The sequence below is a fragment of the Patagioenas fasciata genome, chromosome 32 (genome assembly GCF_037038585.1).
Source record: "Patagioenas fasciata isolate bPatFas1 chromosome 32, bPatFas1.hap1, whole genome shotgun sequence".
Classification (NCBI taxonomy): Eukaryota; Metazoa; Chordata; class Aves; order Columbiformes; family Columbidae; genus Patagioenas; species Patagioenas fasciata.
This window is the reverse complement of record NC_092551.1, coordinates 433,015-574,281: the sequence shown is the minus strand read 5'-3', so window position 1 is coordinate 574,281 and position 141,267 is coordinate 433,015. Positions and strand designations below refer to the sequence as shown.

Genomic DNA, 141,267 nt, shown 5'->3' with positions numbered 1-141,267 from the left:
GCACCCCTGGAACCTGCAACCCCAGACCCTGTAGCCCCAAATCAGGCCCCGCAAAATCCTGCTCCCCCAGCCTTGCACCCCCAAATCCTGCACCACCTAATCCTCCAACCCCCTAACACAACCCCCTAAACCCTTGTCCCCAGGGTCCATTGTGACACCCTGGGGATCCCCCTTGTCCCCAGGGCCCATTGTGACACCATGGGGGACCCCCTTCTCACTGAGGACCCCTTGTGACACCATGGGGTCCTCCCCTTGTCCTCAGGGCCCATTGTGACATCCTGGGGACTCCCTTTTGTCCCCAGGGCCCATTGTGGCACCATGGGGACCCCCTTTGTCCCCAGGGCCCATTGTGACAGGGTGGAGATCCCCCTTGTCCCCAGGCCTGTTGTGATGTCCCAGGAACCCCCATTGTCCCCAGGGCCCATTGTGACACCTTGGGGACCCCCCTTGTCACTGGGGACCCATTGTGACACCATGGGGACCACCCGTTGTCCTAAGGGCCCACTGTGACATCCTGGGGACCCCCTTGTCCCCAGGGCCCATAGTGAAGTCCCAGGACCCCCTTTGTCCCCAGGGCCCATTGTGACATCCTGGGGACCCCCTTTTTCCCCAGGACCCATTGTGGCACCATTGGGACCCCCTTTGTCACCAGGGCCCATTGTGACGTCCTGGGGATCCCCTTTGTCCCCAGGGCCCATTGCGACGTCCCCGCATCCCCCATTGTCCCCAGAGACCATTGTGACATCCTGGGGACCCCCATTGTCCACAGGGCCCATTGTGTCATTCAGGGGACAGCCTTTGTCCCTAGGGCCCATTGTGACACCGTCGGGACCCCCGTTGTCCCCAGGGGGCCCATTGTGACATCCCAGGACCCCGCATTGTCCCCAGGGCCCATTGTGACACCGTGGGGAACCCCTTTGTCCCCAGGGCCCATTGTGGCATCTAAGGACCCCCCAATTGTGCCCAGGGTTCATTGTAACATATCAGGACGCCCCATTGTCCCCAGGGCCCATTGTGACGTCCCAGGACCCCCCTTGTCCCCAGGGCCCATTGTGTCATCCTGGGGACCTCCTTTGTCCCCAGAGCCCATTGTGACATCCTGGGGAACCCTTTGTCCCCAGGGTCCATTGTGAAATCCTGGGGACCCCTCTTTGTCCCCACGGCCCACTGTGAGATCCTGGGGACCCCCTTGTCCCCAGGGCCCATTTTGAAACCGTGGGTATCCCCCTAGTCCCCAGGGCCCACTGTGACATCCTGAGGACCCCCTTTGTCCTCAGGGCCCATTGTGACACCGTGGGGACCCCCTTTGTCCCCAGGGCCCATTGTGACAACCTGGGGACCCCCTTTGTCCCCAGGACCCATTGTGACATCCCAGGACCCCCCACTTTGTCCCCAGGGCCCATTGTGACATCCTCGGGACGCCCCTGGTCCCCAGAGCCCGTTGTGACATCCTGGGGAGCCCCCTCTGTCCCCTGGGCCCATTGTGACACCGTGGGGACCCCCTTGGTCCCCAGGGCCCATTGTGACATTTAGGGACCTCCCAGTTGTGCCCAGGGCTCATTGTGACATCCCAAGACCCCCCATTGTCCCCAGGGCCCATTGTGACGTTCCAGGACCCCCCGTCATCCCCAGGGCCCATTGTGACATCCTGGGGACCCCCTTGTCCCCAGTGCCCATTGTGACATTCCAGGACCCCCCTTGTCCCCATGGCCCATTGTGAAATCCTGGGGACCTCCTTTGTCCCCAGGGCCCATTGTGACGTCCCAGGACCCCCCTTTGTCCCCAGGGTCCATTGTGACATCCTGGGGACCCTCTTTGTCCCCAGGGCCCATTGTGACAGGGTGGGGACTCCCTTTGTCCCCAGGGGCCATTGTGACGTCCCAGAATCCCCCTTTGTCCCCAGGGCCCATTGTGACATCTCAGGACACCCCAATTGTTTCCAGGGCCCATTGTGGCATCCTGGGGACCCCCCTTTTTCCCCAGGGCCCATTGTGACATTCAGGGAACATTGTTTTGTCCCCAGGGCACATTGCGACATCTCAGGACTCCCCAATCTTCCCCAGGGCCCATTGTGGCATCCTGGGTACCCCTTTTATCCCCGGGGCCCATTGTGACATCCTGGGGACTCCCCTTGTCACTGGTGACCCATTGTGACACCATGGGGACCACCCCTTTCTCCCCAGTGCCCATTGTGACATCCTGGGGACCCCTTTGTCCCCAGAGCCCATTGTGACATTCTGGTGAGCCCCCTTTGTCCCCAGGGCCCATTGTGACATCCCAGGACCCCCTTTGTCACCAGGGCCCATTGTGACGTCCCAGGACCCCTCTATGTCCCCAGGGCCCATTGTGACATCCTTGGGACCCCCATTGTCCCCAGGGCCCATTGTGACATTCAGGGGACAGCCTTTTTCCCAAGGGCCCATTGTGACACCATCGGGACCCCCATTGTCCCCAGGGCCAATTGTGACACCATGGGGACCCTCCTCGTCACTGCGGACCCATTGTGACACCATGGGGACCTGCCCTTGTCCTCAGGGCCCATTGTGACATCCTGGGGACCCTCTTGTCCCCAGGGCCCATAGTTGCACCCTGGGGACCCCCTCTTTATTCCCAGTGCCCATTGTGACATCCCAGGACCCCCCTATGTCCCCAGGGCCCATTGTGACACTATGGGGACACCCCTTTGACTCCAGGGCCCATTGTCACATCCCAGGACCCCCCAATTGTCCCCAGGGCCCATTGTGACATCCTGGGGACCCGCCCTTGTCCGCAGGGCCCATTGTGAAGTCCCAGGACCCCCTTTGTCCCCAGGGCCCATTGTGACATCCTGGGGACCCCCCTTGTCACTGGGGACCCATTGTATACACCATGGGGACCCCTCTTTGTCCCCAGGGCCCATTGTGACATCCTGGGGACCCCCCTTGTCACTGGTGACCCATTGTGACACCATGGGGACCCCCGTTTGTCTCCAGGGCTCATTGTGACATCCCAGGACCCCCCATTGTCCCAAGGACCCATTGTGACATCTCAGGACCCCACTTGTCACTGGGGACCCATTGTGACACCATAGGGACCCCCGTTTGTCCCCAGGGCCCATTGTGACTTCCCAGGACCTCACTTTGTCCCCAGGGCCCATTGTGACATCTCAGGACCCCCCAATTGTTTCCAGGGCTTATTGTGACATCCTGGGGACCCCCCTTTGTCCCCAGGGCCCATTGTGACATTCAGGGGACCCCTCTTTGTCCCCAGGGCCTATTGTGACATCCTGGGGACCCCACTTTGTTCCCAGGACCCATTGTGATGTCCACAATGGCCCCGTTGTCCCAAGGGGTCATTGTGACATCCTGGGGACCTCCTTTGTCCCCAGGGCCCATTGTGACGTCCCAGGACCCTCCATTTTTCCAAGAGCCCATTGTGACATCCTGGCGACCCCGCTTTTTCCTCAGGGCCCATTGTGGCACCATGGGGAGCCCGTCTGTCTCCAGGGCCCATTGTGACATTTAGGGGACTCATCTTTGTCCCCAGGGCCCATTGTGACATCCCAGGATCCCCCAATTGTCCCCAGGGCCCATTGTGACATCCTCGGGACCCCCGTTTGTCCCCAGGGCCCATTGTGACACCGTGGGTACCCTGCTTGTCCCCAGGGCTCATTGTGGCATCCTGGGGACCCCCCGTTGTCCCAGGTCCCATTGTGACATCCCAGGACCCCCCTTTGTTCCCAGGGCCCATTGTGACTTCCTGGGGACCCCCTTTGTCCCCAGGGCCCATTTTGGCACCATAGGGACGCCCTTTGTCACTGGGGCCCATTGTGACATCCCAGGACACCCCTTGTCTCCAGGGCCCATTGTGATATTCAGGGAACTGCTATTTGTCCCCAGGGTCCATTGTGACATCCCAGGACACCCCCTTGTCCCCAGGGCCCTTTGTGACATTCAGGGGACCCCTCTTTGTCCCCAGGGCCCGTTGTTGCATCCAGGGGTCCCCCCTTGTCCCCAGGGCCCATTTTGACATTCAGGAGAGCCCTCTTTGTCCCCAGGGCCTGTTGTGACATCCTGGGGACCCCCTTTGTCACTGGGGCCCATTGTGGCATCCCAGGACCCCCCTTTGTCTGCAGGTCCCAATGTGACATTCAGGGGACCCCACTTTGTCCCCAGGGCCCACTGTGACGTCCTAGGACCTCCCTTTGTCCCCAGGGCCCATTGTGACATTTCTGGACCCCCCACTGTCTCCAGGGCCCATTGTGAACATCCTGGGGACCCCTCTTTGTCCCCAGGGCCCATTGTGACATCCTGGGCTGCCCCGTATGTCACCAGGGATCATTTTGACACCGTGTGGACCACCTGTTGTCCTCAGGGTCCATTGTGACATCCCAGGACCCCCAATTGTCCCCAGGGCCCATTGTGACACCATGGGGAACCCTCTTGTCACTGGGGACGCATTGTGACACAATGGGGACCCCACCTTTGTCTCAAGTGCCCATTGTGACATCCTGGGGACCCCCTTTATCCCCAGGACCCATTGTGACGTCCCAGGACCCCATTTGTCCCCAGGGCCCATTGTGACATCCCAGGGCCCCACTTTGTCCCCAGGGCCCATTGTGACATCCTGGTGACTCCCTTTGTCCCCAGGGCCCATTGTGGCACCATGGGGACCCTCTTTGTCACTGGGGCCCATTGTGACATCCCAGGACCCCACTTTGTCTTAGAAGGTCACTGATCGGACTACTGGTACATCCTGACTCTGCTTTCTCAATAAACATTGAAGAACACCTGGGGTTTGTTTGCTCCAAGGGAAAACTTCCCTGCCACGGTTCCTGGTTCCCGGTCCTGTTTCCCGGTCCGGTTTGGCTTCGCTATCAGAACAGCTGCTGCCTCCACAGCCGCGCTCAAAGTCCCCGTTGTGACACCGGGATGGCGGGAGAAGGGGGGTGGCGGGGGCGGCAGCGGCGGCGATTGGGGGGGGGCAGTCGGGGCTGGGCGGACAAGCGGCGGCTGCTGCGGCTCCTCAGGCAGCGACAGCAGCAGCGATCGGGGGGACGTGGGGGGCGGACAAGCGGCGGCTGCTGCGGCTCCTCAGGCAGCGACAGCAGCAGCGATCGGGGGGACGTGGGGGGCGGACAAGCGGCGGCTGCTGCGGCTCCTCAGGCAGCGACAGCAGCAGCGATCGGGGGGACGTGGGGGGGCGGACAAGCGGCGGCTGCTGCGGCTCCTCAGGCAGCGACAGCAGCAGCGATCGGGGGGACGTGGGGGGCGGACAAGCGGCGGCTGCTGCGGCTCCTCAGGCAGCGACAGCAGCAGCGATCGGGGGGACGTGGGGGGGCGGACAAGCGGCGGCTCCTGCGGCTCCTCAGGCAGCGACAGCAGCAGCGATCGGGGGGACGTGGGGGGCGGACAAGCGGCGGCTGCTGCGGCTCCTCAGGCAGCGACAGCAGCAGCGATCGGGGGGACGTGGGGGGCGGACAAGCGGCGGCTGCTGCGGCTCCTCAGGCAGCGACAGCAGCAGCGATCGGGGGGACGTGGGGGGCGGACAAGCGGCGGCTGCTGCGGCTCCTCAGGCAGCGACAGCAGCAGCGATCGGGGGGACGTGGGGGGCGGACAAGCGGCGGCTCCTCCGGCCGCGGCCAGGACGTGGCTTCGCCGGCACCGGGGCCCGAGACCGCGCGCTGTGGGGCTGCGGGGCGGGTGTGGGGCCGGGGGGCTCCGGGGGTCCCGCAGCGGCCGCTGTGGGGTGGGATGGGGCGGCTGTGGAATTACCTGTGGGGCACTCATGGGGCTGCTGTAGGGGTCTTAAGAGGCATGTCTGGAGCACTTATGGGGCGACTATGGGGCAGGTGCTGGGCTGCTACAGCGGGACCTGTGGGGCACCCAGGTATGTGCACCCAGCACCGCGTGCACGCACACGCAGCTACACACTGATGTGTAAGCAAACACGTGGCCACACACACGCACACTTCCACAAGCGTGCCCAGTCCCATCTATTGACAGAAAGGCGTACGTGAAATGTACTGACATGCTTGAGGGTAAACACGTGTGTGGATGTTTGGCACACTGCACACACGCACACGTCTGAACGATGATGCTCCAGCTTTAGCATAAATGGAGCTGACATCAAGGCACTCACATGTGGACAGACCAACGTTTATAGGCACTAAGGCTTTCGCGCACAGGTTCGTCCAAGAACAGGCACATACCTGCAGGCACCTCCGAATGTGTGTTCTGTGCATTCTCTTAAGGGACGCTAGATGGCAGCAAAGACCATGAAATTATTAACCTCAGTCTAACCCTAGGTTTATGACATTTTTTCTTACTATAGATGCGTTTGATGCTAAAAATCCCCCCAAATTGTAATGAATATGCAATAATTGTGTGAATACAAGCATCGAAAGAGCATCCAGTTTTTGGAGCACTTATGGAACATGATAAAGCCAGGCAGAGCCTGACAAAGCGCGACAGAGCCCAACAGGGCTTGACAGAGCCTGATAGAACTCAACAGGGGCCGACAAATCCCGACAGCGCCTGACAGCGAACAGTGGAGTCTGGCAGGGCCTGACAGAGGCTGTCAAAGCACGACAGAGCCAGAGGAGCCTGACAGAGCCCAGCAAACCCGACAGGAATAGACAAGGCCTGGGTGCACAGACCTGGGTGCGTGTGGAAAGGTTTCTGCCTGTTTTCCAGTGAGGAATGGTGTGTGTGCACGTGGACAAACAGAAGGCGAAGCAGCTCGGTTCCAACACTGAAGAAGGCTGTACAGTCACGTAGACACGGGGGCTGCTCCGCTCCTGCTCTCTTGCTCTCTTGCAGGACACAGAGGCCTCAGAGCCCTGTTCAGTTCAGTTCAGTTCCATACAATGTTCACTGACTGCAAGAAAATCCCTCAAATCCCCCACAATGTGGGGCTCAAAAGGGAGTCCCCCTGAAAAGAGGGGGTCACAGTCCAAAAATGCCTGAAAATTCCTGGGGGAGGATAAAACTTATTAAACCCTGTAAATATGAGCGTGAGAATTTCAAACAGAGAGAAGTCTGTCGTTTGTATTTATATATTGCAGAATGGTATTCATGTAGATATAAAATGGTTTTAAAATAAAACCCCTTTTCTACTCTGTTATATAAAGGATTTTAGAATGTAAAAATTTTCTGTTGATGGTTTTAAGAATACAAACATCTTATCTATTTGTAGATTAAAAAGTGAAGGACTTGAAAAAGAAAAAAATATCTAGATAGGAACTTAAAATAGAAAAAAGTGTGAGTAGGCAGAGCTATGTATAATTACTACGTGTTACATAGTCTAAATAGGTAATAAATATCATCTATATATATCCACTCACACCCGTATACATACCTTTAATTTATTAATAAATGTAAATCGATATCCCAGTCTAAATATATATAATTGTAAATATGTCAAAATCTGTAAATTTGAAAAGATACCTGAGTGTTAAAATGGAAGTTTAAATGTATTTAAGTGTAAATAGACACTGGATCAGAGCGCAGCGCGGGGCAAACGGGGACGGGTGATGATAGGCGGAGAGAATGGAAATTGACGTGCTTAGCTGGCCAATCAGATTGCGGAGAGGGAAGAGAAGGGGCGGGCCGCGGGGGAAGGGTTGTCTCGAGGGCTTCCCAATGCGCATGCGCAGAAATGGGCGCTGCGAGGTGCACGGGGCGCTCTCGGCGGCCACGTGCGCGCACCGTTGGAGCCCGGAGCGGACTCGCTGCGCCGCTGTTTCTGCGAGGCCCCGGGGAGTGCCCGGCCCGGCCCCGCCCGGCCCGCTCCGCTCCGTCTCAGAGCCGCCTGGAGAGCCGGGTCGGGCAGCCCCTTCTCGGCTCCACCTCTTCCCGAGCTAAGCCACGCCCCCCTGGGGCCGTGCCATGTTGACCGCACCCTCTCCCTACCCCAAGAGGCTCCTCCCATGGGGGCGTGCCCCAGAGAATGCCCGCCCCCAGACCACCTCCCATGGGGCGTGACACAGAGGCTCCGCCCCCCCGAGGGGCTCCCCGTGGGCGTGCCCTCTCAGTACCCGCCCCTCGGCACTGACCCCACCCCATGTAGGCGGGGCCACACCCAGCTGCCCCCTCCCATCTGTGACCCATAACCAACCCCATAGCAGCCCTACGGCTGCCCCACAGGTCCCGCTGTAGCAGCCCAGCACCTGCCCCATAGTCGCCCCATAAGTGCTCCAGACATGCCTCTTAAGACCCCTACAGCAGCCCCATGAGTGCCCCACAGGTAATTCCACAGCCGCCCCATCCCACCCCACAGCGGCCGCTGCGGGACCCCCGGAGCCCCCCGGCCCCACACCCGCCCCGCAGCCCCACAGCGCGCGGTCTCGGGCCCCGGTGCCGGCGAAGCCACGTCCTGGCCGCGGCCGGAGGAGCCGCCGCTTGTCCGCCCCCCACGTCCCCCCGATCGCTGCTGCTGTCGCTGCCTGAGGAGCCGCAGCAGCCGCCGCTTGTCCGCCCCCCACGTCCCCCCGATCGCTGCTGCTGTCGCTGCCTGAGGAGCCGCAGCAGCCGCCGCTTGTCCGCCCCCCACGTCCCCCCGATCGCTGCTGCTGTCGCTGCCTGAGGAGCCGCAGCAGCCGCCGCTTGTCCGCCCCCCCACGTCCCCCCGATCGCTGCTGCTGTCGCTGCCTGAGGAGCCGCAGCAGCCGCCGCTTGTCCGCCCCCCACGTCCCCCCGATCGCTGCTGCTGTCGCTGCCTGAGGAGCCGCAGCAGCCGCCGCTTGTCCGCCCCCCACGTCCCCCCGTTCGCTGCTGCTGTCGCTGCCTGAGGAGCCGCAGGAGCCGCCGCTTGTCCGCCCAGCCCCGACTGCCCCCCCCCCATCGCCGCCGCTGCCGCCCCCGCCACCCCCCTTCTCCCGCCATCCCGGTGTCACAACGGGGACTTTGAGCGCGGCTGTGGAGGCAGCAGCTGTTCTGATAGCGAAGCCAAACCGGACCGGGAAACAGGACCGGAACCAGGAACCGTGGCAGGGAAGTTTTCCCTTGGAGCAAACAAACCCCAGGTGTTCTTCAATGTTTATTGAGAAAGCAGAGTCAGGATGTACCAGTAGTCCGATCAGTGACCTTCTAAGACAAAGTGGGGTCCTGGGATGTCACAATGGGCCCCAGTGACAAAGAGGGTCCCCATGGTGCCACAATGGGTCCTGGGGACAAGGGGGGTCCCACCCTGTAACAATGGGCCCTGAGGACAACAGGGGGTCCCCACGGTGTCAAAATGGGCCCTGGTGACATACGGGGCAGCCCAGGATGTCACAATGGGCCCTGGGGACAAAGAGGGGTCCCCAGGATGTTCACAATGGGCCCTGGGGACAAAGAGGGGTCCCCAGGATGTTCACAATGGGCCCTGGAGACAGTGGGGGGTCCAGAAGTGTCACAATGGGCCCTGGGGACAAAGGGGGCTCCCCAGGATGTCACAATGGGCTCTGGGGACAGAGGGAGTCCCCACGGTGTCACAATGCACCCTGGGGACAATGGGGGGTCCTGGGACGTCACAATGGACCCTGGGGACACAGGGGTCCCCAGGATGTGATAATGGGCTCTGGGGACAAGTGGGGTCCCCAGGATGTCACAATGGGCACTGGGGAGAAAGGGGTGGTCCCCATGGTGTCACAATGGGCCCTAGTGACAAGGAGGGTCCCCACGGTTCCACAATGGGCCCTGGGGACAAGGGGGTCCACCAGATGTCACAATGGGCCCTGGGGAAAACAGGGGGTCCCCACGGTGTCACAATGGGCCCTGGGGACAAAGGGGGTCCCCAGGATGTCACAACAGGCCCTGGGGACAAAGAGGGTCCCCAGGACGTCACAGTGGGCCCTGGGGACAAAGTGGGGTCCCCTGAATGTCACAATGGGACCTGCAGACAAAGGGGGGTCCTGGGATGTCACAATGGGCCCCAGTGACAAAGGGGGTCCCCAGGATGTCACAACAGGCCCTGGGGACAAAGAGGGCTCTCCTGAATGTCAAAATGGGCCCTGGGGACAAGGGGGGACCCCAGGATGCAACAACGGGCCCTGGGGACAAAGAGGGGTCCCCTGAATGTCACAAAGGGCCCTGGGGACAAGGGGGTGTCCTGGGATGTCACAATGGACCCTGGGGACAAATAGCAGTTCCCTGAATATCACAATGGGCCCTGGAGACAAGGGGTGTCCTGGGATGTCACAATGGGCCCCAGTGACAAAGGGCGTCCCTATGGTGCCAAAATGGGCCCTGGGGACAAAGGGGGTCCCCAGGAAGTCACAATGGGCCCTGGGGACAAAGGGGGGTCCTGGGATGTCACAATGGGACCTGGAACAACGGGGGGTCCCCAGGATGTCACAATGAGCCCTGGGGACAAGCAGGGTACCCACGGTGTCACAATGGGCCCTGGGGACAAAGGGGGGTCCCGAGGATGTCACAATGGGCCCTGGGGACAATTGGGGGATCCTGGGATGTCACAATGGGCCCTGGGGACAAAGAGGAGTCCCCTAAATGTCACAATGGGCCCTGGAGACAGAGGGGCTCCCCATGGTGCCACAATGGGCCCTGAGGAAAAAGCGGGGTCGCCAGGATGTCACAATGGGCTCTTGGAAAAATGGAGGGTCCTGGGACGTCACAATGGGCCCTGGGGACAAAGGAGGTCCCCAGGATGTCACAATGACCCCTTGGGACAACAGGGCCATTGTGGACATCACAATGGGTCTTGGGAACAAAGTGGGGTCCCCAGGATGGCACAATGGGCCCTGGAGACAAAGGGGTTCCCCACCCTATCACAATGGGCCTTGGGGACAAAGGGGGGTCCCCAGGATGTCACAATAGGCCCTGGGGACAAAGAGGGGTCCCCTGAATGTCACAATGGGCCTTTGGGACAAAGGGGGGTCCCCAGGATGTCACAATAAGCCCTGGAAACAATTGGGGGGTCCTGAGATGTCACAATGGGCCCTGGGGACAAAGGGGGTCCCCAGGATTTCACAGTGGGCCCTGGGGACAAAGGGGGTACCCAGAATGTCACAATGGGTCCTGGGGACAAAGGAGGTCCTGTGATGTCACAATGGGCCCTGGGGACAAAGGGGGTCCCCAGGATTTCACAGTGGGCCCTGGGGAAAAAGGGGGTGCCCAGGATGTCACAATGGGTCCTGGGGACAAAGGGGGTCCTGTGATGTCACAATGGGCCCTGGGGACAAAGGGGGTCCCCATGGTGCCACAATGGACCCTGGGGACAAACGAGGTCCCCAGGATGTCACAATAGGCCCTGGGGACAAAGGGGGTGCCCAGGATGTCACAATGGGTCCTGGGGACAAAGGGCATCCCCATGGTGCCACAATGGACCCTAGTGACAAACGGGGTCCCCAGGATGTCACAATGGGCCCTGGGGACAAGGGGGTCCCCAGGATCTCACAATGGACCCTGGGGACAAAGGGGGGTCCTGGGATGTCACAATGGGACCTGGAACAACGGGGGGTCCCCAGGATGTCACAATGAGCCCTGGGGACAAGCAGGGTACCCACGGTGTCACAATGGGCCCTGGGGACAAAGGGGGGTCCCGAGGATGTCACAATGGGCCCTGGGGACAATTGGGGGATCCTGGGATGTCACAATGGGCCCTGGGGACAAAGAGGAGTCCCCTAAATGTCACAATGGGCCCTGGAGACAGAGGGGCTCCCCATGGTGCCACAATGGGCCCTGAGGAAAAAGCGGGGTCGCCAGGATGTCACAATGGGCTCTTGGAAAAATGGAGGGTCCTGGGACGTCACAATGGGCCCTGGGGACAAAGGAGGTCCCCAGGATGTCACAATGACCCCTTGGGACAACAGGGCCATTGTGGACATCACAATGGGTCTTGGGAACAAAGTGGGGTCCCCAGGATGGCACAATGGGCCCTGGAGACAAAGGGGTTCCCCACCCTATCACAATGGGCCTTGGGGACAAAGGGGGGTCCCCAGGATGTCACAATAGGCCCTGGGGACAAAGAGGGGTCCCCTGAATGTCACAATGGGCCTTTGGGACAAAGGGGGGTCCCCAGGATGTCACAATAAGCCCTGGAAACAATTGGGGGGTCCTGAGATGTCACAATGGGCCCTGGGGACAAAGGGGGTCCCCAGGATTTCACAGTGGGCCCTGGGGACAAAGGGGGTACCCAGAATGTCACAATGGGTCCTGGGGACAAAGGAGGTCCTGTGATGTCACAATGGGCCCTGGGGACAAAGGGGGTCCCCAGGATTTCACAGTGGGCCCTGGGGAAAAAGGGGGTGCCCAGGATGTCACAATGGGTCCTGGGGACAAAGGGGGTCCTGTGATGTCACAATGGGCCCTGGGGACAAAGGGGGTCCCCATGGTGCCACAATGGACCCTGGGGACAAACGAGGTCCCCAGGATGTCACAATAGGCCCTGGGGACAAAGGGGGTGCCCAGGATGTCACAATGGGTCCTGGGGACAAAGGGCATCCCCATGGTGCCACAATGGACCCTAGTGACAAACGGGGTCCCCAGGATGTCACAATGGGCCCTGGGGACAAGGGGGTCCCCAGGATCTCACAATGGACCCTGGGGACAAAGTGGGGGCCTGGGACGTCACAATTGGCCCTGGGGACAATGGGGGGTCCTGGAATGTCACAATGAGCCCTGGGCACAATTGGGGGGTACTTAGATGTCACAACGGGCTCTGGGGACAAAGGGCGTCTCCAGGATGTCACAATGGGCCCTGGGGACAAAGTGGGGTCCTGAAATGTCACAATGGGCCCTGGGCACAAAGGGGGTTCCCAGGATGTCACAATGGGCTCTGGGGACAACGGGGATTCCAACGGTGTCACAATGGGCCCTTGGGACAAAGCCTGTCCCCTGAATGTCACAATGGGCCCTGGGGACAATGGGAGGTCCGGGGACGTCACAATGGGCCCTGGGGACAAAGGGGGGTCCTGGGACGTCACAATGGGCCCTGGTGACAAAGGGGGTCCCCCGGAAGTCACAATGGGCCCTGGGGACAAAGTGAGGTCCTGGGACGTCACAATGGGCCCTGGTGACAAAGGGCGTCCCCAGGATGTCACAATGGGCTCTGGGGACAAGGGGGGGTCCTGGGACATCACAGTGGGCCCTGGGGAACAAGGGGGTCCCCAGGATGTCACAATGGGCTCTGGGGACAAGGGGGGGTCCCCATAGTGTTACAATGGGGCCCAGTGACAAGGGTGGTCCCCACGGTGCCACGGTGGGCCCTGGAGACAAGGGTGGTCCCCAGGATGTCACAATGGGCTCTGGGGACAAGGGGGGTCCCCACGGTGTCACAATGGGCCTTGGGTACAAAGTGGGGTCCTGGGATGTCACATTGGGCCACAGTGAGAAAAGGGGTCCCCATGGTGTCACAACGGGCCCTGGGGACAAAGGAGGTCCCCACGGTGCCACAACGGGCCAGAGGGACAAGGCGGTCCCCATGATGTCACAATGGGCCCTGGGGAGAATGGGAGGTCCTGGGATGTCACAATGAGCCCTGGGGACAAACGGGGGTCCCTATGGTGTCACAATGGGTCCCCAGTGACAAGTGGGGTCCTGAGATGTCACAATGGGTCCTTGGGACAATGGGGGGTCCTGGGATGTCACAATGAGCCCTGGGGACAAACGGGGGTCCCCATGGTGTCACAATGGGTCACCAGTGACAAGGGGGGTTCCCAGGATGTCACAATGGGCCCTGGGGACAATGGGGGTCCCCATGGTGTATACAATGGGTCCCCAGTGACAAGGGGGGTCCCCAGGATGTCACAATGGGCCCTGGGGACAATTGGGGGGTCCTGGGATGTGACAATGGGCCCTGGAGTCAAAGGGGTGTCCCCATGGTGTCACAATGGGCCCTGGGGACATAGGGGGGTCCTGGGATGTCACAATGGGCACTGGGAATAAAGAGGGGGTCCCCAGGGTGCAACTATGGGCCCTGGGGACAAGAGGGTCCCCAGGATGTCACAATGGGCCCTGAGGACAAGGGCAGGTCCCCATGGTGTCACAATGGGTCCGCAGTGACGAGGAGGGTCCCCATGGTGTCACAATTGGCCCTGGGGACAACGGGGGTCCCGATGGTGTCACAATGGGCCCTTGGGAAAAAGGCTGTCCCCTGAATGTCACAATGGGCCCTGGGGACAATGGGGGTCCCAAGGATGTCACAATGGGCTCTGGGGACAATGGGGGTCCGGGGATGTCACAATGGGCCCTGGGGACAAAGGGGGGTCCTGGGATGTCACAATGGGCCCTGGGGACAAAGGGGGATCCTGGGACGTCACAATGGGCCCTGGGGACAATTGGGGGGTCCTGAGATGTCGCAATGTGCCCTGGGGACAAAACAATGTTCCCTGAATGTCACAATGGGCCCTGAGGAAAAAGGGGGGTCCCCAGGATGCCACAATGGGCCCTGGGGACAACTGGGCGGTCCCCAGGACGTCACAATGGGCCCTGGAAACAATTGGGGTGTCCTGAGATGTCACAATGGGCCCTGGGGACAAAGGGGGATTCTGGGACGTCACAATGGCCCCTGGGGACAAAGGGAGTCCCCACCCTGTCACAATGGGCCCTGGGGACAAAGAGGGTCCCCAGGATGTCACAATGGACCCTGGGGACAAAGGGGGGTCCTGGGACGTCACAATGGGCCCTGGGGACAAAGGAGGTCCCCAGGATTTCACAACGGGCCATGGGGACAAGGGGGGTCCTGGAATGTCACAATGGGCCCTGGGGACAAAGGGGGTCCCCAGGATTTCACAATAGGCACTGGGGACAAGGGGGTCCCCAGGATGTCACAATGGGCCCTGGGGATGACGGGGGGTCCTGGGACGTCACAATGGGCCCTGGGGACAATGGGGGGTCTTGGGATGTCACAATGAGCCCTGGGCACAACTGGGAGGTCCGTAAATCTCACAATGGGCCCTGGGGACAAATGGGGTCCCCACGGTGTCACAATGGGCCCAGGGGACAGAGGGGGCTCCCCAGGATGTCACAACGGGCTCTGGGGACCAGGGGCGTCCCGAGAATGTCACAATGGGCCCTGGGGACAAGAGGGTCCCCAGGATGTCACAATGGGCCCTGAGGACAAGGGCAGGTCCCCATGGTGTCACAATGGGTCCGCAGTGACGAGGAGGGTCCCCATGGTGTCACAATTGGCCCTGGGGACAACGGGGGTCCCGATGGTGTCACAATGGGCCCTTGGGAAAAAGGCTGTCCCCTGAATGTCACAATGGGCCCTGGGGACAATGGGGGTCCCAAGGATGTCACAATGGGCTCTGGGGACAATGGGGGGTCCGGGGATGTCACAATGGGCCCTGGGGACAAAGGGGGGTCCTGGGATGTCACAATGGGCCCTGGGGACAAAGGGGGATCCTGGGACGTCACAATGGGCCCTGGGGACAATTGGGGGGTCCTGAGATGTCGCAATGTGCCCTGGGGACAAAACAATGTTCCCTGAATGTCACAATGGGCCCTGAGGAAAAAGGGGGGTCCCCAGGATGCCACAATGGGCCCTGGGGACAACTGGGCGGTCCCCAGGACGTCACAATGGGCCCTGGAAACAATTGGGGTGTCCTGAGATGTCACAATGGGCCCTGGGGACAAAGGGGGATTCTGGGACGTCACAATGGCCCCTGGGGACAAAGGGAGTCCCCACCCTGTCACAATGGGCCCTGGGGACAAAGAGGGTCCCCAGGATGTCACAATGGACCCTGGGGACAAAGGGGGGTCCTGGGACGTCACAATGGGCCCTGGGGACAAAGGAGGTCCCCAGGATTTCACAACGGGCCATGGGGACAAGGGGGGTCCTGGAATGTCACAATGGGCCCTGGGGACAAAGGGGGTCCCCAGGATTTCACAATAGGCACTGGGGACAAGGGGGTCCCCAGGATGTCACAATGGGCCCTGGGGATGACGGGGGGTCCTGGGACGTCACAATGGGCCCTGGGGACAATGGGGGGTCTTGGGATGTCACAATGAGCCCTGGGCACAACTGGGAGGTCCGTAAATCTCACAATGGGCCCTGGGGACAAATGGGGTCCCCACGGTGTCACAATGGGCCCAGGGGACAGAGGGGCCTCCCCAGGATGTCACAACGGGCTCTGGGGACCAGGGGCGTCCCGAGAATGTCACAATGGGCCCTGGGGACAAAGGGGGTTTCCAGGATGTCACAATGGGCTCTGGGGACAACAGGGGTCCCGACGGTGTCACAATGGGCCCTTGGGACAAAGGCTGTCCCCTGAATGTCACAATGGGCCCTGGGGACAATGGGGGGTCCGGGGACGTCACAATGGGCCCTGGGGCAAAGGGGGTCCCCAGGATGTCACAATGGGCCTTCAGTATAAAGTGGGGTCCTGGGATGTCACAATGGGCCCTGGGGACAAAGGGGGGTCCTGGGACGTCACAATGGGCCCTGCGGATCAAGGATGGTGCCCTGGATGTTACAATGGGCTCTGGGGACAATGGGGGTCCTCAGGATGTCACAGTGGGCCCTGGGGACTAGGGGGATACCCACGGTTTCAAAATGGGCCCTGGGGACAAGGGGGTCCTCAGGATCTCACAGTGGGCCGTGGGGACAAAGAGGGGTCCCCAGGATTTCGCAATGGACCCTGGGGACAAAGGGTTCCCCAGGATGTCACAATGGGCTCCGGGGACAAAGGAGGTCCCCAGGATGACACAATGGGCCCTGGGGACAAAGGGGGTCCTGGGACGTCACAATGGGCCCTGGGGACAATGGGGCGTCCTGATATGTTACAATGAACCCTGGGCACAATTGGGTGGTCCTTGGATGCCACAATGGGCCCTGGGGACAAAGGGGGTCCCCACAGTGTCACAATGGGCTCTCGGGACAAAGGGGAGTCCCCAGTATGTCACAATGGGCCCTGGGGACAATGCGGGGTCCTGGGATGTCACAATGGGCTCTGGGGACAACGGGGGACTTGACGGTGTCACAATGGGCCCTAGGGACAAAGGCTGTCCCCTGAATGTCACAATGGGCCCTGTGGACAATGGGGGTTCCCAGGATGTCACAATGGGCTCTGGGGACAATGGGGCATCCGGGGACGTCACAATGGGCCCTGGGGACAAAGGGGGTCCCCAGGACGTCACAATGGGCCCCAGTGACAAAGGGGGTCCCAATGGTGCCACAATGGGTCCTGGGGAAAAAGGGGGTCCCCAGGATGTCACAATGGGACCTGGGGACAAGGGGGGGTCCCCATAGTGTTACAATGGGTCCCCAGTGACAAAGGGGGTCCCCAGGATGTCACAATGGGCCCTGGGGACAAAGGGGGTCCTGGGACTTCACTATGGGCCCTGGGGACAAGGGGGTTCCCCAAGATGTCACAATGGGTCCTGGGGACAAGGGGGTCCCCAGGATGTCACAATGGGCCCTGGGGACAAAGGGGGTCCTGGGACTTCACTATGGGCCCTGGGGACAAGGGGGTCCCCAGGATGTCATAATGGGCCCTTAGGACAACGGGTGGTCCCCATGGTGTCACAATGGGTCCCCAGTGACAAGGGGGTTCCCCAAGGTGTCACAATGGGCCCTGGGGACAATGGGGGGTCCTGGGACATCACAACAGGCCTGGGGACAAGGGGGATCTCCACCCTGTCACAATGGGCCCTGGGGACAAAGGGGGGTCCTGGGATGTCACAATTGGCCCTGGGGACAAAGGGGGTCCCCATGGTGCCACAATGGGCCCTGGGGACAAAGGGGAGTCCCCAGGATGTCACAATGGGCCCTGAGGACAAGGGGAGGACCCCATGGTGTCACAATGGGTCCTCAGTGAGAAGGGGGTCCCCCATGGTGTCACAATGGGCCCTGGGGACAAGGGGGATCCCCAGGGTGTCACAATGGGCCCTGAGGAGAAGGGGTTAGGTGTTTGTGTTAGGGGGTTGGAGGATTAGGTGGTGCAGGATTTGGGGGTGCAAGGCCAGGGGAGCAGGATTTCGTGGGGCCTGATTTGTGGCTACAGGGTCTGGGGTTGCAGGTTCCAGGGCTGCAGGATTTGGGGGTTCAGGGTTTAGGGCAGTAGGATCTTTGGGTGCAGGAGTTTGGGGTGCCGGGTTTGGGGGCCAGGATTTGGGGTTGCAGGATTTAGGGGTGCAGTGGTTTGGAGTGCAGTGTTTTGGGGTGCAGGGTTTGGGGAAGGAGGATATGGAGGTGCAGGGTTTAGGGTGCAGGATCTTGGGGTGCAAGGGTTTGGGGTGGAGGGCTTGGTAGGGCAGGGTTTGGGGGTGGAAATTTTATTGGGTAGGGCTGGGGGTGCAGGATTTGGGGGTGAAGTGGTTGTGGGGTGCAGGGTTGTGGGGTGCAGGGTTTGGGAGATCGGGACGTGGGGCTGGAGGATTTGGGGGTGCAGGGTTTGGAGCAGCAGGATCTGGGGGTGCAGAGTTGGGGGGTGCAAAATTGGGGGTATCAGGGTTTTGGGGAGCAGGGTTTCGGGGTCAGGCTTTAGGGGGACAGGGTTTGGGGGGCAGGGCTGGGAGGGATGATTTTGGGGTGCAGGGTTTAGGGCAGCAGGATCTTGGGGTGAAGGGGTTTGGGGTGAAGGGTTGGGTAGGACAGGATTTGGGGTGCAGGTTTTTAGGGTGCAACTTGTGTGGGTCAGGATTTGGGGTACAGGGTTTGGGGGTGCAGGATTTAGTGGTGCAGGGTTTGGGGGTGCGGGTCTTGGGGACGCAGAATTGAGGGTTCAAGTTTTTGGAGTTAAGGGATTTGGGGGTGCAGATTTTGGGTGTTCAGGACGTGGGGGTGCAGGATTTGGGGATGTAGGTTTGGGGGGGCAGGGCTTAGGGTTTCAGTATCTTGGGTTGAAGAGGTTTGGGGGGAAGGGTTGTGTACGGCAGGATTTGGGGGTGCAGGGCTTTGGGCTGAGGGTTTGGGGGTGCAGGGTTCGCATGTTCAGGAACTGGGGGTGCAGGATTTGTGTTTGCAGGTTTGGGGAATTTTGCGGTAAAGGATTTGGGGTGCAGGGTTGGGGACGCAGGATCTGAGGGTGCAGCGTTTGGGGTGCAGAGTTAGGGGCTGCAGGATCTGGGGTGCAGGGTTTGGGGGGCACTGTTTTGGGGGGGAGGATTTGCGAGATGCAGGGTTTAAGGGTTTAGAATTTGGAGGTGTCGAATTTTGGGGTGCAGGAGGTGTGGGGTTTGGGGTTGCAGGATTTGGGGGAGAATGGTTTGGGGGTGCAAGACTTGAGGGTGCAGGGTTTGGGGGTTTGGGACATGGGGCTGGAGGATTTGGGGGTGCAGGATTTGGGGTGCAGTGTGTGGGGGTGCAAGATCTTGGGGTGTACGAGCTTTGGGTGTGGGATTTGAAGGACAATGATTTGGGGGTGCAGGGATTGGGGGTGTAGGGTTTTGGGGTTGCTGCGTTTGGAGATTCGGGATGTGGAGGTCAAGGATTTAGGGGTACAAGGGCTGGCTGCAGGATTTGGGGTACAGGGTTTGGTTGCAGGATTTGGGGTGCAGGGTTTGAAGTGCAGGGCTAAAGGGGGCAGGATTTGGAGGTGCAAGATCTGGGATGAGGGGTCTGGGGTGAGGGGTTCAGGTGTTCAGCACCTGGGGGTGCAGGACTTGGGGGGTTGGAGGATTTGGGGGTTGGAGGATTTGGGGGTGCAGGGATTTGGGGGTGCAGGGATATGGGGTGCAACTTGTGGGGTGCAGGGTTTTGGGTATAGGGTTTTGGGGTGCAGAGTTTTGGGGGGGAGGATTGGGGGAGCAGGGTTTCAGGGTGCAAAGTTCAGTGGTGCAGGGTTTTGGGGGTGCAGGGTTTAGCGCCAGAATTGGGGGTGCAGGGTTTGGGATTGCAGGGTGTTGGGGGAAGGATCTGGGGATACAAGATTTGGGGTAGCAGGGTTTTGGGGAGCAGGGTTTCGGGGTCAGGCTTTAGGGGAACAGGGTTTGGGGGGCAGGGCTGGGAGGGATGATTTTGGGGTGCAGGGTTTAGGGCAGGAGGATCTTGGGGTGAAGGGGTTTGGGGTGAAGGGTTCGGTAGGACAGGAATTGGGGTGCACGATTTTAGGGTGCAACTTGTGGGGGCAGGATTTGGGGTCCAGGAGGTTGGGGGTGCAGGGTTTGGGGTGTAGGATTTAGTGGAGCAGGGACTGGGGGTGAAGGTCTTGTGGAGGCAGAATTGGGGGTGCAGGTCTTGGGGAGGCAGAATTGGGGGTGCAGATTTTGGGTGTTCAGGACCTGGGGGTGCTGGATTTGGGGATGTAGGTTTTGGGGGGTAGATTTTGGGGTGCTGGGTTCGGGACATGGGTCTGGAGGATTTGGGGGTGCAGGGTTAAGGGGTTTAGGATTTTGGGGTGCACAGTTTAGGGTGCACGTTCTGGGCATGTATGATTTGAGAGTGCAGGGCTTTGGGGTACAGGATTTGGGGTGCAGGGTTTTGGGGTCAGGATCTGGGGGTGCAGCATTTTGAAGTGCAGGGTTTGGAGGAGGGAGGTTTTGGGGGTGAAAGATTTGGTGGTTCAGGTTTTGGGGGTGCAGTGTTAAGAGGGTGGAGGATTAGGGGTGCAGGATTTGGGGGTTCAGGATTTGGGGCTGCAGAGTATGGGAGGGAAGGATCTGGGGCTTCACGATTTGGGGGTGCAGGGTTTAGAAGTCAGGTCTAAGAGTGCAGCGTTTGGGTTGCAGAGTGTGGGGTGCACAGGACTGGGGCACAGGATTTGGGGGTGTGCAGAGGGGGGGTGGGGTGTCAGGGTTCAGGATTTGGAGGTGTGGAGTTTTGGGGTGCAGGGGATGGGGGTGAAGAATCTGAGGGTGTAGGGTGGTGGGGGAAGGATTTGGGGGTGAGAGATTTGGGGTGCAGGATTTGGGGGTGCAGAGTTTTGGGAGGCAAGGATCTGGGGCTGCAGGATTTGGGGGTTCAGAGTTTAGGGCAGCACAATCTTGGGGTGCAGGGGTTTGCAGTGAAAGGTTTGGCAGGCAGGATTTGGGGTGCAGGATTCTGGGGTGCTGGTTTGGGGTACAGGATTTGGTGTTGCAGGGATGGGGTTGAAGGGCTTGGGTTTCCACGCCTTTGAGGTGCAGGATTTGGAGGTGCAAGGTTTGGGAGGGAATTCTTTGGGGTGCAGGGTTTGGGGTTCCAGGAGGTGGGGGAAGGACCTTGGGGTGTAGGGTTTGGGGGGGCAGGGTTTTGGGGGAAGGATTTGGGGGTGCAGGGTTTTGAAGTGCAGCGTTTCAGGGGAGCATGATTTTGGGGGTGCACATGTGGGGGTCCAGGTTTGGGGGGTGCAGAGTTTGTGAATGGAGGATTTTGGGGTGCTGGGTTTGGGGCTGCCTAATTTGGGGGTGCAGTGTTTGGGTGTTCAGGACCGGGGGTGCTGCGTTTGGGAATGCAGGCTTTGGGGGTGCAGGGCTCAGGATTTGGGAGGGCAGCATTAGGGGGTGTAAGATTTCAGGGTTTAGGGGTGCAAAGTTTGGTAGGGATGAATTTAGGGGTGCAGGATTTGGGGGGCAGGGTTTGGTGCTGCAGGATTTAGGGGTGCAGGGTTTGAGGGTGCAAGGTTTGGGTGTTCAAGATTTAGGGGAGCAGGATCTTGGGGTGCAGGGTTTGGGGCTGCAGGGCTTTTGGGTGAGGGATTTAGGGTTCAGGCTTAGGGGTGCAGGGTTTGGGGGTGCAGGGTGTTGGGGAAGGATTTGGGGGTACAGGGTTTGGAGGTGCAGTGTTTCAGGGATCGGGGTTTGGGGGCAGAATTTGGGGTGCAGGGTTTGGGATGGCAGGATTAGGGGGAGCAAGACTGTGGGGTGCAGGGTTTGGGGTGAAGGGTTTGGTAGGGCACGATTTGGGGTGCAGGCTTTAGGAAGGAAGGAAGGAAAGAAGGATCTGGAGGTGCAGGATTTGGGGGTGCAGGGTTTAGGGGTGCAGGATTTAAGGGTGCGGGGGTTTGGGTGAAGGGCTTTGTAGGGCAGGAATTTGGGGTGCAGGGTTTGGGGGTGCAGGGTGTTTGGGGAACGATCTGGGGGTACAGGGTTTGGGGTGCTGGGTTTGGGGGTTAAAGGATTTGCGGGGGCAGGGTTCAGGTGTTCAGGACCTGGGCGTGCAGGCTTTGCGGGTTCAAGGTTCCAGGTGCATTGTTTGGGGGGAGAGGATTTGGGGGTGCAGAGTTTTGGGGTGCAGGGCTTGTGAGAGAGGAATCGGGGGTGCAGGATTTGGGGGTTCAGGGTTTAGGGTAGCAGGATCTTGGGGTGCAGGATATGGGGGTGCAGTGCTTGTGGGTGCAGGGTTTTGGGGGTCAGGATCTGGGGGTGCAGTGCTTGTGGGTGCAGGGTTTTGGGGGTCAGGATCTGGGGGTGCATGATTTGGGGGCTCAGGTTTTGGGGATGAAGGGTCTTGGGGTGCTGGGCTTTGGGGTGCAGGGTTGGGGGCAGGTTTTGGGGTGCAGGGTTTAGGAGCGCAGGATTTGGGGGTGCAGGATTTGGTATTACAGGTCTTGCGGATTCATGGCTTGGGAGGAAGGATTTAGGGGTGCAGGGTTTCAAGATGCAGGATTTGGGGTGCAGTATTTGGGGTTGCAGGTTTGGGGGGTGCAAGTTGTGGGGCGGCAGGATATCGGGTATAGGGTTCTGGGCTGCCGGGTTTGGGGGTGCAGGATTTCAACGTGCAGGGTTCTGGGGTGCAGTATCTGGGGGTCCAGGGTTTGGCAGTGCATTGGCTTTGGGGGTTGAAGGATTTGGGGGTGCAGGGTTTAGGGATGCAGGATTTGGGGGTGCAGGATTTGGGGGTGCAGAGTTAGGGGGCAGGATTTTCAGTGCAGGCTTCAGGGCACAGAACCTGGTGGTGCAGGATCTGGGGTGCAGGTTTTCGGTGGGGAATTTGGGGGTGCAGGGTGTTGAGGAAGGATCTGAGGGTACAATATTTGGGCTTTAAGGGTTTAGGGGGGCAGGATCTGGCAGTGCAGAGTTTGGGGACAGGATCTGGGGGTGCAGCGATTGGGGTTACAGGTTTGGGGGTGCAGTGTTAAGGGAATTGTTTGAGGTGCAGGGTTATGAGAGTGCAGGATTTCTGGGTGCAGAGTTTGGGGTGCTGGGTATGGGGCAGCAGGATCTGGGGGTGCAGGTTTTGGGGGTTCATTCGTTTGGGTGGAGGATCTGGGGGTGCAGGGTTTAAGGGTTCAGGATTTGGAGGTGTAGGGTTTTGGGGTACAGGGTTCTGGGTTGAGGTTTTGGGGTGAAAGATTTGGGGATGCAGTGTTAAGGGGTGGAGGCTTAGAGGTGCAAGATTTGGGGATGCAGGGTGTTCGTGTGTCTGATTTGGGGGTGCAAGATCCTGGAATTCAGGATCTGGGGGTTCAGGATTTGGGCTGCAGGGTATGGGAGGGAAGGATCTGGGGCTTCAGGATTTGGGGGTGCACTGTTTGGGGGTGCAGGGTTTAGAAGTCAGGTCTAAGAGTGCAGCGTTTGGGGTGCAGGGGCTTGGGGGGAAATTTAAGGTTGCAGAGTGTGGGGTGCACAGGACTGGGGCTCAGGATTTGGGGGTGCGGGGTTTCAGGGTTCAGGATTTGGAGGTGTGGAGTTTTGGGGTGCAGGGGTGGGGAGTGCAGGGTGGTGGGGGTGAGAGATTTGGGGTGCAGAATTTCGGGGTGCAGAGTTTTGGGAGGCAAGGATCTGGGGCTGCAGGATTTGGGGGTTCAGTGCTTAGGGCAGCACAATCTTGGGGTGCAGGGGTTTGCAGTGAAAGGTTTGGTAGGCAGGATTTGGGGTGCAGGATGCTGGGGTGCACTTCATAATGCTGCACCCCCAAATCCTTCTCCCCAACACCCTGCACCCCCAGATCCTGACCCCAAAAGCCTGCACCCCAAATCCTGTACCCCAAAGCCCTGCACTCTCAAATCATACATGCCCAGAACGTGCACCCTAAACTGTGCACCCCAAAATCCTAAACCCCTTAACCCTGCACCCCCAAATCCTCCAGACCCATGTCCCGAATCCAGCACCCCAAAATCTACCCCCCAAAACCTACATCCCCAAATCCTGCACCCCCAGGTCCTGAACACCCAAAATCTGCACCCCCAGTTCTGCCTCCCCAAGACCTGCACCCCCAGTCCCTGCTCCACTAAATCCTACACCACCAAACCCTGCACCCCCAACCTCCTGTACCCCAAATCCTGCCCCCACAAGTTGCACCCTAAAATCCTGCACCCCAAATCCTGTCCTACCCACCCTTCAGCCCAAACCCCTTCACCCCAAGATCCTGCTGCCCTAAACCCTGCACCCCCAAATCATCCCTCCCAGCCCTGCCCCCCAAACCCTGTCCCCCTAAAGCCTGACCCCGAAACCCTGCTCCCCAAAACCCTGCTACCCCCAATCTTGTACCCCCAGATCCGTCCCCCAACACCCTGCAATCCCAAACCCTGCACCCCCAATTCTGGCGCTAAACCCTGCACCCCCAGAACCCTGCACCACTGAACCTTGCACCCCAAAACCCTGCTCCCCCAATCCTCCCCCCAAATACTCTGCACCCCAAAACCCTATACCCAAAACCCTGCACCCCACAAGTTGCACCCTGAAATCCCTGCACCCCCAAATCCTCCAACCCCCTAAGTCCTGCACCCCCAGGTGCTGAACACCTGAACCCCTCACCCCAGACCCCTCACCCCAAAACCCTGCACCCCAGTACCCCAGACCACCAAATCTTGCACCTCCAAATCCTGTCCCCTTTAGCCCTGCACTTCAAACCCTGCACCCCAAATCCTGCAACCAAACCCTGCACCCCAAATCCTGCAACCAGCCCTTGTACCCCTAAATCCTTGACCTCCACATCCCGAATCCCCAAAAGCAGCAACCCCAAAACCCTACACCCCCAATCTCTGCACCTCCAAATAATTTTCTTTCAAATCCCACACCCAAAGCTCGTACACCCCAAGATTTTGCACCCCCACACACTGCACCCCAGATCCTGCAGCCCCGAATCCTCCAGCCCCATGTCCCAAACCCCGAAACCCTGCAGCCTCAAATCTTGCATCCCCAAAACCCCAGCACCCCAAACTGTTCTCCCCCAAATCCTGCAAACCGCAAATCCTGCACCTCCTGCACCCCAGAATTCAACACCTCCAAATCTTAAACCCTTAAACCCTGCATCCCCCAAATCCTTCCCCCCAACACAGAGCCCCCCAAGCCCTGCACCCCCAGTTCCTGCAGCCCCTAACTCTGCACCCCAAACGCTGCACCCTCAGATCCTGTGTCCCCCTAAATCTTCCACCTCCAAACCCTGCACCCCAACATCCGGCTGCCTTAAACCCTGAACCCCCATGTCCTGCACAGCCAAGCCCTACACCCCAAGATCCTCTCCTCCCGAACTCTGTACCCCTAGGTCCTGAACCCCAAAATCCTTCCCCCCCCACCCCGCACCCTCAAACCCTGCACCAACATCCCTGCACCTGCAAATCCTTCCCCCCAACACCCTGCACCCCAAAATTCTACACCTCCAAATCCTAAACCCTTAAACCTGACCCTCCAAATCCTTCCCCCCAACACAGTGCCCCCCAAACCCTGCACCCCAGATCCTGCAGCCCCTAACTCTGCACCCCAAACGCTGCACCCTCAGATCCTGCGTCCCCAACCCTGCACCCCAAGTCCTTTACCCCAAAATTCCCCAAACCTGCAAACCCAAATCCTGCACCCCCGGGTCCTGAACATGCGAACCCTGCACCCCAAAGCCTCAGCCTGAAGCCCTGCACCCCCAAATCTGCCGTACACAACCCTTCACCCCAAACCTCTTCAACCCAAGATACTGAAACCCTAAGCCCTGCCCCCCAAACCTACATCCCCAAATCCTGCACCCCCAGGTCCTGAACACCCAAAATCTGCACCCCCAAATCCCTGAACTCCAAAAACCTGCACCCCCAATTCTGCCTCCCCAAGACCTGCACCCCCAAACCCTGCACCACTAAATCCTGCACCCCCAAACCCTGTACCCCAAATCCTGACCCACACAAGTTGCACCCTAAAAACCTGCACCCCAAATCCTGTCCTACCCAACCCTTCACCCCAAACCCCTTCACCCCAAGATCCTGCTGCCCTAAACCCTGCACCCCAAAATCATCCCTACCAACCCTGCCCCCCAAACCCTGTCCCCCTAAAGCCTGACCCCGAAACCCTGCTCCCCAAAACCCTGCTACCCCCAATCTTGCACCCCCAGATCCTGCTGCTCCAAACCCTGCACCCCCAAATCCTCCAGCCCCACGTACCGATCTCCCAAACCCTGCACCCCACAACCCTGCACCCCACAACCCCTTCACCCCCAAATCCTGCACCCCCAACCCTACCCCCTAAACTTTCCACCCCCAAATCCTGCCCTACCAAGCCCTCCACCCCAAACCACTGCACCCCAAGATCCTGCACCCTAAACTCTGCACCCCCATATCCTCCTTCCCCAAACCCTGCACCCCAAAACACTGCACTCCAAACCACTGCACCCCTAAACCCTGAACCCCCAAATCCTGCACCCCTGGAACCTGCAACCCCAGACCCTGTAGCCCCAAATCAGGCCCCCCAAAATCCTGCTGCCCCAGCCTTGCACCCCCAAATCCTGCACCACCTAATCCTCCAACCCCCTAACACAACCCCCTAATCCCTTTGTCCCCAGGGCCCATTGTGACATCCCAGGACCCCCCATTGTCCCCAGGGCCCATTGTGACACCATGGGGAACCCCCTTGTCACTGGGGACCCATTGTGACACCATGGGGAGCTCCCCTTCTCCTCAGGGCCCATTGTGCCATCCTGGGGACCCCCATTATCCCCAGAGCTCACTGTGGCACCATGGGGACACCCTTTGTCACTGTGGCCCATTGTGACATCCAAGGACCTCCCATTGTCCCCAGGGCCCATTGCTACATCCTGGGGACCCCCTTGTCCCCAGGACCCATTGTGACACCATGGGGAGCCGCCCTTGTCCTCAGGGCCCATTGTGAACATCCTGGGGACCCTCCATTGTCCCCAGGGCCCATTCTGACATCCTGGGGAGCCCCTTTGTCCCCAGGGCCCATTGTGACGTCCCAGAACCCCCCATTGTCCCCAGGGCTCATTGTGACATCCTGGGGACCCCCTTGTCCCCAGGACCCATCGTGGCACCGTGGGGACCCCCCTTGTCACTGGGGACCCATTGTGACACCATGGGGACCTCCCATTGTCCTCAGGGCCCATTGAGAAATCCTGGGGACCCCCTTTATCACTGGGGACCCATTGTGACAGCCCAGGACCCCCCATTGTCCCAAGGGCCCACTGTGACATCCTGGGGATCCCCCTTTATCCTCAGGGCCCATTGTGACACCCTGGGGACCCCATTAGCCCCCAGGGCCCATTGCGACATCCGGAGGACCTCCCTTTGTCCCCAGGGCTCATTGTGGCACTATGGGGACGCCCTTTGTCACTGGGGCACATTGTGATATCCTTGGACCCCACTTTGTCCCCAGGGCCCATTGTGACATCCTGGGCACCCCCTTGTCCCCAGGACCCATTTTGACATCCCAGGATCCCTTATTGTCCCCAGGACCCATTGTGAAACCATGGGGACCCTCTTGTCACTGGGGCCCATTGTGACACCATAGGGAACCCCCCCCTTGTCCTCAGGGCCCATCGTGACATCCTGGGGACATCTCTTGTCCCGCAGGGCCCATTGTGACATCCTGGGGACCCCTCCTTCTCCCCAGGGCCCATTGTGACGTCCCAGGACCCCCCATTGTCCCCAGGGTCCATTGTGACACGATGGGGACCCCCGCCTTGTACTCAGGAGCCATTGTGATATCCTGGGCACCCCACATTGTCCCCAGGGCCCATTGTGACATACTGGGGACCCTCCTTTGTCCCCAGGGCCCATTGTGACTCCGTGGGGACCCCACTTGTCCCCAGGGCCCATTGTCACATTCAGGGGACCCCTTTTTATCCCCTGGGCCCATTGTGACGTCCCAGGACACCCCGTTGTCCCCAGGGCCCATTGTGACATCCTGGGGACCTCCCTTGTCCCCAGGGCCCATTGTGACATCCCAGGACCCCACTTTGTCCCCAGGGCCCGTTGTGGCACTGTGGGGATCCCCCTTGTCCCCAGGGCCCATTGTGACATCCCGGGGACCCCGTTAGTCCCCAGGGCCCATTATGACAGGGTGGGGACTCCACTTGTCCCCAGGGCCCATTGTGACAGCATGGGGTCCCCCCCTTGTCCCCAGGGCCCATAGCGGCTCCATAGGGACCCTACTTGTCACTGGGGACCCATTGTGACACCGTGGGGGTCCCCCCTTTGTCCCCAGTGTCCATTGTGACATCCCAGGACCCCCCTTTGTCTCTAGGGCCCATTGTGGCACCACGGGGACCCCCCATTGTCCCCAGGGTCCATTGTGACATCCTGGGGACCCCCTTTGAACCCAGGGCCCATCGCGACACCATGGGGCCCCCCTTGTCACTGGGGATCCATTTTGACACCATGGGGACCCCCCCTTTTCCTCAAGGTCCATTGTGACATCCTGGGCACCCCTCATTGTCCCCAGGGCCCACTGTGATATCCTGGGGACCCCCTTGTCCCCATGGGCTATCATGGCACCGTGGGGAACCCACCCTGTCCCCAGGGCCCATTGTGACACCATGGGGACCCCCTTTGTCTCTAGGGCCCATTGGACGTCCCAGGACTCCCCGTTGTCCCCTGGCCCCATTGTGACGTCCCTGGACCCCCCATTGTACCCAGGGCCCACTGTGACATCTTGGGACCCCCCTTTGTCACTGGGGCCCATTCTGACACCATGGGGACCCCCTTTGTACCCAGGGCCCAATGTGACATCCTGGGGACCCCCCCTTGTCCCCAGGGTCCATTGTGACATCCCAAGACCCCCCTTGTCCCCAGTGCCCATTATGACATCCCAGGACCCCACTTTTTCCCCAGGGCCCATTGTGCCACCATGGGAACCCCCTTTGTCACTGGTGCCCATTGTGACATCCCAGGAACCCCCTTGTCCTCAGAGCCCATTGTGACATCCCAAAACCCCCCATTGTCTCCAGGGCCCATTGTGACATCCTGGGGACCCCCCTTTGTCCCCAGGGCCCATTGTGACACCATGGGGACGCCACTTGTTCCCAGGACCCATTGTGGCATTCTAGGGACTCCGTTTGTCCCCATGGCCCATGGTGAAACTGTCAGGATACCCCAGGTCCCCAGGGCCCACTGTGACCTCCTGGGGAGACCCCATTGTTCCCAAGGCCCATTGTGGCACCATGGGGACCTCCTTTGTCCCCAGGGCCCATTGTGACATCCCAGGACCCCACTTAGTCCCCAGGGCCCATTGTGGCACCATGGGGACCCCCTTTGTCACTGGTGCCCATTTTGACATCCCAGGACCCCCCTTGTCCTCAGAGCCCATCGTGACATCCAAAAACCCCCCATTGTCTCCCGGGCCCATTGTGACATTCAGGGGACACGCCTTTGTCCGCATGGCCCATTGTGACACCGTCGAAATACCCCATGTCCCCAGGGTCCATTGTGACATCCTGGGGACCCCCATTGTCCCCAGAGCCCATTGTGACATCCTGGGGAGCCCCCTTTGTCCCCAGGGGCCATTGTGACATCCCAGGACCCCCCATTGTCCCCAGGGCCCATTGTGACATCCTGGGGACCCACTTTGTCCCCAGGGCCCATTGTGGCACCATGTGGACCCCCTTTGTCTCCAGGGCCCCTTGTGACATCACAGGATGCCTCTTTGTCCCCAGGGCCCATTGTGACACTGTGGGGACCTCCCTTGTCCCCAGGGCCCATTGTGACACTGTGGGGACCTCCCTTGTCCCCAGGGCCCATTGTGACATTCAGGGGACACCCCTTGTCCCCAGGGCCCATCGTGGTACCATGGGGACCCCCTTTGTCACTGGGGCCCACTGTGGCATCCCAGGACCCCACTTTGTCCCCAGGGCCCATTGTGACACCATGTGGACACCCTTGTCCCCAGGGCCCATCATGGCACTGTGGGGACCCTCCTTGTCCCCAGGGCCCATTGGGACATCCTGGGGAACCCCGTTGTCCCCAGGGCCCATTGTGGCACCATGGGGACCCTCTTTGTCACTGGGGCCCATTGTGACATCCCAGGACCCCCCGTGGTCCCCAGGGCCCATTGTGACATCCTGGGGACCCCTTTGTCCCAAGACCCCATTGTGACATCCTGTGGACCCACCCATTGTCCCAAGGGCCCATTGTGACACCATAGGGATCCCCTTTGTCCCCAGGGCCCATTGCGACGTCCCAGGACGCCCGTTGTCCCCAGGGCCCATTGTGACATTTTGGGGACCCCCCCTTGTCGCCAGGGCCCATTGTGACATCCTGGGGACCCCGTTTTTTCCCAGGACCCACTGTGGCACCATGGGGACCTCCTTTGTCCCCAGGGCTCATTGTGACACCGTAGGGACTCCCTTTGTCCGCAGGGCCCATTGTGACATCCTGGGGACCCCCTTGTCCCCAGGGCCCATCGTTGCACCGAGGGGATCCCCTCTTTGTCCCCAGGGACAATTGTGACACTGTGGGGACCCCCTTTGTCCCCAGGGCCCACTGTGACATTCAAGGGAACCCCCTTGTCCCCAGGGCCCATTGTGACCTTCAAGGGACCCCCCATTGTCCCCAGGGCCCGTTGTGACGTCCCAGGACGCCACTTTGTCCCCAGGGCCCATTGTAGACACCATGGGGACCACATTTGTCCCCAGAACCCATTGTGACATCCCAGGACCCCCTTTGTCCCCAGGGCTCATTGTGACATCCTGGGCACCCCGTTTGTCTCCAGGGCCCGTTGTGACACCATGGGGACCCCACTTGTTCCCAGGACCCATTGTGGCATTCTGGGGACTCCCTTTGTCCCCATGACCCATGGTGACACCATGGGGACCCGATTTGTCACTGGGGCCCATTGTGACATCCCAGGACCGCCCAATTGTCCCCAGGGCCCACCGAGACATCCTGGGGACCCCCGCTTTCTCCCCAGGTCGCATTGTCACATGCTTGGGACCCTCATTATCCCCAGAACTCATTGTGGCTCCATGGGGATACCCTTTGTCACTGGGGCCCACTGTGACATCCCAGGACCCCCCATTGTCCCCAGGGCCCATTGTGACATCCTGGGGTCCCCCTTTTGTCCCCTGGGCCCATTGTGACATCCTGGGGACCCCCTTTGTCCCCAGGGCCCATTGTGACATTTTGGGACTCCACTTTGTCCCCAGTGCTCATTGTGAAATTCTGGGGACCCCCCTTGTCCTCAGGGCCCATTGTGACAGCCGAGGACCTTACTTTGTCCCCAGGGTCCTTTGTGTCATCCGGAGGACCCCCTCGTCTCCAGTGCCCATTGTGACATCCCAGGACTCCACTTTGTCCCCAGGTCCAACTGTGACACCGTAGGGACTCTCTTTGTCCCCAGGGCACATTGTGACAGAGTGGGGAACCCCCTTGTCCCCAGGGCCCATTGTGACATCCTGGGGACCCTCTTTGACCCCAGTGCCCATTGTGACATCCTGGGGACCCCCTTGTCCCCAGGGCCCATCGTGGCACTATGGGGATCCTCCTTGTCCCCAGTGCCCATTGTGACACCGTGGGGACCCCCCCTTTGTCCCCAGGGCCCATTGTGACAGGGTTGGACACCCCTTGTCCCCAGAGCCCATTGTGATATCCTGGGGAGCCCCCTTTGTCCCCAGGGCCCATTGTGTCATCCCAGGACACCCCATTGTCCCCAGAGCCCATTGTGACATCCTGGGGACCCCCTCTTTGTCTCCAGTGCCCATTGTGACGTCCTTGGGACCCCCCTTGTCCCCAGGGCACATTGTGACATCCCAGGACCCCCTATTTTTCCCAGGGCCCATTGTGAAATCCTGGGGACCCCCTCTTTGTCCCCAGGGCCCATTGTGACACCCTGCGGACCCCCTTGTCCCCAGGGTCCATCGTGGCACCGTTGGGACCCCCCCTTTGTCTCCATTCCCCGTTGTGACATCTTTGGGACCCCTCTTGTCACCAGAGCCCATTGTGACATCCTGGGGACCCCCTTTGTCTCCAGGGTTCATTGTGACACCGTAGGGACCCCACTTGTCGTCAGAGCCCATTGTGATATTCAGGAGACCCGTCTTTGTTCCCAGGGCCTATTGTGACATCCTGGGGACCCCTCTTTGTCCCCAGGGACCATTGTAACATCCCAGAACCCCCCCTTGTCCCCAGGGCCAATTGTGACATCCCAGGACCTCCCATTGTCCCCAGGGCCATTGTGACATTTCAGGACGCCACTTTGTCCCCAGTGCTCATTGTGAAATTTTGGGGACCCCCCTTGTACTCAGGGCCCATTGTGACAGCCGAGGACTTTATCTTGTCCCCAGGGCCCATAGTGGCACCGTGGAGATCCCTCTTGTCACTTGGGCCCATTGTGACACCATGGGGACCCCTGCTTTGTCCCCAGAGCACATTGTGACATCCCAGGACCCCCCATTGTCCCCAGAGCCCATTGTGACATCCTGGGGACCCCTCTTTGTCCCCAGGGCCCATTGAGATGTCCTAGGACCCCCCTTTGTCCCCAGGGCCCATTGTAAGACCATGGAGACCCCATTTGTCACTGGGGCCCATTTTGACATCCCAGGACCCCGCTTTGTTCCCAGAGCCCGTTGTGATATCCTGGGGATGCCCCCCCTTTGTCCCCAGGGCCCATTGTGACATCCAGGGGACCCCTTTTGTCCCAAGGGCCCATTGTGGCATCATGGGGACCCCTTTGTCCCCAGGGCCCATTGTGACGTCTCAGGATCCCCCGTTATCCCCTGGGCCCATTGTGACATTCTGAGGACCCCAAATGTCCCCAGGGCCCATTGTGACATTCTGGGGACCCCCTTTGTCCCCAGGGCCCATTGTGGCACCATGGGGATCCCCTTTGTCACTGGGCCCCATTGTGACATCCCAGGACCCCAATTTGTCTCCAGGGCCCATTGTGACATCCTGGGGACTCCGTTGTCCCCAGGGCCCATCGTGGCACCGAGGGGACTTCCCCCTTTGTCCCCTGGGACCATTTTGACACCGTGGGGACCCCCTTTGTCCCCAGGGCCCATTGTGACATCCTGGGGACCACCCTTTGTCCCCAGGGCCGACTGTGACATTCAAGGGACCCCCCCTTGTCTCCAGGGCCCATTGTGACGTCCCAGGACCCCCCATTGTCCCCAGGGCCCATTGTGACATCCTGGGGACCTTTTTTGTCCCCTGGGCCCATTGTGACACTGTGGGGACCTCCTTTGTCCCCAGAGCCCATTGTGACATCCTCGGGACAACCTTTGTCCCCAAGGCCCATCGTGACAGGGTGGGGACCCCCTTTGTCCCAAGGGCTCATTGTGACATCCCAGGACCCCGCCTGGTCCCAAGGGCCCATGGTGTCATCCTGGGCACCCCCTTTGTCCCAAGACCAAATTGTGACATCCTGGGGACCACCCCTTGTCTCCAGGGCCCCCTGTGACATTCAAGGGGCCCCCCCTTGTCCCCAGGGCCCATTGTGATGTCCCAGGACCCCTCATTGTCCCCAGGGCCCATTGTGACATCCTGGGCACCCCCTTTGTCCCCAGGACTCACTGTGGCACCATGGGGACCCCCTTTGTCACTAGGGCCCATTGTGGTACCATGGGGACCCCCTTTGTCACTGGGGCCCATTGTGACATCCCAGGACCCCCTGTTGTCCCCAGGGCCCATTGTGACATCCTGGGGACCCCCCTTGTCCCCATAGCCCATCGTGGCACCAAGGGGACACCCGCTTTGTCCCCAGGGACCATTGTGACACCGTGGGGACCCCCTCTGTCCCCAGGGCCCATTGTGACATCCTGGGGACCCTCTTGTCCCTAAGGCCCGTCGTGGCACCGTGGGGACCCCCTTTGTCCCCAGGGCCCATTGTGACATCCCAGGACCCCACTTTGTCCCCAGGGCCCACTGTGACATTCAAGGGAATCCCCCTTGTCCCCAGGGCCCATTGTGACGTCCCAGGAACCCTCATTGTCTGCAGGGCCCATTGTGACATTCTGGGCACCCCCTTTGTCCCCAGGACTCACTCTGGCACCATAGGGACCCCCTTTGTCACTGGGGCCCATTGTGACATCCCAGGACCCCGCCTGGTCCCAAGGGCCCATGGTGTCATCCTAGGCACCCCCTTTGTCCCAAGACCCAATTGTGACATCCTGGGGACCACCCATTGTCCCAAGGGCCCATTGTGACACCATGGGGATCCCCTTGTCCCCAGGGCCCATTGTGATATTCCAGGACGCCCCTTTGTCCCCAGGGCCCATTGTGACATCCTGGGGACCCCCTTTGTCCCCAGAGCCCATTGTGACATTCTGGGCACCCCAAATGTCCCTAGGGCCCATTGTGACATTCTGGGGACCTCCCTTTGTCCCCAGGGCCCAATGTGGCACCATGAGGACCCCCTTTGTCACTGGGGCTCATTGTGACATCCCAGGACCCCAATTTGTCCCCAGGGCCCATTCTGACATCCCGGGGACCCCCCTTGTCCCCATGGCCCATCGTGGCACCGAGGGGACCCCGCCTTTGTCCCCAGGGACCATTGTGACATCTTAGGGACCCTATTGTTCCTGGGGCCCATTGTGACGTCCCAGGAACCCTCGTTGTCTGCAGGGCCCATTGTGACATTCTGGGCACCCCCTTTGTCCCCAGGACTCACTGTGGCACCATAGGGACCCCCTTTGTCACTGGGGCCCATTGTGACATCCCAGGACTCCACTTTGTCCCGAGGGCCCATTGTAGACACCATGGGGACCACATTTGTCCCTGGGGCCCATTGTGACATCCCAGGACCCCCCATTGTTCCCAGGGTCCATTGTGACATTTTGGGGACCCCGTTTGTCTCCAGGGCCCGTTGTGACACCATGGGGACCCCCCCTATGTTCCCAGTGCCCATTGTGACATTCTGGGGACCCCCTTTGTCCCCAGGGCCCATTGTGACACCATGGGGACCCCACTTGTTCCCAGGACCCATTGTGGCATTCTGGGGACTCCCTTTGTCCCCATGGCCCATGGTGACACCATGGGGACCCCATTTGTCACTGGGGCCCATTGTGACATCCCAGGACCCCCCATTGTCCCCAGGGCCCATTGTGACACCGTCAGGTTACTCATGTCCCCAGGGCCCGTTGTGACCTCCTAGGGAGACCCCATTGTCCCCAAGGCCCATTGTGGCACCATGGGGACCCCCTTTGTCACTGGTGCCCATTGTGGCATCCCAGGAACCCCCTTGTCCTCAGAGCCCATCGTGACATCCCAAAACCCCCCTTTGTCCCCAGGGCCCATTGCGACACCATGGGGACGCCACTTGTTCCCAGGACCCATAGTGGCATTCTAGGGACTCCGTTTGTCCCCAGGGCCCATGGTGAAACCGTCAGGATACCCCAGGTCCCCAGGGCCCATTGTGACCTCCTGGGGAGACCCCATTGTTCCCAAGGCCCATTGTGGCACCATGGGGACCTCCTTTGTCCGCAGGGCCCATTGTGACATCCCAGGACCCCACTTAGTCCCCAGGGCCCATTGTGGCACCATGTGGACCCCCTTTGTCTCCAGGGCCCCTTGTGACATCACAGGACGCCTCTTTGTCCCCAGGGCCCATTGTGACACTGTGGGGACCTCCCTTGTCCCCAGGGCCCATTGTGACATTCAGGGGACACCCCTTGTCCGCAGGGCCCATCGTGGCACCATGGGGACCCCCTTTGTCACTGGGGCCCACTGTGGCATCCCAGGACCCCACTTTGTCCCCAGGACCCATTGTGACACCATGTGGACACCCTTGTCCGCAGGGCCCATCGTGGCACTGTGGGGACCCTCCTTGTCCCCAGGGCCCATTGGGACATCCTGGGGACCCCCTTTGTCCCCAGGGTCCATTGTGGCACCATGGGGACCCTCTTTGTCACTGGGGCCCATTGTGACATCCCAGGACCCCCCGTGGTCCCCAGGGCCCATTGTGACATCCTGGGGACCCTCTTTGTCCCAAGACCCCATTGTGACATCCTGTGGACCCCCCCATTGTCCCAAGGGCCCATTGTGACACCATAGGGATCCCCTTTGTCCCCAGGGCCCATTGCGACGTCCCAGGACCCCCCGTTGTCCCCAGGGCCCATTGTGACATTTTGGGGACCCCCCCTTGTCGCCAGGGCCCATTGTGACATCTTGGGGACCCCGTTTTTTCCCAGGACCCACTGTGGCACCATGGGGACCTCCTTTGTCCCCAGGGCCCATTGTGATATCCGAGGGACCCCCTTGTCCCCAGGGCCCATAGTGTCACCTTGGGGACCACTCTTGTCACTTAAGCCCATTGTGACACCATGGGGACCCACTATGTGCCCAGGGCCCATTGTGACATTCTAGGACTCCCCATTTTCCCCAGAGCCCATTGTGACATCCTGGGGATCCCCCTTTGTCCCCTGGGTCCATTGTAATGTCCCAGGACCCCCTTGTCCCCAGTGTTCATTGTGAAATCCTGGGGATTCCCTTTGTCCCGAGGGCCCATTGTGGCACCATGGGACCGCCTTTGTCACTGGGGACCATTGTGACATTCCAGGATTCCACTTTGTCCCCAGGGCCCGTTCTGACACCGTGGGGACCCCCATTGTCCCCAGGGCCCATTGTGACATCCTGGGGATCACCCTTTGTCCCAAGGGCCCATTGTGACAGGGTGGGGACCTTTTTTGTCCCCAGTGTCCATTGTGACATCCTGGGGACCCCCAATTGTCCCAGGGCCCATTGTGACATTCCAGGACCCCCCTTGTCTCCAGGGCTCATTGTGACATCACAGGACGCCCCTTTGTCCCCAGGGCCCGTTGTGACACAGTGGGGACCCCCCTGTCCCCAGGGCCCATTGTGCCATCCTGGGGACCCCCTTTGTCCCCAGGGCCCATTGTGACATTCAGGGGACCCCCCTTTGGCCCCCGGGGCCCATTGTGATATCGTGGGGACCGTCTTTGTCCCCAGGGCCCATTGTGACACCATCAAGACCCCTCTTTGTCCCCAGGGCCTATTGTGACATACTGGGGACCCCCCCTTGTCTCCAGGGCCCATTGTGACGTCCGAGGACCCCCCCTTGTCCCCAGGGTCCATTGTGAACATCCTGGGGACCCCCTTTGTCCCCAGGGCCCATTGTGACACCGTGGGGACCCCGCTTGTCCTCAGGGCCCATTGTGACATTCAGGGGACCTCTCTTTGTCCCCAGGGATTATTGTGACATCCTGGGGAACCCCCTTGTCTCCAGTCCCATTGTGATGTCCCAGGACCCCCCATTTTCCTTAGGGCCCATTGTGAAATCCGGGGGAACCCCCCCTTTCTCCTCAGGGCCCATTGTGACGTCCTGGGGACCCCCCTTTGTCCCCAGGGCCCATTGTGACGTTCAGGGGAACCACCTTTGTCCCCAGGGCCTATTGTGACATCCTGGGACACCCCCTTTGTCCCCAGGGCCCATTGTGACGTCCCAGGACCCCCCATTGTTCCCAGGGCCCATTATGAAATCCTGGGGACCCCCCCTTTGTCCCCAGGGCCCATCGTGGCACCATGGGGATCCCACCTTTGTCCCCAGGGCCCATTGTGACAGGGTGGGACCCCCCTTGTTCCCAGGGCCCATTGTGACATCCTGGGGATCCCCCATTGTCCCCAAGGCCCATTGTGACATCCTTAGGATGCCCTTTGTCCCCAGGGCCCATTGTGATATCCCAGGACCCCCCCTTGTCCCCAGGGCCCATTGTGACATCCTGGGGACCCCCTTTGTCCGCAGAGCCCATTGTGACATCCTGGGGAGCCCCCTTTGTCCCCAGGGCCCATTGTGACATCCTGAGGACGCCCTTTGTCCCCAGGGCCCATTGTTATGTCCAAGGACCCCCCGTTGTCCCCAGGGCCCATTGTGACATCCTGAGGATGCCCTTTGTCCCCAGAGCCTATTGTGACATCCTGGGGACCCCTCTTTGTCCCCAGGGCCCATTGTGACAGGGTGGGACCCCCCTTGTTCCCAGGGCCCATTGTGACATCCTGGGGATCCCCCATTGTCCCCAGGGCCCATTGTGACATCCTTAGGATGCCCTTTGTCCCCAGGGCCCATTGTGATATCCCAGGACCCCGCCTTGTCCCCAGGGCCCATTGTGACATCCTGGGGACCCCCTTTGTCCGCAGAGCCCATTGTGACATCCTGGGGAGCCCCCTTTGTCCCCAGGGCCCATTGTGACATCCTGAGGACGCCCTTTGTCCCCAGGGCCCATTGTTATGTCCAAGGACCCCCCGTTGTCCCCAGGGCCCATTGTGACATCCTGAGGATGCCCTTTGTCCCCAGAGCCTATTGTGACATCCTGGGGACCCCTCTTTGTCCCCAGGGCCCATTGTGACAGGGTGGGACCCCCCTTGTCCCCAGAGCCCATTGTGACATCCTGGGGACCCCTTTGTCACCAGAGCCCATTGTGATATCCTAGGGACCCCCGCTTTGTCCCCAGGGCCCATTGTGACATTCAGGGGACCCCCCTTTATCCCCAGGGCCCATTGTGACATCCTTGGGACCTCATTTGTCCCCAAGGCCCATTGTTGTACCATGGGGACCCCCTTTGTCCCCACGGCCCATTGTGACAGCGATGACAGCGGTGTCAGTGATCAGGACACGGAACCACGGGCGCAGCTCCATGCGGTGCTTTATTCCAGCGCTGGGAAACCCGGGGTTCGCACCCAGAGCTTCCAACAGCTGATTCAGACTCCACCTTATTTATACAAGTTGGTCACATACATATTCCTTATAACCCCTGACAACCATGAGCACATCCCACACCTATTCTAACACAAACTGTCTGTCTAAGAGATGTTAAGCAACATTCGCATGTTTATCAGTTATTTCTAAGGTACCAACTTGAAAAGAATATATCATAAATGTATGTCAACCTTAAGAATAAGGCTTGGTTGCAGCTACCTGCTTTAAAAGAATATATCATAAATGTATGTCAACCTTAAGAATAAAGCTTGGTTACAGCTACCTGCTTTAGAAGAATATATCATAAATGTATGTCAGCTTTAAGAATAAGGCTTGGTTACAGCTACCTATAAAGAATATATCGTAAATCTATGTCAACCTTAAGAATAAGGCTTGGTTACAGCTACCTGCTTTAAAAGAATATATCATAAATGTATGTCAACCTTAAGAATAAAGCTTGGTTACAGCTACCTGCTTTAGAAGAATATATCATAAATGTATGTCAGCTTTAAGAATAAGGCTTGGTTACAGCTACCTATAAAGAATATATCATAAATGTATGCCAACCTTAAGAATAAGGCTTGGTTACAGCTACCTGCTTTAGAAGAATATATCATAACTGTATGTCAGCTTTAAGAATAAGGCTTGGTTACAGCTACCTTTAAAAGAATATATCGTAAATCTACGTCAACTTTAAGAATAAGGTTTGGTTACTGTCTTAAAGTTAATCCAACCGTAACAGATCAGTGATATCCAGGGATCCAACCGTAACAGATCAGTGATACCCAGGGATCCAACCGTAACAGATCAGTGATACACAGGGATCCAACCGTAACAGGTCAGTGATACCCAGGGATCCAACCGTAACAGGTCAGTGATACCCAGGGATCCAACCGTAACAGATCAGTGATACCCAGGGATCCAACTGTAACAGATCAGTGATACCCAGGGATCCAACCGTAACAGATCAGTGATACCCAGGGATCCAACCGTAACAGGTCAGTGATACCCAGGGATCCAACCTTAACAGATCAGTGATACCCAGGGATCCAACCGTAACAGATCAGTGATACACAGGGATCCAACCGTAACAGATCAGTGATACCCAGGGATCCAACTGTAACAGATCAGTGACACCCAGGGATCCAACCGTAACAGATCAGTGACACCCAGGGATCCAACCGTAACAGATCAGTGATACACAGGGATCCAACTGTAACAGATCAGTGACACCCAGGGATCCAACCGTAACAGATCAGTGACACCCAGGGATCCAACCGTAACAGATCAGTGATACACAGGGATCCAACTGTAACAGATCAGTGACACCCAGGGATCCAACTGTAACAGATCAGTGACACCCAGGGATCCAACCGTAACAGATCAGTGACACCCAGGGATCCAACCGTAACAGATCAGTGATACACAGGGATCCAACCGTAACAGGTCAGTGATACCCAGGGATCCAACTGTAACAGATCAGTGACACCCAGGGATCCAACCGTAACAGATCAGTGATACCCAGGGATCCAACCGTAACAGATCAGTGACACCCAGGGATCCAACCGTAACAGGTCAGTGATACCCAGGGATCCAACCGTAACAGATCAGTGACACCCAGGGATCCAACCGTAACAGATCAGTGATACCCAGGGATCCAACCGTAACAGATCAGTGACACCCAGGGATCCAACCGTAACAGGTCAGTGATACCCAGCGATCCAACCGTAACAGGTCAGTGATACCCAGGGATCCAACCGTAACAGGTCAGTGATACCCAGGGATCCAACCGTAACAGGTCAGTGATACCCAGGGATCCAACCGTAACAGGTCAGTGATACCCAGGGATCCAACCGTAACAGGTCAGTGATACCCAGGGATCCAACCGTAACAGGTCAGTGATACCCAGGGATCCAACCGTAACAGATCAGTGATACACAGGGATCCAACCGTAACAGGTCAGTGATACCCAGGGATCCAACCGTAACAGGTCAGTGATACACAGGGATCCAACCGTAACAGATCAGTGATACCCAGGGATCCAACCGTAACAGGTCAGTGATACCCAGGGATCCAACCGTAACAGGTCAGTGTTACCCAGGGATCCAACCGTAACAGGTCAGTGTTACCCAGGGATCCAACCGTAACAGGTCAGTGTTACCCAGGGATCCAACCGTAACAGGTCAGTGACACCCAGGGATCCAACCGTAACAGGTCAGTGATACCCAGGGATCCAACCGTAACAGGTCAGTGACACCCAGGGATCCAACCGTAACAGGTCAGTGATACCCAGGGATCCAACCGTAACAGGTCAGTGATACCCAGGGATCCAACCGTAACAGGTCAGTGATACCCAGGGATCCAACCGTAACAGATCAGTGATACCCAGGGATCCAACCGTAACAGATCAGTGATACCCAGGGATCCAACTGTAACAGATCAGTGGTACCCAGGGCAGAGCCAGCCAAGGCCCATCCCATACCTGTTCCAGAAGGGAACACCTTGTAAAACCGATCCCGTCACTAACACCTGCGGCTGAACTTCATCAAATGCTGAGATCAGAAGTTTCACGGCACCAGCTGCAACCTTGAGGAGACGAGATCGCCAAGATTTCCAGCAAAAAGGGGGCGCCAGGCCGGGTTCAACCGCCTTGGCCGCTTGGGTCCCACCAGTTCCTCACAATGAGCCAAAGGGGCAAAGCCCACTGTGAGGAGGCTGAGGAGCCTTCATCCAAGGACCCCTCCTCAAATGCACCCAGTGCCACTGCGCAGGAGAACAGGGGGCTCAGGGCTGTGGAAACGGTTCTGAGATCACCTCATGAACATGCACAGTTCTGGGGTCATTATGAACACTTACTGTAATTAACACACTTCCTGTTGTTAAAGGTGTGCGTGTTGGGCCGAGCGAATCTCCCGCGCACCCAGCGCTGTTTCGCTTGTGCTCTCATGAACCCGCGTTTAAAGAACACAATTAAAGAATTGGATTAAACAGCAGCGAGAGCCCGCAAGGGGCGACGGCGCCATCGCGGGGCTGCGCGGGGGCTGCACTGCGCAGGCGCTGAGCCGTGTCGGGAAGGGGAGGGACTTCCCGCTGGAAGCGGCACAGCCAATGGGCATCAGGAGGCCGCCTCCAGGCCAATGGCGGCGAGGGACGGGTGCAAGGGACGGTGACGGGCCGGCTGTGTGGCCAATGGCGGTGCCGGGGGCGTGACCATGCAGCCCGCCCCGGGAGCAGCGGCCCGGCCGTGGCGGTTCGTCCCCTCCTGCCGCCGGAGCGCCGCTGCCACGGGCGGCTCCTGCGGCTGCAGCGGCTGCGGGGGCGGGCGGGGGGCCCGGGGCCGGGCGGTCACCGTGTTGCCCCCGGGCGGTCGCCGTGTTGCCCCCGGGCGGTCGCCGTGTTGCCCCCGGGCGGCAGTGGGGGGGTCCCGCTGGTCGCCCCCGCAGTTCCGCGGTTGAAAATCCTCCTCACACCGCGCTGGGACCGCGATCGCCGCCAGTTCCGTCCCGGGTGAGCGGCGGGGGCGGATTTGGTTGGTGCGGGGGTTGTGGGGGGCGCGGGGCGGGTCTGGGGGTGCAGGGGAGCTGTGGGGGTTGGGGTGCAGCCGGCAGGAGGGACCAGGTTTGGGGGGCCCTGAGTCCCTTTGCGGGGGAGGGGAGGCCCTGCTGACCCTGCCTCCCCCAGCAAATCCCCCTGCGGGGCTCCCCCCGCCCCCCCGATCGGTCCCCGCCCCCCGCGACTCCCTCAAGTCCCCCTGAACCTCAATGCCCCTTTTTGACCCCAAAACAGCCCCAAATGTGCCCCCCAATGTCCCTTTAACACACCCTCCCCCCAGCCCCCCCGCACCGAGGCCTCCAGTGTATAAATTAAATGTGTAACATTAAACGCGACATTTGAGCGTTAACTAAAAAACAACAAATGTTGAAGTTTCGTTGAGGTTTTTGTTGAATTTTGGTTTCACGGAAGGGAGCGTTGTTGGAAATTTACTGCGATTAATGTTTTGCTTTAAAAACTTTTTGTATCTCAGAAGTGACCTGAACAGTTTGCTAAAGAACATTCCAAATTAAATTAATTTCCCATTAAATTTCTTGGGATTAAACGTCCGTCAGAGGCAGTGGTGCTTAAACCCCACTTCGTTGGTCCCTCTCCGCATTAAAAATCCATCATTAAACAGTTAAATATTTCCCGTAATTAAACCCCTGTGATCTACATTCTGTAATTTAAAAATGCGGTGACTGAGCGGTTGAACAGCCGATATCGCTCTGAGCGCGTGGCTCAATCTCTTGATTCATCTCAGTTCATCCCCACCAACCCCGTCGCCGTTCATGGGAACGTACCCGGGTGGATGGAGGGGGCGGGCGGTGGGTGTGGGCTCCCTGGGCTTCAGCAAAGCCTCTGACACCGTCTGCACAGCATCCGCACAGCTGAGCTGGGGAGGGGTGCTCTGGGCAGTGGGGAGTGGGGGGTGCAAACTGGCTGAGAGGGAGAAGCCAGAGAGTGGTGGTCAATGGGCAGAGTCCGGTTGAGGCCTGGATCCAGTGCAGGGCCTCAGGGGCCAATATTATTCAATATATTCGTTAACGATTCGGATGAGGGAATTGAGTGACTGTCAGCAGGTTTGCTGGGGACACCAAGCTGGGAGGAGCGGGTGACCCTGGAAGCTGTGCTGCCATCAGAGACCTGGACAGGCTGGAGAGCTGGGGGGGGATAACCTGGTGAGATTTAACAAGGGGAAGTGCAGAGTGCTGCACCTGGGCAGGAACAACCCCAGGGTCAGTATAGGCTGGGAATGAGCTGTTAGAGAGCAGGGTAGGGAAAGGGAGCTGGGGGTCCTGGGGACAGCAGGGTGACCATGAGCCAGCACTGGGCCCTTGTGGCCAGGAAGGCCAATGGTACCTGGGGTGGGTCAGAAGGGGGTGGTCAGTAGGTCAGAGAGGTTCTCCTGCCCCTCTACTCTGCCCTGGGGAGACCACACCTGGAATATTGTGTCCAGTTGTGGCCCCTCAGCTCCAGAAGGACAGGGAACTGCTGGAGAGGGTCCAGCGCAGCCACCAAGATGCTGGAGGGAGTGGAGCATCTCCCGTGTGAGGAAAGGCTGAGGGAGCTGGGCTCTTTAGTTTGGAGAAGAGGAGACTGAGGGGTGACCTTATTAATGTTTATAAATATATAAAGGGTGAGTGCCAGGAGGATGGAGCCGGGCTCTTCTCGGTGGCAAACAATGATAGGACAAGGGGCAATGGGATCAAGCTGGAACACAAGAGGTTCCACTTAAATTTGAGAAAGAACTTCTTCCCAGTGAGGGTGGCAGAGCCCGGCCCAGGCTGCCCAGGGGGCTGTGGGGTCTCCTTCCCTGCAGACGTTCAAACCCCCTGGACATGTTCCTGTGCGACCTCTCCTGGGCGTTCCTGCTCCGGGGGGATTGCACTGGATGAGCTTTCGAGGTCCCTTCCAGTCCCAAACACACCGTGATACTGTGATACTGTGATTTCTGTGCTAAATCCTTTCCTTTCCCCCCGTGCCAGTGGGGGGGACCCAGAGGACCCGCCCAGGCCCCCCCAGGTTTGTGGGAGCAGCACTGGGGAGGGGCCGCTTTTTCCCCCAGCTACGAATATAGAGACAATTTGTACAAAAACTCTAAAGTGGGGGGAACGGCAACTCGGGGACCCCCAAACCACCACAGGGGGGTCCACATCACCCCATGCGCCCCATCACTTTTGGGGTGTCAGAGCCCCCCCCCATGCAGCTGCCCCTCGGGGGTCCTGGGTGGGTTGTGAGGTCCCTGGGGGGCTGGAGGGGAGAAAGGGGAAAACCTGGGTTTGGGGGGGGTCCCAGGGGTTCTTGCGAGTGGGTCTGGGGGGGTCTCAGTGGTTTCTGGGATCCCTGGGGGGTCCCTGAGATCAAAAAGAATTTGGAGGCTGGCAGGGAACTTTGTGAGGGGAAGAGTGAAACATCCCTTTTCCCTCTGTTTCACAGCCCCAGCTTCTCTTCTCTGCCCTTCCTCCTCTCCCCTTCCTCCTCTCCCCTTCCTCCTCTCCCCTTCCTCCTCTCCCCTTCCTCCTCTCCCCTTCCTCCTCTCCCCTTCCTCCTCTCCCCTTCCTCCTCTCCCCTTCCTCCTCTCCCCTTCCTCCTCTCCCCTTCCTCCTCTCCCCTTCCTCCTCTCCCCTTCCTCCTCTCCCCTTCCTCCTCTCCCCTTCCCTCAGAACCCCATTCTGGTTTGGGATGAAGGGACCTCTGCAGATCATCCAGTCCAACCCCCCTGCTCCCGCGGGGTCCCAGAGCAGATCACACAGGATCCCAGGGGTCTGAATGTCTCACAGAAGGAGACTCCACACCCGCTCTGGGCAGCCTGGGCCGGGCTCTGGCACCTCCCAGCAAGCAAGTTTCTCCTTACGTTCAGATGGAGCCTCCTGGGTTTCAGTCTGTGCCCGATGCCCCTCACCCCGGCGCTGGGCACCACTGAACAGAGTCTGCTCCATCCTGACACCCACCTGAGATATTGATCCCATTGATCACATCCCTCTCAGCTTCTCTTCTCCAGCTCAACAGCCCCATCTCTCTCAGTCTCTCCTGATCAGAATGATGCTCCAGACCCCTCAGCATCTCTGTGTCCCTCCACTGGACTCCCTCCAGTAACTCCTTGTCCTTCTTCAACTGGGGAGCCCAGAACTGGACCCAGAACTGCAGATGCAGCTTCCCCAGGGTGGAGCAGAGGGGGAGGATTCACCTCTCTCACCTGCTGCTCACACTCTTCTTAATAAATATCCCCCAGGTACCCTCGGCCTCGTGACCACAAGGACACATTGGTGACTTGTGGCCAACCTGATGTCACCCAGAACTCCCAAGTCCTTCTCGCAGAGCTGCTTTCCAGCGGGTCCACCCCCAAACCGTGCTGGTACTGGACCCCTGCTGCCCCAGGAGGGCCTGGTATCGCCCCGGTATCGCGATGGGTGGCACCGACAGCCCCGGTATTGCGATGGGTGGCACCAACGGCCCCGGTATCGCGATGGGTGGCACCGACAGCCCCGCTATCGCGATGGGTGGCACCGACAGCCCCGGTATCGCGATGGGTGGCACCGACAGCCCCCGTATCGCGATGGGTGGCACCGACGGCCCCGCTATCGCGATGGGTGGCACCGACAGCCCCGGTATCACGATGGGTGGCACCGACAGCCCCCGTATCGCGATGGGTGGCACCGACGGCCCCGGTATCGCGATGGGTGGCACCGACGGCCCCGGTATCGCGACAGCAGCACCGACAGCCCCGGTATCACGGCGGGCAGCAGTGATGGAGCCGATATCGTGACGGCAGCACCGACGGCCCTGATATTGTGATGGGCAGTGACCGGGGCCCTGGTATCGTGATGGGCAGAACCAACATCTCCAGTATCATGACGGGCAGCACTGATGGTCCCAGTATCGCGACGGCAGCACCGACAGCCCCAGTATCGCGATGGGCAGCAACAACGGCCCCGGTATCGTGACAGCAATAAATCTCAAGACCTCCCAAAATAAATCCCCCTTCCGTCCCTCCTGGTGTGACAAGACCCTTAATTAACATTTCATTAATGAAACAACTCAACCCCCCCGTTGTCACAAATCGCTGCATTAACGAACTTCAACTCATTCCAGAACCCAGTTTATTAAGCAAAGCAGAAAGCGCGTTAAACAGAAAGAAAAACACCAAAACCCCTGTTTCTCGGCTCAGATCGGGGCGCTTTACGGCACCATTTTGCCACCATTTCCCTTTCCGGTTCTTCCCACCGCGAGCAGCCGCTGCCCGTTGATCTCACAGCGGCGTTTTTTCCCAATCTCGCAGGATTTCAGCCCAATTCTGGCCCCGTTCCGTGCGCCCCCTGGTGCCGGAGATGACGATCGGGCGCCAGCTCTTCCCATCAAACCCGATGCCGAGAAACCAAACCCCCCGTGGTCGCTTCTTCAAACACGCGCAGATTCACCCCTTTTCTCCCCAAAAACCCCCTCTGGATGCGCCGTCCGGTGGGAAAGCCGACGGTGGTTTCGGCGCGGGGGTTTCCTGAGGGCGCAAACCTACCCCGGGCGCTGCTCCGGCGCCGCAATCCCCATTTCGGCTGGTTCCTTGATTTTAAGGCGCTTCGGGGGCGGCTCGGTCCCGGCTTGCGGCTCCGGCATCGCCATTTCGGATGGTTTGTCCTCAATTCTCCAGCGTTTTGGGGGCTGCTTGGTCCCGGCCTGCGGCTCCAGCACCAGCGCTGCAATCACCATTTCAGCTGGTTTCTCCTCAATTTTAAAGCGCTTCAGGGGCGGCTCGGTCCCGGCCTGCGGCTCCGGGATCACCATTTCGGCTGGTTCCCCTTCAATTCTTAAGCGCTTCAGGGGTGGCTTGGTCCCGGCCTGCGGCTCCAGCATCGCCATTTCGGTTGGTTTCTCCTCTATTTTCATGCATTTTGGTGGTGGCTCGGTCTCAGCCGGCGGTTCCGGCGTCACAATCGCCATTTCGGTTGGTTTCTCAATTTCCAAGTGCTTCAGGGGCGGCTCGGTCCCGGCCCGTGGCTCCGGTGCCGCAATCACCGTTTCGGCTGGTTCCTCCTCAATTTTCAGGCGCTTTGGGGGCGGCTCCATCCCAGCTTGCAGCTCCGACTCCGGCATCGCCATTTCACCTGGTTTCTCCTTGATTTCAAAGCATTTTGGGGGCGGCTCGGTCCCCACCTGCAGCTCCAGTGCCACAATCACCATTTCAGCTGCTTTCTCCTCAATTTTAACGCATTTTGGGGGCGGCTCGGTCCCGGCCGGTGGCTCTGGTGCTGGCACCACAATCTCCATTTTAGCTGGTTTCTCCTCAATATTCAGGCACTTTGGTGGTGGCTCAGTCCCGGCCTGCGGCTCTGGCTCCGGCATCTCCATTTCAGCTGCTTTCTCCTCAATCTTCACACACACTCCCGAGGATGGCACTGGAGCTCCCGAGGATGGCACTGGAGCTCCCGGGGATGGCACTGGAGCTCCCGGGGATGGCACTGGAGCTCCCGGGGACAGCACTGGAGCTCCCAGGAACAGCACTGGAGCTCCCAGGGATGGCACTGGAGCTCCCGAGGATGGCACTGGAGCTCCCGGGGACGGCACTGGAGCTCCCGGGAACAGCACTGGAGCTCCCGAGGATGGCACTGGAGCTCCCAGGGATGGCACTGGAGCTCCCGGGGATGGCGCTCGAGTTTCCAGGGATGGCACTGGAGCTCCCAGGGATGGCACTGGAGCTCCCGGGGATGGCACTGGAGCTCCTGGGGATGGCGCTGGAGTTTCCAGGGATGGCACTGGAGCTCCCGAGGATGGCACTGGAGCTCCCAGGGACGGCACTGGAGCTCCTGAGGATGGCGTTGGAGCTCCTGGGGATGGCGCTGGAGCTCCCGGGGACGGTGCTGGAGCTCCCGGGGATGGTGCTGGAGCTTGCCATGGACAGCAGGGTCAACACTGCAACCGACACGGGGTGGGGGAAACGGGCTGATGGGACATGGGGATGTTGGGGTTCGGGGGGGAAATGGGGTGATATGAGGTGGGGATGTTGGGGTTTGGGGGGGAAAGGGGGATGTGACATGGGGGTGTTGGGGTTTGGGGAAAGGGGGATGTGACATGGGGGTGTTGGGGGAAAGGGGGATGTGACATGGGGGTGTTGGGGGAAAGGGGGATGTGACATGGGGGTGTTGGGGTTTGGGGGTGGAAATATGGGATCCAACAAGGAAAAGCTGGGGTTTTTCAAGGAAAAGCGTGATATGACAATGGGTACGATTCAAGGAAAAGTTGGAGTTGGTCAAGAAAAGATGCGATATGATAAAGGAAATGTTGGGGTTTGTCAAGAAAAGGTGTGATAGGACAAGGAAAAGTTGGGTTTTGTTGAGAAAAGACGTGATAGGACAATGGAAATGTTGGGTTTTGTCAAGAAAAGACACGATAGGACAAGCAAAAGTTGGGTTTATGTCAAGAAAAGACACGATAGGACAAGCAAAAGTTGGGTTTATGTCAAGAAAAGACACGATAGGACAAGCAAAAGTTGGGTTTATGTCAAGAAAAGACAACAGGACAAGGAAAAGTTGGCTTTTGTCAAGAAAAGACACGATAGGTCAAGGAAAAGTTGGAGTTGGTCAAGATAAGAACCAATAGGACAAGGAAAAGTTGGGTGTATGTCAAGAAAAGATGCAATAGGACAACAGAAACGTTGGGTTCTGTCAAGAAAAGACGTGATAAGACAAGGAAAAGTTGGGTTTTGTTGAGAAAAAATGCGATAGGACAAGGAAAAGTTGGGTTTTGTTGAGAAAAGATGCGATAGGACAATGGAAACGTCAGGTTTCGTCAAGAAAAGGTGCGATACAACAATGGGTACGATACGAGAAGGAAAAGTTGGGTTTATGTCAAGAAAAGACGCGCTACAACAAGGAAAAGTTGGGTTTTGTCAAGAAAAGGTGCGATAGGACAATGGAAACGTTGGGTTTGGTCAAGAAAAGGTGCGACATGATAATGGGTACGATACGAGAAGGAAAAGTTGGGTTTTGGGGACAAAAGGCGCGATACGGGACAGCGGAAAACGAGCCAACCAGGTGGAGCGGAGTGCAAGAAACACACGGAAAAACGTCACTATTTCTACCCAAAAGGCAGCGTTGGGAGCCCCAAGAGCAGCGACGACCCCCCCGGGGCCCAGGTGGGGTGGGCCAGGCACCCAATGCGTGCGATACCTGGGTCGGGCGCCTGCGGGTTGGTGTCCATGTCCCCCCAGGGCTTCCAGACCAGCTCCGCGCGCTCCTCGTCCTGCTGCGCCTGCGCTGGGTCGCGCAGGGCCGGCAGCTCCGCCTGGAAGCCGCTCCCCACGTTGATCTGCCTGGAGAGGGGACGGGAGGCGGTGACGGGGACCGCGGCGGCGCGGCGGGGGGGACGGGGGCGTTCTGAGCGCTCACGGCATCATCGTGCTCCGATCGGCACCGAAACCGCGCGGTACGGCCGAAAACCACAGGGATTCGCTCCGAGACGCGGCAGAGTGGGAGAGACGCCCTGCGAGGGCTCGGAACAACAAAGCGTTGCCGGGGTTCCGCCGCGACATCAGCGCCGCCGGTGACATCAGCGCCTCGTGTTCCGTTCGGAATGGACGTCAATGGGTCCTGGCGGGCCAAACGAGGGGCAGGAAAAGCGCGACGCACCCGTTTTGCGCCCGTTTTTGGTGGTTTGGGGACTCACGGCCGGACGCTGATTTTGGGGGCGTCCTTCACCAGGCACAATCCCAAGTCGCCGTCCATTCTGCCTGCGGGATATTGAGAAATAGAGGGGAAAAGCAACGCTCAGGATCAAAATCATCGTGCCGAGACCGTTCCTCGGCGTCACAACCACAAATTGTCCCAATTCCCATCGTTTTGGTGAAATCGGTCGCTGATGGATCATCCCAATGGGGTTTTGCAGTTGATCGCAGCACTCGGGTGGTTTTTACACCCGATATCACAGCGAAACCCTGGGGAGGTTGTTTCCATCCCATATTCCACAAAATCACCCATTTTGGGGGTTTTTGGGGAGCACAAGCTCTGCGTTTGCCACCACAAACCAGCGAGGAGACGCCGAACCCAAACCGGGTTCACCGGGCGGTTTTACACCGGGATCGCTCGGCCCGGGTTGAGATAAACCCCCCGTAAACCACAACCATAAAGCGGGGTGTTCCCCCCAAAGCGCTACGTGGGGACATCCGCATCGCACCGAATTAACCCCGCGGGGCGGCAGAAAGCGCTTCAATCCCGGTGTCGGGATCACGAGGGGTTTCGGCCTCCGTCGCCTTTTTGCTGCGAGATCTTCCCATCCGGAGACGCATTTTCGGTGATCTGGGCAACATCGAACGAGAAAAGGGTTAAAGGTGGAAAACGCACAAAATCACACGGGCGTTTATCTGCTTTTCCTCCTTTTTTGGCTCAAAAGCAAGCGGCGAACCCCAAAATGAGGGGTCTGGGGACCCACCAGTCCTGCTGATGCTTCCTCCCTTTCACCCAACTCGAGGCGATCGCCGGGTTCCGTATTTCGGATCAATAACCCAGCGGGAGCCTGGAGCCTCCCAGAGCCCGTCCCTGGGGTAGCGGCCGCCGAGCGCGTCCCCATAGCGTTATTTGGGTGTAATTTGGGGGGTTTTGGGGCACGTAGCACCCTTGGTTCAGCCAGGGACACACACACGGGTGCTCCGGGAAGCGACTCCGGCGCCGCCGGTTGCCGAATCATCGCACAACCATCCAAGTGCTCCTCACCCACCTTGTTTCTTGTCACTGGAACCAACACCGGGATCACCAGGGGGGTGTTTTTGGACAGCGTCGGGGGTTCGGAGGCGCCGTTTCCATCTCCCAACGATGGTTTCGCGGTGTTTGCATCGCCCGCGTCGCGCACCTGAGCACAAACGGAACCGGGAGCGTCAGTGGCGCTGGAGGATATCAAAGCGCTTTGCAAACTGCTCTTCCCAATTATTTCTCCATTATATAACGAGGATAATAAAACCCGCTACGCTAAACACGACCCGAACCGGGCGGGAGCGCGCAACGCGAACCTTTACACCGCAGCGATTCCCTGTTTCTCGTTTTCTCACCCCGTCATCTCCACTCAATCGGCAGCGACTTTCACAAATCATCCAGTTACGCACAATTTGGTAACGACCCCCGCAAAGGGCTTCAACGGCACCGCCAACCCCCTCGCCGCCTTCGCTCAGATCCCCGCTCAATGAGCAGCACCCATGGGTGCCCGTTACCTGCCCCCTCTCGGCGTCCACCGACCACCCGTGGTTCCGGCACATGGAGACGCCGCCATCCTTAACCGGAGCAGCCGCCAAGTGGCTAAAGTGACAAAAATCAGGATAAATAGGTAAAAAAATCAACATGATAAAGCCGCGGCGCTTTTAGAACAGATGGCGTAGTCGGCACTGAAGCTCCAGGCAGGTGGAGCTTGCCCGGTGGAATCAATCGGCGTTCGGTCTCAAAGGTTTCAAGCCAAAAGGGTTAAATAACAAGGATTTAAGGCAAACGTGCCCTCGAGCTCCCACGGGTTCACTCACCGCCCGGCGCAGGCGTTTTCCTCCCAGCCGCGGTCGGCAGGCGGTAGATGTTCCCACCCTGCACGAGAGAAGCAACGGTGGCGGGCAGGGGTTGCTCTGCCGTTAATAAATGCTCATCATTAATAGATAGCGACCGTTAATCAATACCGATTGTTGATAAATACCAGCCACCGTTAATAAATACTGACCGTCATTAGTAAATACTGATCATCCTTAATAAATACTGATCGCCGTTAATAAATACCGACCATCATTAATAAATACTGATCATTATTAATAAATGCTGATCACCATTAATAAATATTGGTCTTTATTAATAATGCTGATTGTCATTAATAAATACTGATCATCATTAATGAATACTGATCATCATTAATACTGATCGTTATTAATAAATACTGATCGCCATTAATAAATACTGACCATCATTAATAAATACTGGTTATCATTAATACTGATCGTTATTAATACATACTGATCATTATTAATAAATGCTGATCACCATTAATAAATATTGATCCTTATTCATATTGCTGATCATCATTAATAAATACTGACCATCATTAATAAATACTGATCATCATTAATAAATACCAATCGTTATTAATAAATACTGACCGTCATTAATAAATACTGATTGTCATTAATAAATACTGATCGCTATTAATAAATACTGACCATCATTAATAAATACTGATCGCCATTAATAAATACTGACCATCACTAATAAATACTGATCGTTATTAATAAATGATCACCATTAATAAATATTGATCCTTATTAATAATGCCGATTGTCATTAATAAATACTGACCATCATTAATAAATACTGATCATCATTAATACTGATCCTTATTAATAAATACTGATCACCATTAATAAAAACTGACCATCATTAATAAATACTGATTGTCCTTAATAAATACTGACTATCATTAATAAATACTGATGTCCTTAATAAATACTAACCACCATTCATAAATACTGACTGTCCTTAATAAATGCTGACTGTCACTAATAAATACTGATTGTTATTAATAAATACTGATCATCATTAATAAATAATGATCATCATTAATAATACTGATCGTCATTAATAAATACTGACCATCATTAATAAATAGTGATCGTCATTAATAAATACTGACTGTTATTAATAATTACTGATCACCATTAATAAATACTGATCGTCCTTAATAAATACTGACCATCATTAATAAATACTGATCACCATTAATAAATACTGACCATCACTAATAAACACTGGTCGTTATTAATAAATACTGATCACCATTAATAAATATTGATCCTTATTAATAATGCTGATCGTCATTAATAAATACTGACCATCATTAATAAATGCTGATTGTCCCTAATAAATACTGACCATCATTAATAAATACTGATCGTCATTAATAAATACCGTTATTAATAATTACTGATCACCACTAATACTGATCGTCATTAATAAATACTGACCATCATTAATAAATACTGAGCGTCATTAATAAATACCGTTATTAATAATTACTGATCACCACTAATACTGATCGTCATTAATAAATACTGACCATCATTAATAAATACTGAGCATCATTAATAAATACTAGCCGTTATTAATAATTACTGATCACCATTAATAAATACTGATCATCATTAATAAATACTGACCATCATTACTAAATACTGATCAGTAGTAAATACTGAGCTCAAGGCTCAGGTTGGGCTCCAGGCTCAGGTTGGGCTCCAGGTCGGGCTCCAGGCTCAGGTCGGGCTCCAGGCTCAGGTTGGGCTCCAGGTCGGGCTCCAGGCTCAGGTCGGGCTCCAGGCTCAGGTTGGGCTCCAGGTTGGGCTCCAGGCTCAGACTGGGCTCCAGGTCGGGCTCCAGCGCTTCCCCGCAGAGCAGCCCGGGGCTCTGGGCAAAGCCACGCAGCTCGTCGCCCAAGGGAAACAGGTCCATGGTCACCGGGCTCCAAACACCCCGGAGCAAAAACCAGAGCGGCCCCAGGACACCCGGGCTCCCAAAGAGCCTGGAAAAGGGACACAAAGAGTTAAATTGGGGGGAGTGAAGTGGCTGCTGATGCTGAGAAACCCCCGGGGGTTCGGGGCTGGGGGGAAAGGGGGGATCTGTATGAAAACTGCTCTGGGGAAAAGGGGGGAAGGGGTTGGGCTGCACGGGAATGGGAGGAGGGACGGGAAAACGGGAGAGGGAAACGGGGGAAGAGGGAAAAGGGGGGGAAAAGGGAAAAGGGGGAGGGAGGGAAAAGGGGGAAAAAGGGAGGAAAGAGGGGAAGAGGGGGAAAGGGGGGAAAGAGGGAAAAAGGGGGGAAAAGGGGAAGAGGGGGGAAAGGGGGAAAGAGGAAAAAGAGGGGGAAAGGGGGGAAAGAGGGGAAGAGGGAAAAGGAGGGAAAGAAGGAAAAAAGGGGGAAAAGGGGGAAGAGGGAAAAAGGGGGGGAAAGGGGGGAAGAGGAAAAAGAGGGAAAAGGGGGGGAAAGGGGGGGAAGAGGAAAAAGACGGGAAAAGGGGGGAAAGAGGGGAAGAGGGAAAAAGGGAGGAAAGAGGGAAAAGGGGGGAAGAGGGGAAGAGGGGGGAAAAGGGGGGAAAGAGGAAAAAGAGGGAAAAGGGGGGAAGAGGGGAAGAAGGAAAAAAGGGGGAAAGAGGGAAAAAGGGGGAAACAGGGATAAAGGGGGAAAGAGGAAAAATATGGAAAAAGGGGGGAAAGAGGGAAAAGGGGGAAAAGACGGAAAAGGGGGTGAAAGGGGGGAAGTGAAAAAGAGGGGAAAGAGGGATAAAGGGGGGAAAAGAGGGGAAAGAGGGAAAAAGGGAAAGAGGGGAAAGAGGAAAAAGGGGGGAAAAGAGGGGAAAGAGGGAAAAAGAGGGGAAGAGGGATAAAGGGGGAAGAGAGAAAAGGGGGGCAAGAGGGGAAAGAGGAGAAAGGGGGGGAAAGAGGAAAAAGAGGGAAAAAGGGGGGGAAAGGGAAAAAGGGGGGAAAGAGGGATAAAGGGGGAAAAGGGGGCAAAAGAGGGAAGAGGGGGAGGAAAGAGGGAAAAAGTCTGTGGGGGGATTGATGGCGGATCTGCCCCAGCCCCGGGGTCTCTCCTGGAGGGGAGGGACGGGCGGGCTCCAGCGGGGGTGCTGAGGAGATGAGGGGACACGAGGGGACCCGAGGGACACGAGGGGACGATGAAGGGACCCGAGGGACGCGAGGGGACACGATGGGACATGAAGGGACACGAGGGACCCGAGGGGACGCGATGGGACATGAAGAGACACGAGGGACCCGAGGGGACGCGACCTCCTAACCCGGCGTTTCCCGCCCCGGCGCTTCCCGCCCGCCGGCGCCGCGGCCACGCCCCCTCGCCGCCGGCCACGCCCCCTCGCCGGCGTCACGTCCGGGAGTGTGTGGCGGGAAAAGGCGGGAGGGAGGAGAGGGAGGCGCCGCCGTTTTGGTGGAGGTTGTGAGGGGAACTGGGGGTCGGCGTGAGGGGCATTGGGGGTCGGTGTGGGGGGAGGAATTGGGGTCGGCGTGAGGGGCATTGGGGGTCGGTGTGAGGGGGGGATTTGGGGGGCAGTGTGGTGGTGGGGATTTGGGGTCGGTGTGAGGGGGGAATTGGGGGGCGGTGTGGGGGAGGAACTGAGGGTCGGTGTGAGCGGGACATTGGGGGTCGGTGTGGGGAGGAATTGAGGATCGGTGGGGGGGGCTTGGGGGGTCGGTGTGAGGGGGAATTGGGGGTCGGTGTGGGGGAAGTTGGGGGTTGGTCTGGGGAGGATTTGAGGGGTCAGTGTGGGGAGGATTTGGGGGTCGATGTGAGGGGCATTAGGGGTTGGTGTGGGGGGCAGGAACTGGGGGTCAGTGTGTGGGGGGGCATTGGGGGTCGGTGCGAGGGGGAATTAGGGTCCAGTGGGGGGGCACTGGGGGTCGGTGTTTGAGGGGGGAATTGGGGGGTCGGTGTGGGGGGGTCAGTGCAGGGGGGGCCTTGGGGGTCGGTGTGAGTGGGGATTGGGGGTCAGTCTGGGGAGGAATTGGGGGTCGGTTTGGGGGGGGGCATTGGGGATCAGTGTGGGGGGAATTGGGGGTCGGTGTGGGGGGGAATTGGGGTCTGGCATGGGGGGGGGACATTGGGGGTCAGTGTGGGGGGAATTGGGGCTCGGTGTGGGGGGAAAGTTGGGGCTCGTTCTGGGGAGGATTTGAGGGGTCAGTGTGGGGAGGATTTGGGGGTCGATGTGAGGGGCATTAGGGGTTGGTGTGGGGGGCATTGGGGGTCGGTGCGAGGGGGAATTAGGGTCCGGGGGGGGATTGGGGGTCGGTGTTTGAGGGGGGAATTGGGGGGTTGGTGTGCGGGGGCGGCCTTGGGGGTCGGTGTGAGGGGGCATTGGGGGTCAGTCTGGGGAGGAACTGGGGGGCATTGGGGGGTCGGGGTGGGGGGAGCTGGGGGTCGGGTGGGGGGTGGATTGGGGGTCGGGGTGGGGGGGGGAGCTGGGGGTCGGGGTGGGGGGTGGATTGGGGGTCGGTGTGAAGGGAATGGGGGGGGCATGAGGGGAACGGAGGCGCAAAAACAACTTTACAGCCTCCGGAGCCATGAACCTTCACACCCCGCAGGGCTCCAGAGCAGCTGCGTTCGTTTCGCCGTCGGGCGCAAGGGGAGCGATGGTTCCACCCCTCGTGCGCCGCTCCGAGCGGCAGGAGCTGCGTTTAAATACAGCGAGGTGCTCGTGTCCCAGCGACCCCGGAGCGCCCGCACACATCCAGAACCTTTCCCGCTCATCACTGCCGTAGTCTCCGCCTGGACGTCCCCTGTTCGCCTGCGCGGCGCCACCTGGTGCTCTGGAGGAGGGGTCTTTGGATGAAGGCTCCTTCAGCTTCCTCAGGTTTGGCTCCTTGTGTTGAATGGACTGGGACCCAAGCTCCAGGTCGGTTGAACCCAGCCTGGCACCCCCTTTTTGCTGTAAATCTCGGTTCTCTCGTCCCCTCCAGTTCACAGCTGGTGCCGTAAAACTCCTGATCCTGGCACTGCTGGGTTCTGGTTTCCTTACCATGAGTTCACCTAAAGCTCTGAACTAAGGGCTCGTGTGGCTCAGCCCTAAAGTGTTGGCTCGTTAGTGGGCACCCAATTATGTTTTGTTAACCCTTAAAATGTTCGTGCCCTCTATCAGACCCAGGAGTTCGGGCGGGGATTCAGTTCAGGAGGGACCCGGGAGTAACCCTAAGGACCCAGTAGTTGGGGGGTGTCAAGGGTTAAGATCGTGAAACTGTGGGGACCCCTAATGTCCCCAGGGGCCATTGTGACATCCTGGGGACCCTGCATTGTCCCCAGGGTGTTGTGACACCATGGGGACCCACTTTGTCCCCAGGGCCCATTGTGACGTCTCAGGATCCCCCATTGTCCCCAGGGCCCATTGTGACATTCTGGGGACCCCAAATGTCCCCAGGGCCCATTGTGACATTCTGGGGACCCCCTTTGTCCCCAGGGCCCATTGTGACATCCCAGAACCCCAATTTGTCCTCAGGGCCCATTGTGACATCCTGGGGACCCCCTTGTCCCCAGGGCCCATCGTAGCACTGAGGGGACCCCCCCCCGCCTAGTCCCCAGGGCCCATTGTGGCACCATGGACACCCCCTTTGTCCCCAGGGCCCATTGTGACATCCCAGGACCCCACCTTGTCCCCAGGGTCCCTTCTGACAGGGTGGGGACCCCCCTTTCTCCCCAGGGCTCATTGTGACGTCCCAGGACCCCTCGTTGTCCCCAGTGCCCATTGTGACATCCTGGGGACCCCCCTTGTCCCCAGGGCCCATTGTGAAATCCGGGGAACCCCCTGGTCTCCAGGGCCCATAGTGGTACCGTGGGGACTCGTCCTGTCACTTGGGTCCATTGTGACACCATGGGGACCCCGCCTTTGTCCCCAGTACCCATTGTGACATCCTGGGGACCCCTTTGTCCCCGGGGCCCATTGTGACATCCTGGGGACCCCCCTTTGTCCCCAAGGCCCATTGTGACACCGTGGGGACCCCACTTCTTTCCAGGACCCATTGTGGCATTCTGGGGACTTCCTTTGTCCCCAGGGCCCATTGTGACATCCTGGAGACCCCCTTTATCCCCAGAGCTCGTTGTCGCACCATGGGGACCGCCTTTGTCACTGGGGCCCATTGTGACATCCCAGGACCCCCCATTGTCCCCAGGGCCCATTGTGACACCGTGGGGACCCCGCCTTTTCCCCAGGGCCCATTGTGACGTCTCAGGACCCCCTTTGTCCCCAGGGCCCACTGTGGCACCATGGGGACCCCCTTTGTCCTCTGGGCCCATTGTGACATTCCAGGACCCCCCCTTGTCCCCAGGGCCCATTGTGACACCGTGGGGACCCCCCTTGTCCCCAGGGCCCATTGTGACAATTAAGGGACCCCCTTTGTCCCCAGGGCCCATTTTGACATCCCAGGACCCCACTTTGTCCCCAGTGCTCATTGTGAAATTCTGGGGACCCCCCTTGTCTTCAGGGCTCATTGTGACAGCCGAGGACCTTACTTTGTCCCCAGGGCCCATTGTGACATCCCAGGACCCCCCACTGTCTCCAGTGCCCATTGTGACATCATGGGGACCACCCTTTTTCCCCAGGGCTCATTGTGACGTCCCAGGACCCCTCGTTGTCCCCAGGCCCCATCGTGACATCCTGGGGACCCCCCTTGTCTCCAGAGCCCATAGTGGCACTGTGGGGACTCATCACTTGGGACTATTGTGACATCCTGGAGACCCCCCTTTATCCCCAGGGCCCATTGTGACACCGTGGAGACCCCATTTGTCACTGGGGCCCATTGTGACATCCCAGGACACCCCATTGTCCCCAGGGCCCACTGAGACATCCCGGCGACCACCCTTTGTCCCCAGGGCCCATTATGCACATTCAGGGGACACCCCTTTGTCCCCAAGGCCCATTGTGACATCCTGGGGAGACCCCATTGTCCCCAAGGCCCATTGTGGCACCATGGGGACCCCCTTTGTCCCCAGTGCCCATTGTGACATCTTAGGACCCCACTTTGTCCCCAGGGCCCATTGTGACATCCTGGGGACCACCTGTGTCCCCAGGGCCCATTGTGACATCCCAGGAGCCACCATTGTCCCCAGGGCCCATTGTGACATCCTGGGGACCCCCTTGTCCCCAGTGTCCATTGTGGCATCCTGGGACCCCCGTTGTCCCCAGGGCCCATTGTGGCACCATGTGGACCCCCTTTTTCCCGAGGGCCCATTATAACGTCCCAGGACCCCCCATTGCCCCTGGGCCCATTGTGACATCCTGGGGTCCCCCTTTTGTCCCCTGGGCCCATTGTGACACTGTGGGGATCTCCTTTGTCCCCAGGGACCATTGTGACACTGTGGGGACCCCCTTTGTCCCCAGGGCCCATTGTGACATCCTGGGGAATCCCTTTGTCTCCAGGGCCCATTGTGACGTCCCAGGACCCTGCTTTGTCCCCGGGGCCCATTGTGACATCCTGGGGAACCGCTTTGTCCCCAGGACCCATTGTGACGTCCCAGGACCCCCCCTTGTCCCCAGGGCTCATTGTGATGTCCCAGGATCCCCATTGTCCCCAGAGCCCATTGTGATGTCCTGGGAACCCCCTTTGACCCCAGGGTCCATTGTGACACCATGGGGACCCCCTCTTGTCCCCAGGGCCCATCGTGGCACCGTGGGGACCCCCTTGTCACTGGGGACCCATTGTGACACTATGGGGACCCCCCTTTGTGCCCAGGGCCCATTGTAACATCCTGGGGACCCCCTTGCCTCCAGGGCCCCTTGTGACATCAAAGGATCACCCTTTGTCCCCAGGACCCATTGTGACATCCCAGGACCCCACTTACTCCCCAGGGCCCATTGTGGCACCATGAGGACCCCCTTTGTCACTGGTGCCCATTGTGACATCCCAGGACCCCCCATTGTCTGCAGAGCCCATTGTGACACTATAGGGACCCCCCTTGTCACTGAGGACCCATTGTGACACCATGGGCACCTCCCCTTGTCGTCAGAGCCCATCGTGACATCCCAAAACCCCCAATTGTCTCCAGGGCCCATTGTGACATCCTGGGGACCTCCCTTTCTCCCCAGGGCCCATTGTGACGTTCCAGGAACCCCCATTGTCCTCAGGGCCCATTGTGACATTCAGGGGACCCCCTTTGTCTTCAGGGCCCATTGTGACACCATGGAGACCCCATTTGTCACTCGGGCCCATTGTGACATCCTAGGACCCCCCATTGTCCCCAAGGCCCATTGCGACATCCTGGGGACCCCCCTTTGTCCTCAGGGCCCATTGTGACATTCAGGGCACCCCTCTTTGTCCCCAGGGCCCATTCTGATACCATGGGGACCACTTTGTCCCCAGGGCCCACTGTGACATCCTGGGGACGCCCTTTGTCCCCAGGGCCCATTTTGACACCATGTGCACCCCCCTTTGTGCCCAGGGCCGATTGTGACATCCTGGGGACCCTCTTTGTCCCCAGGGCCCATTGTGACATCCTGGGGACACCCCATTGTCTCCAGGGCCCATTGTGAACATCCTGGGGACCCCCTTGTCCCCAGGGCCCATCGTGGCACCGTGGGGACCCCCCGTTGTCCCCAGGGCCTATAGTGACACCGTGGGTACCCCCTTTGTCCCCAGTGCCCATTGTGACATCCTGGGGACCCCCCTTGTCCCCAGGGCTTATTGTGACATCATGGGGACCGCCTTTGTCCCCAGGGCCCATTGTGACATCCCAGGACCCCAAGTTGTCCCCAGGGACCATTGTGACACCGTGGGGACCCCCTTTGTCCTCAGGGCCCGTTGTGAACATCCTGGGGACCCCCTTGTCCACATGACCCATCGTGGCACCGTGGGGACCCCCCGTTGTCCCCAGGGCCTATAGTGACACCGTGGGTACCCCCTTTATCCTATGAGCCCATTGTGACATCCTGGGGACCCCCTTGTCCCCAGGGCCCATTGTGACACCATGGGGATCGCCTTTGTCCCCGTGGCCCATTGTGACATCCCAGGACCCCGCGTTGTCCCCAGTGCCCAGTGTGACATCCTGGGGACCCCCCTTGTCCCCAGGGCTTATTGTGACATCCTGGGGACCGCCTTTGTCCCCAGGGCCCATTGTGACATCCCAGGACCCCAAGTTGTCCCCAGGGACCATTGTGACACCGTGGGGACCCCCTTTGTCCTCAGGGCCCATTGTGAACATCCTGGGGACCCCCTTGTCCACACGACCCATCGTGGCACCGTGGGGACCCCCCGTTGTCCCCAGGGCCTATAGTGACACCGTGGGTACCCCCTTTATCCCATGAGCCCATTGTGACATCCTGGGGACCCCCTTGTCCCCAGGGCCCATTGTGACACCATGGGGATCGCCTTTGTCCCCGTGGCCCATTGTGACATCCCAGGACCCCGCGTTGTCCCCAGGGCCCATTCTGACATCCTGGGGACCCCCCTTGTCCCCAGGGCTTATTGTGACATCCTGGGGACCCCTTTGTCCCAGGGGCACATTGTGGCACCATGGGGACCCCCTTTATCCCCAGGGCCACTTGTGACATCCTGGGGACCCCCCTTGTCCCCAGTGCCCATTATGACATTCTGGGGACCCCCTTTGTCCCAGGGGCACATTGTGGCACCACGGGGACCCCCTTTGTCACCGGGGCCCATTGTGACATCCCAGGACCCCAAGTTGTCCCCAGGGCCCATTGTGACACCATGGGTACCCCCTTTGTCCCATGGGCCCATTGTGACATCCTGGGGACCCCCTTGTCGCCAGGGCCCATCATGGCACCGTGGGGACCCCCCTTTGTCCCCAGTGCCCATTGTGACATCCTGGGGACCCCCCTTGTCCCCATGGCTTATTGTGACACCCTGGGACCGCCTTTGTCCCCAGGGCCCATTGTGACGTCCCAGGACCCCGCATTGTCCCCAGGGACCATTGTGACATCCTGGGGACCCCCTTTGTCCCAAGACCCCATTGTGACATCCTGGGGACCCCGCCTTGTCCCCAAAGCCCATTGTGACATCCTGGGGACCCTCTTTGTCCCCAGGGCCCATTGTGGCACCATGGGGACACCCTTTGTCACTGGGGCCAGTTGTGACATCCCAGGACCCCACTTTGTCCCCAGGGCTTATTGTGATACCATGGGGACCCCCCTTGTCCCCAGGGCCCATTGTGACATCCTGGGGAGACCCCATTGTCCCCAAGGCCCATTGTGGCACCATGGGGACCCCCTTTGTCCCCAGTGCCCATTGTGACATCTTAGGACCCCACTTTGTCCCCAGGGCCCATTGTTACATCCTGGGGACCACCTGTGTCCCCAGGGCCCATTGTGACATCCCAGGAGCCACCATTGTCCCCAGGGCCCATTGTGACATCCTGGGGACCCCCTTGTCCCCAGTGTCCATTGTGGCACCATGTGGACCCCCTTTTTCCCGAGGGCCCATTATAACGTCCCAGGACCCCCCATTGCCCCTGGGCCCATTGTGACATCCTGGGGTCCCCCTTTTGTCCCCTGGGCCCATTGTGACACTGTGGGGATCTCCTTTGTCCCCAGGGACCATTGTGACACTGTGGGGACCCCCTTTGTCCCCAGGGCCCATTGTGACATCCTGGGGAATCCCTTTGTCTCCAGGGCCCATTGTGACGTCCCAGGACCCTGCTTTGTCCCCGGGGCCCATTGTGACATCCTGGGGAACCGCTTTGTCCCCAGGACCCATTGTGACGTCCCAGGACCCCCCCTTGTCCCCAGGGCTCATTGTGATGTCCCAGGATCCCCATTGTCCCCAGAGCCCATTGTGATGTCCTGGGAACCCCCTTTGACCCCAGGGTCCATTGTGACACCATGGGGACCCCCTCTTGTCCCCAGGGCCCATCGTGGCACCGTGGGGAACCCCTTGTCACTGGGGACCCATTGTGACACTATGGGGACCCCCCTTTGTGCCCAGGGCCCATTGTAACATCCTGGGGACCCCCTTGCCTCCAGGGCCCCTTGTGACATCAAAGGATCACCCTTTGTCCCCAGGACCCATTGTGACATCCCAGGACCCCACTTACTCCCCAGGGCCCATTGTGGCACCATGAGGACCCCCTTTGTCACTGGTGCCCATTGTGACATCCCAGGACCCCCCATTGTCTGCAGAGCCCATTGTGACACTATAGGGACCCCCCTTGTCACTGAGGACCCATTGTGACACCATGGGCACCTCCCCTTGTCGTCAGAGCCCATCGTGACATCCCAAAACCCCCAATTGTCTCCAGGGCCCATTGTGACATCCTGGGGACCTCCCTTTCTCCCCAGGGCCCATTGTGACGTTCCAGGAACCCCCATTGTCCTCAGGGCCCATTGTGACATTCAGGGGACCCCCTTTGTCTTCAGGGCCCATTGTGACACCATGGAGACCCCATTTGTCACTCGGGCCCATTGTGACATCCTAGGACCCCCCATTGTCCCCAAGGCCCATTGTGACATCCTGGGGACCCCCCTTTGTCCTCAGGGCCCATTGTGACATTCAGGGCACCCCTCTTTGTCCCCAGGGCCCGTTCTGATACCATGGGGACCACTTTGTCCCCAGGGCCCACTGTGACATCCTGGGGACGCCCTTTGTCCCCAGGGCCCATTTTGACACCATGTGCACCCCCCTTTGTGCCCAGGGCCGATTGTGACATCCTGGGGACCCTCTTTGTCCCCAGGGCCCATTGTGACATCCTGGGGACACCCCATTGTCTCCAGGGCCCATTGTGAACATCCTGGGGACCCCCTTGTCCCCAGGGCCCATCGTGGCACCGTGGGGACCCCCCGTTGTCCCCAGGGCCTATAGTGACACCGTGGGTACCCCCTTTGTCCCCAGTGCCCATTGTGACATCCTGGGGACCCCCCCTTGTCCCCAGGGCTTATTGTGACATCCTGGGGACCGCCTTTGTCCCCAGGGCCCATTGTGACATCCCAGGACCCCAAGTTGTCCCCAGGGACCATTGTGACACCGTGGGGACCTCCTTTGTCCTCAGGGCCCATTGTGAACATCCTGGGGACCCCCTTGTCCACACGACCCATCGTGGCACCGTGGGGACCCCCCGTTGTCCCCAGGGCCTATAGTGACACCGTGGGTACCCCCTTTATCCCATGAGCCCATTGTGACATCCTGGGGACCCCCTTGTCCCCGTGGCCCATTGTGACATCCCAGGACCCCGCGTTGTCCCCAGGGCCCATTCTGACATCCTGGGGACCCCCCTTGTCCCCAGGGCTTATTGTGACATCCTGGGGACCCCTTTGTCCCAGGGGCACATTGTGGCACCATGGGGACCCCCTTTATCCCCAGGGCCACTTGTGACATCCTGGGGACCCCCCTTGTCCCCAGTGCCCATTATGACATTCTGGGGACCCCCTTTGTCCCAGGGGCACATTGTGGCACCACGGGGACCCCCTTTGTCACCGGGGCCCATTGTGACATCCCAGGACCCCAAGTTGTCCCCAGGGCCCATTGTGACACCATGGGTACCCCCTTTGTCCCATGGGCCCATTGTGACATCCTGGGGACCCCCTTGTCGCCAGGGCCCATCATGGCACCGTGGGGACCCCCCTTTGTCCCCAGTGCCCATTGTGACATCCTGGGGACCCCCCTTGTCCCCATGGCTTATTGTGACACCCTGGGACCGCCTTTGTCCCCAGGGACCATTGTGATGTCCCAGGACCCCCCATTGTCCCCAGGGACCATTGTGACATCCTGGGGACCCCCTTTGTCCCAAGACCCCATTGTGACATCCTGGGGACCCCGCCTTGTCCCCAAAGCCCATTGTGACATTCTGGGGACCCTCTTTGTCCCCAGGGCCCATTGTGGCACCATGGGGACACCCTTTGTCACTGGGGCCAGTTGTGACATCCCAGGACCCCACTTTGTCCCCAGGGCTTATTGTGATACCATGGGGACCCCCCTTGTCCCCAGGGCCCATTTTGACACCATGTGCACCCCCCTTTGTGGCCAGGACCGATTGTGACATCCTGGGGACCCTCTTTGTCCCCAGGGCCCATTGTGACATCCTGGGGACACCCCATTGTCTCCAGGGCCCATTGTGAACATCCTGGGGACCCCCTTGTCCCCAGGGCCCATCGTGGCACCGTGGGGACCCCCCGTTGTCCCCAGGGCCTATAGTGACACCGTGGGTACCCCCTTTGTCCCCAGTGCCCATTGTGACATCCTGGGGACCCCCCTTGTCCCCAGGGCTTATTGTGACATCCTGGGGACCCCCCTTGTCCCCATGGCTTATTGTGACACCCTGGGACCGCCTTTGTCCCCAGGGCCCATTGTGATGTCCCAGGATCCCCCATTGTCCCCAGGGACCATTGTGACATCCTGGGGACCCCCTTTGTCCCAAGACCCCATTGTGACATCCTGGGGACCCCGCCTTGTCCCCAAAGCCCATTGAGACATCCTGGGGACCCTCTTTGTCCCCAGGGCCCATTGTGGCACCATGGGGACACCCTTTGTCACTGGGGCCAGTTGTGACATCCCAGGACGCCACTTTGTCCCCAGGGCTTATTGTGATACCATGGGGACCCCCCTTGTCCCCAGGGCCCATTGTGACATTCAGGGGGACTCCTCTTTGTCCCCAGGGCCTATTGTGTCATCCTGGGGATCTCCCCTTGTCTCTAGGGCCCATTGTGAGACTGTGGAAGACCCCCTTTGTCCCCAAGTCCCATTGTGACGTCCCAGGACGCCTCGTTGTCCCCAGGACCCATTGTGACTCCATGGGAACCCCCCCTTGTCCCCAGGGCCCATTGTGACATCCTGGGACCCCCCTTTGTCCCCAGTGCTCATTGTGAAATCCTGGGGACCCACTTTGTCCCCAGGGCCCATTGTGGCACCATGGGGAACGCCTTTGTCACTGGGGACCATTGTGACATTCCAGGATTTTACTTTGTCCCCGGGGCCCATTGTGACATCCTGGGGATCCCCCTTTGTCGCCAGGGCCCACTGTGACACCGTGGGCACCCTCTTTGTCCCATGGGCCCATTGTGACCTTCAAGGGACCCCCCATTGTCCCCAGGGCCCATTGTGACATCCTGGGTACCCCCTTTGTCCCCAAGACCCATTGTGACATCCTAGTACCCCCCGCAGTCCCCAGGGCCCATTGTGACATCCTGGGGATCCCTTTGGCCCCAGGCCCCATTGTGACAGGGCGGGGATCCCCCTTGTCCCCAGGGCCCATTGTGAAACCGTGGGGACCCTCTTGTCCCCAGGGCCCATTGTGGCACCGTGGAGACCCCCCCTTTGTCTCCAGTGCCCATTGTGTCATCCTGGGGACCCCCTTTGTCCCCAGTGCTCATTGTGACAGGGTGGGACCCCCCTTGTACCCAGGGCCCGTTGTGACATCCTGGGGACCCCCTTTGTCCCCAGGGCCTATTGTGACATCCTGGGGTGTCCCCTTTATCCCCAGGGCCCATTGTGACATCCTGGGGACCCCCTTTGTCCCTAGGGTTCATTGTGACATCCCAGGACCCCCATTGTCCCCAGGGCCCAATGTGAACAACCTGGGGAGCCCCCTTTTTCCCCGGGCCCATTGTGGCGTCCCAGGATGCTTCGTTGTCCCCTGGGCCCATTGTGACATCCCGGGGACCCCTTTTGTCCCCAGGGTCCATTGTGACATCCTGGGGCCTCCCTTTGTCCCCAGGGCCCATTGTGACATCGCAGGAGCCCCCATTGTCCCAAGGGCATATTGTTACATCCTGGGGACCCCCTTGTCCCCAGGGCCCATCGTGGCACCGTGGGGACCCCCCCTTTGTCTCCAGTGCCCATTGTGACATCCTTGGGACCCCCCTTGTCCCCAGGACCCGTTGTGACATCTTGGGGACCCCTATGTCACCAGAGCCCATTGTGATATCCTGGGGAGCCCCCTTTGTCCCCAGGGCCCATTGTGCACATCCTGTGGACCCCTCTTTGTCCCCAGGGCCCATTGTGATATCCTGGGGAGCCCTCTTTTTCCCCAGGGCCTATTGTGACATCCTGGGGACCCCCTTTGTCCCCCGGGCCCATTGTGACATCCTGAAGACCCCCTTTGTCCCCAGGGCCTATTGTGACATGCCAGGACCCCCCCTTTTCTCCAGGGCCCATTGTGACGTCCCAGGACCCCCTATTGTCCCCAGAGCCCATTGTGACATCCCAGGACCCCCCATTGTCCCCAGGCCCCATTATACACATCCTGGGGTCCCCCTTTATCCCCAGGGCCATTGTGACACCATGGGGACCCCCTTTGTCCCCAGGGCCCATTGTGACGTCCCAGGATGCCCCATTGTCCCCTGGGCCCATTGTGAAATCATGGGGACCCCCTTTGTCCCCAGGGCCTATTGTGACATCCCAGGACCCCCCATTGTCCCCAGGGCCCATTGTGACACCGTGGAGACCCTCCTTGTCCTCAGGGCCCATTATGACATTCAGGGGACTCCTCTTTGTCCCCAGGGCCTATTGTGACATCCTGGGGACCCCCCTTTACTCCAGGGCCCATTGTGACGTCCCAGGACCCCCTATTGTTCCCAGGGCCCATTGTGACATTCTGGGGACCCCAAATGTCCCCAGGGCCCATTGTGACATTCTGGGGACCCCTCTTTGTCCCCAGGGCCCATTGTGGCACCATGGGGACCCCCTTTGTCCCCAGGGCCCATTGTGACATCCCAGAACCCCAATTTGTCCTCAGGGCCCATTGTGACATCCTGGGGACCCCCTTGTCCCCAGGGCCCATCGTGGCACCGAGGGGACCCCCCCCCGCTAGTCCCCAGGGCCCATTGTGGCACCATGGACACCCCCTTTGTCCCCAGGGCCCATTGTGACATCCCAGGACCCCACCTTCTCCCCAGGGTCCCTTCTGACAGGGTGGGGACCCCCCTTTCTCCCCAGGGCTCATTGTGACGTCCCAGGACCCCTCGTTGTCCCCAGTGCCCATTGTGACATCCTGGGGACCCCACTTCTTTCCAGGACCCATTGTGGCATTCTGGGGACTTCCTTTGTCCCCAGGGCCCATTGTGACATCCTGGAGACCCCCTTTATCCCCAGAGCTCGTTGTCGCACCATGGGGACCGCCTTTGTCACTGGGGCCCATTGTGACATCCCAGGACCCCCCATTGTCCCCAGGGCCCATTGTGACACCGTGGGGACCCCGCCTTTTCCCCAGGGCCCATTGTGACGTCTCAGGACCCCCTTTGTCCCCAGGGCCCACTGTGGCACCATGGGGACCCCCTTTGTCCTCTGGGCCCATTGTGACATTCCAGGACCCCACTTTGTCCCCAGGGCCCATTGTGACACCGTGGGGACCCCCCTTGTCCCCAGGGCCCATTGTGACAATTAAGGGACCCCCTTTGTCCCCAGGGCCCATTTTGACATCCCAGGACCCCACTTTGTCCCCAGTGCTCATTGTGAAATTCTGGGGACCCCCCTTGTCCTCAGGGCTCATTGTGACAGCCGAGGACCTTACTTTGTCCCCAGGGCCCATTGTGACATCCCAGGACCCCCCACTGTCTCCAGTGCCCATTGTGACATCATGGGGACCACCCTTTTTCCCCAGGGCTCATTGTGACGTCCCAGGACCCCTCGTTGTCCCCAGGCCCCATCGTGACATCCTGGGGACCCCCCTTGTCTCCAGGGCCCATAGTGGCACTGTGGGGACTCATCACTTGGGCCCATTGTGACATCCTGGAGACCCCCCTTTATCCCCAGGGCCCATTGTGACACCGTGGAGACCCCATTTGTCACTGGGGCCCATTGTGACATCCCAGGACACCCCATTGTCCCCAGGGCCTACTGAGACATCCCGGTGACCACCCTTTGTCCCCAGGGCCCATTATGCACATTCAGGGGACACCCCTTTGTCCCCAAGGCCCATTGTGACATCCTGGGGAGACCCCATTGTCCCCAAGGCCCATTGTGGCACCATGGGGACCCCCTTTGTCCCCAGTGCCCATTGTGACATCTTAGGACCCCACTTTGTCCCCAGGGCCCATTGTGACATCCTGGGGACCACCTGTGTCCCCAGGGCCCATTGTGACATCCCAGGAGCCACCGTTGTCCCCAGGGCCCATTGTGACATCCTGGGGACCCCCTTGTCCCCAGTGTCCATTGTGGCATCCTGGGACCCCCGTTGTCCCCAGGGCCCATTGTGGCACCATGTGGACCCCCTTTTTCCCGAGGGCCCATTATAACGTCCCAGGACCCCCCATTGCCCCTGGGCCCATTGTGACATCCTGGGGTCCCCCTTTTGTCCCCTGGGCCCATTGTGACACTGTGGGGATCTCCTTTGTCCCCAGGGACCATTGTGACACTGTGGGGACCCCCTTTGTCCCCGGGGCCCATTGTGACATCCTGGGGAACCGCTTTGTCCCCAGGACCCATTGTGACGTCCCAGGACCCCCCCTTGTCCCCAGGGCTCATTGTGATGTCCCAGGATCCCCATTGTCCCCAGAGCCCATTGTGATGTCCTGGGAACCCCCTTTGACCCCAGGGTCCATTGTGACACCATGGGGACCCCCTCTTGTCCCCAGGGCCCATCGTGGCACCGTGGGGACCCCCTTGTCACTGGGGACCCATTGTGACACTATGGGGACCCCCCTTTGTGCCCAGGGCCCATTGTAACATCCTGGGGACCCCCTTGCCTCCAGGGCCCCTTGTGACATCAAAGGATCACCCTTTGTCCCCAGGACCCATTGTGACATCCCAGGACCCCACTTACTCCCCAGGGCCCATTGTGGCACCATGAGGACCCCCTTTGTCACTGGTGCCCATTGTGACATCCCAGGACCCCCCATTGTCTGCAGAGCCCATTGTGACACTATAGGGACCCCCCTTGTCACTGAGGACCCATTGTGACACCATGGGCACCTCCCCTTGTCGTCAGAGCCCATCGTGACATCCCAAAACCCCCAATTGTCTCCAGGGCCCATTGTGACATCCTGGGGACCTCCCTTTCTCCCCAGGGCCCATTGTGACGTTCCAGGAACCCCCATTGTCCTCAGGGCCCATTGTGACATTCAGGGGACCCCCTTTGTCTTCAGGGCCCATTGTGACACCATGGAGACCCCATTTGTCACTCGGGCCCATTGTGACATCCTAGGACCCCCCATTGTCCCCAAGGCCCATTGCGACATCCTGGGGACCCCCCTTTGTCCTCAGGGCCCATTGTGACATTCAGGGCACCCCTCTTTGTCCCCAGGGCCCGTTCTGATACCATGGGGACCACTTTGTCCCCAGGGCCCACTGTGACATCCTGGGGACGCCCTTTGTCCCCAGGGCCCATTTTGACACCATGTGCACCCCCCTTTGTGCCCAGGGCCGATTGTGACATCCTGGGGACCCTCTTTGTCCCCAGGGCCCATTGTGACATCCTGGGGACACCCCATTGTCTCCAGGGCCCATTGTGAACATCCTGGGGACCCCCTTGTCCCCAGGGCCCATCGTGGCACCGTGGGGACCCCCCGTTGTCCCCAGGGCCTATAGTGACACCGTGGGTACCCCCTTTATCCCATGAGCCCATTGTGACATCCTGGGGACCCCCTTGTCCCCAGGGCCCGTTGTGACATCCTGGGGACCCCCTTTGTCCCCAGGGCCTATTGTGACATCCTGGGGAGTACCCTTTATCCCCAGGGCCCATTGTGACATCCTGGGGACCCCCTTTGTCCCTAGGGTTCATTGTGACATCCCAGGACCCCCATTGTCCCCAGGGCCCATTGTGAACAACCTGGGGACCCCTCTTTTTCCCCGGGCCCATTGTGGCGTCCCAGGATGCTTCGTTGTCCCCTGGGCCCATTGTGACATCCCGGGGACCCCTTTTGTCCCCAGGGTCCATTGTGACATCCTGGGGCCTCCCTTTGTCGACAGGGCCCATTGTGACATCGCAGGAGCCCCCATTGTCCCAAGGGCACATTGTTACATCCTGTGGACCCCCTTGTCCCCAGGGCCCATCGTGGCACCGTGGGGACCCCCCCTTTGTCTCCAGTGCCCATTGTGACATCCTTGGGACCCCCTTTGTCCCCAGGACCCGTTGTGACATCTTGGGGACCCCTATGTCACCAGAGCCCATTGTGATATCCTGGGGAGCCCCCTTTGTCCCCAGGGCCCATTGTGCACATCCTGTGGACCCCTCTTTGTCCCCAGGGCCCATTGTGATATCCTGGGGAGCCCTCTTTTTCCCCAGGGCCTATTGTGACATCCTGGGGACCCCCGTTGTCCCCAGGACCCATTGTGACATCCTGGGGACCCCCTTTGTCCCCAGGGCCTATTGTGACATCCCAGAATCCCCCATTGTCCCCAGGGCTCATTGTGACACCGTGGGGACCCCCCCTTTTTCTCCAGTGCCCATTGTGACATCCTGGGGACCCCCCTTTGTCTCCAGGGCCCATTGTGACGTTCAGGGGAACCCCCTTTGTCCCCAGGGCCCATTGTGACATCCTGGGGACTCCCTTTGTCCCCAGGGCCCATTGTGACATCCCAGGACCCCCCATTGTCCCCAGGGCCCATTGTGACATCCTGGGAACCCCCTTGTCCCCAGGGCCCGTCGTGGCACCGTGGGGACCCTCCCCTTTTTCTCCAGTGCCAATTGTGACATCCTTGGGACCCCTCTTGTCCTCAGAGCCCATTGTGACATCCTGGGGAGCCCCCTTTGTCCCCAGGGCCGATTGTGACATCCTGGAGACCCCGTTTGTCCCTAGGGCCCATTGTGGCAGCATGGGGACCCCCTTTGTCCCCAGGGCCCATTGTGACGTCCCAGGACCCCCCATTTTCCCCAGGGCGCATTGTGACATCCTGGGGACCCCCTTTGTCCCTAGCGGCCATTGTGACATACCAGGACCCACCCTTGTCCCCAGGGCCCTTTGTGACATCCTGGGCAGCCCCCTTTGTCCCCAGGGCCCATTGTGACATCCCAGGACCCCCCTTGTCTCCAGACCTTATTGTGACATCCTGGGGACCCTGTTGTCACAAGGGCCCATTGTGACACCGTGGGGACCCCCTTTGTCACTGGGGCCCATTGTGGCATACCAGGACTCCACTTTGTCCCCAGGGCCCATTGTGACACCGTGGGGACCCGTTTGTCCCCAGGACCCATTGTGACATCCCATGACCCCCCCTTGTCCCCAGGGCCCATTGTGACATCCTGGGGACCCCTTTGTCCCCAGGGACCATTGTGACAGGGTGGGACACCCCTTGTCCCCAGAGCCCATTGTGACATTCAGGGGACCCTCTCTTTGTCTCCAGGGCCGATTGTGACATCATGGGGACCCCCCTTTGTCCCCAGGGCCCATTGTGACATCCTGGGGATCCCGTTTGTCCCCAGGGCCCATTGTTACATCCTGGGGACCCCCCTTGTCCCCAGAGCCCATTGTGACATTCAGGGGACCCTCTCTTTGTCTCCAGGGCCGATTGTGACATCCTTGGGACCTCGTTTGTCCCCAGGGCCCATTGTTGTACCATGGGGACCCCGTTTGTCCCCAGGGCCCATTGTGGCACCATGGTGAACCCCTTTGTCACTGGGGCTCATTGTGACATCCCAGGACCCCCCGTTGTCCCCAGGGGCCATTGTGACATCCCAGGAGCCCCGGTTGTCCCCAGGGCCCATTGTGACATCCTGGGTCCCCCTTTGTCCCTGTCGAGGGTTAGGATTGCGGGGTGACAATCAAACCCTGGCAGATGTGTTGTCAACCTCCTCTCCCCCCCACTTCCCCCTTTTGCCCCTCCCTCTCCCCCCTTCCCACTCAGCACAGGCGATCGGGAGGGGAAGAAGCACAGAGGGAAGAGAGCTGGAAAAGTTCAAGATGTTTTACTGATGCTACTGATGAGAACAGAGAAAATAATACAAATATACAAAACCCATCTTGTAAGTCTGAGCAACTGCAGAGCCAGCACCCAAAGTCCTGGATCAGACTCTGCAGCCAACCGGAGCTGGATTCAGTCTCTCACTGGCCTCCGTTCGCAGGGACGACCAGCAAGGTCCTCTCCTGATGTCGGCCATGAGCAGAAGGGAAGGAAAAAGGCAAAAGGGAAGGAAAAGGGACGAGATCCTCGTGATCTCCCGCTTTTATATGAAGTATTCACGTGAACGGAATGTTATACACAGTTGCTCACCGGTTTCTCGTTGCCCCTCTCGCGAGATGTCCACCCGTGCTTATCAATAAGTTTCCATTCCATTGCTGGGTTTGCCAAAACATGTGTCTGGTTCTCCAGGAAAATGCAGCTGACATGAAGGCTTTGGCTGACAGGCAAAATTCACTAAAAGAGAAACTTGTTTTTTACCAAAACCAGGACAGGTGGGGGCGCAGAGGCTGCTGAGACATGGAGATGGACTGGGACACGGAGATGGGCTGGGACATAGAGATAGGCTGGGACATGGATGGCCTGGGTCACAGAGACTGCTGGGATGTGGAGACGGGCTGGGTCATGGGCACGAGTCAGAGCCAGCACAGGAGCAGGGAGGCTGGGGCAGCTCCATCCTGCAGACGTGCTTGTCCTGGCCATGCCAGCCATGGGATACGTGCCCCAGCACAGACACACACCCGTGGGACACACAGCTGGCCACAGGGACCCCAGAGACACACGCACGCCCCGTGCCATCATTCCAGTTTATTGGTGGAGCCATGGTGGTCACTGGTGTGGCGGTGGCGGTGGCCAAGGCTCTGCCGGTTCCGCAGACGCCAGTGCTGGGGTTGGCTCAGCGGCGGCGGCGCCGTGTCCCCCTGCGGCGGCGGCTGCTCCTGTACCGCCGGCGTCGGCTCCGCCCAGAGCGGCAGCCAGAACGGCTCCGGTAGCGGCGCCGGCCGTGGCGGCGGCTGCGGCTGCGGCTGCGGCTCCTGCTTCGCCGGTACCGGGCCATGGTGGGGTGGCCGCCGCCCTGTGCTGCCAGAGGATGCCGCTCTGCACCCACGGCCCTGCTTTTATAGCGGAGCCTGGGCGGGGCCCTTGGTGACATCAGCAGTGACGTCACAATGCCCACTGTGGCAGTCGCACATCCCCCATGATCCGGAGCCTCCAACGGGGCAGTCGATGGCTCCTTAGCACCTTCTGTGCCCCACTGTGCCTGTCCCCACGTGCACACCGAGGGTGGCACCAAGGTGCTCACAGTCCAAACTGATCACTGTGTTTAAAAAGATAATCGAGGGGGAAGGGCAACCAAAGAGCCAGGAATCCATATTTCAAATAAATCAATAAGGTGAGAGGGTTGTTAATTAGATGAATGAGACAGGTAAACTGAGGCCAGCCCTGGGGAGTCTGTAACCCCTGCAGTGCCAAGCGCTGGGGAGCAGGGCAGGGAATGTGCAGCTGGGGTTGGTGGATGTGTAAGCGGGGGCTTTTTGTCCCATTCCCTGTGCTGTCTTTGGGTAGAACACCTGGTCTTGCCAAATCGTTTATAAAATACGCTTTGCTGAGAGATCCTGCCCGGGGCTGTTCTCTTGGCAAGGGGATTGTTTCCCACAGCAGGGTTTGGCAGCAGAAGTTTGGCAGGACAAGAGGGCCCATGAGGTCAGAAAGCACAGCAGAGCTGGAACGTGGGGTCACGGGCACCAAACCCAGCTCGGGTGGAGCCAAGAGGGTCCCCTCGTGTGCAGGGCCCAAAGCGCCATCTGTGGCATCTGCCCGTCCTTCTGAGCGCCCAGAGCCTCCCTCTTGGGGCCAAATCCTCATGTTTAGGGTCCCAACGCGTCTTTCATCACCCACGGCCTTTGGTCAGGGCCCGCAGCTTCATTTTCAGGTGGAGCCGCTGCCTGGCAACAACCGCCCGGAAGTCTGTGGACAGCCAGGGGATGAAATGCAGCCAATCACATTTGAGGAGGCGGGGCAAACCATGTGATTGAAATGTAAGCAGCCAATCGAGCTTTGAGACCTGCAGGACAGTTGGCGACAGTTGGACAAACTGGGCAGCGCTCAGGGGCGGGCTGTGCTGGCTGCACCAATCACACCTGGTGGGAGTGCAGCACAGGGATGATTGACAAATAACCTGACCAATTATTTGGTGGGGGGAGCCAGTGGGAAATCCCAGACAGCCAATCAGAGAAAAGAGCGGCTCAGGGAAGGCGGACACTGTGGGCGGAGTAACCCCTCAGGCCGCCAATCAGAGAGAGTATCACCTCAGGGCAGGGCGAGCCCCAAAGCAGGACAGAATCACTGCCCAGGCAGCCAATCAGCTGCAGGATCAGCTCAGGGGAGGAGAGTGACAGCCCTCCCGACCAATGGTGGCGCAGCCCAGGCTGAGCAGGCGGTTGCTCTGCAGGCGGCCAGCGTGAGCTTTGCCATGGCGCCCGTGGAGCTGCCCGAGGCCGAGCAGCGCCCGACCCAGCCCTGGGGCCCTTTTTCCTCCCTCTGGGGCCCTGGAGATGTCTTGCTGCCTCTGGCCCAGGTGTGTGTGGGCTGCTCTGGCCTTGTTCTCCTGGGCGGGGGAGGGGGCAGGGGGCACTTTCTGGAGAGGAGCTGCTGGGGCTGGAGCTGGAGAGAGCAGGAGAAGGGGAAGCAGCTGGAGGGTGAAGTGCAGGGGATCCCCACAGCTGCTGCTGCAGCTGCACCAGAGACAGCTGCCCCTCTGGGTGAGGAAGAGTCCCTGTGAGCAGCCTCAGCAGAGCAGATCACAAACGTGCACCGCAGGGCCTGTGTAAGTGGGGAAAATCACTGTCCGGCCGTATAGTGTGTGTGTGTGTGGGGTGCGTCTGGGGAGCCTCGTGCTGTGAGAGCTGTCAGACACCCATGTGTTCTCTTAGGTGCGGGATGGACAAACGGCTGGAGCTACAGAATAGGAGGGGAGGGAAAGGCAGGCAGACAGAAGTGCCTGAACTGCACAGCTTGCCTGGCAGTGCAGAGAGCAGGAACTGTGGTGAGTGCTGGGCCCTTGGGCTCATTTCATCCTGTTTTGTGCTCCCCTCCCTCCCTCCCTGCTCCCTCCTCTTTCCTACCGTGTCCTTCTCCCTCTTCATCTCTTCTCTCTCTGCCCCTCTCTGCTTCTTCCTCACCGTTTCCTCCACCCGTCTCCACCTCTGTGCAGGGTTTCTCGTATCTCCCTCTCTGTCTCCGCTGCTCTGTGCTTCTCATCATCCCTGGTTTCTCTTTGTCACCATTCTGCTCTGTTGCTGTGTCCTGCTCCCTGCCCCATCATTTCTCACTGTATCCCTCTGTCCTGCTCCCTGCACCTGTTCCTGCCCCTCTTCTTTTTTACTCCCTCTCCATCTTGCTGCCCGCCCCAGGATTTTTTCCCCAATCTCTGTCCTGCCCCCAACCCTTGTTGTTCTTTCTCTCTCCTGCTCCCCTTCTGTCTTTCTGCCTGTCTTCCCTTTCCCGGCTGCTTCTTTCTCCAGCTCTGTCCAAATTACTGCCCCTCTTCCTTTTGATGTCTTTCTGTCCTGGTTTTCTTTCTGTCTCCCATCCCTGTTCCCAGTGCCATCCCTTCTCGCTATATCACCCCTGTCCAGCTGGCTCTGCCTTTTCGTTGTCTTCTCTTCCTCTTTCCTGCTCCTCAGCCCTCTTTTCCTCTTTCTCCAGCTCCTTGCTGCATGTTTCCCCTTTCCAGTCTCTTCATTTGGATCCCAACTTTGCTTTATTTCTCACTCCCTTTGTTCTGTTCCCTGTCTTTCTTTTTGTCTCTCCATCTGTGCATCCCCCTCCCTGTCTTTCTCCAGCCCCTTCCTGCTTCTCCTCCTCCCCCCTCCCCATCCCTCTGTCCTGCTCATCAGCCCTGCTGGTTCTTCCTCCCTGTCTCATCCCAGCTCATTGTGCCTTTTTGCCTTCATCTCTCCGTCCTTTTCCCTGTGTGTTTGTTTCTCTCTCAGCTCCTCTGTCTTCTCTCTTGTCTGATTTGTCTCTTGCTGGTCCTCTGTCCTTCTCCCCAGCAGCTTCACCTGAATGGCCAGGTGTCCCTGCACTCTGGTGGTTCCTCATCACTGCCCTGGGCTGTGTCTGTAGGGCTGGGGATCATTTAGGAGCTGCTCTCCTTCTGCAGACAGCAGAGCCTGGTGCAGCTACAGCAGAGGTTGTTCTCAGCTGCTGCTTATGCAGCTCGTTGGAAGAGCAGCTGTGGGCCTTCTTTGGAAGGGAGGTTTCTTGTTCTGTGCTTACTGCTCCTGGGGACCCTGCACAGGAGCGGTGTTGGGGTCTGCAGGGACGGGTGGGACCTGCTGTGATTCCTGGTGAACGTGAACTGAACTTGTCCTGATGTACTCGAATGAAAACAGACTGACTGGAGATGGTTTACTGCCCTGTTTCAGTTCCAAACTACATGTTTGGCACTGGAGAACATGAGACTTTGTGCTGCGTTCCAGATGTCAGCTGAGAACATCACTGCCTTTGGTACCAGGGCAGGTGGTCTGTGATCAGGGGTGCGGACTTGCATGGCAGTGCTTTAATGAACATTTTATGGTCTTGCCACTTCAAAGCCCTTCATTTTCCTAGAAATTTGAAGATGGCATTTCTCATTCGGAGGTTCAGACTTCGGTTGGACTTGATGTTGAATGGTCCATACAATGGGGTGCATAAAAGAAGAATCTCGCTTCCTTGTTGTTGTTGTTTTCTAACGCTGTCTGAATTTGGTAAGCAAGAGTGAGAGTGGTTTACAGTGTCTGCTTTTGAGAGGAACGTATTCCTGACTGTCTCCATCTCTGTATGGTGAAGCTTTCTGCCTGCACTATGATTTTGCTGGGCTGTGAGGCTGTGTTGGAGCAGCAGAGGTCAGAAGTGGTGGCTTTAAAGGTGTTGAAGCTGTGGTCAAACTAGCAGGAAAAGCTGGTTTCTTCCCAGAGAGCTGCCTGACAAAAACAGCTACAAGTAAAGACCCTCGAAGTTGGCTTTTTTTATTTAAATTTACTATTAATATGTAGCTTTTGGGATGGATTGATTGATTGATTTCTGGGAAGCAAGAAGTGAGAGCCTGTGCACTCCCACAGGCAGAGCTGCCTCCCAAAATAGGTGCCCCCTTCTCCACTTCTGTTCCTTCCATGCTGGTGTAGCACAAGGCCATGCAGCAGTGTGCAGATGTGGTGATTCCAATGTGACTGTGAGGTCAGAGCCCCTCGGTGACGTGCTGTGCTGTGTCTTGGCAGCAGCAGCATCATGGGGCGAGCGTGGGGGCCATGGTCCTCACCCTGTTCCTCCTCCTGGTGTCCCTGCCAGCCCGGGACGCCCAGGCTGCTCCAGCCGAGCGCAGGGAGCAGGTGGGCGAGCAGGGGCAGCACCCAGCCCCGAGCAGCTCAGCAGGGCAGCAGTGGGGCCAGGGCTGGGGCTGGGGCCGGGAGAGCAGCCGGGCTGGGCCGGGCAGGGCGAGCCAGGCAGCACCAGGGTGTGGGCAGGGGGCAGACACCCGCAGGGAGGGGAGAGGGGCTGCGGCTGCTTCAGGGGCAGGTTCTGGGCAAGCAGGGGCTGGGAGTGCTGGCACAGGGCAGAAACCAGCACTGAGTCCCTGTGGGGCCCTCCCTGCCCCCCAGCCTCGTGCCACACGGCCCCATCCCAGGGTGCGCTTTGAGCCTTTGGGCCCGTTTCAAATCAAAGCTGGGATTGCTTTGGCACTTTGGGCCACTTTAGAGCTAAACCTGGGCACATTTGTGCCCTTTGGGATCGTTTCTGCCTATATCTGGGAGTTCTTTGGTTTTCCAGTTTTGTTTATACCCAAATCTGGGGGTGTTTGGGCCATTTTTGGCCATTTTTTTACCCAAATCTGGGCATACTTCGACTCTTTGGTCCAGTTTCACCCTGAATCTGGGGATGTTATACCCCTTTTTGGCCAGTTTTGCTCAAATCTAGTGGTGCTTTGGTTTTTTCTGCCTCTCTTGACCCGATATACTCAGGTGCTTTTGCCCATTTTTTCCCCTGATATGGGCACTGTGATCCCAAATATGGGATGTTTTCATGTTTGCCGACAGCTTTGCACCCAAGTGTGGATGTTTTTGCCTCTTTGGGCCACTTTTTGCCCAAATACTCAGATTGTTTTGCCTGTGTTGACCAATTTAGCCCCCAAATATTTGGAATATTTTGTCATTTTGCCAGTTTTTTCCCCAAATACGGCTATTTTTCTGCAAGATATGGGCACTGTTGTCCTAAATATGTTGTGTTGTGTTTTGTTTTTTCTCTCTTGTCTATGTCCTCTTTTACCTGGAATGCAGGAGTGTTGCTCGGTGAGCCTGGAAACCTCTCTGATCTGTGCTTGACTCCAGGACATGGCATTGGCAGAGTTGATCGAGCTTCTCAGCTGGGTCCTGGTTAGGAGCCTTGGGCTGTCCCAGAGGTGAGTTGTCACTGTCTGTCTGCTTGAGCGAATAAACACTCGTGTTTTAATAGGTTATTCATGTGTGATTGTACCCAAGATCCTCTCAGAGGCTTTCCAAAAGCTTTTTGTGCCTTGGTGGTATTACACAGACAAGTCATGAATGTTCAATTTGCCTGAAAACCTGCTAGGTCTCAGCAAAAAGGTCACCCGTGCTCTGTTTCTAGCTGTGGGAACACACACCTCTGTATGTGTCTCGTGTCATTATCTCACCCTGTCCCATCACAGCGGGTGACTGAGGAAGCAGGAGATCACAACGTGCCATGGAAGCTCCCACCCGTGTTTGACTCCCTGTTTGGTTCCTGCAGTCCATGCTGATCAAGCCTCTTGGTGTAATCCTGTTCCTGAGCCTGAGGGGAATCGCAGGGGTAAGTGTTCAGTGTTCATTGGTTACTGGCCTTTTGCGTTTGTTAGTATTTGGTTTATTATTTGTGAACGTTTTCTTGCAATAGTTGAGCCTTGCAGTAGCCAGCAGGCTCTGATTTAGGAGAAACATGGATGATCATTTTTTGCCCTGGTGCTCCATGCTCCCACGTTAGTGTGGGTTTCCTTTTGTGTGTGTGAGAGGTCTCCTGGTCAGAAGGCCCTGAGAGGCCCCGTGTTGGTCCATCTGGTCCTTGAGGGGTGTTGCATGTGGCCTGGACACAGTAGTTTGGAAGCTGCCAGGTCCCAGACAAGGGGTCTGCAGCCCCTCTGCAGCTTTGGCAATTTCAGCATGCGTCTGGGTCCCGTGTTGTTGCCTGACCCCCGTCCAGGCGCTGCAGGTCATTTCACAACGTGAAATGGAAACGCTTTTCCTTTCTGCTCGATTCCAGCCGTCCCTGTAGGCAGCGGCTCCTTGACTGCTTCACTTGAGTGTGTCCGTGAGCCTCGGGGCGATCCCACAGGTACGACCTGGGAACAAATGAGCGTTTCCATGTTAATTTTCCGTTCCTGTGAAATTTAGCTTGCTGCTTTCTTGGCTGACGCTCGGTCACGCAGAGGGGAAGTGGGTCCAGCTCAGTGCTGTGCCCCAGAGGGCTCTGCCTTGCAAAGCTCTTTGCCAACTGCTCCATCTCTGCGCCGCTCGCAGTGCCGGCTGCCGAGGCAGCAGCAGGTTGGGGCTGAGTTTAGAGCTGGGTGAGCTCCAGGGAGTCCTTTCTCCTGACAGCTCCAGGCCTGCTTAGTGGCCACTGCAAGTGCTGGATAAATGTTGGCAAGATGCTCCTGACTGGAAGGAGAGAGGAGCTGCCACTGGGATGGGTTTGGATCCTGCGGTGGCTCACGGAGGTGGCCATTGCGGAGGGGCAGTGTGAGCTCTGGTGCTGCTGTCTCCAGGTTGGATCACCAGACCACCGTGCTGGTTCACCAGATCTTTGGCAGATCCCTGTGCTCCCGTGGTGAGCGCTGGCTGCCAGGTCCTGGGCCTGTGAGTCCCAGGGCAGCGGTTTCCCTGAGAGCCTTGGAGCAAAAACCTTTTGGGAAAACTGCTGAGTGTGTGTAACTTCTCCAGAGCTGCAGCTGGTCAGTCTGGATGTTCCTGTGGGTTGTGGGGTGTGTTGTGGTGATGGAAAATGCTGTTGGCTGTGGGCCCCAGCTCTTTGCCACCAGCTGAAGAACCCACGTTGGCAGTTACGGAGCAACACTTGCTGTCCCAGCACGCAGTGGAATTGCACGCTGTGAATCCTGGTGCCGACATCCCAGAGCCCAAAGCTGGAGAGGGGGAACACGGCAGCTGCCTGTGCTGTGCTGGGGTGGTGTTGGGTGCAGGTGTTGTGCCAGGGTGTGCTTACTGCTCTTGCTTTTGCAGTGAAGTTCTCAGTGTGCAGGAGCATCTGGGAGACCTCTGACCCTTTCCTGGACCTGGCGCTGGAGATCAGGTACTGGGGCAGGGTCTGGGTGGGGGGAGCTCTGCTCTCACAGGGGATGTTCCTGCAGCTGCACCGTTCCTGCTCTCAAGGCTGCTTAACTGCCAGTGTCAGGCAGGGTGTGGGCAAGAGGGAAGCAGCTGCTGTTGTTGTGCTGCCTCTGTCTGGCAAAGCGGAGCCCGTTGCCTGAGCATGAGCCACGACTCCTCCAGTGAGGCTCCGTGCTGTGGGGGACAGTGCAGCCGTCCCTCATGGCGTGCTGGCCAGGGCCTGGCTGGGGGCAGGCTCAGGGTTTTGGTGCAGTCTGGGGCCCTGTGCTCATGCTCTGTTTTATCTCTTGCGGCCAGCGCCTCTGATCAGGTGAAAAAAGCTGTGACCAACAGACCCGTGTCTTCCCCAGTGACAGGCCAGGTGAGTCCTGAAGGCTGTTCAGGGCCAGAGCACCATGTCACCACTACCAGCCAAGAAGCTGGTGTTTTGTGCCAAAAAGTGAGTCTGAGCTTCTGCCTGGGGTCTTCAATAGGTGCCTTGTGTCTTGTGATCTGGAGATTGTGTTGGGGACAGTGTAGACCGGATGCTGGGTGTCTTGCTCAGCTGGAGGCAGACAGGGAGAGCCCCTCAGCCCCAGGGCTGCAGCAATTGCTCTGGTTTGGGGTGCAGGGCCAGGTCCCTGCTGTTGTTCCCATCCCGGATTAAGGCTGGAGGAACGCCTCCTGTCTTCTTGCTCAGGACAGAGGGGCGGGGGTGCCAGTCCCTGGAGCGGGGTGGCCTCGCCAATCTTCTCTGGGTATCCTGTCCCCTGGGGTGATGGGAGGAGGAGACTCTGCAGCCTCCAGGCAGTGGCTGGGACCGGCCCTCTGGGCGCCGCTGTGCAGCCAGGGCTCAGGACAGTGCGCTGGGGTTTCTGTTGTTTACATTTCCCTCCTTCCTTTTTTCCTTTCTGCTTCTAACAGAAAACACTTCTGATTTGTTGACCACCCCCACTTTCCTCTCCCCTGCTGTGTCTTTACCCTTCCTTTTTCTCTGGGCTCTCCTTCTTATTTTCTTCTCTTGGCTCATGGAAACCTCTTTTCTGTAGATCACCAAGTTTGTTGTTTTTTTTTTCATGTCAATAGCTGCAGCGCAGCATCCTGTGGAAGGCGAGCAGAAGCGACCATTGCACACCACCTCATTCCCAATTTGCCAAGCACACCTTCCCCATGGACAGCACCCAGCCCAACTCCTGGGCCTTTTGGCAAGTCGAGGTTAGTGGTGCCAGTCGCTCTCAGGCTCCTGACTGGCAGCAAGGCCAGTACTCCACGAGACAACTGCATGGCAGGTGGCCCGGGGGAGGGAGTGATTTCAGCAGCCACCTCTCCTGTTCTCTTGGGTTGGCTAAGATGGTAGCAATTGAGTGCTGTGCTTGTGCACTGTGGAGTGTGGAGGAAGAGGGGGGCTCCTGACCTGGCCTTCAGATCATGTCAGCCTCTTTTCCTGTTCTGCAGGCTGTCCTCATCTGCACTGCATCAGGCAAATCCTGAAAAGCCGACCTTCAGCTGCGTCCTCAGCTCAGCCTTTTGGCTCCCAGCTGTCTTAGGGTTAGGATTTACAGTAAAGGTTAGAGTTAGGGTAAAAATTAGGGCTTAGTTTAAGGGTTAAGTTAGGGTTAGATTTAGAGTTAGGGTTAGGATTAGGTTTAGGTTTAGCATTTAGATAAGGTTTAGGTTTTAGTTAAGGTTGAGGGTTAGTGTTAGGTAAGGTTTTGGGTTAGGGGATAGAGTTAGGGTTAGAGTTTGGGATAGGCTTAGGGAGCATGGTTAGGGTTTTGAGTGAGGGTTATGGGTCAGGTTTTGGGTTAGACTTAGTGTTAGAGTTAGGATTAAACTTTGGGCAAGAGGTTAGAGCATAGCGTTAAGGGTTAGGATTAGAAGTTTGTGATTGGGTTCTATGAGGTTTAAGTTAAGGTTAAGTAGTAGGGTTAAGGTATAGGGTTCGATTTAGGGTAAAGGTAAGTGTTAGGAGTTACAGTTAGGGTTAGGCTTAGGAATTAGGGAGTGGGGTTAGACTTTGGGGTTACGGGTTTGATTTATGTTTAAGGGGGAGGGTTAGATCGAAGGTTAGAAATAGGGTTAAACGTAGGGCAAGGGTCAGAGTTAGGGTTAGAATTACTGTTAGGGTTAGGAGTATGTGTTTCAGTTAGGTGATGTTTCGGATTAGGGTTATGTGTTAGAGTTAGGCTTTAGGGTTAGGAATTATGGTTAGTGCTAGACTTAGGAGCTAGGGATTAGTCTGAGAGTTAGGATTTTAGGTTCGGGTATGTGTTTGCATTTGGGTTTAGGTTAGGTGTTCATGTGTTAGGGTTAGGATTTGATTAGTGTTAGGGATAGAGAGTAGTGTCAGTGGAAGTGGTTGGGGTTAGGGGTTGGTTTGAGGAAGTAGGGCTGGGGTTAGGGTTACGTTTGGGTTAGAGTTAGTGGTAGGGTCAGGGTTTGATTAGGATTAGGGTTAGAGTTAAGGTGAGGGGTTTTGGGTGAGGGATAGAGTTTGGTTTTAGGTTTAGGCATAGATTTCTGATTAGAGTAAGAGGGCTAAGCATTAGGTTTAGAGTTGGAGTTAGGGGTAGAGGTTGGTCTTCGATTTAGCCTTGCTTTAGGATTACAGTAAGTGATTGGACTAATATTAGAAGTTTAGATGAAGGGATAGGTGTTAGGGGTAGGGTTATTATTAGGGTTTGATTAGGATTAGGTTTAGGGCTTATGGGTAGGGATGTGGTTAGTGATAAGGGTTAGTATTAGGGTTAATGTTAGGAGTAAGGATTAAGGTTAGGGGTTAGGGAATAGTGTTTGTGTAAGCAGTAAGACTTCAGGTTTAGGGGGAAAGGGTAGGAATATGGTTAAGGTTGGCATAGGGTTAGGAGTTTGGGTTAGGGTTAGGCTTAGGTTTTGGAGTTTGGGTTAGGGTTAGGCTTAGGAGTTTGGGTTAGGCTTAGTCTTAAGCTTAGGAGTTTGGTTTAGGCTTAGACTTAGGGTTAGGAGTTTGAGTTAGGATTTAGGGTTAGTCTTAAGGCTAGGAGTTTGGCTTAGGGTTAGGGTTGGGCGTCTGGGTTGGGCTTAGGCGTCTGGGTTGGGCTTAGGCGTCTGGGTTGGGCTTAGGCTTAGAGTTAGGAGTTTGGGTTAGGGTTAAGGGTTTGGGTTTGGCTTAGAGTTAAGGATTTGGGTTAGGGTTAAGGGATTGGGTTAGGATTGGGTTTAGGGTTAGGAATTAGGCTTAGGTTTAGGATTAGGATTAGCGTTATGGTCTGGGTTAGGAGTTTGGGTTAGGGTTAGAGGTTAGGGTTAAGAGTTAGGGATTAGGGTTAGGAGTTGGGGTTAGGAGTTGGGGTTAGGAATCTTAACCCTCGACAGGGGCAAAGGGGGTCCCCAGGATGTCACAATGGGCCCTGGGAAGTCACAATGGGCCCTGGGGACAACGGGCGGTCCTGGGATGTCACAATGAGCCCTGGGGACAAAGAGGGGTCCCCTGAATGTCACAATGGGCCCTGGGGACAAATGGGGGTCCCGACGGTGTCACAATGGGCCCTGGGGACAAGTTGGGGTCCTGGGATGTCACAATGGACCCTGGCGACAAAGGGAGTCCGCAGCATGTCACAATGGGCCCTGGGAACAAAGGAGGCGTCCCCAGGATTTCACAATGGGCCCTAAGGACAATGGGGGGTCCTGCGACGTCACAATGGGCACTGGAGACAAGGGGGGTCCCCAGGATGTCACAATAGGCCCTGGGGACAAAGAGGGTCCCCAGCATGTCACAATGGGCCCTAAGGGCAAGGGGGGGTCCTTGGATGTCACAGTGGGCCCCAGTGACAAAGGGATCCCCCATGGTGCCAAAATGGGCCCTGGGGACAAAGTAAGGTCCTGGAATGTCACAATGGGACCCAGTAACAAAGGGGGTCCCCATGGTGCGAAAATGGGCCCTGGGGACAAAGGGGGTCCCTAGGATGTCACAATGGGCTCTGGGGACAATGGGGGGTCCTGGGATGTCACAATGGGACCTGGGGACAAAGGGGGTCCCCACGGTGTCACAATGGACCCTGGGGACAACAGGGAGTCATGGGACGTCCAGTGGGCCCTGGGGACAATGGGGGGTCCTGTGAAGTCATAATGGGCCCTGGAGAAAAGGGTGGGTCCCCAGGATGTTACAATGGGCTCTGGGGACAATGGGGGGTGTCCAGGATGTCACAATGGGCCCTGAGGACAAGGCGGGGTCCCCATGGTGTCACAATGGGTTCCCAGTGAAAAGGGGGGTCCCCATAGTGTCACAATGGTCCCTGGGGACAAAGAGGGGTCCCCTGAATGTCATAATGGGCCCTGGGGACAAAGTGGAGTCCTGGGATGTCACAGTGGGCTCCAGTGACAAAGGGGGTCCCCATTGTGCCACAACGGGCCCTGGGGACAAACGGGATCCCCAGGATGTCACAATGGGCCCTGACGACAAAGGGGGTCCCCAACATGTCACAATGGGCCCTGAGGACAAGGTGTGGTCTCTATGGTGTCACAATGGGCCCTGGGGACAAAGTGGGGTCCTGGGATGTCAGAAGAGGCACTGGGGACAACGAGGGGTCCTGGGAAGCCTCGATGGTCCCTGGGGACAAAGGGGGTCCCCACAGTGTCCCAATGGGCCCTGGGGACAAAGGGGGGTCCCCAGGATGTCACAATAAGTCCTGGGGACAAAGGGGGTCCCCAGGATGTCACAATAAGTCCTGGGGACAAAGGGGGTCCTGGGACGTCACAATGGGCCCATGGGATAAAGAGTGGTCCCCTGAATGTCACAATGGGCTGTGGGGACAAGCGGGGTCCCCACGGTGTCAGAATGGGTCCTGGGGACAAAGGGGGGTCCTGGATTGTCACAATGTGCACCAGTGACAAAGGGGGTCCCCTGAATGTCACAATGGGCCCTGGGGACGAGAGGGGTCTCCACGGTGTCACAGTGGGCCCTGGGGACAAAGAGGTGTCCCGAGGATGTCACAATGGGCCCTGGGGACAAAGGGGTTCTGGGGACATCACAATAGGCCCTGGGAACAAAGGGGGTCAGCATGGTGCCACAATGGGCCCTGGGGACAAGGGGTTAGGGGGTTGTGTTAGGGGTTTGGAGGATTAGGTGGTGCAGGATTTGGGGGTTCAGGGTTTAGGGGTGCAGTGGTTTGGAGTGCAGTGTTTTGGGGTGCAGGGTTTGGGGAAGGAGGATATGGAGGTGCAGGGTTTAGGGTGCAGGATCTTGGGGTGCAGGGGTTTGGGGTGGGGGGCTTGGTAGGGCAGGATTTGGGGGTGGAAAGTTTATTGGGTAGGGCTGGGGGTGCAGGATTTGGGGGTGAAGGGGTTGTGGGGTGCAGGGTTGTGGGGTGCAGGGTTTGGGAGATCGGGACGTGGGGCTGGAGGATTTGGGGGTGCAGGGTTTGGAGCAGCAGGATCTGAGGGTGCAGAGTTGGGGGGTGCAAGATTGGGGGTAGCAGGGTTTTGGGGAGCAGGGTTTAGGGGTCAGGCTTTAGGGGGACAGGGTTTGGGGGGCAGGGTTGGGAGGGATGATTTTGGGGTGCAGGGTTTAGGTCAGCAGGATCTTGGGGTGAAGGGGTTTGGGGTGAAGGGTTGGGTAGGACAGGATTTGGGGTGCAGGTTTTTAGGGTGCAACTTGTGGGGGTCAGGATTTGGGGTACAGGGTTTGGGGGTGCAGGATTTAGTGGTGCAGGGTTTGGGGGTGCAGGTCTTGGGGCCGCAGAATTGAGGGTTCACGTTTTTGGAGTTAAGGGATTTGGGGGTGCAGATTTTGGGTGTTCAGGACCTGGGGGTGCAGGATTTGGGGATGTAGGTTTGGGGGTGCAGGGCTTAGGGTTTCAGTACCTTGGGTTGAAGAGGTTTGGGGGGAAGGGTTGTGTACGGCAGGATTTGGGGGTGCAGGGCTTTGGGCTGCAGGTTTGGGGGTGCAGGGTTCGCATGTTCAGGAACTGGGGGTGCAGGATTTGGGTTTGCAGGTTTGGGGAATTTTGGGGTAAAGGATTTGGGGTGCAGGGTTGGGGGACGCAGGATCTGAGGGTGCAGCGTTTGGGGTGCAGAGTTAGGGGCTGCAGGATCTGGGGTGCAGGGTTTGGGGGGCACTGTTTTGGGGGGAAGGATTTGCGAGATGCAGGGTTTAAGGGTTTAGAATTTGGAGGTGTCGAATTTTGGGGTGCAGGAGGTGTGGGGTTTGGGGTTGCAGGATTTGGGGGAGAATGGTTTGGGGGTGCAAGACTTGAGGGCGGAGGGTTTGGGGGTTTGGGACATGGGGCTGGAGGATTTGGGGGTGCAGGATTTGGGGTGCAATGTGTTGGGGTGCAAGATCTTGGGGTGTATGAGCTTTGTGTGTGGGATTTGAAGGACAATGATTTGGGGGTGCAGGGATTGGGGGTGTAGGGTTTTGGGGTTGCTGCGTTTGGAGATTCGGGATGTGGAGGTCAAGGATTTAGGGGTACAAGGGCTGGTTGCAGGATTTGGGGTACAGGGTTTGAAGTGCAGGGCTAAAGGGGCCAGGATTTGGAGGGCCCATTGTGACAGGGTGGGGACCCCCTTTGTCTCCAGGACCCATTGTGAACATCCTGGGGACCCCTTTGTCCCCAGGGCCCGTTGTGACACCGTGGGTACCCCCTTGTCCCCCGGGGCCCATTGTGACGTCCCAGGACCCTCCATTGTTCCCAGGGACCATTGTGACACTGTGGGGACTCCCCATTGTCCCCAGGGCCCATTGTGACATCCCAGGACTCCCCATTGTCCCCAGGACCCATTGTGACACCATGGGGACCCCCCTTTTCCTCAGGACCCATTGTGACATCCTAGGGACCCCCTTTGTCCCCAGGGCCCATTGTGGCACCATGGGGACTGCCTTTGTCACTGGGGCCCATTGTGACATTCCAGAATTCCACTTTGTCCCCAGGGCCCGTTCTGACACCGTGGGGACCCCCATTGTCCCCAGGGCCCATTGTGACACTGTGGGGACGCCCTCTTGTCCCCAGGACCCATTGTGACGTCCCAGCACTCCCCGTTGTCCCCAGGGCCCATTGTGACACCGTGGGGACCAACCTTGTTAGTGGGGCCCATTTTGACATCCTGGGTGACCTCCTTTGTCCCCAGGCCCCAGTGTGACAGGGTGGGGACCCCCCTTGTCCCCAGGGCCCATTGTGACATCCTGGGGACCCCCCTTGTCACTGGGGACCCATTGTGATACCATGGGGACCCCCCCTTGTTCTCAGGGCACATTGTGACACAGTAGGGACCCCTGTTGTCCCCAGGGCCCATTGTGACATCCGAGGACCCCCATTGTCCCCAGGGTCCATTGTGACATCCTGGGCACCCCCTTTGTCCCCAGGGCCCATTGTGGCACCATGGGACCCGATTTTGTCACAGTGGCCCAGTGTGACATCCCAGGACCCCACTTTGTACCCAAGGCCCATTGTGACACCGTGGAGACCCACCTTGTCACTTGGGCCCATTGTGACACCATGGGGACCCCCCCTTGTCCCCAGGGCCCATTTTGAGATCCTGGGGACCTCCTTGTCCCCAGAGCCCATTGTGACACCGTGGAGACCCCCCCTTGTCCCCAGGTCCCATTGTGACATCCCAGGACCCCCCATTGTCCCCAGTGCCCATTGTGACACCATGGAGACCCCCATTTTTCCCCAGGGCCCATTGTGACATCCTGGGCACCCCCTTTGTCCCCAGGGCCCATTGTGACATCCTGGGGACCCTCTTTGTCGCCACGGCCCATTTTGGCACCATGGGGACCCACCTTGTCCCCACAGACTGTTGTGACGTCCCAGGACCCTCCTTTGTCCCCAGGGCCCATTGTGACACCGTGGGGACCCTCCTTTGTCCCCAGGGCCCATTGTGACATCCCAGTACCCCACTTTGTCCTCAGGGCCCATTGTGACACCGTGGGGACCCTCCTTTTTCCCCAGGGCCCATTGTGACGTCCCAGGAGCCCCCGTTATCCCCAGGGCCCATTGTGACATCCTGATAACCCCCTTTGTCCCCAGGGCCCATTGTGAGCTTCAAGGGACCCCCCATTGTCCCCAAGGCCCATTGTGACATCCTGGGGACTCCCCTTTGTATCCAGGGCCCATTGTGTCATTCAGGGGACCCCTCTTTGTCCCCAGGGCCCATTGTGACATCCCAGGACCCCACCATGTCCCCAGGGCACATTGTGACATCCTGTGGACCCCCTTTGTGCCCAGAACCCGTTGTGACATCCTTGGGAGCCCCCTTTGTTCCCAGGGCCCATTGTGAAAGTGTGGGGACCCTCTTGTCCCCAGGGCCCATCGTGGCACCGTGGAGACTCCCCCTTTGTCTCCAGTGCCCAATGTGACATCTTGTGGACCCCCCTTGTCCCCAGAGCCCATTGTGACATCCCAGGACACCCATTGTCTCCAGGGCCCATTGTGAACATCCTGGGAACCCCCATTTATCCACAGGGTTCATTGTGACATCCCAGGACGCCGCATTGTCCCAAGGGCCCATTGGGACATCATGAGGACGCCCTTTGTCCCCAGGGCCCATTGTGACATCCTGGGGACCCCCTTTGTCCCCAGGGCTCATTGTGGCACCATGAGGACGCCCCTTGTCATTGGGGCCCATTGTGACATCCCAGGACCCCACTTTGTCCCCAAGGCCCATTGTGACATTGAGGGGACCCCTGTTTTTCCCCAGGGCCCAGTGTGACATCCCAGGACCCCCTCTTGTCCGCAGAGCCCATTGTGACATCCAGGGGAGCCCCCTTTCTCCCCAGGGCCCATTGTGACATCCTGAGGACGCCCTTTGTCTCCAGGGTCCATTGTGATGTCCAAGGACTCCCAGTTGTCTGCAGGGCCCATTGTGACATCCTGGGGATCCCCCTTGTCACCAGAGCCCATTGTGACATTCAGGGTACCCCTCTTTGTCCCCAGGGCCCCTTGTGACATCCTGGAGACCCTGTTTGTCCCCAGGGCCCATTGTGACATCCCAGGACCTCCCATTGTCCCCAGGGCCCATTGTGAACATCCTGGGGACCCTCCTTGTCCACAGAGCCCATTGTGACACCATGGGGACCCCCTTTGTCCCCAGGTCCCATTGTGACAGGGTGGGACCCCCCTTGTCCCCAGGGTCCATTGTGACACCGTGGGGACCCCGCTTGGCCCCAGGGCCCGTTGTGACATTCAGGGGACCCCTCTTTGTCTCCAGAGCCTATTGTGACATCCTGGGGACCCCGCCTTGATTCCAGGGCCCAGTGTGACATCCCAGGACCCCCTTTGTCCCCAGGGGCCATTGTGACATCCTGGGGACCCCTTTTGTCCCCAGGACCCATTGTGACGTCCCAGGACCCCCGTTGTCCCCAGGGCCCATTGTGACAGGGTGGGGACCCCTTTGTCCCCAGAGCCCATTGTGATATCCTGGGGGGGCCCTTTTGTCCCCAGGGCCCATTGTGACATCCCAGGACCCCCCATTGTCCCCAGGGCCCATTGTGACAACCTGGGGACCCCCCTTTGTCCCCAGGGCCCATTGTGACACCGTGGGGTCCCCGTTTGTCCCCAGGGCCCATAGTGACACCATGGGGACGCCCTTTGTCCCCAGGGACCATTGTGACATCCTTGGGACCTCGTTTCTCCCCATGGGCCATTGTGACGTCCCAGGACCCCCCGTTGTCCCCAGGGCCCATTGTGACATTCTGGGGACCCCCTTTGTCACTGGGGCCCATTGTGACAACCCAGGATCCCACTTTGTCCCCAGAGCCCATTGTGACAGGGTGGGGACCCCTCTTTGTCCCCAGGGCCCATTGTGACATCCTGGGGACCCCTCTGTCACCAGAGCCCATTGTGATATCCTAGAGAGCTCCCTTTGTGCCCAGGGTCCGTTGTGACGTCCCAGGACCCCCCGTTGTCCCCAGGGGCCATTGTGACATCCTGGGGACCCCCTTTGTCCCCAGGGCCCATTGTGACACCGTGGGTACCCCCTTTGTCCCCAGGGCCCATTGTGACGTCCCAGGACCCCCAGTTGTCCACAGGGCCCATTGTGAACATCCTGGGGACCCCTCTTTCTCCCCAGGGCCCATTGTGACATCGCAGGACCCCCCATTGTCCCCAGGGCACATTGTGACATCGCAGGACCCCCCATTGTCCCCAGGGCACATTGTGACATCCTGGGGACCCCCCTTTGTCCCCAGGGGCCATTGTGACATCCCAGGACCCCGCCTTGTCCCGAGGGCCATCGTGACATCCTGGGGACCCTATTGTCACCAGAGCCCATTGTGATATCCTGGGGACCCCCCTTTGTCCCCAGGGCCCATTGTGACATCCTGGGTCCCCCTTTGTCCCTGTCGAGGGTTAAGATTGCAGGGTGACAATCAAACCCTGGCAGATGTGTTGTCAACCTCCTCTCCCCCCCACTTCCCCCTTTTGCCCCTCCCTCTCCCCCCTTCCCACTCAGGACAGGCGATCGGGAGGGGAAGAAGCACAGAGGGGAGAGAGCTGGAAAAGTTCAAGATGTTTTACTGATGCTACTGATGAGAACAGAGAAAATAATACAAATATACAAAACCAATCTTGTAAGTCTGAGCAACTGCAGAGCCAGCACCCAAAGTCCTGGACTGGACTATGCAGCCAACCGGAGCTGGATTCAGTCTCTCACTGGCCTCCGTTCGCAGGGACGACCAGCAAGGTCCTCTCCTGATGTCGGCCATGAGCAGAAGGGAAGGAAAAAGGCAAAAGGGAAGGGAAAAAGGGACAAGATCCTCGTGATCTCCCGCTTTTATATGAAGTATTCACGTGAACGGAATGTTATACACAGTTGGTCACCGGTTTCTCGTTGCCCCTCTCGCGAGATGTCCATCTGTGCTTGTCAATAAGTTTCCATTCCATTGCTGGGTTTGCCAAAACATGTGTCTGGTTCTCCAGGAAAATGCAGCTGACATGAAGGCTTTGGCTGACAGGCAAAATTCACTAAAAGAGAAACTTGTTTTTTACCAAAACCAGGACAGGTGGGGCGCAGAGGCTGCTGAGACATGGAGATGGACTGGGACACGGGGGTGGGCTGGGACATAGAGATAGGCTGGGACATGGATGGCCTGGGTCACAGAGACTGCTGGGATGTGCAGACGGGCTGGGTCATGGGCACGAGTCAGAGCCAGCACAGGAGCAGGGAGGCTGGGGCAGCTCCATCCTGCAGACGTGCTTGTCCTGGCCATGCCAGCCATGGGATACGTGCCCCAGCACAGACACACACCCGTGGGACACACAGCTGGCCACAGGGACCCCAGAGACACACGCACGCCCCGTGCCATCATTCCAGTTCGTTGGTGGAGCCGTGGTGGTCACTGGGGTGGCGGTGGCGGTGGCCAAGGGTGGCGAGGGTGGCACCGAGGTGCTCACAGTCCAAACTGATCACTGTGTTTAAAAAGATAATCGAGGGGGAAGGGCAACCAAAGAGCCAGGAATCCATATTTCAAATAAATCAATAAGGTGAGAGGGTTGTTAATTAGATGAATGAGACAGGTAAACTGAGGCCAGCCCTGGGGAGTCTGTAACCCCTGCAGTGCCAAGCGCTGGGGAGCAGGGCAGGGAATGTGCAGCTGGGGTTGGTGGATGTGTAAGCGGGGGCTTTTTGTCCCATTCCCTGTGCTGTCTTTGGGTAGAACACCTGGTCTTGCCAAATCGTTTATAAAATACGCTTTGCTGAGAGATCCTGCCCGGGGCTGTTCTCTTGGCAAGGGGATTGTTTCCCACAGCAGGGTTTGGCAGCAGAAGTTGGGCAGGACAAGAGGGCCCATGAGGTCAGAAAGCACAGCAGAGCTGGAACGTGGGGTCACGGGCACCAAACCCAGCTCGGGTGGGAGCCAAGAGGGTCCCCTTGTGTGCAGGGTCCAAAGCGCCATCTGTGGCATCTGCCCGTCCTTCTGAGCGCCCAGAGCCTCCCTCTTGGCGCCAAATCCTCATGTTTAGGGTCCCAACGTGTCTTTCATCACCCACGGTCTTTGGTCAGGGCCCGCAGCTTCATTTTCAGGTGGAGCCGCTGCCTGGCAACAACCGCCCGGAAGTCTGTGGACAGCCAGGGGATGAAATGCAGCCAATCACATTTGAGGAGGCGGGGCAAGTCATGTGATTGAAACGTAAGCAGCCAATCGAGCTTTGAGACCTGCAGGACAGTTGGCGACGGTTGAACAAACTGGGCAGCCCTCAGGGGTGGGCTGTGCTGACTGCACCAATCACACCTGGTGGGAGTGCAGCACAGGGATGATTGACAAATAGTCTGACCAATCATTTGGTGGGGGGAGCCAGTGGGAAATCCCAGACCGCCAATCAGAGAAAACAGCGGCTCAGGGAAGGCGGACACTGTGGAGGGAGTAACCCCTCAGGCAGCCAATCAGAGAGAGTATCACCTCAGGGCATGGTGAGCCCCAAACCAGGACAGAATCACTGCCCAGGCAGCCAATGAGCTGCAGGATCAGCTCAGGGGAGGAGACTGACAGCCCTCCCGACCAATGGTGGCGCAGCCCAGGCTGAGCAGGCGGTTGCTCTGCAGGCGGCCAGCGTGAGCTTTGCCATGGCGCCCGTGGAGCTGCCCGAGGCCGAGCAGCGCCCGGCCCAGCCCTGGGGCCCTTTTTCCTCCCTCTGGGGCCCTGGAGATGTCTTGCTGCCTCTGGCCCAGGTGTGTGTGGGCTGCTCTGGCCTTGTTCTGCTGGGCGGGGGAGGGGGCAGGGGGCACTTTCTGGAGAGGAGCTGCTGGGGCTGGAGCTGGAGAGAGCAGGAGAAGGGGAAGCAGCTGGAGGGTGAAGTGCAGGGGATCCCCACAGCTGCTGCTGCAGCTGCACCAGAGACAGCTGCCCCTCTGGGTGAGGAAGAGTCCCTGTGAGCAGCCTCAGCAGAGCAGATCACAAACGTGCACCGCAGGGCCTGTGTAAGTGGGGAAAATCACTGTCCGGCCGTATAGTGTGTGTGTGTGTGGGGTGCGTCTGGGGAGCCTCGTGCTGTGAGAGCTGTCAGACACCCATGTGTTCTCTTAGGTGCGGGATGGACAAACGGCTGGAGCTACAGAATAGGAGGGGAGGGAAAGACAGGCAGACAGAAGGACCTGAACTCCACAGCTTGCCTGGCAGTGCAGAGAGCAGGAACTGTGGTGAGTGCTGGGCCCTTGGGGTCATTTCATCCTGTTTTGTGCTCCAGTCCCTCCCTGCTCCCTCCTCTTTCCTACTGTGTCCTTCTTCCTCTTCATCTCTTCTCTCTCTGCCCCTCTCTGCTTCTTCCTCACCATTTCCTCCACCCTTCTCCAACTCTGTGCAGGGTTTCTCGTGGTTTACAGTGTCTGCTTTTGAGAGGAACGTATTCCTGACTGTCTCCGTCTCTGTATGGTGAAGCTTTCTGCCTGCACTATGATTTTGCTGGGCTGTGAGGCTGTGTTGGAGCAGCAGAGCTCAGAAGTGGTGGCTTTAAAGGCATTGAAGCTGTGGTAAAACTAGCAGGAAAAGCTGGTTTCTTCCCAGAGAGCTGCCTGACAAAAACAGCTACAAGTAAAGACCCTTGAAGCTGGCTTTTTTTTTTTTTTTTTAAATTTACTATTAATATGTAGCTTTTGGTATTGATTGATTGATTGATTGATTGATTTCTGGGAAGCAAGAAGTGAGAGCCTGTGCACTCCCATAGGCAGTGCTGCCTCCCAAAATAGGTGCCCCCTTCTCCACTTCTGTTCCTTCCATGCTGGTGTAGCACAAGGCCATGCAGCAGTGTGCAGATGTGGTGATTCCAATGTGACTGTGAGGTCAGAGCCCCATGGTGACGTGCTGTGCTGTGTCTTGGCAGCAGCAGCATCATGGGGCGAGCGTGGGGGCTGTGGTTACAGTATCACAGTATCACAGTATGTTTGGGATTGGAAGGGACCTCGAAAGATCATCCAGTCCAATCCCCCCATGGAGCAGGAACGCCCAGGTGAGGTCGCACAGGAAGGTGTCCAGGCGGGCTTTGAATGTCTGCAGGGAAGGAGACTCCACAACCTCCCTGGGCAGCCTGTTCCAGTGCTCTGTTACCCTCACTGGGAAGAAGTTCTTTCTCAAATTTAAGTGGAACCTCTTGTGTTCCAGCTTGATCCCATTGCCCCTTGTCCTATCATTGTTTGCCACCGAGAAGAGCCTGGCTCCATCCTCGTGCCACTCACCCTTTATATATTTATAAACATTAATAAGGTCACCCCTCAGTCTCCTCTTCTCCAAACTAAAGAGCCCCAGCTCCCTCAGCCTTTCTTCATAAGGGAGATGCTCCACTCCTTTAATCATCTTTGTTGCCCTACGCTGGACTCTCTCCAGCAGTTCCCTGTCCTTCTGGAACTGAGGGGCCCAGAACTGGACACAATATCCCAGATGGGGTCTCACCAGGGCGGAGTAGAGGGGAAGGAGGACCTCTCTCAATCTACTGACCACCCCCCTTGTTATACACCCAAGGATGCCATTGCCTTCCTGGCCACAAGGGCCCAGTGCTGGCTCATGGGCATCCTGTTGTCCACCAGGACCCCCAGGTCACTTTCCCCTACACTGCTCTCTAATAGGTCATTCCCCAACCTATACTGACCCTGGGGTTGTTCCTGCCCAGATGCAGGACTCTACACTTTCCCTTGTTAAATTCCATCAGGTTATCCCCCGCCCAACTCTCCAGCCTGTCCAGGTCTCTGGATGGCGGCACAGCTTCCAGTGTCAGCCACTCCTCCCAGCTTAGTGTCATCAGCAAACTTGCTGATCGTACACTCAATTCCCTCGTCTAAATCGTTAATGAATATATTGAATAATATTGGCCCCAGTACTGACCCCTGAGGCACTCCACTAGATACTGGCCTCCAACTGGACTCCGCACCATTGACCACCACTCTCTGGCTTCTCTCTTTAAGCCAGTTTGCAACCCACCTCACTACTCTATTGTCCAGACCACACCTCCTCAATTTAGCTGTGAGGATGCTGTGCAGACTGTGTCAAAGGCTTTACTGAAGTCAAGGTAGACCACATCCACCGCTCTGCCATCATCCATCCACCTTGGTACATTCTCATAAAAGGCTGTGAGGTTGGTCAAGCATGACTTCCCCTTGGTAAAGCCATGCTGACTGCCCCTAATGACCCTCTTATCCCTGATGTGCCTTGACATGACACCAAGGATAAGCTGTTCCATTACTTTCCCAGGGACAGAGGTGAGGCTGACCGGTCTATAATTACCCGGGTCCTCCTTCTTGCCCTTTTTGAAGCCTGCAGTGACATTTGCTTTCCTCCAATCCTCGGGCACCTCTCCCGTTTCCCGAGACTTGGCAAAAATGATGGAGAGCGGTCCAGCAATGACTTCAGCCAGCTCCCTCAGCACCCGCGGATGCATCCCATCTGGACCCATGGATTTATGGATGTCCAGACTATTTAATTGTTCCCTAACCCAGTCCTCATCGACTAAAGCAAACTCCTCCATTGACCTGGCTTCATCCGGGGTCTCAGGGGTACAGGGTTCCCCAGGACAGCCTCCAGCGGAGTAGACAGAGACAAAGGCGGCATTCAGCAATTCTGCCTTCTCTGTGTCTTCTGCCACCAGGGCACCCACCTCATTCATCAGTGGGCCTACATTGCCTCTGGTATTAGTTTTATCTGCTGTGTATTTGGAAAAGTTCTTCTTGCTGTCCTTGACCCCTCTCGCCAGCTGTAATTCTAAGGAGGCCTTGGCTACCCTAGCTGCCTTCCTGCATCCTCTAACAGCAGCCTTATATTCCTCCCAAGTGGCCAGCCCCTGCTTCCATGACCTGTAAACTCTCCTCTTCTGCTTGAGCATACCCAACAGACCCCTATTCAACCACGCAGGCCTCCTGGCTCCCTTCCTCGACTTCCTACGTGTGGGGATGCTCTGATCCTGAGCATGGAAGAAGCAATCTCTGAATGCAATCCAGCTCTCTTGGGCCCCTTTTCCTTCAAGCAGTCTTGCCCATGGGATTTCCCCCAGCAATTGCTTGAAAAGGCCGAAATTAGCCCTGCCAAAGTCCAGGGTTGCAATTCTACTTGCTGTTCTGTTCCTGCCACACGAGATGCTGAACTCCACCCTCTCGTGGTCACTGCAACCCAGGCAGCCCTCGACCTTTACTGCTTCGACCAGACCCTCTTTGTTAGTGAGGATGAGATCCAGCAGTGCACCTCTCCTGGTCGGCTCCTCCACCATCTGCATGAGGAAGTTATCATCAATGCGCTGGAGGAACCTCCTGGACTGTGGCTGGCTGGCTGAATGGTCCTTCCAGCAAACATCAGGGAAGTTAAAATCACCACAACAACCAGGGCCTGTGACTGCGAGGCCACTCTCAGCTGCGCATAGAAGGCCTCATCAACTTCCTCAGCCTGATCTGGTGGCCTGTAAGAGACACCTACAACCGTATCACCCCTGCCAGCCTGTCCCTTGATCCTGACCCATACACTCTCAACTCGTTCCTCATCCGCTCCTGGGCAGAATTTAGTACATTGCAGTTGCTCTCTCACATAGAGAGCAGCTCCACCACCACGCCTGGCTGGCCTGTCTTTCCTGAAAAGGGCATAGCCATCCGTGACCACATTCCAGTCATGTGAACTGTCCCACCACGTTTCTGTAATTGCCACCAGATCATAATCTCCCGACCGAACATAGGATTCTAACTCCTCCTGCTTATTCCCCATGCTGCGCGCATTGGTGCACAGGCATTTCAGGGAGCGAGCAGAGCACACCAATTTCTCCCTAGGGGCACAGGAGGCCACCCGGTCCTCATCTGTTTTAGAATGCTGCCCCACTGGGGCAAGCCCAGCTACAACCCCATCCCCCTTCGAGCCTAGTTTAAAGCTCTCCAAATGAGCCCAGCTAATTCCTGCCCCAGCATCCTTTTGCCCCTGCGAGATAAGCCTTTCCCGCATAACACTGTCCGGACTGGAGTCTTATAAAACCAGCCATTATCAAAAAAACCAAAGCCCTGCCTGTAGCACCAGTCTTGGAGGCAACCATTTAGAGATTGAATTTTCCCATTCCACCCCACATCGTCACTTGAAGAGGGAAGGAGTGAAGAGAAGATCACTTGAGGCCCTGAATCTTTCACCATCCTTCCCAAGACCTTGCAATCGTTCTTCATTCCCCTCAGACTACGGGAAGCAGCTTCCTCCCCATCTGTCTGGAAGACCAGCAGCGGGTAGTAGTCTGTCGGGTGCACCAGTCTGGGGAGCTCTCTAGCGATATCCTTGATCCGGGCTCCAGGTAGACTACAGACTTCCCTAAGATGAGGGTCAACCCTGCATATTGGGCCCTCTGTTCCTTTCAGAACGGAATTTCCTATTACAATCACCCTTCTGTCTTTCTTATCAGAGGTAGTCTTCAGTTGTGTAGCCAACCGCCTCTTCCTATGTGATCTTGTAGGCAGGCTTGGCACCACCTCCTCACCTACCTCTTCTTCAAGATCCAGGGCCTCAAACCTATTACGGAGGGGCACCTGGGGAGGCAAATCAGGCAGGGAGGGGGGCTGCCTGTGATGCCGAACTGGAATAAGCTTCCAACCCTCATCTTCTTTTAGGTCGTTTACCTCTGCCCGACAGCGACAAGGGTGGGGCTGTCTCAGGACCTCCGCCTCTGTCCGGGAGGGCAGGAGGTCCATCTCCTTTTCGGGGGTACCTCCCTGGGGCCTTTCCGACCGGCACGTCAGGGTGTTACTCCACCAGTCGAACTCCCTTTCGCACTCCCTGATGGACCTCAGCGTCTCAACCTCCTCCTTAAGCTTCAGGAGAGCAGACCCAGGAGTTCAGGCGGGGATTCAGTTCAGGAGGGACCCAGGAGTTCGGGAAAGGGGACCCAGGAGTACCCCTAAGGACCCAGTAGTTGGGACAGGACCCAGGAGTTCGGGAGAGAAGACCCAGGAGTTCAGGTTGGGATTCAGTTCAGGAGGGACCCAGGAGTTCAGGAAAGGGGACCCAGGAGTACCCCTAAGGACCCAGTAGTTGGGGGGGGACCCAGGAGTGCCCCAAGGGACCCAGGAGTTCGGGAGAGGGGACCCAGGAGTTCGAGAGAGGGGACCCAGGAGTCCTGCACAGGGGACCCAGGAGGTTGGGCGGGGATTCAGTTCAGGAGGGACCCAGGAGTTCGGGAAAGGGGACGCAGGAGTTCAGGAGAGAGGACCCAGGAGTTCCGGGAAAGGGACCCAGGAGTTCGGGAAAGGGACCCAGGAGTTCCGGAAAGGGACCCAGGCGTTCGGGAAAGCGGACCCACGTGTTGGGGCGGGGATTCAGTTCAGGAGGGACCCAGGAGTTCGGGATAGCGGACCCAGGTTTTCAGGAATGGGGACCCAGGCGTTCGGGAGAGCAGACCCAGGAGTTCAGGCAGGGATTCAGGTCAGGATGGACCCAGGAGTTCGGGAAAGGGGACCCAGGAGTACCCCTATGGACCCAGTAGTTGGGGGGGGACCCAGGAGTGCCCCAAGGGACCCAGGAGTTCGGGAAAGGGGACCCAGGAGTACCCCTAAGGACCCAGTAGTTGGGGGGGGACCCAGGAGTGCCCCAAGGGACCCAGGAGTTCAGGAGAGAGGAACCAGGTGTCGGGGAAAGGGACCCAGGAGTTCAGGCGGGGATTCAGGTCAGGAGGGACCCAGGAGTGCCCCTAAGGACCCAGGAGTTCAGGAAAGGGGACCCAGGAGTGCCCCTAAGGACCCAGTAGTTGGGGGGGGACCCAGGAGTTTGGGAAAGGGACCCAGGAGTTGGGGAGAGAGGACCCAGGAATTCAGGTGGGGATTCAGTTCAGGAGGGACCCAGGAGTTTGGGAAAGGGGACCCAGGAGTGCCCCTAAGGACCCAGTAGTTGGGGGGGGACCCAGGAGTTCGGGAAAGGGACCCAGGAGTTCAGGAGAGAGGACCCAGGAGTTCAGGTGGGGATTCAGTTCAGGAGGGACCCAGGAGTACCCCTATGGACCCAGTAGTTGGGGGGGGACCCAGGAGTGCCCCAAGAGACCCAGGAGTTGGGGAGAGAGGACCCAGGAGTTCAGGTGGGGATTCAGTTCAGGAGGGACCCAGGAGTTCGGGAAAGGGGACCCAGGAGTACCCCTAAGGACCCAGTAGTTGGGGGGGGACCCAGGAGTGCACCATGGGACCCAGGAGTTCGGGAAAGGGAACCCAGGAGTACCCCTTAGGACCCAGGAGTTCGGGAAAGGGACCCAGGAGTGCCCCAAGGGACCCAGGAGTTCAGGAGAGAGGACCCAGGAGTCTGGGAAAGGGACCCAGGAGTTCAGGCGGGAATTCAGGTCAGGAGGGACCCAGGAGTGCCCCTAAGGACCCAGGAGTTCAGCAAAGGGGACCCAGGAGTGCCCCTAAGGACCCAGTATTTGGGGAGGGACCCAGGAGTGCCCCAAGGGACCCAGGAGTTCAGGAGAGAGGACCCAGGAGTCTGGGAAAGGGACCCAGGAGTTCAGGCGGGGATTCAGGTCAGGAGGGACCCAGGAGTGCCCCTATGGACCCAGGAGTTCAGGAAAGGGGACCCAGGAGTACCCCTAAGTACCCAGTAGTTGGGGGGGGACCCAGGAGTGCCCCAAGAAACCCACGAGTTCGGGAGAGAGGACCCAGGAGTTCAGGTGGGGATTCAGTTCAGGAGGGACCCAGGAGTTCAGGAAAGGGGACCCAGGAGTACCCCTAAGGACCCAGTAATGTGGGGGGGACCCAGGAGTGCCCCAAGGGACCCAGGAGTTCGGGAGAGAGGACCCAGGAGTCCTGGAGAGGGGACCCAGGCGTCTGGGAGAGGGACCCAGGAGTTCAGGAGGGGATTCAGGTCAGGAGGGACCCAGGAGTTCGGGAAAGGGGACCCAGGAGTGCCCCTAAAGACCCAGTAGTTGGGGGGGGACCCAGGAGTGCCCCAAGGGATCCAGGAGTTCAGGAAAGGGACCCAGGAGTTCAGGAGAGAGGATCCAGGAGTTCAGGAGGGGATTCAGTTCAGGAGGGACCCAGGAGTACCCCTATGGACCCAGTAGTTGGGGGGGGACCCAGGAGTGCCCCAAGGTACCCAGTAGTTCAGGAGAGAGGACCCAGGAGTCTGGGAAAGGGACCCAGGAGTTCAGGCGGGGATTCAGGTCAGGAGGGACCCAGGAGTGCCCCTAAGGACCCAGGAGTTCAGGAAAGGGAACCTAGGAGTACCCCTAAGGACCCAGTAGTTGGGGGGGGACCCAGGAGTGCCCCAAGGGACCCAGGAGTTGGGGAGAGAGGACCCAAGAGTTCAGGTGGGGATTCAGTTCAGGAGGGACCCAGGAGTTCGGGAAAGGGGATGCAGGAGTTCAGGAGAGAGGACCCAGAAGTTCCGGGAAAGGGACCCAGGAGTTCCAGAAAGGGACCCAGGAGTTCTGGAAAGGGACCCAGGCATTCAGGAGAGCGGACCCAGGAGTTCAGGAAAGGGGACCCAGGAGTACCCCTAAGGACCCAGTAGTTGGGGGGGGACCCAGGAGTGCCCCAAGGGACCCAGGAGTTCGGGAGAGAGGACCCAGGAGTCCTGGAGAGGGGACCCAGGCGTCCGGGAGAGGGACCCAGGAGTTCAGGAGGGGATTCAGGTCAGGAGGGACCCAGGAGTTCGGGAAAGGGGACCCAGGAGTGCCCCTAAGGACCCAGTACTTGGGGGGGGACCCAGGAGTTCGGGAAAGGGACCCAGGAGTGCCCCAAGGGACCCAGGAGTTCAGGAGAGAGGACCCAGGAGTCTGGGAAAGGGACCCAGGAGTTCAGGCGGGGATTCAGGTCAGGAGGGACCCAGGAGTGCCCCTAAGGACCCAGGAGTTCAGGAAAGGGGACCCAGGAGTACCCCTAAGGACCCAGTAGTTGGGGGGGGACCCAGGAGTGCCCCAAGGGACCCAGGAGTTGGGGAGAGAGGACCCAAGATTTCAGGTGGGGATTCAGTTCAGGAGGGACCCAGGAGTTCGGGAAAGGGGACGCAGGAGTTCAGGAGAGAGGACCCAGGAGTTCTGGACAGGGACCCAGGCATTCAGGAGAGCGGACCCAGGAGTTCAGGCGGGAATTCAGTTCAGGAGGGACCCAGGAGTTCAGGAAAGGGGACCCAGGAGTACCCCTAAGGACCCAGTAGTTGGGGGGGGACCCAGGAGTGCCCCAAGGGACCCAGGAGTTCAGGAGAGAGGACCCAGGAGTCTGGGAAAGGGACCCAGGAGTTCAGGCGGGGATTCAAGTCAGGAGGGACCCAGGAGTGCCCCTAAGGACCCAGGAGTTCAGGAAAGGGGACCCAGGAGTACCCCTAAGGACCCAGTAGTTGGGGGGGGACCCAGGAGTGCCCCAAGGGACCCAGGAGTTGGGGAGAGAGGACCCAGGAGTTCAGGTGGGGATTCAGTTCAGGAGGGACCCAGGAGTTTGGGAAAGGGGACCCAGGAGTGCCCCTAAGGACCCAGTATTTGGGGAGGGACCCAGGAGTGCCCCAAGGGACCCAGGAATCCTGGAGAGGGAACCCAGGAGTACCCCTAAGGACCCAGTAGTTGGGAGGGGGACCCAGGAGTGCCCCAAGGGACCCAGGAGTTCAGGAGAGAGGACCCAGGAGTCTGGGAAAGGGACCCAGGAGTTCAGGCGGGGATTCAGCTCAGGAGGGACCCAGGAGTGCCCCTAAGGACCCAGGAGTTCAGGAAAGGGGACCCAGGAGTACCCCTAAGTACCCAGTAGTTGGGGGGGGACCCAGGAGTGCCCCAAGGGACCCACGAGTTCGGGAGAGAGGACCCAGGAGTTCAGGTGGGGATTCAGTTCAGGAGGGACCCAGGAGTTCAGGAAAGGGGACCCAGGAGTACCCCTAAGGACCCAGTAATGTGGGGGGGACCCAGGAGTGTCCCAAGGGACCCAGGAGTTCGGGAGAGAGGACCCAGGAGTCCTGGAGAGGGGACCCAGGCGTCTGGGAGAGGGACCCAGGAGTTCAGGAGGGGATTCAGGTCAGGAGGGACCCAGGAGTTCGGGAAAGGGGACCCAGGAGTGCCCCTAAGGACCCAGTAGTTGGGGGGGGACCCAGGAGTTCGGGAAAGGGACCCAGGAGTGCCCCAAGGGACCCAGGAGTTCAGGAGAGAGGACCCAGGAGTCTGGGAAAGGGACCCAGGAGTTCAGGCGGGAATTCAGGTCAGGAGGGACCCAGGAGTGCCCCTAAGGACCCAGGAGTTCAGGAAAGGGGACCCAGGAGTACCCCTAAGGACCCAGTAGTTGGGGGGGGACCCAGGAGTGCCCCAAGGGACCCAGGAGTTGGGGAGAGAGGACCCAGGAGTTCGGGTGGGGATTCAGTTCAGGAGGGACCCAGGAGTTTGGGAAAGGGGACCCAGGAGTGCCCCTAAAGACCCAGTATTTGGGGAGGGACCCAGGAGTGCCCCAAGGGACCCAGGAATCCTGGAGAGGGGACCCAGGAGTACCCCTAAGGACCCAGTAGTTGGGAGGGGGACCCAGGAGTGCCCCAAGGGACCCAGGAGTTCAGGAGAGAGGACCCAGGAGTTCAGGTGGGGATTCAGTTCAGGAGGGACCCAGGAGTGCCCCTAAGGACCCAGGAGTTGAGGGGGGACCCAGGAGTGCCCCAAGGGACCCAGGAGTTCAGGAGAGAGGACCCAGGAGTCTGGGAAAGGGACCCAGGAGTTCAGGCGGGGATTCAGGTCAGGAGGGACCCAGGAGTGCCCCTAAGGACCCAGGAGTTGAGGGGGGACCCAGGAGTGCCCCAAAGGACCCAGGAGTTCGGGAAAGGGGACCCAGGAGTACCCTTAAGGACCCAGTAGTTGAGGGGGGACCCAGGAGTGCCCCAAGGGACCCACGAGTTCAGGAGAGAGGACCCAGGAGCTCCGGGAAAGGGACCCAGGAGTTCCAGAAAGGGACCCAGGAGTTCCAGAAAGGGACCCAGGAGTTCTGGAAAGGGACCCAGGCATTCAGGAGAGGGGACCCAGGAGTTCAGGCGGGAATTCAGTTCAGGAGGGACCCAGGAGTTCAGGAAAGGGGACCCAGGAGTACCCCTAAGGACCCAGTAGTTGGGGGGGGACCCAGGAGTGCCCCAAGGGACCCAGGAGTTGGGGAGAGAGGACCCAGGAGTTCAGGTGGGGATTCAGTTCAGGAGGGACCCAGGAGTCCTGGAGAGGGGACCCAGGCGTCTGGGAGAGGGACCCAGGAGTTCAGGAGGGGATTCAGGTCAGGAGGGACCCAGGAGTTCGGGAAAGGGGACCCAGGAGTGCCCCTAAGGACCCAGTAGTTGGGGGGGGACCCAGGAGTTCGGGAAAGGGACCCAGGAGTTCAGGAGAGAGGACCCAGGAGTTCAGGTGGGGATTCAGTTCAGGAGGGACCCAGGAGTACCCCTATGGACCCAGTAGTTGGGGGGGGACCAAGGAGTGCCCCAAGGGACCCAGGCGTTCGAGAGAGAGGACCCAGGAGTCCTGGAGAGGGGACCCAGGAGTTCAGGTGGGGATTCAGGTCAGGAGGGACCCAGGAGTTCGGGAAAGGGGACCCAGGAGTGCCCCTAAGGACCCAGTAGTTGAGGGGGGACCCAGGAGTGCCCCAAGGGACCCAGGAGTTCGGGAAAGGGGACCCAGGAGTACCCCTAAGGACCCAGTAGTTGAGGGGGAACCCAGGAGTGCCCCAAGGGACCCACGAGTTCGGGAGAGAGGACCCAGGAGTCCTGGAGAGGGGACCCAGGCGTCTGGGAGAGGGACCTAGGAGTTCAGGAGGGGATTCAGGTCAGGAGGGACCCAGGAGTTCGGGAAAGGGGACCCAGGAGTGCCCCTAAGGACCCAGTAGTTGGGGGGGGACCCAGGAGTGCTCCAAGGGACCCAGGAGTTCGGGAAAGGGACCCAAGAGTTCAGGAGAAGGGACCCAGGAGTTCAGGTGGGGATTCAGTTCAGGAGGGACCCAGGAGTACCCCTATGGACCCAGTAGTTGGGGGGGGACCCAGGAGTGCCCCAAGGGACCCAGGAGTTCGGGAAAGGGGACCCAGGAGTTCAGGCGGGGATTCAGGTCAGGAGGGACCCAGGAGTTCGGGAAAGGGGACCCAGGAGTGCCCCTAAGGACCCAGTAGTTGAGGGGGGACCCAGGAGTGCCCCAAAGGACCCAGGAGTTCGGGAAAGGGGACCCAGGAGTGCCCCTAAGGACCCAGTAGTTGGGGGGGGACCCAGGAGTTCGGGAAAGGGACCCAGGAGTTCAGGAGAGAGGACCCAGGAGTTCAGGTGGGGATTCAGTTCAGGAGGGACCCAGGAGTACCCCTATGGACCCAGTAGTTGGGGGAGGACCAAGGAGTGCCCCAAGGGACCCAGGCGTTCGAGAGAGAGAGCCCAGGAGTCCTGGAGAGGGGACCCAGGAGTTCAGGTGGGGATTCAGGTCAGGAGGGACCCCGGAGTTCGGGAAAGGGGACCCAGGAGTGCCCCTAAGGACCCAGTAGTTGAGGGGGGACCCAGGAGTGCCCCAAGGGACCCACGAGTTCGGGAAAGGGACCCAGGAGTTCAGGAGAGAGGACCCAAGAGTTCAGGTGGGGATTCAGTTCAGGAGGGACCCAGGAGTACCCCTATGGACCCAGTAGTTGGGGGGGGACCCAGGAGTGCCCCAAGGGACCCAGGAGTTCGGGAGAGAGGACCCAGGAGTCCTGGAGAGGGGACCCAGGCGTCTGGGAAAGGGACCCAGGAGTTCAGGAGGGGATTCAGGTCAGGAGGGACCCAGGAGTGCCCCTAAGGACCCAGTAGTTGGGGGGGGACCCAGGAGTTCGGGAAAGGGACCCAGGAGTTCAGGAGAGAGGACCCAGGAGTTCAGGCGGGAATTCAGTTCAGGAGGGGCACAGGAGTACCCCTATGGACCCAGTAGTTGGGGGGGACCCAGGAGTGCCCCAAGGGACCCAGGAGTTCAGGAGAGAGGACCCAGGAGTCTGGGAAAGGGACCCAGGAGTTCAGGCGGGGATTCAGGTCAGGAGGGACCCAGGAGTGCCCCTAAGGACCCAGGAGTTCAGGAAAGGGGACCCAGGAGTACCCCTAAGGACCCAGTAGTTGGGGGGGGACCCAGGAGTGCCCCAAGGGACCCAGGAGTTGGGGAGGGAGGACCCAGGAGTTCAGGTGGGGATTCAGTTCAGGAGGGACCCAGGAGTTTGGGAAAGGGGACCCAGGAGTGCCCCTAAGGACCCAGTGTTTGGGGAGGGACCCAGGAGTGCCCCAAGGGACCCAGGAATCCTGGAGAGGGGACCCAGGAGTACCCCTAAGGATCCAGTAGTTGGGAGGGGGACCCAGGAGTGCCCCAAGGGACCCAGGAGTTCAGGAGAGAGGACCCAGGAGTCTGGGAAAGGGACCCAGGAGTTCAGGCGGGGATTCAGGTCAGGAGGGACCCAGGAGTGCCCCTAAGGACCCAGGAGTTGAGGGGGGACCCAGGAGTACCCCAAAGGACCCAGGAGTTCGGGAAAGGGGACCCAGGAGTACCCTTAAGGACCCAGTAGTTGAGGGGGGACCCAGGAGTGCCCCAAGGGACCCACGAGTTCGGGAGAGAGGACCCAGGAGTTCAGGTGGGGATTCAGTTCAGGAGGGACCCAGGAGCTCTGGGAAAGGGACCCAGGAGTTCAGGAGAGAGGACCCAGGAGTTCCGGGAAAGGGACCCAGGAGTTCCAGAAAGGGACCCAGGAGTTCTGGAAAGGGACCCAGGCATTCAGGAGAGCGGACCCAGGAGTTCAGGCGGGAATTCAGTTCAGGAGGGTCCCAGGAGTTCAGGAAAGGGGACCCAGGAGTACCCCTAAGGACCCAGTAGTTGGGGGGGGACCCAGGAGTGCCCCAAGGGACCCAGGAGTTCGGGAGAGAGGACCCAGGAGTCCTGGAGAGGGGACCCAGGCGTCTGGGAAAGGGACCCAGGAGTTCAGGAGGGGATTCAGGTCAGGAGGGACCCAGGAGTGCCCCAAAGGACCCAGGCATTCGAGAGAGAGGACCCAGGAGTCCTGGAGAGGGGACCCAGGAGTACCCCTAAGGATCCAGTAGTTGGGAGGGGGACCCAGGAGTGCCCCAAGGGACCCACGAGTTCGGGAAAGGGACCCAGGAGTTCAGGAGAGAGGACCCAGGAGTTCAGGTGGGGATTCAGTTCAGGAGGGGCCCAGGAGTACCCCTATGGACCCAGTAGTTGGGGGGGACCCAGGAGTGCCCCAAGGGACCCAGGAGTTCAGGAGAGAGGACCCAGGAGTCTGGGAAAGGGACCCAGGAGTTCAGGCGGGGATTCAGGTCAGGAGGGACCCAGGAGTGCCCCTAAGGACCCAGGAGTTCAGGAAAGGGGACCCAGGAGTACCCCTAAGGACCCAGTAGTTGGGGGGGGACCCAGGAGTGCCCCAAGGGACCCAGGAGTTGGGGAGAGAGGACCCAGGAGTTCAGGTGGGGATTCAGTTCAGGAGGGACCCAGGAGTTTGGGAAAGGGGACCCAGGAGTGCCCCTAAGGACCCAGTGTTTGGGGAGGGACCCAGGAGTGCCCCAAGGGACCCAGGAATCCTGGAGAGGGGACCCAGGAGTACCCCTAAGGATCCAGTAGTTGGGAGGGGGACCCAGGAGTGCCCCAAGGGACCCAGGAGTTCAGGAGAGAGGACCCAGGAGTCTGGGAAAGGGACCCAGGAGTTCAGGCGGGGATTCAGGTCAGGAGGGACCCAGGAGTGCCCCTAAGGACCCAGGAGTTGAGGGGGGACCCAGGAGTACCCCAAAGGACCCAGGAGTTCGGGAAAGGGGACCCAGGAGTACCCTTAAGGACCCAGTAGTTGAGGGGGGACCCAGGAGTGCCCCAAGGGACCCACGAGTTCGGGAGAGAGGACCCAGGAGTTCAGGTGGGGATTCAGTTCAGGAGGGACCCAGGAGCTCCGGGAAAGGGACCCAGGAGTTCAGGAGAGAGGACCCAGGAGTTCCGGGAAAGGGACCCAGGAGTTCCAGAAAGGGACCCAGGAGTTCTGGAAAGGGACCCAGGCATTCAGGAGAGCGGACCCAGGAGTTCAGGCGGGAATTCAGTTCAGGAGGGTCCCAGGAGTTCAGGAAAGGGGACCCAGGAGTACCCCTAAGGACCCAGTAGTTGGGGGGGGACCCAGGAGTGCCCCAAGGGACCCAGGAGTTCGGGAGAGAGGACCCAGGAGTCCTGGAGAGGGGACCCAGGCGTCTGGGAAAGGGACCCAGGAGTTCAGGAGGGGATTCAGGTCAGGAGGGACCCAGGAGTTCGGGAAAGGGGACCCAGGAGTGCCCCTAAGGACCCAGTAGTTGGGGGGGGACCCAGGAGTGCCCCAAGGGACCCAGGAGTTCAGGAAAGGGACCCAGGAGTTCAGGAGAGAGGATCCAGGAGTTCAGGAGGGGATTCAGTTCAGGAGGGACCCAGGAGTACCCCTATGGACCCAGTAGTTGGGGGGGGACCCAGGAGTGCCCCAAGGTACCCAGTAGTTCAGGAGAGAGGACCCAGGAGTCTGGGAAAGGGACCCAGGAGTTCAGGCGGGGATTCAGGTCAGGAGGGACCCAGGAGTTCGGGAAAGGGGACGCAGGAGTTCAGGAGAGAGGACCCAGGAGTTCAGGTGGGGATTCAGTTCAGGAGGGACCCAGGAGTTCGGGAAAGGGGACGCAGGAGTTCAGGAGAGAGGACCCAGGAGTTCCGGGAAAGGGACCCAGGAGTTCCAGAAAGGGACCCAGGAGTTCTGGAAAGGGACCCAGGCATTCAGGAGAGCGGACCCAGGAGTTCAGGCGGGAATTCAGTTCAGGAGGGACCCAGGAGTTCAGGAAAGGGGACCCAGGAGTACCCCTAAGGACCCAGTAGTTGGGGGGGGACCCAGGAGTGCCCCAAGGGACCCAGGAGTTCAGGAGAGAGGACCCAGGAGTCTGGGAAAGGGACCCAGGAGTTCCAGAAAGGGACCCAGGTGTTCTGGAAAGGGACCCAGGCATTCAGGAGAGCGGACCCAGGAGTTCAGGAAAGGGGACCCAGGAGTACCCCTAAGGACCCAGTAGTTGGGGGGGGACCCAGGAGTGCCCCAAGAGACCCAGGAGTTCGGGAGAGAGGACCCAGGAGTCCTGGAGAGGGGACCCAGGCGTCTGGGAGAGGGACCCAGGAGTTCAGGAGGGGATTCAGGTCAGGAGGGACCCAGGAGTTCGGGAAAGGGGACCCAGGAGTGCCCCTAAGGACCCAGTAGTTGGGGGTGAACCCAGGAGTTCGGGAAAGGGACCCAGGAGTGCCCCAAGGGACCCAGGAGTTCAGGAGAGAGGACCCAGGAGTCTGGGAAAGGGACCCAGGAGTTCAGGCGGGAATTCAGGTCAGGAGGGACCCAGGAGTGCCCCTAAGGACCCAGGAGTTCAGGAAAGGGGACCCAGGAGTACCCCTAAGGACCCAGTAGTTGGGGGGGGACCCAGGAGTGCCCCAAGGGACCCAGGAGTTGGGGAGAGAGGACCCAGGAGTTCGGGTGGGGATTCAGTTCAGGAGGGACCCAGGAGTTTGGGAAAGGGGACCCAGGAGTGCCCCTAAAGACCCAGTATTTGGGGAGGGACCCAGGAGTGCCCCAAGGGACCCAGGAATCCTGGAGAGGGGACCCAGGAGTACCCCTAAGGACCCAGTAGTTGGGAGGGGGACCCAGGAGTGCCCCAAGGGACCCAGGAGTTCAGGAGAGAGGACCCAGGAGTCTGGGAAAGGGACCCAGGAGTTCAGGCGGGGATTCAGGTCAGGAGGGACCCAGGAGTGCCCCTAAGGACCCAGGAGTTGAGGGGGGACCCAGGAGTACCCCAAAGGACCCAGGAGTTCGGGAAAGGGGACCCAGGAGTACCCTTAAGGACCCAGTAGTTGAGGGGGGACCCAGGAGTGCCCCAAGGGACCCACGAGTTCGGGAGAGAGGACCCAGGAGTTCAGGTGGGGATTCAGTTCAGGAGGGACCCAGGAGTGCCCCTAAGGACCCAGGAGTTGAGGGGGGACCCAGGAGTGCCCCAAGGGACCCAGGAGTTCAGGAGAGAGGACCCAGGAGTCTGGGAAAGGGACCCAGGAGTTCAGGCGGGGATTCAGGTCAGGAGGGACCCAGGAGTGCCCCTAAGGACCCAGGAGTTCAGGAAAGGGGACCCAGGAGTACCCCTAAGGACCCAGTAGTTGGGGGGGGACCCAGGAGTGCCCCAAGGGACCCAGGAGTTCAGGAGAGAGGACCCAGGAGTTCAGGTGGGGATTCAGTTCAGGAGGGACCCAGGAGTTCGGGAAAGGGGACCCAGGAGTGCCCCTAAGGACCCAGTATTTGGGGAGGGACCCAGGAGTGCCCCAAGGGACCCAGGAATCCTGGAGAGGGGACCCAGGAGTACCCCTAAGGACACAGTAGTTGGGAGGGGGACCCAGGAGTGCCGCAAGGGACCCAGGAGTTCAGGAGAGAGGACCCAGGAATCTGGGAAAGGGACCCAGGAGTTCAGGCGGGGATTCAGGTCAGGAGGGACCCAGGAGTGCCCCTAAGGACCCAGGAGTTGAGGGGGGACCCAGGAGAGCCCCAAAGGACCCAGGAGTTCGGGAAAGGGGACCCAGGAGTACCCTTAAGGACCCAGTAGTTGAGGGGGGACCCAGGAGTGCCCCAAGGGACCCAGGAGTTCAGGAGAGAGGACCCAGGAGTTCAGGTGGGGATTCAGTTCAGGAGGGACCCAGGAGTTCGGGAAAGGGACCCAGGAGTACCCCTAAGGACCCAGTAGGTGGGGGGGGACCCAGGAGTGCCCCAAGGGACCCAGGAGTTCGGGAGAGAGGACCCAGGAGTCCTGGAGAGGGGACCCAGGCGTCTGGGAGAGGGACCCAGGAGTTCAGGACGGGATTCAGGTCAGGAGGGACCCAGGAGTTCGGGAAAGGGGACCCAGGAGTGCCCCTAAGGACCCAGTAGTTGGGGGGGGACCCAGGAGTGCCCCAAGGGACCCAGGAGTTCGGGAAAGGGACCCAGGAGTTCAGGAGAGAGGACCCAGGAGTTCAGGTGGGGATTCAGTTCAGGAGGGACCCAGGAGTTCGGGAAAGGGGACCCAGGAGTTCAGGAGAGAGGACCCAGGAGTTCAGGTGGGGATTCAGTTCAGGAGGGACCCAGGAGTACCCCTATGGACCCAGTAGTTGGGGGGGACCCAGGAGTGCCCCAAGGGACCCAGGCGTTCGAGAGAGATGACCCAGGAGTCCTGGAGAGGGGACCCAGGAGTTCAGGTGGGGATTCAGGTCAGGAGGGACCCAGGAGTTCGGGAAAGGGGACCCAGGAGTGCCCCTAAGGACCCAGTAGTTGAGGGGGGACCCAGGAGTGCCCCAAGGGACCCAGGAGTTCGGGAAAGGGGACCCAGGAGTACCCCTAAGGACCCAGTAGTTGAGGGGGAACCCAGGAGTGCCCCAAGGGACCCACGAGTTCGGGAGAGAGGACCCAGGAGTTCAGGTGGGGATTCAGTTCAGGAGGGACCCAGGAGTTTGGGAAAGGGGACCCAGGAGTACCCCTAAGGACCCAGTAGTTGGGGGGGGACCCAGGAGTGCCCCAAGGGACCCAGGAGTTCGGGAGAGAGGACCCAGGAGTCCTGGAGAGGAGACCCAGGCGTCTGGGAGAGGGACCTAGGAGTTCAGGAGAGGATTCAGGTCAGGAGGGACCCAGGAGTACCCCTATGGACCCAGTAGTTGGGGGGGGACCCAGGAGTGCCCCAAGGGACCCAGGAGTTCGGGAAAGGGGACCCAGGAGTTCAGGCGGGGATTCAGGTCAGGAGGGACCCAGGAGTTCGGGAAAGAGGACCCAGGAGTGCCCCAAAGGACCCAGGAGTTCAAGAAAGGGGACCCAGGAGTACCCCTAAGTAACCAGTAGTTGGGGGGGGACCCAGGAGTGCCCCAAGGGACCCAGGAGTTCGGGAGAGAGGACCCAGGAGTCCTGGAGAGGGGACCCAGGCGTCTGGGAGAGGGACCCAGGAGTTCAGGAGGGGATTCAGGTCAGGAGGGACCCAGCAGTTCGGGAAAGGGGACCCAGGAGTGCCCCTAAGGACCCAGTAGTTGGGGGGGGACCCAGGAGTGCCCCAAGGGACCCAGGAGTTCAGGAGAGAGGACCCAGGAGTCTGGGAAAGGGACCCAGGAGTTCAGGCGGGGATTCAGGTCAGGAGGGACCCAGGAGCGCCCCTAAGGACCCAGTAGTTGAGGGGGGACCCAGGAGTGCCCCAAGGGACCCACGAGTTCAGGAGAGAGGACCCAGGAGTTCAGGTGGGGATTCAGTTCAGGAGGGACCCAGGAGTTCGGGAAAGGGGACCCAGGAGTTCAGGAGAGAGGACCCAGGAGTTCCGGGAAAGGGACCCAGGAGTTCCAGAAAGGGACCCAGGAGTTCTGGAAAGGGACCCAGGCATTCAGGAGAGCGGACCCAGGAGTTCAGGCGGGAATTCAGTTCAGGAGGGACCCAGGAGTACCCCTATGGACCCAGTAGTTGGGGGGGGACCCAGGAGTGCCCCAAGGGACCCAGGAGTTCAGGAGAGAGGACCCAGGAGTCTGGGAAAGGGACCCAGGAGTTCAGGCGGGGATTCAGGTCAGGAGGGACCCAGGAGTGCCCCTAAGGACCCAGGAGTTCAGGAAAGGGGACCCAGGAGTACCCCTAAGGACCCAGTAGTTGGGGGGGGACCCAGGAGTGCCCCAAGGGACCCAGGAGTTGGGGAGAGAGGACCCAGGAGTTCAGGTGGGGATTCAGTTCAGGAGGGACCCAGGAGTTTGGGAAAGGGGACCCAGGAGTGCCCCTAAGGACCCAGTATTTGGGGAGGGACCCAGGAGTGCCCCAAGGGACCCAGGAATCCTGGAGAGGGGACCCAGGAGCACCCCTAAGGACCAAGTAGTTGGGAGGGGGACCCAGGAGTGCCCCAAGGGACCCAGGAGTTAAGGAGAGAGGACCCAGGAGTCTGGGAAAGGGACCCAGGAGTTCAGGCGGGGATTCAGGTCAGGAGGGACCCAGGAGTGCCCCTAAGGACCCAGGAGTTGAGGGGGGACCCAGGAGTGCCCCAAAGGACCCAGGAGGTCGGGAAAGGGGACCCAGGAGTACCCCTAAGGACCCAGTAGTTGAGGGGGGACCCAGGAGTGCCCCAAGGGACCCACGAGTTCAGGAGAGAGGACCCAGGAGTCTGGGAAAGGGACCCAGGAGTTCAGGTGGGGATGCAGTTCAGGAGGGACCCAGGAGTTCCGGGAAAGGGACCCAGGAGTTCTAGAAAGGGACCCAGGAGTTCTGGAAAGGGACCCAGGTATTCAGGAGAGCGGACCCAGGAGTTCAGGCGGGAATTCAGTTCAGGAGGGACCCAGGAGTTCAGGAAAGGGGATCCAGGAGTACCCCTAAGGACCCAGTAGTTGGGGGGGGACCCAGGAGTGCCCCAAGGGACCCAGGAGTTCGGGAGAGAGGACCCAGGAGTCCTGGAGAGGGGACCCAGGCGTCTGGGAAAGGGACCCAGGAGTTCAGGAGGGGATTCAGGTCAGGAGGGACCCAGGAGTGCCCCTAAGGACCCAGTAGTTGGGGGGGGACCCAGGAGTTCGGGAAAGGGACCCAGGAGTTCAGGAGAGAGGACCCAGGAGTTCAGGTGGGGATTCAGTTCAGGAGGGACCCAGGAGTACCCCTATGGACCCAGTAGTTGGGGGGGGACCAAGGAGTGCCCCAAGGGACCCAGGCGTTCGAGAGAGAGGACCCAGGAGTCCTGGAGAGGGGACCCAGGAGTTCAGGTGGGGATTCAGGTCAGGAGGGACCCAGGAGTGCCCCTAAGGACCCAGGAGTTGAGGGGGGACTCAGGAGTGCCCCAAAGGACCCAGGAGTTCGGGAAAGGGGACCCAGGAGTACCCTTAAGGACCCAGTAGTTGAGGGGGGACCCAGGGGTGCCCCAAGGGACCCAGGAGTTCAGGAGAGAGGACCCAGGAGTTCCGGGAAAGGGACCCAGGAGTTCCAAAAAGGGACCCAGGAGTTCTGGAAAGGGACGCAGGCATTCAGGAGAGCGGACCCAGGAGTTCAGGCGGGAATTCAGTTCAGGAGGGACCCAGGAGTTCAGGAAAGGGGACCCAGGAGTACCCCTAAGGACCCAGTAGTTGGGGGGGGACCCAGGAGTGCCCCAAGGGACCCAGGAGTTCGGGAGAGAGGACCCAGGAGTCCTGGAGAGGGGACCCAGGCGTCTGGGAAAGGGACCCAGGAGTTCAGGAGGGGATTCAGGTCAGGAGGGACCCAGGAGTTCGGGAAAGGGGACCCAGGAGTGCCCCTAAGGACCCAGTAGTTGGGGGGGGACCCAGGAGTTCGGGAAAGGGACCCAGGAGTTCAGGAGAGAGGACCCAGGAGTTCAGGTGGGGATTCAGTTCAGGAGGGACCCAGGAGTACCCCTATGGACCCAGTAGTTGGGGGGGGACCCAGGAGTGCCCCAAGGGACCCAGTAGTTGAGGGGGGACCCAGGAGTGCCCCAAGGGACCCAGGAGTTCGGGAAAGGGGACCCAGGAGTACCCCTAAGGACCCAGTAGTTGAGGGGGGACCCAGGAGTGCCCCAAGGGACCCACGAGTTCGGGAGAGAGGACCCAGGAGTTCAGGTGGGGATTCAGTTCAGGAGGGACCCAGGAGTTTGGGAAAGGGGACCCAGGAGTACCCCTAAGGACCCAGTAGTTGGGGGGGGACCCAGGAGTGCCCCAAGGGACCCAGGAGTTCGGGAGAGAGGACCCAGGAGTCCTGGAGAGGGGACCCAGGCGTCTGGGAGAGGGACCCAGGAGTTCAGGAGGGGATTCTGGTCAGGAGGGACCCAGGAGTTCGGGAAAGGGGACCCAGGAGTGCCCCTAAGGACCCAGTAGTTGGGGGGGGACCCAGGAGTGCCCCAAGGGACCCAGGATTTCGGGAAAGGGACCCAGGAGTTCAGGAGAGAGGACCCAGGAGTTCAGGAGGGGATTCAGGTCAGGAGGGACCCAGGAGTTCGGGAAAGGGGACCCAGGAGTGCCCCTAAGGACCCAGTAGTTTGGGGGGGACCCAGGAGTGCCCCAAGGGACCCAGGAGTTCAGGAGAGAGGACCCAGGAGTCTGGGAAAGGGACCCAGGAGTTCAGGCGGGGATTCAGGTCAGGAGGGACCCAGGAGTGCCCCTAAGGACCCAGGAGTTCAGGAAAGGGGACCCAGGAGTACCCCTAAGGACCCAGTAGTTGGGGGGGGACCCAGGAGTGCCCCAAGGGACCCAGGAGTTCGGGAGAGAGGACCCAGGAGTCCTGGAGAGGGGACCCAGGCGTCTGGGAAAGGGACCCAGGAGTTCAGGAGGGGATTCAGGTCAGGAGGGACCCAGGAGTGCCCCTAAGGACCCAGTAGTTGGGGGGGGACCCAGGAGTTCGGGAAAGGGACCCAGGAGTTCAGGAGAGAGGACCCAGGAGTTCAGGTGGGGATTCAGTTCAGGAGGGACCCAGGAGTTCGGGAAAGGGACCCAGGAGTACCCCTAAGGACCCAGTAGTTGGGGGGGGACCCAGGAGTGCCCCAAGGGACCCAGGAGTTCGGGAGAGAGGACCCAGGAGTCCTGGAGAGGGGACCCAGGCGTCTGGGAGAGGGACCCAGGAGTTCAGGAGGGGATTCAGGTCAGGAGGGACCCAGGAGTTCGGGAAAGGGGACCCAGGAGTGCCCCTAAGGACCCAGTAGTTGGGGGGGGACCCAGGAGTGCCCCAAGGGACCCAGGAGTTCGGGAAAGGGACCCAGGAGTTCAGGAGAGAGGACCCAGGAGTTCAGGTGGGGATTCAGTTCAGGAGGGACCCAGGAGTTCGGGAAAGGGGACCCAGGAGTTCAGGAGAGAGGACCCAGGAGTTCAGGTGGGGATTCAGTTCAGGAGGGACCCAGGAGTACCCCTATGGACCCAGTAGTTGGGGGGGACCCAGGAGTGCCCCAAGGGACCCAGGCGTTCGAGAGAGATGACCCAGGAGTCCTGGAGAGGGGACCCAGGAGTTCAGGTGGGGATTCAGGTCAGGAGGGACCCAGGAGTTCGGGAAAGGGGACCCAGGAGTGCCCCTAAGGACCCAGTAGTTGAGGGGGGACCCAGGAGTGCCCCAAGGGACCCAGGAGTTCGGGAAAGGGGACCCAGGAGTACCCCTAAGGACCCAGTAGTTGAGGGGGAACCCAGGAGTGCCCCAAGGGACCCACGAGTTCGGGAGAGAGGACCCAGGAGTTCAGGTGGGGATTCAGTTCAGGAGGGACCCAGGAGTTTGGGAAAGGGGACCCAGGAGTACCCCTAAGGACCCAGTAGTTGGGGGGGGACCCAGGAGTGCCCCAAGGGACCCAGGAGTTCGGGAGAGAGGACCCAGGAGTCCTGGAGAGGAGACCCAGGCGTCTGGGAGAGGGACCTAGGAGTTCAGGAGAGGATTCAGGTCAGGAGGGACCCAGGAGTACCCCTATGGACCCAGTAGTTGGGGGGGGACCCAGGAGTGCCCCAAGGGACCCAGGAGTTCGGGAAAGGGGACCCAGGAGTTCAGGCGGGGATTCAGGTCAGGAGGGACCCAGGAGTTCGGGAAAGAGGACCCAGGAGTGCCCCAAAGGACCCAGGAGTTCAAGAAAGGGGACCCAGGAGTACCCCTAAGTAACCAGTAGTTGGGGGGGGACCCAGGAGTGCCCCAAGGGACCCAGGAGTTCGGGAGAGAGGACCCAGGAGTCCTGGAGAGGGGACCCAGGCGTCTGGGAGAGGGACCCAGGAGTTCAGGAGGGGATTCAGGTCAGGAGGGACCCAGCAGTTCGGGAAAGGGGACCCAGGAGTGCCCCTAAGGACCCAGTAGTTGGGGGGGGACCCAGGAGTGCCCCAAGGGACCCAGGAGTTCAGGAGAGAGGACCCAGGAGTCTGGGAAAGGGACCCAGGAGTTCAGGCGGGGATTCAGGTCAGGAGGGACCCAGGAGCGCCCCTAAGGACCCAGTAGTTGAGGGGGGACCCAGGAGTGCCCCAAGGGACCCACGAGTTCAGGAGAGAGGACCCAGGAGTTCAGGTGGGGATTCAGTTCAGGAGGGACCCAGGAGTTCGGGAAAGGGGACCCAGGAGTTCAGGAGAGAGGACCCAGGAGTTCCGGGAGAGGGACCCAGGAGTTCCAGAAAGGGACCCAGGAGTTCTGGAAAGGGACCCAGGCATTCAGGAGAGCGGACCCAGGAGTTCAGGCGGGAATTCAGTTCAGGAGGGACCCAGGAGTACCCCTATGGACCCAGTAGTTGGGGGGGGACCCAGGAGTGCCCCAAGGGACCCAGGAGTTCAGGAGAGAGGACCCAGGAGTCTGGGAAAGGGACCCAGGAGTTCAGGCGGGGATTCAGGTCAGGAGGGACCCAGGAGTGCCCCTAAGGACCCAGGAGTTCAGGAAAGGGGACCCAGGAGTACCCCTAAGGACCCAGTAGTTGGGGGGGGACCCAGGAGTGCCCCAAGGGACCCAGGAGTTGGGGAGAGAGGACCCAGGAGTTCAGGTGGGGATTCAGTTCAGGAGGGACCCAGGAGTTTGGGAAAGGGGACCCAGGAGTGCCCCTAAGGACCCAGTATTTGGGGAGGGACCCAGGAGTGCCCCAAGGGACCCAGGAATCCTGGAGAGGGGACCCAGGAGCACCCCTAAGGACCAAGTAGTTGGGAGGGGGACCCAGGAGTGCCCCAAGGGACCCAGGAGTTAAGGAGAGAGGACCCAGGAGTCTGGGAAAGGGACCCAGGAGTTCAGGCGGGGATTCAGGTCAGGAGGGACCCAGGAGTGCCCCTAAGGACCCAGGAGTTGAGGGGGGACCCAGGAGTGCCCCAAAGGACCCAGGAGGTCGGGAAAGGGGACCCAGGAGTACCCCTAAGGACCCAGTAGTTGAGGGGGGACCCAGGAGTGCCCCAAGGGACCCACGAGTTCAGGAGAGAGGACCCAGGAGTCTGGGAAAGGGACCCAGGAGTTCAGGTGGGGATGCAGTTCAGGAGGGAACCAGGAGTTCCGGGAAAGGGACCCAGGAGTTCTAGAAAGGGACCCAGGAGTTCTGGAAAGGGACCCAGGTATTCAGGAGAGCGGACCCAGGAGTTCAGGCGGGAATTCAGTTCAGGAGGGACCCAGGAGTTCAGGAAAGGGGATCCAGGAGTACCCCTAAGGACCCAGTAGTTGGGGGGGGACCCAGGAGTGCCCCAAGGGACCCAGGAGTTCGGGAGAGAGGACCCAGGAGTCCTGGAGAGGGGACCCAGGCGTCTGGGAAAGGGACCCAGGAGTTCAGGAGGGGATTCAGGTCAGGAGGGACCCAGGAGTGCCCCTAAGGACCCAGTAGTTGGGGGGGGACCCAGGAGTTCGGGAAAGGGACCCAGGAGTTCAGGAGAGAGGACCCAGGAGTTCAGGTGGGGATTCAGTTCAGGAGGGACCCAGGAGTACCCCTATGGACCCAGTAGTTGGGGGGGGACCAAGGAGTGCCCCAAGGGACCCAGGCGTTCGAGAGAGAGGACCCAGGAGTCCTGGAGAGGGGACCCAGGAGTTCAGGTGGGGATTCAGGTCAGGAGGGACCCAGGAGTGCCCCTAAGGACCCAGGAGTTGAGGGGGGACTCAGGAGTGCCCCAAAGGACCCAGGAGTTCGGGAAAGGGGACCCAGGAGTACCCTTAAGGACCCAGTAGTTGAGGGGGGACCCAGGAGTGCCCCAAGGGACCCAGGAGTTCAGGAGAGAGGACCCAGGAGTTCCGGGAAAGGGACCCAGGAGTTCCAAAAAGGGACCCAGGAGTTCTGGAAAGGGACGCAGGCATTCAGGAGAGCGGACCCAGGAGTTCAGGCGGGAATTCAGTTCAGGAGGGACCCAGGAGTTCAGGAAAGGGGACCCAGGAGTACCCCTAAGGACCCAGTAGTTGGGGGGGGACCCAGGAGTGCCCCAAGGGACCCAGGAGTTCGGGAGAGAGGACCCAGGAGTCCTGGAGAGGGGACCCAGGCGTCTGGGAAAGGGACCCAGGAGTTCAGGAGGGGATTCAGGTCAGGAGGGACCCAGGAGTTCGGGAAAGGGGACCCAGGAGTGCCCCTAAGGACCCAGTAGTTGGGGGGGGACCCAGGAGTGCCCCAAGGGACCCAGGAGTTCGGGAGAGAGGACCCAGGAGTCCTGGAGAGGGGACCCAGGCGTCTGGGAAAGGGACCCAGGAGTTCAGGAGGGGATTCAGGTCAGGAGGGACCCAGGAGTGCCCCTAAGGACCCAGTAGTTGGGGGGGGACCCAGGAGTTCGGGAAAGGGACCCAGGAGTTCAGGAGAGAGGACCCAGGAGTTCAGGTGGGGATTCAGTTCAGGAGGGACCCAGGAGTTCGGGAAAGGGACCCAGGAGTACCCCTAAGGACCCAGTAGGTGGGGGGGGACCCAGGAGTGCCCCAAGGGACCCAGGAGTTCGGGAGAGAGGACCCAGGAGTCCTGGAGAGGGGACCCAGGCGTCTGGGAGAGGGACCCAGGAGTTCAGGACGGGATTCAGGTCAGGAGGGACCCAGGAGTTCGGGAAAGGGGACCCAGGAGTGCCCCTAAGGACCCAGTAGTTGGGGGGGGACCCAGGAGTGCCCCAAGGGACCCAGGAGTTCGGGAAAGGGACCCAGGAGTTCAGGAGAGAGGACCCAGGAGTTCAGGTGGGGATTCAGTTCAGGAGGGACCCAGGAGTTCGGGAAAGGGGACCCAGGAGTTCAGGAGAGAGGACCCAGGAGTTCAGGTGGGGATTCAGTTCAGGAGGGACCCAGGAGTACCCCTATGGACCCAGTAGTTGGGGGGGACCCAGGAGTGCCCCAAGGGACCCAGGCGTTCGAGAGAGATGACCCAGGAGTCCTGGAGAGGGGACCCAGGAGTTCAGGTGGGGATTCAGGTCAGGAGGGACCCAGGAGTTCGGGAAAGGGGACCCAGGAGTGCCCCTAAGGACCCAGTAGTTGAGGGGGGACCCAGGAGTGCCCCAAGGGACCCAGGAGTTCGGGAAAGGGGACCCAGGAGTACCCCTAAGGACCCAGTAGTTGAGGGGGAACCCAGGAGTGCCCCAAGGGACCCACGAGTTCGGGAGAGAGGACCCAGGAGTTCAGGTGGGGATTCAGTTCAGGAGGGACCCAGGAGTTTGGGAAAGGGGACCCAGGAGTACCCCTAAGGACCCAGTAGTTGGGGGGGGACCCAGGAGTGCCCCAAGGGACCCAGGAGTTCAGGAGAGAGGACCCAGGAGTCCTGGAGAGGAGACCCAGGCGTCTGGGAGAGGGACCTAGGAGTTCAGGAGAGGATTCAGGTCAGGAGGGACCCAGGAGTACCCCTATGGACCCAGTAGTTGGGGGGGGACCCAGGAGTGCCCCAAGGGACCCAGGAGTTCGGGAAAGGGGACCCAGGAGTTCAGGCGGGGATTCAGGTCAGGAGGGACCCAGGAGTTCGGGAAAGAGGACCCAGGAGTGCCCCAAAGGACCCAGGAGTTCAAGAAAGGGGACCCAGGAGTACCCCTAAGTAACCAGTAGTTGGGGGGGGACCCAGGAGTGCCCCAAGGGACCCAGGAGTTCGGGAGAGAGGACCCAGGAGTCCTGGAGAGGGGACCCAGGCGTCTGGGAGAGGGACCCAGGAGTTCAGGAGGGGATTCAGGTCAGGAGGGACCCAGCAGTTCGGGAAAGGGGACCCAGGAGTGCCCCTAAGGACCCAGTAGTTGGGGGGGGACCCAGGAGTGCCCCAAGGGACCCAGGAGTTCAGGAGAGAGGACCCAGGAGTCTGGGAAAGGGACCCAGGAGTTCAGGCGGGGATTCAGGTCAGGAGGGACCCAGGAGCGCCCCTAAGGACCCAGTAGTTGAGGGGGGACCCAGGAGTGCCCCAAGGGACCCACGAGTTCAGGAGAGAGGACCCAGGAGTTCAGGTGGGGATTCAGTTCAGGAGGGACCCAGGAGTTCGGGAAAGGGGACCCAGGAGTTCAGGAGAGAGGACCCAGGAGTTCCGGGAAAGGGACCCAGGAGTTCCAGAAAGGGACCCAGGAGTTCTGGAAAGGGACCCAGGCATTCAGGAGAGCGGACCCAGGAGTTCAGGCGGGAATTCAGTTCAGGAGGGACCCAGGAGTACCCCTATGGACCCAGTAGTTGGGGGGGGACCCAGGAGTGCCCCAAGGGACCCAGGAGTTCAGGAGAGAGGACCCAGGAGTCTGGGAAAGGGACCCAGGAGTTCAGGCGGGGATTCAGGTCAGGAGGGACCCAGGAGTGCCCCTAAGGACCCAGGAGTTCAGGAAAGGGGACCCAGGAGTACCCCTAAGGACCCAGTAGTTGGGGGGGGACCCAGGAGTGCCCCAAGGGACCCAGGAGTTGGGGAGAGAGGACCCAGGAGTTCAGGTGGGGATTCAGTTCAGGAGGGACCCAGGAGTTTGGGAAAGGGGACCCAGGAGTGCCCCTAAGGACCCAGTATTTGGGGAGGGACCCAGGAGTGCCCCAAGGGACCCAGGAATCCTGGAGAGGGGACCCAGGAGCACCCCTAAGGACCAAGTAGTTGGGAGGGGGACCCAGGAGTGCCCCAAGGGACCCAGGAGTTAAGGAGAGAGGACCCAGGAGTCTGGGAAAGGGACCCAGGAGTTCAGGCGGGGATTCAGGTCAGGAGGGACCCAGGAGTGCCCCTAAGGACCCAGGAGTTGAGGGGGGACCCAGGAGTGCCCCAAAGGACCCAGGAGGTCGGGAAAGGGGACCCAGGAGTACCCCTAAGGACCCAGTAGTTGAGGGGGGACCCAGGAGTGCCCCAAGGGACCCACGAGTTCAGGAGAGAGGACCCAGGAGTCTGGGAAAGGGACCCAGGAGTTCAGGTGGGGATGCAGTTCAGGAGGGAACCAGGAGTTCCGGGAAAGGGACCCAGGAGTTCTAGAAAGGGACCCAGGAGTTCTGGAAAGGGACCCAGGTATTCAGGAGAGCGGACCCAGGAGTTCAGGCGGGAATTCAGTTCAGGAGGGACCCAGGAGTTCAGGAAAGGGGATCCAGGAGTACCCCTAAGGACCCAGTAGTTGGGGGGGGACCCAGGAGTGCCCCAAGGGACCCAGGAGTTCGGGAGAGAGGACCCAGGAGTCCTGGAGAGGGGACCCAGGCGTCTGGGAAAGGGACCCAGGAGTTCAGGAGGGGATTCAGGTCAGGAGGGACCCAGGAGTGCCCCTAAGGACCCAGTAGTTGGGGGGGGACCCAGGAGTTCGGGAAAGGGACCCAGGAGTTCAGGAGAGAGGACCCAGGAGTTCAGGTGGGGATTCAGTTCAGGAGGGACCCAGGAGTACCCCTATGGACCCAGTAGTTGGGGGGGGACCAAGGAGTGCCCCAAGGGACCCAGGCGTTCGAGAGAGAGGACCCAGGAGTCCTGGAGAGGGGACCCAGGAGTTCAGGTGGGGATTCAGGTCAGGAGGGACCCAGGAGTGCCCCTAAGGACCCAGGAGTTGAGGGGGGACTCAGGAGTGCCCCAAAGGACCCAGGAGTTCGGGAAAGGGGACCCAGGAGTACCCTTAAGGACCCAGTAGTTGAGGGGGGACCCAGGAGTGCCCCAAGGGACCCAGGAGTTCAGGAGAGAGGACCCAGGAGTTCCGGGAAAGGGACCCAGGAGTTCCAAAAAGGGACCCAGGAGTTCTGGAAAGGGACGCAGGCATTCAGGAGAGCGGACCCAGGAGTTCAGGCGGGAATTCAGTTCAGGAGGGACCCAGGAGTTCAGGAAAGGGGACCCAGGAGTACCCCTAAGGACCCAGTAGTTGGGGGGGGACCCAGGAGTGCCCCAAGGGACCCAGGAGTTCGGGAGAGAGGACCCAGGAGTCCTGGAGAGGGGACCCAGGCGTCTGGGAAAGGGACCCAGGAGTTCAGGAGGGGATTCAGGTCAGGAGGGACCCAGGAGTTCGGGAAAGGGGACCCAGGAGTGCCCCTAAGGACCCAGTAGTTGGGGGGGGACCCAGGAGTTCGGGAAAGGGACCCAGGAGTTCAGGAGAGAGGACCCAGGAGTTCAGGTGGGGATTCAGTTCAGGAGGGACCCAGGAGTACCCCTATGGACCCAGTAGTTGGGGGGGGACCCAGGAGTGCCCCAAGTGACCCAGTAGTTGAGGGGGGACCCAGGAGTGCCCCAAGGGACCCAGGAGTTCGGGAAAGGGGACCCAGGAGTACCCCTAAGGACCCAGTAGTTGAGGGGGGACCCAGGAGTGCCCCAAGGGACCCACGAGTTCGGGAGAGAGGACCCAGGAGTTCAGGTGGGGATTCAGTTCAGGAGGGACCCAGGAGTTTGGGAAAGGGGACCCAGGAGTACCCCTAAGGACCCAGTAGTTGGGGGGGGACCCAGGAGTGCCCCAAGGGACCCAGGAGTTCGGGAGAGAGGACCCAGGAGTCCTGGAGAGGGGACCCAGGCGTCTGGGAGAGGGACCCAGGAGTTCAGGAGGGGATTCTGGTCAGGAGGGACCCAGGAGTTCGGGAAAGGGGACCCAGGAGTGCCCCTAAGGACCCAGTAGTTGGGGGGGGACCCAGGAGTGCCCCAAGGGACCCAGGATTTCGGGAAAGGGACCCAGGAGTTCAGGAGAGAGGACCCAGGAGTTCAGGAGGGGATTCAGGTCAGGAGGGACCCAGGAGTTCGGGAAAGGGGACCCAGGAGTGCCCCTAAGGACCCAGTAGTTTGGGGGGGACCCAGGAGTGCCCCAAGGGACCCAGGAGTTCAGGAGAGAGGACCCAGGAGTCTGGGAAAGGGACCCAGGAGTTCAGGCGGGGATTCAGGTCAGGAGGGACCCAGGAGTGCCCCTAAGGACCCAGGAGTTCAGGAAAGGGGACCCAGGAGTACCCCTAAGGACCCAGTAGTTGGGGGGGGACCCAGGAGTGCCCCAAGGGACCCAGGAGTTCGGGAGAGAGGACCCAGGAGTCCTGGAGAGGGGACCCAGGCGTCTGGGAAAGGGACCCAGGAGTTCAGGAGGGGATTCAGGTCAGGAGGGACCCAGGAGTGCCCCTAAGGACCCAGTAGTTGGGGGGGGACCCAGGAGTTCGGGAAAGGGACCCAGGAGTTCAGGAGAGAGGACCCAGGAGTTCAGGTGGGGATTCAGTTCAGGAGGGACCCAGGAGTTCGGGAAAGGGACCCAGGAGTACCCCTAAGGACCCAGTAGGTGGGGGGGGACCCAGGAGTGCCCCAAGGGACCCAGGAGTTCGGGAGAGAGGACCCAGGAGTCCTGGAGAGGGGACCCAGGCGTCTGGGAGAGGGACCCAGGAGTTCAGGACGGGATTCAGGTCAGGAGGGACCCAGGAGTTCGGGAAAGGGGACCCAGGAGTGCCCCTAAGGACCCAGTAGTTGGGGGGGGACCCAGGAGTGCCCCAAGGGACCCAGGAGTTCGGGAAAGGGACCCAGGAGTTCAGGAGAGAGGACCCAGGAGTTCAGGTGGGGATTCAGTTCAGGAGGGACCCAGGAGTTCGGGAAAGGGGACCCAGGAGTTCAGGAGAGAGGACCCAGGAGTTCAGGTGGGGATTCAGTTCAGGAGGGACCCAGGAGTACCCCTATGGACCCAGTAGTTGGGGGGGACCCAGGAGTGCCCCAAGGGACCCAGGCGTTCGAGAGAGATGACCCAGGAGTCCTGGAGAGGGGACCCAGGAGTTCAGGTGGGGATTCAGGTCAGGAGGGACCCAGGAGTTCGGGAAAGGGGACCCAGGAGTGCCCCTAAGGACCCAGTAGTTGAGGGGGGACCCAGGAGTGCCCCAAGGGACCCAGGAGTTCGGGAAAGGGGACCCAGGAGTACCCCTAAGGACCCAGTAGTTGAGGGGGAACCCAGGAGTGCCCCAAGGGACCCACGAGTTCGGGAGAGAGGACCCAGGAGTTCAGGTGGGGATTCAGTTCAGGAGGGACCCAGGAGTTTGGGAAAGGGGACCCAGGAGTACCCCTAAGGACCCAGTAGTTGGGGGGGGACCCAGGAGTGCCCCAAGGGACCCAGGAGTTCGGGAGAGAGGACCCAGGAGTCCTGGAGAGGAGACCCAGGCGTCTGGGAGAGGGACCTAGGAGTTCAGGAGAGGATTCAGGTCAGGAGGGACCCAGGAGTACCCCTATGGACCCAGTAGTTGGGGGGGGACCCAGGAGTGCCCCAAGGGACCCAGGAGTTCGGGAAAGGGGACCCAGGAGTTCAGGCGGGGATTCAGGTCAGGAGGGACCCAGGAGTTCGGGAAAGAGGACCCAGGAGTGCCCCAAAGGACCCAGGAGTTCAAGAAAGGGGACCCAGGAGTACCCCTAAGTAACCAGTAGTTGGGGGGGGACCCAGGAGTGCCCCAAGGGACCCAGGAGTTCGGGAGAGAGGACCCAGGAGTCCTGGAGAGGGGACCCAGGCGTCTGGGAGAGGGACCCAGGAGTTCAGGAGGGGATTCAGGTCAGGAGGGACCCAGCAGTTCGGGAAAGGGGACCCAGGAGTGCCCCTAAGGACCCAGTAGTTGGGGGGGGACCCAGGAGTGCCCCAAGGGACCCAGGAGTTCAGGAGAGAGGACCCAGGAGTCTGGGAAAGGGACCCAGGAGTTCAGGCGGGGATTCAGGTCAGGAGGGACCCAGGAGCGCCCCTAAGGACCCAGTAGTTGAGGGGGGACCCAGGAGTGCCCCAAGGGACCCACGAGTTCAGGAGAGAGGACCCAGGAGTTCAGGTGGGGATTCAGTTCAGGAGGGACCCAGGAGTTCGGGAAAGGGGACCCAGGAGTTCAGGAGAGAGGACCCAGGAGTTCCGGGAAAGGGACCCAGGAGTTCCAGAAAGGGACCCAGGAGTTCTGGAAAGGGACCCAGGCATTCAGGAGAGCGGACCCAGGAGTTCAGGCGGGAATTCAGTTCAGGAGGGACCCAGGAGTACCCCTATGGACCCAGTAGTTGGGGGGGGACCCAGGAGTGCCCCAAGGGACCCAGGAGTTCAGGAGAGAGGACCCAGGAGTCTGGGAAAGGGACCCAGGAGTTCAGGCGGGGATTCAGGTCAGGAGGGACCCAGGAGTGCCCCTAAGGACCCAGGAGTTCAGGAAAGGGGACCCAGGAGTACCCCTAAGGACCCAGTAGTTGGGGGGGGACCCAGGAGTGCCCCAAGGGACCCAGGAGTTGGGGAGAGAGGACCCAGGAGTTCAGGTGGGGATTCAGTTCAGGAGGGACCCAGGAGTTTGGGAAAGGGGACCCAGGAGTGCCCCTAAGGACCCAGTATTTGGGGAGGGACCCAGGAGTGCCCCAAGGGACCCAGGAATCCTGGAGAGGGGACCCAGGAGCACCCCTAAGGACCAAGTAGTTGGGAGGGGGACCCAGGAGTGCCCCAAGGGACCCAGGAGTTAAGGAGAGAGGACCCAGGAGTCTGGGAAAGGGACCCAGGAGTTCAGGCGGGGATTCAGGTCAGGAGGGACCCAGGAGTGCCCCTAAGGACCCAGGAGTTGAGGGGGGACCCAGGAGTGCCCCAAAGGACCCAGGAGGTCGGGAAAGGGGACCCAGGAGTACCCCTAAGGACCCAGTAGTTGAGGGGGGACCCAGGAGTGCCCCAAGGGACCCAGGAGTTCAGGAGAGAGGACCCAGGAGTTCCGGGAAAGGGACCCAGGAGTTCCAAAAAGGGACCCAGGAGTTCTGGAAAGGGACGCAGGCATTCAGGAGAGCGGACCCAGGAGTTCAGGCGGGAATTCAGTTCAGGAGGGACCCAGGAGTTCAGGAAAGGGGACCCAGGAGTACCCCTAAGGACCCAGTAGTTGGGGGGGGACCCAGGAGTGCCCCAAGGGACCCAGGAGTTCGGGAGAGAGGACCCAGGAGTCCTGGAGAGGGGACCCAGGCGTCTGGGAAAGGGACCCAGGAGTTCAGGAGGGGATTCAGGTCAGGAGGGACCCAGGAGTTCGGGAAAGGGGACCCAGGAGTGCCCCTAAGGACCCAGTAGTTGGGGGGGGACCCAGGAGTGCCCCAAGGGACCCAGGAGTTCGGGAGAGAGGACCCAGGAGTCCTGGAGAGGGGACCCAGGCGTCTGGGAAAGGGACCCAGGAGTTCAGGAGGGGATTCAGGTCAGGAGGGACCCAGGAGTGCCCCTAAGGACCCAGTAGTTGGGGGGGGACCCAGGAGTTCGGGAAAGGGACCCAGGAGTTCAGGAGAGAGGACCCAGGAGTTCAGGTGGGGATTCAGTTCAGGAGGGACCCAGGAGTTCGGGAAAGGGACCCAGGAGTACCCCTAAGGACCCAGTAGGTGGGGGGGGACCCAGGAGTGCCCCAAGGGACCCAGGAGTTCGGGAGAGAGGACCCAGGAGTCCTGGAGAGGGGACCCAGGCGTCTGGGAGAGGGACCCAGGAGTTCAGGACGGGATTCAGGTCAGCAGGGACCCAGGAGTTCGGGAAAGGGGACCCAGGAGTGCCCCTAAGGACCCAGTAGTTGGGGGGGGACCCAGGAGTGCCCCAAGGGACCCAGGAGTTCGGGAAAGGGACCCAGGAGTTCAGGAGAGAGGACCCAGGAGTTCAGGTGGGGATTCAGTTCAGGAGGGACCCAGGAGTTCGGGAAAGGGGACCCAGGAGTTCAGGAGAGAGGACCCAGGAGTTCAGGTGGGGATTCAGTTCAGGAGGGACCCAGGAGTACCCCTATGGACCCAGTAGTTGGGGGGGACCCAGGAGTGCCCCAAGGGACCCAGGCGTTCGAGAGAGATGACCCAGGAGTCCTGGAGAGGGGACCCAGGAGTTCAGGTGGGGATTCAGGTCAGGAGGGACCCAGGAGTTCGGGAAAGGGGACCCAGGAGTGCCCCTAAGGACCCAGTAGTTGAGGGGGGACCCAGGAGTGCCCCAAGGGACCCAGGAGTTCGGGAAAGGGGACCCAGGAGTACCCCTAAGGACCCAGTAGTTGAGGGGGAACCCAGGAGTGCCCCAAGGGACCCACGAGTTCGGGAGAGAGGACCCAGGAGTTCAGGTGGGGATTCAGTTCAGGAGGGACCCAGGAGTTTGGGAAAGGGGACCCAGGAGTACCCCTAAGGACCCAGTAGTTGGGGGGGGACCCAGGAGTGCCCCAAGGGACCCAGGAGTTCGGGAGAGAGGACCCAGGAGTCCTGGAGAGGAGACCCAGGCGTCTGGGAGAGGGACCTAGGAGTTCAGGAGAGGATTCAGGTCAGGAGGGACCCAGGAGTACCCCTATGGACCCAGTAGTTGGGGGGGGACCCAGGAGTGCCCCAAGGGACCCAGGAGTTCGGGAAAGGGGACCCAGGAGTTCAGGCGGGGATTCAGGTCAGGAGGGACCCAGGAGTTCGGGAAAGAGGACCCAGGAGTGCCCCAAAGGACCCAGGAGTTCAAGAAAGGGGACCCAGGAGTACCCCTAAGTAACCAGTAGTTGGGGGGGGACCCAGGAGTGCCCCAAGGGACCCAGGAGTTCGGGAGAGAGGACCCAGGAGTCCTGGAGAGGGGACCCAGGCGTCTGGGAGAGGGACCCAGGAGTTCAGGAGGGGATTCAGGTCAGGAGGGACCCAGCAGTTCGGGAAAGGGGACCCAGGAGTGCCCCTAAGGACCCAGTAGTTGGGGGGGGACCCAGGAGTGCCCCAAGGGACCCAGGAGTTCAGGAGAGAGGACCCAGGAGTCTGGGAAAGGGACCCAGGAGTTCAGGCGGGGATTCAGGTCAGGAGGGACCCAGGAGCGCCCCTAAGGACCCAGTAGTTGAGGGGGGACCCAGGAGTGCCCCAAGGGACCCACGAGTTCAGGAGAGAGGACCCAGGAGTTCAGGTGGGGATTCAGTTCAGGAGGGACCCAGGAGTTCGGGAAAGGGGACCCAGGAGTTCAGGAGAGAGGACCCAGGAGTTCCGGGAAAGGGACCCAGGAGTTCCAGAAAGGGACCCAGGAGTTCTGGAAAGGGACCCAGGCATTCAGGAGAGCGGACCCAGGAGTTCAGGCGGGAATTCAGTTCAGGAGGGACCCAGGAGTACCCCTATGGACCCAGTAGTTGGGGGGGGACCCAGGAGTGCCCCAAGGGACCCAGGAGTTCAGGAGAGAGGACCCAGGAGTCTGGGAAAGGGACCCAGGAGTTCAGGCGGGGATTCAGGTCAGGAGGGACCCAGGAGTGCCCCTAAGGACCCAGGAGTTCAGGAAAGGGGACCCAGGAGTACCCCTAAGGACCCAGTAGTTGGGGGGGGACCCAGGAGTGCCCCAAGGGACCCAGGAGTTGGGGAGAGAGGACCCAGGAGTTCAGGTGGGGATTCAGTTCAGGAGGGACCCAGGAGTTTGGGAAAGGGGACCCAGGAGTGCCCCTAAGGACCCAGTATTTGGGGAGGGACCCAGGAGTGCCCCAAGGGACCCAGGAATCCTGGAGAGGGGACCCAGGAGCACCCCTAAGGACCAAGTAGTTGGGAGGGGGACCCAGGAGTGCCCCAAGGGACCCAGGAGTTAAGGAGAGAGGACCCAGGAGTCTGGGAAAGGGACCCAGGAGTTCAGGCGGGGATTCAGGTCAGGAGGGACCCAGGAGTGCCCCTAAGGACCCAGGAGTTGAGGGGGGACCCAGGAGTGCCCCAAAGGACCCAGGAGGTCGGGAAAGGGGACCCAGGAGTACCCCTAAGGACCCAGTAGTTGAGGGGGGACCCAGGAGTGCCCCAAGGGACCCACGAGTTCAGGAGAGAGGACCCAGGAGTCTGGGAAAGGGACCCAGGAGTTCAGGTGGGGATGCAGTTCAGGAGGGAACCAGGAGTTCCGGGAAAGGGACCCAGGAGTTCTAGAAAGGGACCCAGGAGTTCTGGAAAGGGACCCAGGTATTCAGGAGAGCGGACCCAGGAGTTCAGGCGGGAATTCAGTTCAGGAGGGACCCAGGAGTTCAGGAAAGGGGATCCAGGAGTACCCCTAAGGACCCAGTAGTTGGGGGGGGACCCAGGAGTGCCCCAAGGGACCCAGGAGTTCGGGAGAGAGGACCCAGGAGTCCTGGAGAGGGGACCCAGGCGTCTGGGAAAGGGACCCAGGAGTTCAGGAGGGGATTCAGGTCAGGAGGGACCCAGGAGTGCCCCTAAGGACCCAGTAGTTGGGGGGGGACCCAGGAGTTCGGGAAAGGGACCCAGGAGTTCAGGAGAGAGGACCCAGGAGTTCAGGTGGGGATTCAGTTCAGGAGGGACCCAGGAGTACCCCTATGGACCCAGTAGTTGGGGGGGGACCAAGGAGTGCCCCAAGGGACCCAGGCGTTCGAGAGAGAGGACCCAGGAGTCCTGGAGAGGGGACCCAGGAGTTCAGGTGGGGATTCAGGTCAGGAGGGACCCAGGAGTGCCCCTAAGGACCCAGGAGTTGAGGGGGGACTCAGGAGTGCCCCAAAGGACCCAGGAGTTCGGGAAAGGGGACCCAGGAGTACCCTTAAGGACCCAGTAGTTGAGGGGGGACCCAGGAGTGCCCCAAGGGACCCAGGAGTTCAGGAGAGAGGACCCAGGAGTTCCGGGAAAGGGACCCAGGAGTTCCAAAAAGGGACCCAGGAGTTCTGGAAAGGGACGCAGGCATTCAGGAGAGCGGACCCAGGAGTTCAGGCGGGAATTCAGTTCAGGAGGGACCCAGGAGTTCAGGAAAGGGGACCCAGGAGTACCCCTAAGGACCCAGTAGTTGGGGGGGGACCCAGGAGTGCCCCAAGGGACCCAGGAGTTCGGGAGAGAGGACCCAGGAGTCCTGGAGAGGGGACCCAGGCGTCTGGGAAAGGGACCCAGGAGTTCAGGAGGGGATTCAGGTCAGGAGGGACCCAGGAGTTCGGGAAAGGGGACCCAGGAGTGCCCCTAAGGACCCAGTAGTTGGGGGGGGACCCAGGAGTTCGGGAAAGGGACCCAGGAGTTCAGGAGAGAGGACCCAGGAGTTCAGGTGGGGATTCAGTTCAGGAGGGACCCAGGAGTACCCCTATGGACCCAGTAGTTGGGGGGGGACCCAGGAGTGCCCCAAGGGACCCAGTAGTTGAGGGGGGACCCAGGAGTGCCCCAAGGGACCCAGGAGTTCGGGAAAGGGGACCCAGGAGTACCCCTAAGGACCCAGTAGTTGAGGGGGGACCCAGGAGTGCCCCAAGGGACCCACGAGTTCGGGAGAGAGGACCCAGGAGTTCAGGTGGGGATTCAGTTCAGGAGGGACCCAGGAGTTTGGGAAAGGGGACCCAGGAGTACCCCTAAGGACCCAGTAGTTGGGGGGGGACCCAGGAGTGCCCCAAGGGACCCAGGAGTTCGGGAGAGAGGACCCAGGAGTCCTGGAGAGGGGACCCAGGCGTCTGGGAGAGGGACCCAGGAGTTCAGGAGGGGATTCTGGTCAGGAGGGACCCAGGAGTTCGGGAAAGGGGACCCAGGAGTGCCCCTAAGGACCCAGTAGTTGGGGGGGGACCCAGGAGTGCCCCAAGGGACCCAGGATTTCGGGAAAGGGACCCAGGAGTTCAGGAGAGAGGACCCAGGAGTTCAGGAGGGGATTCAGGTCAGGAGGGACCCAGGAGTTCGGGAAAGGGGACCCAGGAGTGCCCCTAAGGACCCAGTAGTTTGGGGGGGACCCAGGAGTGCCCCAAGGGACCCAGGAGTTCAGGAGAGAGGACCCAGGAGTCTGGGAAAGGGACCCAGGAGTTCAGGCGGGGATTCAGGTCAGGAGGGACCCAGGAGTGCCCCTAAGGACCCAGGAGTTCAGGAAAGGGGACCCAGGAGTACCCCTAAGGACCCAGTAGTTGGGGGGGGACCCAGGAGTGCCCCAAGGGACCCAGGAGTTCGGGAGAGAGGACCCAGGAGTCCTGGAGAGGGGACCCAGGCGTCTGGGAAAGGGACCCAGGAGTTCAGGAGGGGATTCAGGTCAGGAGGGACCCAGGAGTGCCCCTAAGGACCCAGTAGTTGGGGGGGGACCCAGGAGTTCGGGAAAGGGACCCAGGAGTTCAGGAGAGAGGACCCAGGAGTTCAGGTGGGGATTCAGTTCAGGAGGGACCCAGGAGTTCGGGAAAGGGACCCAGGAGTACCCCTAAGGACCCAGTAGGTGGGGGGGGACCCAGGAGTGCCCCAAGGGACCCAGGAGTTCGGGAGAGAGGACCCAGGAGTCCTGGAGAGGGGACCCAGGCGTCTGGGAGAGGGACCCAGGAGTTCAGGACGGGATTCAGGTCAGGAGGGACCCAGGAGTTCGGGAAAGGGGACCCAGGAGTGCCCCTAAGGACCCAGTAGTTGGGGGGGGACCCAGGAGTGCCCCAAGGGACCCAGGAGTTCGGGAAAGGGACCCAGGAGTTCAGGAGAGAGGACCCAGGAGTTCAGGTGGGGATTCAGTTCAGGAGGGACCCAGGAGTTCGGGAAAGGGGACCCAGGAGTTCAGGAGAGAGGACCCAGGAGTTCAGGTGGGGATTCAGTTCAGGAGGGACCCAGGAGTACCCCTATGGACCCAGTAGTTGGGGGGGACCCAGGAGTGCCCCAAGGGACCCAGGCGTTCGAGAGAGATGACCCAGGAGTCCTGGAGAGGGGACCCAGGAGTTCAGGTGGGGATTCAGGTCAGGAGGGACCCAGGAGTTCGGGAAAGGGGACCCAGGAGTGCCCCTAAGGACCCAGTAGTTGAGGGGGGACCCAGGAGTGCCCCAAGGGACCCAGGAGTTCGGGAAAGGGGACCCAGGAGTACCCCTAAGGACCCAGTAGTTGAGGGGGAACCCAGGAGTGCCCCAAGGGACCCACGAGTTCGGGAGAGAGGACCCAGGAGTTCAGGTGGGGATTCAGTTCAGGAGGGACCCAGGAGTTTGGGAAAGGGGACCCAGGAGTACCCCTAAGGACCCAGTAGTTGGGGGGGGACCCAGGAGTGCCCCAAGGGACCCAGGAGTTCGGGAGAGAGGACCCAGGAGTCCTGGAGAGGAGACCCAGGCGTCTGGGAGAGGGACCTAGGAGTTCAGGAGAGGATTCAGGTCAGGAGGGACCCAGGAGTACCCCTATGGACCCAGTAGTTGGGGGGGGACCCAGGAGTGCCCCAAGGGACCCAGGAGTTCGGGAAAGGGGACCCAGGAGTTCAGGCGGGGATTCAGGTCAGGAGGGACCCAGGAGTTCGGGAAAGAGGACCCAGGAGTGCCCCAAAGGACCCAGGAGTTCAAGAAAGGGGACCCAGGAGTACCCCTAAGTAACCAGTAGTTGGGGGGGGACCCAGGAGTGCCCCAAGGGACCCAGGAGTTCGGGAGAGAGGACCCAGGAGTCCTGGAGAGGGGACCCAGGCGTCTGGGAGAGGGACCCAGGAGTTCAGGAGGGGATTCAGGTCAGGAGGGACCCAGCAGTTCGGGAAAGGGGACCCAGGAGTGCCCCTAAGGACCCAGTAGTTGGGGGGGGACCCAGGAGTGCCCCAAGGGACCCAGGAGTTCAGGAGAGAGGACCCAGGAGTCTGGGAAAGGGACCCAGGAGTTCAGGCGGGGATTCAGGTCAGGAGGGACCCAGGAGCGCCCCTAAGGACCCAGTAGTTGAGGGGGGACCCAGGAGTGCCCCAAGGGACCCACGAGTTCAGGAGAGAGGACCCAGGAGTTCAGGTGGGGATTCAGTTCAGGAGGGACCCAGGAGTTCGGGAAAGGGGACCCAGGAGTTCAGGAGAGAGGACCCAGGAGTTCCGGGAAAGGGACCCAGGAGTTCCAGAAAGGGACCCAGGAGTTCTGGAAAGGGACCCAGGCATTCAGGAGAGCGGACCCAGGAGTTCAGGCGGGAATTCAGTTCAGGAGGGACCCAGGAGTACCCCTATGGACCCAGTAGTTGGGGGGGGACCCAGGAGTGCCCCAAGGGACCCAGGAGTTCAGGAGAGAGGACCCAGGAGTCTGGGAAAGGGACCCAGGAGTTCAGGCGGGGATTCAGGTCAGGAGGGACCCAGGAGTGCCCCTAAGGACCCAGGAGTTCAGGAAAGGGGACCCAGGAGTACCCCTAAGGACCCAGTAGTTGGGGGGGGACCCAGGAGTGCCCCAAGGGACCCAGGAGTTGGGGAGAGAGGACCCAGGAGTTCAGGTGGGGATTCAGTTCAGGAGGGACCCAGGAGTTTGGGAAAGGGGACCCAGGAGTGCCCCTAAGGACCCAGTATTTGGGGAGGGACCCAGGAGTGCCCCAAGGGACCCAGGAATCCTGGAGAGGGGACCCAGGAGCACCCCTAAGGACCAAGTAGTTGGGAGGGGGACCCAGGAGTGCCCCAAGGGACCCAGGAGTTAAGGAGAGAGGACCCAGGAGTCTGGGAAAGGGACCCAGGAGTTCAGGCGGGGATTCAGGTCAGGAGGGACCCAGGAGTGCCCCTAAGGACCCAGGAGTTGAGGGGGGACCCAGGAGTGCCCCAAAGGACCCAGGAGGTCGGGAAAGGGGACCCAGGAGTACCCCTAAGGACCCAGTAGTTGAGGGGGGACCCAGGAGTGCCCCAAGGGACCCACGAGTTCAGGAGAGAGGACCCAGGAGTCTGGGAAAGGGACCCAGGAGTTCAGGTGGGGATGCAGTTCAGGAGGGACCCAGGAGTTCCGGGAAAGGGACCCAGGAGTTCTAGAAAGGGACCCAGGAGTTCTGGAAAGGGACCCAGGTATTCAGGAGAGCGGACCCAGGAGTTCAGGCGGGAATTCAGTTCAGGAGGGACCCAGGAGTTCAGGAAAGGGGATCCAGGAGTACCCCTAAGGACCCAGTAGTTGGGGGGGGACCCAGGAGTGCCCCAAGGGACCCAGGAGTTCGGGAGAGAGGACCCAGGAGTCCTGGAGAGGGGACCCAGGCGTCTGGGAAAGGGACCCAGGAGTTCAGGAGGGGATTCAGGTCAGGAGGGACCCAGGAGTGCCCCTAAGGACCCAGTAGTTGGGGGGGGACCCAGGAGTTCGGGAAAGGGACCCAGGAGTTCAGGAGAGAGGACCCAGGAGTTCAGGTGGGGATTCAGTTCAGGAGGGACCCAGGAGTACCCCTATGGACCCAGTAGTTGGGGGGGGACCAAGGAGTGCCCCAAGGGACCCAGGCGTTCGAGAGAGAGGACCCAGGAGTCCTGGAGAGGGGACCCAGGAGTTCAGGTGGGGATTCAGGTCAGGAGGGACCCAGGAGTGCCCCTAAGGACCCAGGAGTTGAGGGGGGACTCAGGAGTGCCCCAAAGGACCCAGGAGTTCGGGAAAGGGGACCCAGGAGTACCCTTAAGGACCCAGTAGTTGAGGGGGGACCCAGGAGTGCCCCAAGGGACCCAGGAGTTCAGGAGAGAGGACCCAGGAGTTCCGGGAAAGGGACCCAGGAGTTCCAAAAAGGGACCCAGGAGTTCTGGAAAGGGACGCAGGCATTCAGGAGAGCGGACCCAGGAGTTCAGGCGGGAATTCAGTTCAGGAGGGACCCAGGAGTTCAGGAAAGGGGACCCAGGAGTACCCCTAAGGACCCAGTAGTTGGGGGGGGACCCAGGAGTGCCCCAAGGGACCCAGGAGTTCGGGAGAGAGGACCCAGGAGTCCTGGAGAGGGGACCCAGGCGTCTGGGAAAGGGACCCAGGAGTTCAGGAGGGGATTCAGGTCAGGAGGGACCCAGGAGTTCGGGAAAGGGGACCCAGGAGTGCCCCTAAGGACCCAGTAGTTGGGGGGGGACCCAGGAGTTCGGGAAAGGGACCCAGGAGTTCAGGAGAGAGGACCCAGGAGTTCAGGTGGGGATTCAGTTCAGGAGGGACCCAGGAGTACCCCTATGGACCCAGTAGTTGGGGGGGGACCCAGGAGTGCCCCAAGTGACCCAGTAGTTGAGGGGGGACCCAGGAGTGCCCCAAGGGACCCAGGAGTTCGGGAAAGGGGACCCAGGAGTACCCCTAAGGACCCAGTAGTTGAGGGGGGACCCAGGAGTGCCCCAAGGGACCCACGAGTTCGGGAGAGAGGACCCAGGAGTTCAGGTGGGGATTCAGTTCAGGAGGGACCCAGGAGTTTGGGAAAGGGGACCCAGGAGTACCCCTAAGGACCCAGTAGTTGGGGGGGGACCCAGGAGTGCCCCAAGGGACCCAGGAGTTCGGGAGAGAGGACCCAGGAGTCCTGGAGAGGGGACCCAGGCGTCTGGGAGAGGGACCCAGGAGTTCAGGAGGGGATTCTGGTCAGGAGGGACCCAGGAGTTCGGGAAAGGGGACCCAGGAGTGCCCCTAAGGACCCAGTAGTTGGGGGGGGACCCAGGAGTGCCCCAAGGGACCCAGGATTTCGGGAAAGGGACCCAGGAGTTCAGGAGAGAGGACCCAGGAGTTCAGGAGGGGATTCAGGTCAGGAGGGACCCAGGAGTTCGGGAAAGGGGACCCAGGAGTGCCCCTAAGGACCCAGTAGTTTGGGGGGGACCCAGGAGTGCCCCAAGGGACCCAGGAGTTCAGGAGAGAGGACCCAGGAGTCTGGGAAAGGGACCCAGGAGTTCAGGCGGGGATTCAGGTCAGGAGGGACCCAGGAGTGCCCCTAAGGACCCAGGAGTTCAGGAAAGGGGACCCAGGAGTACCCCTAAGGACCCAGTAGTTGGGGGGGGACCCAGGAGTGCCCCAAGGGACCCAGGAGTTCGGGAGAGAGGACCCAGGAGTCCTGGAGAGGGGACCCAGGCGTCTGGGAAAGGGACCCAGGAGTTCAGGAGGGGATTCAGGTCAGGAGGGACCCAGGAGTGCCCCTAAGGACCCAGTAGTTGGGGGGGGACCCAGGAGTTCGGGAAAGGGACCCAGGAGTTCAGGAGAGAGGACCCAGGAGTTCAGGTGGGGATTCAGTTCAGGAGGGACCCAGGAGTTCGGGAAAGGGACCCAGGAGTACCCCTAAGGACCCAGTAGTTGGGGGGGGACCCAGGAGTGCCCCAAGGGACCCAGGAGTTCGGGAGAGAGGACCCAGGAGTCCTGGAGAGGGGACCCAGGCGTCTGGGAGAGGGACCCAGGAGTTCAGGAGGGGATTCAGGTCAGGAGGGACCCAGGAGTTCGGGAAAGGGGACCCAGGAGTGCCCCTAAGGACCCAGTAGTTGGGGGGGGACCCAGGAGTGCCCCAAGGGACCCAGGAGTTCGGGAAAGGGACCCAGGAGTTCAGGAGAGAGGACCCAGGAGTTCAGGTGGGGATTCAGTTCAGGAGGGACCCAGGAGTTCGGGAAAGGGGACCCAGGAGTTCAGGAGAGAGGACCCAGGAGTTCAGGTGGGGATTCAGTTCAGGAGGGACCCAGGAGTACCCCTATGGACCCAGTAGTTGGGGGGGACCCAGGAGTGCCCCAAGGGACCCAGGCGTTCGAGAGAGATGACCCAGGAGTCCTGGAGAGGGGACCCAGGAGTTCAGGTGGGGATTCAGGTCAGGAGGGACCCAGGAGTTCGGGAAAGGGGACCCAGGAGTGCCCCTAAGGACCCAGTAGTTGAGGGGGGACCCAGGAGTGCCCCAAGGGACCCAGGAGTTCGGGAAAGGGGACCCAGGAGTACCCCTAAGGACCCAGTAGTTGAGGGGGAACCCAGGAGTGCCCCAAGGGACCCACGAGTTCGGGAGAGAGGACCCAGGAGTTCAGGTGGGGATTCAGTTCAGGAGGGACCCAGGAGTTTGGGAAAGGGGACCCAGGAGTACCCCTAAGGACCCAGTAGTTGGGGGGGGACCCAGGAGTGCCCCAAGGGACCCAGGAGTTCGGGAGAGAGGACCCAGGAGTCCTGGAGAGGAGACCCAGGCGTCTGGGAGAGGGACCTAGGAGTTCAGGAGAGGATTCAGGTCAGGAGGGACCCAGGAGTACCCCTATGGACCCAGTAGTTGGGGGGGGACCCAGGAGTGCCCCAAGGGACCCAGGAGTTCGGGAAAGGGGACCCAGGAGTTCAGGCGGGGATTCAGGTCAGGAGGGACCCAGGAGTTCGGGAAAGAGGACCCAGGAGTGCCCCAAAGGACCCAGGAGTTCAAGAAAGGGGACCCAGGAGTACCCCTAAGTAACCAGTAGTTGGGGGGGGACCCAGGAGTGCCCCAAGGGACCCAGGAGTTCGGGAGAGAGGACCCAGGAGTCCTGGAGAGGGGACCCAGGCGTCTGGGAGAGGGACCCAGGAGTTCAGGAGGGGATTCAGGTCAGGAGGGACCCAGCAGTTCGGGAAAGGGGACCCAGGAGTGCCCCTAAGGACCCAGTAGTTGGGGGGGGACCCAGGAGTGCCCCAAGGGACCCAGGAGTTCAGGAGAGAGGACCCAGGAGTCTGGGAAAGGGACCCAGGAGTTCAGGCGGGGATTCAGGTCAGGAGGGACCCAGGAGCGCCCCTAAGGACCCAGTAGTTGAGGGGGGACCCAGGAGTGCCCCAAGGGACCCACGAGTTCAGGAGAGAGGACCCAGGAGTTCAGGTGGGGATTCAGTTCAGGAGGGACCCAGGAGTTCGGGAAAGGGGACCCAGGAGTTCAGGAGAGAGGACCCAGGAGTTCCGGGAGAGGGACCCAGGAGTTCCAGAAAGGGACCCAGGAGTTCTGGAAAGGGACCCAGGCATTCAGGAGAGCGGACCCAGGAGTTCAGGCGGGAATTCAGTTCAGGAGGGACCCAGGAGTACCCCTATGGACCCAGTAGTTGGGGGGGGACCCAGGAGTGCCCCAAGGGACCCAGGAGTTCAGGAGAGAGGACCCAGGAGTCTGGGAAAGGGACCCAGGAGTTCAGGCGGGGATTCAGGTCAGGAGGGACCCAGGAGTGCCCCTAAGGACCCAGGAGTTCAGGAAAGGGGACCCAGGAGTACCCCTAAGGACCCAGTAGTTGGGGGGGGACCCAGGAGTGCCCCAAGGGACCCAGGAGTTGGGGAGAGAGGACCCAGGAGTTCAGGTGGGGATTCAGTTCAGGAGGGACCCAGGAGTTTGGGAAAGGGGACCCAGGAGTGCCCCTAAGGACCCAGTATTTGGGGAGGGACCCAGGAGTGCCCCAAGGGACCCAGGAATCCTGGAGAGGGGACCCAGGAGCACCCCTAAGGACCAAGTAGTTGGGAGGGGGACCCAGGAGTGCCCCAAGGGACCCAGGAGTTAAGGAGAGAGGACCCAGGAGTCTGGGAAAGGGACCCAGGAGTTCAGGCGGGGATTCAGGTCAGGAGGGACCCAGGAGTGCCCCTAAGGACCCAGGAGTTGAGGGGGGACCCAGGAGTGCCCCAAAGGACCCAGGAGGTCGGGAAAGGGGACCCAGGAGTACCCCTAAGGACCCAGTAGTTGAGGGGGGACCCAGGAGTGCCCCAAGGGACCCACGAGTTCAGGAGAGAGGACCCAGGAGTCTGGGAAAGGGACCCAGGAGTTCAGGTGGGGATGCAGTTCAGGAGGGAACCAGGAGTTCCGGGAAAGGGACCCAGGAGTTCTAGAAAGGGACCCAGGAGTTCTGGAAAGGGACCCAGGTATTCAGGAGAGCGGACCCAGGAGTTCAGGCGGGAATTCAGTTCAGGAGGGACCCAGGAGTTCAGGAAAGGGGATCCAGGAGTACCCCTAAGGACCCAGTAGTTGGGGGGGGACCCAGGAGTGCCCCAAGGGACCCAGGAGTTCGGGAGAGAGGACCCAGGAGTCCTGGAGAGGGGACCCAGGCGTCTGGGAAAGGGACCCAGGAGTTCAGGAGGGGATTCAGGTCAGGAGGGACCCAGGAGTGCCCCTAAGGACCCAGTAGTTGGGGGGGGACCCAGGAGTTCGGGAAAGGGACCCAGGAGTTCAGGAGAGAGGACCCAGGAGTTCAGGTGGGGATTCAGTTCAGGAGGGACCCAGGAGTACCCCTATGGACCCAGTAGTTGGGGGGGGACCAAGGAGTGCCCCAAGGGACCCAGGCGTTCGAGAGAGAGGACCCAGGAGTCCTGGAGAGGGGACCCAGGAGTTCAGGTGGGGATTCAGGTCAGGAGGGACCCAGGAGTGCCCCTAAGGACCCAGGAGTTGAGGGGGGACTCAGGAGTGCCCCAAAGGACCCAGGAGTTCGGGAAAGGGGACCCAGGAGTACCCTTAAGGACCCAGTAGTTGAGGGGGGACCCAGGAGTGCCCCAAGGGACCCAGGAGTTCAGGAGAGAGGACCCAGGAGTTCCGGGAAAGGGACCCAGGAGTTCCAAAAAGGGACCCAGGAGTTCTGGAAAGGGACGCAGGCATTCAGGAGAGCGGACCCAGGAGTTCAGGCGGGAATTCAGTTCAGGAGGGACCCAGGAGTTCAGGAAAGGGGACCCAGGAGTACCCCTAAGGACCCAGTAGTTGGGGGGGGACCCAGGAGTGCCCCAAGGGACCCAGGAGTTCGGGAGAGAGGACCCAGGAGTCCTGGAGAGGGGACCCAGGCGTCTGGGAAAGGGACCCAGGAGTTCAGGAGGGGATTCAGGTCAGGAGGGACCCAGGAGTTCGGGAAAGGGGACCCAGGAGTGCCCCTAAGGACCCAGTAGTTGGGGGGGGACCCAGGAGTGCCCCAAGGGACCCAGGAGTTCGGGAGAGAGGACCCAGGAGTCCTGGAGAGGGGACCCAGGCGTCTGGGAAAGGGACCCAGGAGTTCAGGAGGGGATTCAGGTCAGGAGGGACCCAGGAGTGCCCCTAAGGACCCAGTAGTTGGGGGGGGACCCAGGAGTTCGGGAAAGGGACCCAGGAGTTCAGGAGAGAGGACCCAGGAGTTCAGGTGGGGATTCAGTTCAGGAGGGACCCAGGAGTTCGGGAAAGGGACCCAGGAGTACCCCTAAGGACCCAGTAGGTGGGGGGGGACCCAGGAGTGCCCCAAGGGACCCAGGAGTTCGGGAGAGAGGACCCAGGAGTCCTGGAGAGGGGACCCAGGCGTCTGGGAGAGGGACCCAGGAGTTCAGGACGGGATTCAGGTCAGGAGGGACCCAGGAGTTCGGGAAAGGGGACCCAGGAGTGCCCCTAAGGACCCAGTAGTTGGGGGGGGACCCAGGAGTGCCCCAAGGGACCCAGGAGTTCGGGAAAGGGACCCAGGAGTTCAGGAGAGAGGACCCAGGAGTTCAGGTGGGGATTCAGTTCAGGAGGGACCCAGGAGTTCGGGAAAGGGGACCCAGGAGTTCAGGAGAGAGGACCCAGGAGTTAGGGTGGGGATTCAGTTCAGGAGGGACCCAGGAGTACCCCTATGGACCCAGTAGTTGGGGGGGACCCAGGAGTGCCCCAAGGGACCCAGGCGTTCGAGAGAGATGACCCAGGAGTCCTGGAGAGGGGACCCAGGAGTTCAGGTGGGGATTCAGGTCAGGAGGGACCCAGGAGTTCGGGAAAGGGGACCCAGGAGTGCCCCTAAGGACCCAGTAGTTGAGGGGGGACCCAGGAGTGCCCCAAGGGACCCAGGAGTTCGGGAAAGGGGACCCAGGAGTACCCCTAAGGACCCAGTAGTTGAGGGGGAACCCAGGAGTGCCCCAAGGGACCCACGAGTTCGGGAGAGAGGACCCAGGAGTTCAGGTGGGGATTCAGTTCAGGAGGGACCCAGGAGTTTGGGAAAGGGGACCCAGGAGTACCCCTAAGGACCCAGTAGTTGGGGGGGGACCCAGGAGTGCCCCAAGGGACCCAGGAGTTCAGGAGAGAGGACCCAGGAGTCCTGGAGAGGAGACCCAGGCGTCTGGGAGAGGGACCTAGGAGTTCAGGAGAGGATTCAGGTCAGGAGGGACCCAGGAGTACCCCTATGGACCCAGTAGTTGGGGGGGGACCCAGGAGTGCCCCAAGGGACCCAGGAGTTCGGGAAAGGGGACCCAGGAGTTCAGGCGGGGATTCAGGTCAGGAGGGACCCAGGAGTTCGGGAAAGAGGACCCAGGAGTGCCCCAAAGGACCCAGGAGTTCAAGAAAGGGGACCCAGGAGTACCCCTAAGTAACCAGTAGTTGGGGGGGGACCCAGGAGTGCCCCAAGGGACCCAGGAGTTCGGGAGAGAGGACCCAGGAGTCCTGGAGAGGGGACCCAGGCGTCTGGGAGAGGGACCCAGGAGTTCAGGAGGGGATTCAGGTC

The 141,267-nt window shown here is 59.7% G+C and overlaps 1 long non-coding RNA gene across 1 annotated transcript; it reads right to left on the bottom strand.

Annotated features, from left to right (window-relative positions):
- Positions 1–47,942: 47,942 nt before the first annotated feature.
- LOC139825985 (uncharacterized) lies at positions 47,943–50,838 on the bottom strand. Its single transcript, XR_011736116.1, has 3 exons — positions 50,337–50,838; positions 49,334–49,893; positions 47,943–48,077 (listed from the first exon to the last, which is right to left on the bottom strand). It is a non-coding gene; the product is annotated as an uncharacterized lncRNA (long non-coding RNA).
- Between the last annotated feature and the right edge of the window lie 90,429 nt (positions 50,839–141,267).